At 46.0% G+C, this 123,557-nt stretch overlaps 1 protein-coding gene and 2 pseudogenes across 11 annotated transcripts; 1 reads left to right on the plus strand and 2 right to left on the minus strand.

The window, feature by feature from the left end:
* The first annotated feature begins 22,604 nt into the window (after positions 1–22,604).
* On the plus strand, positions 22,605–76,594 carry HNF1B (HNF1 homeobox B). Of its 11 annotated transcripts, XR_003964772.1 has the most exons (10): positions 22,614–23,988; positions 28,718–28,917; positions 33,807–34,071; positions 35,732–35,967; positions 54,798–54,958; positions 60,618–60,753; positions 64,754–64,948; positions 67,593–67,711; positions 75,648–76,050; positions 76,293–76,594. XR_003964772.1 is itself a non-coding variant. In XM_030296368.1 (9 exons), exons 1-9 carry the CDS (start codon positions 23,645–23,647, stop codon positions 75,666–75,668), a joined length of 1,677 nt encoding a protein of 558 aa, XP_030152228.1. In that variant the 5' UTR covers positions 22,614–23,644; the 3' UTR covers positions 75,669–76,594. The 11 variants fall into 11 exon arrangements, 10 of the variants coding, with proteins under 10 accessions (XP_030152226.1, XP_030152227.1, XP_030152230.1 ...); XM_030296368.1 differs by having other exon boundaries at positions 75,648–76,594; XM_030296369.1 differs by having other exon boundaries at positions 60,621–60,753; positions 75,648–76,594.
* A 10,280-nt stretch (positions 76,595–86,874) lies between these two features.
* On the minus strand, positions 86,875–87,867 carry LOC115500285 (annotated as a pseudogene).
* A 22,741-nt stretch (positions 87,868–110,608) lies between these two features.
* Positions 110,609–111,833, minus strand: LOC115501544 (annotated as a pseudogene).
* Positions 111,834–123,557: the final 11,724 nt, after the last annotated feature.

Raw genomic sequence — 123,557 nt, forward strand, 5'->3', positions numbered from 1 at the left:
CTAATCCCCCTCCTAGGACTCTTCTCCCTAAAACAGAAGTCAAGAGGAGAAGGCAATTTGCACCAGATGTCCCTCATCATGTTAGAACTTTCCAACAATAAGGTGAATGACAGCACATCTCTATTGACAGCTGCCATTTGTTGAAGAAATTCTCTGACCGGACTTGACATGCTTCTAAACCTCACGGTAACTCTACCACAGATGTGCAGAGGCTCACAGCACAAGGCAGTAACTGAATCAAGGTCACATGGTTAGCAAATGGCAGAACCAAGGCTTGACCTGAAGGCTTTGTGACTGTTCCACTCAACCGTAAGATTCCTTAGGACCAAGACCCTAGAGCAGTGAGTCTCAGGAATGAGCCACGATGCGATAGCCTCCATATGAGCATGAAGACCATACAGCAATGTAGAAAAGGCCTTCCTGGAATAACACTAAGGGAAAAAGAGAAGCACTCCAAATTAAACCCCACAGGATGATTAAAAATTTTCATAAAAATATGTGTGTAAATACTGAAAGTATTTAGCCAAAATAGTTGGGCTAACATTCAGGGGGAAATATGGGTGGATGCTTTATTCTATTTATATTTCCTTAAATGTTATACCCCTGTCTTACCAGCAGGACTCAAAAACAACAACAACCCACAAAAAACCTGACTCAGCCACCAACTTGAGGTTGACAATCGCACACGGATGTTTTGCTCCCTCCTCCACCTTTGAGTAACTCCTCTACCCTGCTAGCTCTCTCGGTTTCATGATGCCTGCTCCTTGTTGAAACCCCAACTTCCCCCCCTGGGGATTGCTAAGTACCCAGGAGGGAATCACGAGTAGGTCTTTCTCAGTAGAGGTGAGAGGATTTGGGAATATGACATCAATATTCAAATGGTGAAGGAGGCAGGGAGAGCACCAAACAAACTCACATGCCAAGGAGAAAACCAGCGGGCTTTTATGGCTCTGTTTGTTGGAAGTGCTGTGCTGACCGAAAGGTCAGGAGCTGACGTGTCCAGTGGCACTGGAGCATTGCATGAAATCGCAAAAATAGAATCTTATAAAAATTCATAAGCTCATGAAACACCCACTTGCCTTACAGGTTAGGGGTACGGTGGCCAGGATTTGGGAAGGCCTTGGAAAAAAGGAAGCATCATAGCTGCATCTCGAGCACCAAGTGTGTCCTGGGCAAACAAAGAATGTTTGGTAACTAATATGCACAGAGCGTTTCCCATAGATATGCGGTGGATGAGGCTCCTCTGGTTTTAACTGATTTAATCCTATGGTGGATACTTTTGGTTTATCTTCTTCACAGAGGAGGGAACCGAGGCTTTAAGAACTTGGAAAAACTTGCCCAGCTGAGATTCAAGGCCAGGGCCACCCGACCCCAAGCCCTGGCCTCTGCAGCCTCTCCGTAAGCCACCCTGCCCCAAGGCGCTTGATCCATTCCTATCAGCGACCTTGTGTGGTACCAAGTACTGCATCCTTTTATATTGAGGACATCGCCTTTCCTCTAGATCGCGAGAAACACTGCATGAGACAGAGGCCCCCTCCCCTGGGTGGTCAGATTTGAGTAAAAGTTCACCGGGATTCCTGCCTTGTTAGTAAAAGAAAAAGACAATGTGCCCTGTGATGGAAAGTGTTGCCTTTGGAACAAAATGCCTCCAGGTTTGCATCCTGACTTCCATATTTAGTAACTCGAGTAAGTCACGGAACGTCTGTGAGCCTCAATTTTCTCACCTGTGAGATGGGGGCCCATTCACAGGTGAGGGAGATAGCAGTCCAGCACAGCGCCTGGCATATAGTGGAAATATTTTCCCTTTGGTTAAGAATCTGTCCCTTATTAATTCTAGAGGAACTTTGAATGCCCCCTTCTTCAGTAACACTGCTGGGAAAATTGGTCAGTGCCCTCAGTGACAAGGCACTCACTGATCACCTGCAATGCACCTCCGGGCTGCTACTTTTGGCCATTGCCTTTCCCTTCACATTGATGCTACCAAGCTTTGCCTGACCCAGCAGTCAGGCATTCTCTCCCTTTAGACTATCCATTCTCCTCTCTCTTAAGACATTAATCTTTGTTGTGCCTCGTTGTGGATGTTCTTGTTTTGCTTTTCTTTCCAAGCTCTCTCGATGCTACACGCCTCGCCTGTCCACACTGCTCTTTACATACCCAGCAGTCTGCACACAGAAAACCCCCCTAGGGCACACTTTGCAAGGGCTCTTCCTCACCTTCTTACCCCCAAGAGTCCGAGCACTGTGCCTGGCATACAGTAGGTGCTCAACGATTGTGTGGTAAGAGGGCGAACAAACAAATGATGAGTAGGAGACTGGGTCATCCTACAAATGTTTGCAGGGCATCTGTTGTTGGCTATGGGAGGAGAGTCACAAGATGGAAGGTCCGTGAGGCTCCCGGGGAGTCTGGTGAATTATGGCAGTCTCTCTGTTACATGTTTTATATATTCCTTTAACCCTAAAAGAACCCTACACATGCAAATGGAAACTTCATTTCACAGACTAACCTGCCTGAAACCATAAGAGACTCTTAAATACAGAGAACAAACTGAGGGTTGATGGGGAGGGGGGGTGCGGTGGGGGAGAGGGGGAAATGGGTGATGGGCATTGAGGAGGGCACTTGGGATGAGCACTGAGTGTTGTAAATGATGAATCATGGGCATCTACTCCCAAAGCGAGGAGCACACTGTATACACTGCACGTTAGCTAACTTGACAATAAATTTTTTTTTTTTTTTTTAAAAAAAAAAAAAAAAAAAAAAAGCCTAACTTGCCTGGCAACCCAGCTCTCCCTGACTCCAAAGCCAATGTCACATCCTTACACCGGAAAATCATTTAGCATAGCGGTTAAGTGCATAGGCCCCAGGGTCAGACAACCTGGATTCATATCCTGACTTGCCTCTTCCTAGCAGTGGGAATTGTGACAGTTCCTGGGATTCGCCAAGGCTTAGTCTGTAAATATGGATAACAATATTTCCTATGTAAAGGGCTGTTATGATAATTAAATGAGACGGTTTAAGCAATAAACCATGGACCAAGCACACAGCGAGTCTTCAGCAGCAGCAGCAGCAGCAGAAGGGTAATCTTAATTTCAATGCACCCAGAAGCCAACGTAGTAATTTGAGGAGGTCAAACGGGCTCGTCAGCTTGATCTACCTCCACATCAAACTGAAAGACTGTCTAGGTGAGTGTAGGAGCGGGAGAGGGGTGGAATTGAAACTCTGCATCTATACGAAGGGGAGTGGGGGTGGCTACTGGCTCATGCCCTGGGTAACAGAAAAGGACAGCTGCAGTTCCCAGGAATCACCACAAGGTGGCACAGCGATCGTGCTTCCGCAGCGTCAGTGTCTGAGCCCACCCCCTTAGGACAAAATAAGTGGGTTAGGAACTGAGAGTACCCTGAAGAACTCGGGAGACTTCAGGTAAATCAAGGAGAGTTGGCTCCCCAAACTTTAGAGGTGATTTTTGCCCCTGTTTAAGACAGACTTCGGGAAGCAAGGTTAAACACAGGAGGGCAGCAAGGGCCTGGGCAAAGTGGGAGCAGAGCAATAGTGGATGAAGAGTTGTTCTCAGCTTCTTCCACCTGACTGGTAATGTTGTGACAAGGTTTGCTTGTGCCCCTCACTCCCAGCTGGGGTGGAAGCAAATGGGCCACAGGTTATGAACAGTTCCCCTTTCTTTCTCGCTCATCTAGACCCTATTATGTGAGTTGGAGAACCACTGGTCTGGGCCAGACATGGTGGCCAGAGGATGAGGAGAGTTTAAAAGGTCTTGGAGGCATCGTGAAGGGAAAGGAAACCACTTACACACAGAGGCCTAGAGTGGGGCAGAAGGCTGAGTGTGGGCAAGATGGACCTGGGTTCAAATTCTGCCACCACACTATTGCACTGTGACTTTGGGAAGGGAACAATATTAGTACCAACGGGGGGTGGGGGGGGTGTTGTGCAGATACGTGAGACGATACCTAGAAAGTGCTTAGCACGTGTCTTGTTGTAACTATAGTAAGCGTTCAAAGAAAGGCAGCTATCTATCATTACTATTACTATTATATTGACATAATGACGAGGAAAGGCTGCTGTTACGTCCACTTCCATCATCCTATCAAGGTTATATGGTCTCACATGGGAACTGTCTTGTATTTTGCTCAACTTGTAACGCATGTCACAGAACTGACTTCCCAATGGGAGTAAACGACCCCTGAGGGTAAGACTCAAAACACATATGTCCCTTGACTATTACACAATTCTGAATGTGACTCTGGACATAGAGTGGTTGAGTGATCGATCAGTGAACTCACCCATTGGTCAACTGTGAAACCGGTAACCTGAAAGTTTTCTAGCAAGGCAACCCCAATGATCCTTTGCTAAGCACCTGCTGTATGCCTAGAAAACTGGGAGAGTGTTCTTTGAGGAGAATGTCCTGGATGTCCCTTTTTTCTCATGCCACACTATGGCTCTGAGGGAGTCCATGTACCTCTTCCCACTGCTCCCACCTAATTGATCCCACTTCTGGACAGGAACACTGGCATGGAACAGAAGGGACAGTACAAGAAGCTAACTTGGTTCAGTGCATTTAGGCATTTGTTTTTCAAGTTCACAAGGCCATTTCCTCAGGGACCAGACGAAATTGATGTAAAAGTTACTGTGACACTGAAGGAAAGGAAGAACTGAAAGTCCTACTTAAGTCAACCCAAGAGAATCTGAAGGGGCAAAAGTCCATTTTAAATATCTTCTCTGGCCTCCTAAGTCCTCCTCGGCCTCATTGCTCTTTCTGCCTTACTGGTCTCTGTTTCCTCAACTGGAAAATGAGACTATGTGACCAGCAGGTCACAAGGTCATTTGAGGACCCTGAACGTAGCCTTAGGTGGAGGCTCAAGGTGGGAGAGCTCTGGCTCCTTTCCAGTCACCAAGTCCCCATGTGACCCAGAGTCGCTCTCCTCTTGGCACCTCAGCTTCCCCGTGTGCAAATGACCTCTGAGGTCTCTCTAGATGAGCTCTGGGGATCACTCTATCTGGGCCGCTGATGCCATTTCTAAGGTTATTCCCAGATTTGCCTGCTCTGTTCTCACCCCTGACTCAACAGCGTTGGGGGCTTGAGTGGTAGATGAGTTTCACTTCTTCTTCCTCTCAATGGCGGGAAAGTTTCATGATGACATATGTCTCCAGAGACAGTCTGGGACATGTCAGGTAGATGGAGGCAAACATGACTTTCCCTTGATAGGAGGGGTAGGACTGATTGGGTGGCTTGTTGTTCTTGGAAAACCATGACCCTCCTTGTGTGGCTATTTCCTTATTCACAAAATGGGAGCATAAGCTGTGTTTTTAATCAGCCAACATTGCCCCTAAAGAAATTTTGAATGGCAATTATATCATTCAATATCTCAAGCATTGATAAATGACTTCTTTCTTTGCAAATTACAAAAGGGATAGTCTTGCTTCTCCCTCTTTGCTCCTGCCTTCTCTTCAACCCAGAAACACAAGGACTCTTTAGAGGGTACTTATCCTGCGGGGTGTGGGGGGCACTTTTATGGGCTTTCTCCCTTGTCCGGATTCATCCCCGCTTCATTACTGGCTGAAATTTCCCATGTGACCAGGCACATCTGAATAATTAATATTCAATAAGCTGAATGGTTGACCTTCAGCGCCTGGGTGACTCCCCCAAATGAGAATGCTGTACATGAAGGCACTGCCTTCTGGAAGAGTCCAGGATGGCACTGGAATAAATGTTCCTTGTTAAGTTCACAGAATGTGGGGTTAGGTCAGAAGCCACCATGACTGCAGCACAAGCACAAGCCTCTTGGAGAGCTTCTTAGGTAGGAGCTGGGCTCAGGTGAAGAGGCAGTGATAAATGGACCAGACCTCAGGTGACTGTGGTGGTGGGGGGGGGGGAATTATCTGTTCTGCAGATCACAAAAAGATGAGACCCACAGGGCTGAAATTCAAATACCTGTCAGGGGACAGAGATGTTTCATTCATTCATTCACAAAACACCTACTAAGTGCCAGGCATTGCTCTAGACGCTAGAGAAGATGACAAATCAGTAGAGACTTGAGGGAGGTGAAGAGTGAGCCGTGCAGGTATCTGGGGAAAGTGTCCCAGGGCAGGGAAACAGTGAATGCAGAGGCCCTGAGGCAGGAATATGTCTGGTGTGTTCCAGGAATAGCGAGGAGGCTCTGTGGCTGGAGTCCAGTACCTCGTGAGTGAGGTCCTTTTGCTCAGAGCGAGAAGGGTTGCCACTGGGGTCTTTTTCGGGAGAAAAGAACACGATGTGACTTTTGATTTGACAAAATCCCTCTGGCTGCTGTGTGGAGAAAAGAGTGTAGGGAGCAAGGACAGCAGCAGAGGGACTGGATTAGACAATGGCCTGGTGAAAGGTGACTCATGCCAAGGTGCCAAGAAGCGGTCAGATTCTGAGCTTATTCTGAAGGAAGATCCCGCAGGATTTGCCACAGGATTAGATACAGGCAGAAGAGAAAAGGATGAGTTCCTGTTTGAGGCACAAGCAGTGGAAAGATGGAATTGTCATTCAGAGAATTGGGAGCGACCGCAGGAAAAGCACGGTTGGGGAAGGAAACCAAAGTTGTGTATACACAATAAGATCAGAGACATGTGGCATGCTTGCCCCACCTGGGAGGGTGGGGCCCCAAATCTTACAAAACAAGTTAGCCACAGCAGGCTGCACAAGCAATGTTGTGAGGTGGGGAAAGCCCTGGTTTTTTGAGTCAGAACATCTGGTTTCGAGCCCCACATTTGGCACTCTCTAGCCAAGGGATCTGGGCCACACCACGTATGCACTCTGTGCTCTGATCTACTCATTTCATAATCTGGACATATAGATGTGCTTTGTAAAACGCAAAACATTACCCCCAGGGGTGGAGGTAAAAGGAGAGACTGGAACCGACAAGAGCTGGATTTGGAGGCTCTTACTAGAAGAAATCTGATGTTGGGCAAGTTTCGTAATCTTTTAAAGCTTTGGTTTCCTTGTATGTAAAATGTGGATAACGCTGCCTACCTTACAAGATTGTCACGAGGATTCCTGAGACAAAGTTTTTAAAATATCTAGCAGAGGGCTCAGTCCACTGCCAGCCCCGTCCAGTGACTACACCTAAGAGGTTCGTAATGGACAGATAGGACTGAAGAAAAGGACCTTAGAGATCATTTCACTCCTTTTAAAACTAATACACCAAGGTGCCTGGGTGGCTCAGTCATTTAAGCATCTGTCTGACGCTTGATTTCGGCTCAGGTCACGATCTCATGGTTCATGAGTCGGAGCCCCAAGTTGGGCTCTGGTCAGTGCAGAGCCTGCTTGGGATTCTGTCTCCCTCTCTCTCTGTCCCTCCCCCACTCATGATCTCTCTTTCTCTCTCTCTCAAAAATAAATAAATAAATGTTTAAAAATGAATGAATAAATAAATAAATAAATAAATAAATAAAACTAATAAGCCAGAGCCCAGAGAGGGCTAGTGACTTGCCAAAGTGATCCAGCAAGTGAGTAACAGAGCTAGGGCTGGTGGTCAGCGTTCCTGATGGGTAGGTCAATGGCTTTCCACCGTACCTCTTTCCACTGTGCCACCAGTGATGATGAAATCAAGGATCTCTTCCTTGACTTGGGCCCTTTTAACTCTTCAGTGGGCTCATCCAGTCTGACAAAGATTCTGAGGGCTTCTTGGCAGTATAACAGTACAGAGAGGGGGTTCTTGAATGGTCCTTTGAGCCTCTTGGATTTCTCTGGGGCCCTGCAGTGTTTGCACTGGTCTAGACTTTTTCCACCAAACCTCCCGGCAAATATTTGAGGGCCTCGATACAATGCCACACAAATAACCATATCTAAAGCTCTCCCTCAGGTAAACAGCCTGAAGTCCTTAGTCAGTCGGCAGTGATCAGAGGAAAAACACCAAAACCAAAACCTGGCTCCTCTAAACAGTTTTTAGAAAGTAAATCTCAAAGACCACCCAAAAAGTGATACATTTTTGTTGTGGTTAAAGTCCCAATTGTTTTGTATATCATTCATTGGAAACCCAGAGAGGTGTGTGTGCACTGTGTGTGTGCCTGTGTGTGTGTGTGTGTGTGTGTGTGAGTGTGTGTGTGTGTGTGTGTGTGTGTGTGTGTGTTTTAACCGCTTTTCTCTGATACAGAAAAAATTCCCTATGGTAGGCAAATGCTGTTTTAAAAAGTAACTTTTAAACTTCAAAAACCGGTAGGAAAGATTTAGACTTCCTCCCAGAGGAAGGAAAGACTTTAGAATTAGATTCAATGGACAAACTTTTTTGCTTTGGAATTATGAGATGGTTCACATAATAGGTTTCCTGTCAGAAAAAAAAATTGGCAGAGGAGAAAAAAACGGTACTATTTCCTCACATATTAGCAAATCTGGCAGGAGGACTAAAGCAGCTTTGGACAAGGGGATGGGGAGAAAGTCACATGAAATCTCGGGACTAGTGGTTAAAGTTTAGACCAAAGAAGCTACAGTGGGCCACCACAGGTTAGAAATCACCATCCACCACTCCCAATCTTCAAAGAGTCTTTATACAACCATCCTTACTTCTGCTCTACCTTCAAACCTTGTAAATTGAGAATCATAATTCTTAAAATCATCGACATTATTTATCTTAGGTAATCATGGGTTAATCAGATCAACGACCCACTGGTAATCAATAAGCCAGTGGTCTGATAGACGCAGGGAACAAAAGAACTTTAATGTATCATTACTGACAATAATAACAACTGATATTTATTGAAGACTCACTCTATGACATCACTGTGCATTATCTATTTTTTGATGTTTATTTATTTATTTATTTTTTTAATTTTTTTTTTTTAACGTTTATTTATTTTTGAGACAGAGAGAGACAGAGCATGAACAGGGGAGGGGCAGAGAGAGAGGGAGACACAGAATCTGAAACAGGCTCCAGGCTCTGAGCTGTCAGCACAGAGCCCGACGCGGGGCTCGAACTCACGGACCGTGAGATCATGACCTGAGCCGAAGTCGGACCAGGCTTAACCGACCAAGCCACCCAGGCACCCCAATGTTTATTTATTTTTGAGAGAAAGACAGAGTGTGAGCAGGGGAGGAGCAGAGAGAGAAGGAGACACAGAATCCGAAGCAGGCTCCAGGCTGAGCTGTCAGCACAGAGTCCGACATGGGACTCGAACCCACAAACCACAAGATCATGACATGAGCAGAAGTTGGATGCTCAACCGACTGAGCCATCCAGGCATCCCTCACTGTGCATTATCTAATTTAATGTTCACTAAAACTATGAATTTACACTATATTAGATCCATTTTACCCATGTAGAACCTAGTTCCTAACAGGCACCCTATTCCAGTTTAAATACAGGAAGGTTTTTTTAGAAATAACTAATAGAATTTCAGAATTATAAAAGATCATATGATCTTAATGTAGTGTCTTATATGTTCATCCTCCTCACTGATACTTGATTGGTTGTACTTCATAAGCCATAAAGAGGATCACACTATAAAATGTTTGAAACCTTTTTTTCAGTTAACATATTGAGATATGTTTATATAAATAAATAAGGATTTAAAAGTATCAACAGCACTTGAGGTTAAGGAAACAGGCACTTTCTCATTTTGCTTTAATTTTTTACGAAGAACACAAAAAAAGCAAATTATTTCCATTCCTAAAAAACAAAATCAGATTCCAGTACTACATCTGCCTGTGTGGCAGGACATTGACACAAATCCATTGACACAAAAAATCAGTAATAATCATTTACACCTGCTTAGAACTATATGGTTTGCAAAGCACGTTTGCATACAGCTTTACCTTATCTTCGTAGTAATCTTATATGACATGCAATATGATGCCAACTTTCTAGGTGACAAAACTGAGGTTCAAAGAGTTTATAGGATGCATGACTCAAGGTGAGACAAAACCAAAAGGTGGAAGTTGGACTCAGGTCTCTTGATGCTAAGTGGTTCATATATTCCACTACTATCTTTCTGTGGTTACCTATCCATGTGCCCTGGGTCCTAAGTATTCTCTGGATTCTGCTTGGCCACCTCTTCCTAAAAGTTTACATTATGAGCTTTCACTCTGGGGATCTGCTGTTTTGAAAAGGACATCTGTATATAACAGCTGCTTTTGATCGCTTGAAAGATAAGGATAACACCTTCTTAATCACTTGTTCTCAGATAGCCCCTCTGTGGAAAGATGATCTACACATTGCAAGTATGAGTATAGCACCTTCCAGAAGGTCCTTCTTCCCCTCCCTTGCCGTGGACTTCCCTGAGCCCTGACTGCTCGCAGAGCCCAAGTCACGGGGGGACCTTCCAGAGAAGAACAACCACAGTCAGCCCTTAGTGTGTGTTTCCTATGTGCCAAGCATCTGCCACTCCTCTTTTTATTAAGTCCCAACAATGATGGTGTACCCATTTTCACATGAAGAAACTGAGATTCAGGAAGGTAAAGTCACTAGCCCGTGGTCGCAGTCAATAAGGGATGGAATGGAAATTCATACCTAGTCATGTGTCCCTGCATGCCATGCTCCTCTTGGCTGCCCTTGAGGAGTGAGTACACAATGGAAAAGGAGGAATCAGAAATCCTGTTTGGGTTTTTAAAAGTATATATCTTGATCATTTTTTTAAATGTTTTTTTATTTATTTTGAGAGAGAGCCAGGGAGGGGCAGAGAGAGAGGGAGAGAGAGAATCCCAAGCAAGCTCCGTGCTGTCAGCACAGAGCCTAACTCGGGGCTCGTTCAGGTCATGAGATCATGACCTGGGCTGAAATCAAAAGTCGAATGCTTAACCAACTGAGCCACCCAGGCGCCCCTTGATCATTTGTACATGTACAGTTCAGCCTTATTAAATACATTTCACACTCTTGTGCAACCATGATAGTGTCCATATCCAGAAATTTTTCACCTTGCAACACTGAAACTCTGCACCCGTTAAACACTAACCCCTCACCCTTCCTCCTCCTTCACCCCACGCAATCATCATTCTACTTTCTGTGCCTATGAATTTGACTGTATTCAGTATATCATATAAGTGGAGTAATATGTATTTGTCTTTTGTGACTGACTTATTTCACTCAGCCAAGGTTCATCCATGTTGTAGCATGTGTCTGTATTTCCTTCCTTTTTAATGGCAAATAACACTCCATTCAAGGTACACACCACGTTTTGCTTACCCATTCATCCACTGATGGACACTTGGGCTCTTTCCACCTTTTGGCTGTTGTGAATAACACTGCTATGAATATTGGTGGACAATTATCTCTTCGAGACCATGATTTCAATTCTTTCGGGTATGTACCCGGAAGTAGACTTGTTGGATCACATGGTAACATTTATTAGGTTTATAATTTAAAAAATAAAAGTTTTTTTAAGCGAATGCTCGCGTAGATTAAAAAATATTTAATACTGAGGCATGGAAGACAATACTGAAAGAAGACGATGGGCTTAAGGGGTCATTGAGGTCACCATGGGCTCCAGGAGCACCTGTTGGGCTGTGTGATGCCTGAGGGCAGGGGCCAACCTTGGAGCTTCATACTTCAGTCTACCCCATGCCCAACACCATGCCTGTTTTCTTGCAGGTGCACAGTATACATGGACTGAAGGAATGATTTCACCAGAACATCTAGGAAAGTGACAAATTTTCCCAAAGGTAACAAAAGGACTGCATGGAAGCAGTGCCCCAGTGACAATGGAGGACAGGACTTTATCGCTGGGTGACCTTGGGCACTTAACTTCTTGGGCCTTTGTCTCCTGTTACATGAAGACACTACCACTTGGTGTCATCATCGCAGGATTACTGTGAAAATTCACCATTCGTTTTTTCAACAAATATTGTATGCCTCCTGGCCCCGGGCTAGATCAAATTCTAAACAAGCATTCAATGAGCATTGCTTGAGTTTTCATTTTGTACCATTTTGTACCATTTTGCGCAGTATTTTTGTATTCTTTGGTTAGTTCTACACTGAAGTGACTGGTGTCGTTCCTTTGCCTTTAAAGCAAGGCTCTAAAAAGAAAGTGCTCAGGCCTTTCTGAGGGCTTCAAACATGACTTTCTTCTGTTAGCTCTATAAACCAGAAGATTGTCTCCCATGTCCTGCAGGAGAGAAGCCCTGGGTCAGGCGCTTCTGGGAAACTGCATTCCTCTGCTCTCTGAAGAACCCATCGGCTCGCCTAAGCCATAATGGGCATCTCCAGCTGCAAGGAGAAATTAATGAGGTGTGCGGGACAGTGATGGGAAAAGGTCAGCCTCTCCATCACTCCTGACACCGCTGCTAAGTGAAGGCCACGGAAGGGAGCTAGCTATAGGGTAAGAGAGAAGGACCAGAAAACAATATCCACTTCATTAGCTGGTGATTCCGAATGTGTGGAGAGAGGCCAAGGTCCAGCCTACAAACTGTGACGGGACATTCTTACAACACGGTGAGGTCTGGGCAAAGGCCAGCCCGAGAGCGTCCTCACTGCCTCTATCCAGTGGCATCCTGGGGACATTTTCCCTTTACCCTTTGCCTGCCTGCCTCCCCCACACCTTCCTACCTTTCTTTTCTTTTCTTTTCTTTTTTCTTTTTCTTTTTCCTTTTTCTCTTTCTTTCTTCCTCTTTCTCTCCCTTTCTTTCTGTCTCTCCCTTTCTCTTTCTTTTTCTTTCTTTCTTTCTTTCTTTCTTTCTTTCTTTCGTCTCTCCCTTTTACCTTTCTTCCTTTCCTTTTAAAATTGTATTAATCTGACCTCTTTTTCTCATTATCCTCCTTTTCTTCCTTTGATCCTTTCTCTCAACCTATGCCTCCAATCAATTTCCCCTTTTATCCAACTCTTAAAAAATTCCTGAGAGGCAGGTATCTGGTGGCATGTAGGAAGGTTTTCACTTCTAAAATAAAATAAAATGTAGCACTTTCGTGCATTAGAACAGAGGTCCCAAAGCAGAGCTCACAAGGTGATACATTGCAGGGACAGGATGAAAACATGAGGTTTTATTTTCATGTTTGTGTGAATTCTGTGGCCTTTTTTAATATTCCTGCTTGCTTTATAATGAGCACAAAGTATTAGCCCAGTTGCACACATAGTAAGTGTATTGATTACTTAATACAGATAATGGGATTGAGGTGCTTGAACATTTTTATTTTAACTGAGAGGAATAATTGGGAAAACCATTTACAGATTACTGCTTTAAAGAAAAACCCCTTAAAAACTAATAGTTCAGGGGCACCTAGGTGGCTCAGTCAGGTAAGCATCCAACTCGATTTCGGCTCCGGGCATGATCTCATGGTTTGTGGGTTCAAGCTCCACACTGTCGGTGTGGAACCTGCTTGGGATTCTCTCTCTCTCTCTCTCTCTCTCTCTCTCCCCCCCCCCCGCCCTTCCTGTGCTGTCTCTCGAAAAAAACAAAACAAAACAAAACATAAACTTTAAAAAAAAAACTAACACCTCATTCAACCATTCAACCCATTCCTATTAACAGTGAGTGCCTTTGACTACACTCAGAGGGGATTTCTGGGCTCCCAGGGCCCCAAGCTGAGGGGATACTACAGGCTGAGAAACTATACCGAGCTTGATTTTCAGTTCTGTCACTGGAAAGCCTTCCCTGGGAAGACCCCTCAGTACCTCGTGTCTCCCATATGCTCCTTCACTTGGCTGCCCTTTGACCTCTCTCCAGAGCGTGCCATCCTCCAACCTGCTGTGGCTCCGCTCGCTCACCGGTTCTGTGGTGGGTCCCCCCACTCTTGTGGAGTGAAAGCTCCATAAGGCCAGGCCTTCCTCGGCTTTCCTCCCTGCTGCCCCCCGGTTTGAGAACTGTGCCCCCCACACATAGGCACTCAGCGAGCACACAAAGTGCCGCCAATGGGACCAAACAGGGCTTGAGGGCATTCCCTTAGAAATGGGGTCATGGATCTTCTCTCTCCTCTGTTTTATCATTAGTCTTCTGAAGGCTAATTTCACAGCAACTGTGATGCTTAATTTCGCTGAGTTAGAACTGGCCAGACTGAACTCCTTGAGGGTAGGAGCTCTACCTCTAAGGTCTCCAAGCTCCCAGCATTTCACGTAGAGTAAATGCTTGATGGCTGTTTGTTGAATGAATAAGTGAATGTTGTCTGGGCCTTGGACATACAGAAAGGGCATCAGCACAGAGAGAAAGTGGTTTGCCAGCAAGCACCTTACAGACTGCCGGCAGGGCAGGGCTCGTTCTCAGGACCACAGACCAACACAGAAGATTTAGAAAGTTTCTTTCCTGTGGCTTTAGATATTTACAATCCACTTAGAGGAGATAAAACAGAATCATGTAGTGTCTCCGAAAAGCTCAGAGTGGTTTCACGTTTCCCACAACCACAAAATGACAGGTTTAAGGAAGAGAAGGTAAATTCGTAGGCCCCGCTGGTCAGTCCAGTCCGTGAGTGCTGAGAACCTACTACGTGCTGGTGCTGCCTTAGGATCTGGCAACGCAAAGATGAATAAAACTGCAACCCTGCCTTTGAGGAGCCCCCAGGCTAGACAGCTGGTGAGGTCATTTCAACCATGTGGGCAAAGAGCAGAGGGAGAGATAAGTGCAGAAGATACTGGAAGCAGAAAGGAGGAGCAGATAACCCCAGGGGTTCTCAACCTCGGCACTGTTGACATTTGGACCAGATAATTCTTTGTTTGGGGGGCTGTCCTGTGTGTTGCAGGGTGTTTAAGCAGCATCCCTGGCCTCTACCTGCCAGGTGCCATAGCAACCCCTAGCTAGGACAATAAAAAATGTCTCTATGGGGCGCCTGGGTGGCGCAGTCGGTTAAGCGTCCGACTTCAGCCAGGTCACGATCTCGCGGTCCGTGAGTTCGAGCCCCGCGTCGGGCTCTGGGCTGATGGCTCAGAGCCTGGAGCCTGTTTCCGATTCTGTGTCTCCCTCTCTCTCTGCCCCTCCCCCGTTCACGCTGTCTCTCTCTGTCCCAAAAATAAATAAACGTTGAAAAAAAAATTAAAAAAAAAATGTCTCTGGACTACAGAAGTCGTGGGGCCCAGTGCAACATGAAAACATGGGACCCTTTATTCAAAAAGCAGGGAAAACGAGTGTTATTGAAGATCCTGAAATATAAAGATTTTTCAACTCCTCAGTGATCTCTCTCTCTCCCTCTGCCCTCCCTCCCTCCGTCCCCTCCCCACACACTTTTTCTCTCCTCCCTCCCTCCCCCCTGTTTTTATTTGCTACTTCATGTCTCATTCCCTGGGGAATGGGGACATGCTACTGGGGTTAGTGCAAGCCCCCATAGGTGTCTGGGGACTGCTCTGTGACTCAGTGTGCAAACGTGCACTCCGTCACCAGCTGCCAGTTTCCCTCCTGACCAGTCAGCTGCCCAGGTCACGGTGCCCCATCTGTGGGCATGGAAATCAAGCCATGCATGTACCCTTTCCACCACTGCTCCTGTGACACAGACAGGCAACCCCCAGAGGTATTACAAGGATGTGGTTTGGTGAAGGCCTTACACAGCCGCCCACCTCATGCTCCGTGGCATTGCCAGCTTGTGTCAGGGATGCTCTACCCTGAGATACCACACGGCCAGAGCAGCCTATCCCAGTCTCCCCGTGCCCACAGTCAGGTCCCCTAAAGGCACAGAGGGAGGCAATGGCTGCCGGGTGAGCGTGGGGAGACAGGTCTGGCAGGGCTAGGGACACCAGGTTGTGCAGGAGCTGGACCTGAAATTCCATACCAGAAAGTCAGGGAGGCGACAGGAGATGATTCCGGTGAGCTGAGGCTCCAAGCCCCTGGGGTCAGCTCTGTCATCCCACCAGTCTTCACTTACAAAATAGAAACTCAAAAGTAAAATTATTAAGAATTTCGGGACAGGGACTACAGTGCGTTAAACCCCAAGCACATCCAGGAACACCCTGCCAGACAACGCCAGATCTGCCCTAGGGGCCCAAACCAGCCTCGGCTGAGAACCACTAAACTCATTCCAGGCTTTGCTGGGGTTTCCTAAGGGAGTGAGCCGTCAGCGGATCCCAGAAGGCCGTGGGGGGGGGGGGGGGCAGGAATCGCTAGAAGGAACAGAACTCATCAGGAAAGTTTGCTGTGGCGCATGAATTTTAAAGCAAGTTTTCAGAGGAGCTGCAGAATCTGGTTTGCGCTTGAAGCCTTTGCTCAGCCCTTCTTTCTGCCTGAAACACTCTCTGACTTCTTGTCAAAATCCTACTTACCCTTCCAGGGCTCTGAGCCCCTACAACACTTTGCTGGCTCCCCTATGATTATTAGCATTTGTTTCTATGATTAATTGTGCCAGGTGGTTTATGTATTTATCTTTCCTGCCAAATTCTACGCTGTTTTCTTTTTTTATAGGTGAAGAAACTGAGGTTCAGAGCGGCCCCTCGCCCAACGCCACACCTAGGAAGTGGAAGACGCAAATTTCAAACTCAGATCAGCCTGACTCCAAGCCCCATGCTGATTCCCCTGTTGTATCTGCCTCTTGGCTACAGATGTTAGAAGCCAGACAGCGCTATTTTGATTTCTAACTTGGCATGATCAGTAACCGGCTTTCTGAACCTCAAGCGCTCTGAGCATCAGCTGAGAAAACTAAAAGTAGGAGTAATAATACTGTCTCATGGGGCTGTTAGTAGGAGTAAGTGAGATGTCTTATGTAAAACAGCACAGGGCTTCTTATAAAGCCGCTCCATTCTAACTAGAAATAGAAGTGTTTACATGTCTCTACGTCCCACTATATAAATCGAATCTTGCCCATCTCAGTGGCCGGACACCTACCGCAGCACCTGGCACGTAATGGGTGCCCAGTAAATGTTTGCTACACTGAGTCAGCAACCCTGCAATGCTCTTTACCCCCAGGCCTGGGAGCAGGGACTGTGTCTAGTCACAAGAGCATTGAAGGACACCATCCCCTCAGCATGGGGTCCCGTGGTCACTGTCATGCCCAAGGTGCATGCGGTGGACAGCACTCCTGCCCAGACACAGCAGGCAGAGAGAGCACAGGGGCCACCAAGGGGAGGGGGGCGGAGAGGAGACAGGTGGGGGAGGCACAGGGTAAAGCAAGTGCCTGGCAGGTCCTGCCTCATAGACTGGACCCGGTGTCTTTCCCAGCACTCGTGCAGCTTTTCAGGAGTGGAGATGGGAGTTTCTGGGCGTGTCTTATTCTTAGGTCTTGTACGTGGGCCGCACTTTGTGCTACCTTGTCATTACACAAACACAGTGTTGTGGAGAAAACGCTGGCTTCTAGATTCAGAAGACTTGGGCCAAGAGATGGTGGGTCTGCCACCTTCAGGGGGTCGGTCGGTTTTCCTCTCTGAGCCTCGGCTTCCTCATCTGTGAAACGGGAATGGTAATGCCTGCCTTGCCTTCTTTACGGGACTGTTTTGAGGATCAAAGGAAAGGAGAAAGCTCTTTGCACACCACTAAACCCTGTTCAAGTATTACAGTTCTTTATGTGGCAGATATCTCCTTGGACAGGAAAGACTGATCTGTCTCTCACACACCTGATCACAAGATGTCTCTCTGTGCCGAGACCATTCGGGGTGCTCCTACGTGCTCCCCCCTCGGTTTGGGTGGGTAGAGGGTTGGAAGTTGCCAGGAAGGGCCAGAAAAGAGGCACTGAGAACGCAGGATTAGAAGGTCCATCATTCAGATCCCAGGTTCCGCTCCTTAACCATGTGTGGGTCTCTGGGCCAATCCTTCTCTCTCAGAGGTTCCATTTGCTCATCAATAAGGTGGGGTTGATACCACCTATTTCATAAGTTCATGAGGAGAAGGGGAGAATATAGCAAGGGCACCTCACTAGCACTTATTTGAATATTAATCTGGAAACAGATTCCAAGGGATTTTAGTAAAGACTAGCGCTCTTCTTTTTTTTTCTAAATACCATACCCGAGCCCACATCGTCCAGTAAACACTTATAGAGTACCTGCTGTGTGCTGGGCCCACTGCCAATCACTCTTCATGGCTGTGCTAGGAGGAGGAATAGATTATTGCTCTGGAATGAAGGCTCTCTGTGCGAGGTGTAGTATTTATTAGTTTAATATCGTACTAGGTTGCTAGTTTTTAATTTAATCTTTTACAAGCTACTGGGAACACCCTATTTCTAAAAATGACCCAGGAGAAGGATGTGGGTTGTTGAATCGAAATGAGAGAAATCTCTGCTACCCCTAGGAGTTTCCCCGGCGAAGATCATCTGATAGCAGCATGTTTGGGAAATAGAAGCACAGAGTGGGAAGGGGTTTCTAGAAAGAAAGCTGAGGCCTGGGGTTGGTGGGATTTGAGATTTTCCTGTATTCATTCGTTATTAGCTCACAGCTCTCCCGTCAAAGGACTTCACACATAGCAGACGCTTGGTAGTATTTGTCAGTGAACTCAATCCAGAAGCTCTCCATTTAGAGAGGCAGTGGGGGAGACGGGGAGGGAGGGAGGGAGTCCCTGAGCCACGTCCTGTGATTGAGGAAGCAACTTGGTTGTAGGTAAGCCCTACTCTGGCCAGCCCGCATAACAAGATGTTCTCCTGTGTTATCAAATTTAATTCTTCTATTAACCCTATAAGGGATAAATTCCATTATTATCACCATCTACATGTGGTGATGATATATACAAAGACTCAAAGAAATTAAGTAACTTGCACAAAGCCATAGCCATACCCACCCCCACCCCACCCCCCAGAAGCAGCTGGTTTGTTTGGCTCCAATGCTAGGATTTCTCTAGTGCAATGTTCTGTATCTCTTGGGAAAGGCATTTCTCCTTCCTATATCCGCTTCCCCAACCTGAAAATAGACTGTGATATGGGATGACTACAAGATCTCTTCAGATCTCTGGATTTCTACCTGTGTAAGTGCTTTACCCAAGGGTTGAGAAACTGTGGCCCATAGGCCAATTCCAGCCAGCCAGTTGCTTTTATAGTTTCATCAGAACACAGCCACACAGGGGCACCTGGGTGGCTCAGTCTGTTGAGCGTCTGACTTAGGCTCAGGTCATGATCTCATGGTTCATAGGTTCGAGCCCCGTGTCAGGCTCTGTGCCGACAGCTCAGAGCCTGGATCCTGCTTCGGATTCTGTGTCTCCCTTTCTCTCTGCCCCTCCCCGCTTGCGCTCTGTCTCTCAAAAATAAACATTAAACCACAACTTAATTGCTGACAATTTGGGAAATTGAGCAGTACACATAAAGCAACAAAAATCTTCCTTAGTGGCGGCATCCAGAGATGATCTCTTGTTCCTTTGTTCGACAGCTATTTTATTGAGCATGTGCTATGTATCAGCCATCTCTCCAGGCATTGAAGAGGAGGACTTGAGACAGTTCCTGCCCTCATGGAGTCTCCTGTCTATGGTGTACTTTTTCGAGAGCTGCTCAAAAGCCCCGTGGCCGGCATTACACAGAAGTCCAGTCTGAGCTCTTAAGCCATCTGCCCAAAGGCCTGGAAACAGACAGCCTGGTAATATGGAACCATTTAGAAATGTCAAATCATAGAAGATTTATTTTTCAAAGAGCAGAATCAGAGGCTCAGAGAAGGATGCTCACCAAAGCCCTTGGGAAGGTGAAAGAGTCCTCCAGAAAGGAGTATTGTATCCAGAGCTGGAACCTCAGACTCTAACCCTGCAGTGCAGAAAGTTCTCTAGGCTACGGACAGTGCTAATGGTAAGACCCTCCCCTGCTTTGGAGCAGGATAGAACAGTATTTATGTTTTACTCTAGAGAAGATTTCGTGTTGATGCCTTCTAGGGACTGCCAAATCAATGGGAGAGCCTTGGAGAGTGGAGTGGCAGGAGGTAGAGGACCAGGCTCTCTCTGCTCTAAGCAAAGGAGGGTAGCCATAGAAAGTAGGGGGAAGATGGTGTGCCCAAGAGCAGAAAAGGAAAATCACTTATGCTATGAAGTCACAGGATAGTTGAATCCACTGGAACTACGTTTGCCATCCTGTGAAATTTCCAACATGGTGCTCCAAAGGCCTTCATTCAGTAATGAGCCAATTGAATTTTAAATGACCTTACACCAGGGCCTGCACTTCCTATAGCAAATCTTGTGATTTAACCTGCAGGTGCATTTTTTGAGTAGAAGAACTTAGTATGATCTCTTTAAATACAGTGACTATCAAAAAAAAATAAGCTAGGAATGAACGATATCAAAGAGATCAGCTGCCTCACTTGTTTGCATGTTTTCATGACCTATATCTCTGCTTCTTTCTCAGTGTGTGGGAGCCGGTCATCCTCTGGGAACTCATGATTACTAACTCATTTAACCCTCACACAAAAACCCAGTAGGGCATATTATTATCATTTTTCACATAAGGAACCTGAGGGTCAGAGTGATGATACACTATGCCGAAGTCACACCGCTGGTTAAGCAGATCTGAGACCCAAACTGAGGTCTGTTTGATTTCAACATCTACCCTCTATTTCTCTGTCGTGGATCCTTCACTTCTGCTGTTTCAACTTCCCATCTCCCAAAGCACTAAAAACTGGAGACTTTCCTCTTTTAACCCTGCTCAAAAGTCCTGAGCCCCAATCCCAGCCCCTCATTTACTCCAAGAGCTGCAAGCCACCTCCTTTAAAGTGTCTTATGGGGGCGCCTGGGTGGCTCAGTCAGTTGAGCGTCCGACTTCGGCTCAGGTCACGATCTCACGGACCGTGAGTTCGAGCCCCGCGTCGGGCTCTGGGCTGATGGCTCAGAGCCTGGAGACTGCTTCCAATTCTGTGTCTCCCTCTCTCTCTGCCCCTCCCCCGTTCATGCTCTGTCTCTGTCTCAAAAGTAAAATAAACGTTAAAAAAATAAAAAAAAATAAAGTGACTTATGGTTTATTTTCCCACCTTTAAAAGGAGGCTACTATATCAGTTCATCACCATTGTATCCCATGTGAAGCATAAGTACAAAGTATTTCAACTGTACTCTTGTTTCCCCTATTTGGGGGAAGTTTCACCAAAGGGTTTTAAGAGATAACTCATTGAATTAGCATTTATGACCCACATCCTGAAGAACTGTCTGCTGAGATCATTACACTTTTCCTTTTAAATGTCCATATGAAGAGGTAGGTATTGGATCTGCTCACAGAGCTATAGTTGCTGTTACTTACTGAGCACCCATATTACACCAGGTATCGTATCCAAGGTAGGAATGAGCAGGAGGATTACAGGAAGTTGCTGGACATGAAGAGTCAGGTTGACTGAAAGGCATACCTGGACACTCATAGGAAGTTTCCCTCTGAAAGTGAAACTTCCCCTACGTTCACATCATTGGCCTGGGGTAGAGGGGAAAGAATGGGTTTGCTACCACCTGAATTTTGAGAGATAAGAAAACTTGAGTCAGACTGGGCACATGGTAGTTAGAACTACAAATCAAAGCTTTGTTGTTAAAAGGGAAGTGATTGCTGGTTTTTTAATGGGTTTTCCCAGCCGAACACAGAAACTGATCTTCAATTACACTTGACTGCTTCTATGATGATAGCAAGTGAGACACAGAGAAAAAGAGATTGTTCTCCAGGGACATTTACTCTGAACACTTCATTATCCTGGCTGAGGGGATCTCGGTAGGCAGAGAATGTTCTCCCATTGGGCCGAATTGTGAGGGGCAAGGACCTGCCATATGTCACAACAAACTAAAAGACAATAGGGTGAAATGAAGGACCCTCATTTCCATGAACTTATTAACCCTTTCTCAAGGGAAGAGCCTGAGACAGTGTAAACTTCCCGGAAGGCTCCATACACTCCATGCACACAATCACCCCCTTCCTTCTGGCTCCCGGCACGTGTCCCAGGCATCCCCAGCAGACCCCGTGTTTAAGAGGCAGCCTCACTCTTAGCAGTCAAACTTGGATCAGTCGCCCCTGGAGCTTCAGCTCTAGCACACCTAAGAGATTTGATCCAGAATGAAGCAGATGAGAGCCACTGATCCTTCCTCCCCCTTGCTGAAATTCCACATTTCCCAGAACTAGTCCCAACTTCCTCCTGCCTTTTAAAGGTGGGAATGGTAGGAGATTTTGGTTAGAAGCCCCTTTGCAAATTCCCTGCTGATTCTGAATTTTTGTCCCTAATCTCCCAGTCCCTCCAACCCCAGTGCTGGATCTGCCCGATTCTGAGAACACTAAGCCCCCAAAGGGGTTAGATTTTCCTACTGGGAACTGGCTTCCTTCCCTTTCCAGGCTGAAAAGTGTGAACACCAATTATTAGACCAAGGGGTTCACAGGCGGTCTCATTCAATGTATGCACCACCCCTCCCCCTGCACTGTCCGCTGCAGTATTTCTCGGATGAGGAACTGAGGCTTAGAGAGGGTCAGGGGGTGTCCTCTGCCTATGGGTCTGTGAACGGTGGATCCTAAAAAGCCCCTTGCCCTGTTCTTCTGCAGGTCAGAACCAGCCTGCACGTCCAGGTGCGCCGCAGGCCTCCTTCCTTTCCCCCCCTCGGCGCCCTGGGGAGATGCAGGTGAAACTCCCATAAAGCTGAACGGTTCCGGTTTCATTCCTGACCGGACCCAGGTGGAAAAAAACTTCATTCCCTCAGCGGCTTGGTGGGCGTCTGCTCCCACCAGTGCTGCGGTGACCTCGCGGCCGCAGAGCGCCATCCTGGGAACTGCTGTGTCCTGGAGCTGCGAATAAACCAGCAGGCAGTGGCCCCGGGGACACCCGGCTCCAACCGTCCGCGCAGCTAGCTGCTGGCCACGCGTTGCTTTCGCGGCTAGGAAGAAGGCCCGGCGATTCTAGTTTTGCCCGGAAAGCGGAGGCGCTTTGATATTCCGGGTTTAAACAGGAGAGCATGGCCCAGGCGGCCAGCTCCCGCGAGGCTTGGGCAGCCTAGGTGCAGCCTGGCTGCTTGCGGGACTCACCTTTGGCTACTCCCCTGACCATAAATTAGTGGGCGCCTCCTCCCAAGGGTTCTCTGGGCCTCCTTCCCGCTCGCCTACGCTCTCCAGGCCAGCAGTTCTGCAGATCCAAACCTCCAGACCCGTGTGGTAAGGGCCTGGGGTCTGCAGAACGGTAGGAGGGGTAGAGCTAAATGGGGTCGCGGCAATCCGCACTCACCCCGCCTGACACCCCCACTTCCCCCGGGTCTCCGCGTCCATTCCCAAGGAGTCAGTTTCTCCTCTCCAGGCTGGCTCTCCCTGCCGGCCACCTGCGTCTGTTGGGATGCCTCCGAAGGTCTCTACTCTTTGCATCCTCTTCCATCTCCTTCCAAGAGCACCCTAACTACTTCCAGCTCTCATCTGAACCCCCAAAGGGCAGTTTCTTCTCTCCAGACTAAAACTGGACCCGCAGCGGGTGGAAAAGCCCCAAAGCCTCCCACACTATGCTGCAAGCTACTTGCTTACCAAGTCCAAAGGTCAGCTAAAGTTTGGCTGATAAACAGAACCAGTACAAGAAGGTCTTCAGCCCCCCAGCGTGAGTACAATGGACCCTGGCAAGCCCTGCTCCCGGCCCGGGTCTCCAGCTCTCCACGTCTGCTCCTCATGCGCTCCCTCTCTCGCTTTTCCCCCCTCCCCACGACCATTTGCATCTTGCCGAAAGCCGGGCCCTCCCCACTAATTTGCATATCTTATATGGCCTAATGGTGGCGATCATGGCAAGTTAGAAGTTTTCTGACTCCTCTCGGAGGAGACTCCGGGACCCCGGGGAGTAACAGGTGTCTGAAGGGTGGGGGGGCTCCTGGACTTGGGGTTCGCTTGTGAAACTCCCCTCCACCCTCCTCTCTCGCGCCCACCCCCTCACCCCCTTCTTTTTCTGTCCTTGGAAAATGGTGTCCAAGCTCACGTCGCTCCAGCAAGAACTCCTGAGCGCCCTGCTGAGCTCCGGGGTCACCAAGGAGGTGCTGGTCCAGGCCTTAGAGGAGTTGCTGCCATCCCCGAGTTTCGGGGTGAAACTGGAGACGCTGCCCCTGTCCCCCGGGAGTGGGGCCGACCCGGACACCAAGCCTGTCTTCCATACTCTCACGAACGGCCACGCCAAGGGCCGCCTGTCTGGGGACGAGGGTTCCGAGGACGGGGACGACTATGACACCCCTCCCATCCTCAAGGAGCTGCAGGCGCTCAACACCGAGGAGGCGGCCGAGCAACGGGCGGAGGTGGACCGGATGCTCAGGTAGGCGCGGACCGAGGTGGAGCCCCTAGAGCCCGGGCCTTGTGCCTGAGCTCCGCTGCTTCAGACCCCTCTCGCCAAGTCCGTTTCCCACCAAGGAAGTCCCCCGGGGGGCGCTCCGCTTCTCTCCCGACACCTGGACCCCTCCCAGTACCTCAGTCGGAGGGCCCTGAATCCCGAGCTCCCTCTCTCCCTGCCCAGGGCAGCGCCCCGGACCGCGGGGTCCTCCCGGCCTGGGAGAACCGCAGCGGCGGAGCCCTTTGCGGGAGGATTGCGCGCGCTACTGAAGGTGCGGGTGGGTGCAGTGAGACGGTGACCACTTCCCAGGAGCAGAGACTCGGGCCGCACAAATCCCGGGCCGAGCATTTCTCCCGGGCCAGCCTCCTACCCGGTCCCGGGAAACGCAGGCCGGCCTCGGGCGCAGCGTCCTGCTGTTCTTTGCAGAGGGCCTGGGGGCACCCGGGGCCGGGACTCGGGGGTCAGTTCTCTGGAGGGCACTCCCATCTGCAGCGCCCATGCAAGACCCCAGGATTATCCGGAATCCTCAAAGCCGGTTCAGATTTGCAAAAGGAAATGTTTGCGTGTCGCAGGGCCCAGCCTGACCCGCACGGGGCAAAAGAAGCACATATCTAAGCAAGCGCGGGGGGCGGGGGGGGGGGGGGCAAATGCGGCTAAGACCACATTCGCCGAGGATTTGGTCGCCTACTGAGAAAGAAGGGCGTTTCCAGATCTCGCCCCCGACATCCCGGAGTCCTGGGGAATTCAGGCAGGCTGGCGGGTCCGGGATCCTTTGCAGGGCCTCTCCGACCCGTCGAGGGCTTTGACAGCTGGTTACTAATTATCCAAGGAGCCCAGCGGTACCCTTAGACCGCACGTCTCTCTCGGCCGCTTGGCTTGAGGACCGAGCCCCTCGCGTGGCCTCGGACACTTGAGCGCCGCGGTTTCAAGGCAGGGGCCAGGACCAAAGTTGCGCTCTGATTCAGGCAGCCTCGGTCGCACAGCCGCAGCAGCAGTTTGGAGTGGGATGTGACCTTGCATTTGAATTTGCGATCTGAGGGCCCAGGGGCTTAGTCTCTAGCAAAGACAATGGGGGGATTTCTAGTCCCCCCCCCCAAAGTATTTGGCCATTCGTAGGTTTGGGGTTCCTGCCTCGCAGTTTCCGCGAGCGGCGGCGGTTTCTCCCGCGCCGGGGTTCGGGCGCAGGAAGGCGAGGGGTCGGAAGAGAAGCAGCCAGGGCTCCGGGGCGACCGGGAGGTCTAACCGAGCTCCCGCCGCCTGCCACGGGGAGCCAGCGGGGCCCCGGCCCATCCACCTGGCTGCAAGCGGCCGCTTGTAGCGGGGCTCTGGGAAGATTTGGGCAGCGCGAGGCGACCCAGGGCCCCCTCCGCACCCAGCCCCGCGCTGGGCTGGACGCAGCAGAGATGTAACATAAACGGCAGCACGTGGAGTTAGGGTGTTATTAATTTATTTCTATAAATCATCAACAGAAAGATACACAAAGAGTCGTGATTAGGTTGAAAAGAGAGGCGGGTTATTCATTGGTGAAGTTGTAAAGGCGGCTTAGAGGGGGAAGGAAATCCAAACGCCGACGCGGGTCGGCTAGCCGCTGCCCTCGCGCACGCCGGGCGCTGCGTGGCGCTCCCAGCCAAGCCCCCGGCGCCGGACCTCGACTGCCCCGGCCGCCCCGGGTCGCGCGCACCTGCAGGCCCTGCCCGGGCCTCGGCCCTGTGCCCTCCGCCCGGCTCCTGGCTCCAGCGAGGCGGGGAGGAAGGCAAGGGGCCGAGCCCCTCACCCTGGTATAGACGCTGGACAGACCCAAGGTCCCCCCCCCTTTCCCTGGCGGGCGCCGCCTTCCCTCCCCCCACCTTCGGGAGTGCTCAGACTTTATTAAAGTAATTTTTCAAGAAATTGCTAGCGGTTCCCAGGTCATTGCACGGTCGGCTCCTGAGCACTCCCTTTTTTGCCCACCCTGTTCTAAAGCCGAGAGAACAGAGCTAAATTCACTCTTTGGACGGCCTGGACGCTCTTTATACCTCCTAGAAGGGAAAGGCGACAAGGGAAGGTCCGGGGCTGAGCGTCGTCCAGCCCCGGGACCCGGGCTCCAGGCTCCGGGCTCGGAGCCTCCAGCGCCGGCCTCTGCCCTGGGGCGCCTGCAGCGTTTGCAAAGTGGGCTGCTCCCTGAGGAAGCCAGAGCTGAGGCTTCTTAAGGAACGCGGGGCGAGCCGTGCTGGGGTCCAGGGCTTTCCTGCTCGTGGGCAGCAAAGTCACGGTTGGAAAAGGAGCGTGCTGGGCCCACTCGGGGCGCTGGGGTCGGGCGTTTGACACCTGCGCCCCGAGCACGGTGGCGGCTCGTGCTTCTCCGGGTCCGTGTATTTTGGGGGGTCGGAACCCCTCCCCCCCCCCATATAAGCTGTATTTCCAATGAACAAACGTAAGCGGCTCTCAGGGCGCTTCCCGGTGAACCCAGGTGAATTCTGTGGTCAGAGCTGGAAAGGTAGAAATAACTGCGCCATCTTACCCCTGACTCCTGTCCTCAGATGCGGGCTTAAAGGTTTGCTGCATTGCAGCGTTTCCCTGGGCTTTTTTTTTTTTTTTTTTAACCTTCCAATTGTTAGGCTAATATTTCTTTCCACAGAACCCTTCGCTCTAAAGAACATTACACTATTTTGCTAGGTTTCTGAGACACACGAAATGAACACAGGTGAAGAAATTTGAACAAAACGGAAATAGTCAAAGAATCTGTTAAAGCGATATTAACTTTGAAAATCCAAACACTCTAACTTTTGAAGCAATTGTATTTGTTGGAAATGTTTTTCCGCCCTAAAAACCTCTGTGGAAATACTCGTCAGAAGTAAGCTTTAAAATGATCGCGGGTGTTTATACGGGTATGTGCATTCCACGGACCTGTTAACACTACTTTTAGTCAAGGTGAATTTTACATGTGTGAAATTGGAACGTGTTTTCACATTTTTTGTTTTTGTTGTTAGTTTATTATGTTTTGTTACTTGGATGTAGCTTTATAGATACTCGGGAAATGTACTAACTTATATATAATTAACCTTAAAAGTTTGTCTTTCCCAAAAACATCTCCACCAAAGCCTGTGATTTCACGAATTTAATACCAGACTTGTTAAAATAGCCACAATTATTCAAGTGCTTACAAAATATGTTTAAATTACTAGGTTTTTAAGTTCATCAAGCAAAAACTAATTTTATTTGACCTACGATAGGCACCATTTAGAAATGAATTGGCTATTTAATTTACAACACTATCCGTTTTGTCCTCTGCTTTACACGTTCTTTATTGTTTGGTATGAAACTAATTTTTTCCCTTTGTTTTTTTTTCATGTTCTATGAGGCTACTATGCACATCAGCATACAGTAAAGGGGTGCTGGGTCTGTTTTAAAAGTTAAATATACAGCTGTATTAAACAAACAGTACATGTGACGTATTGCATTAATACTTTTGTTCTATACTTTGCCTCATTTTCTTAATTTCCTGTTTTAAATTATATCTCTCACTTTTAAGTTAATAAGCAATAAAAGATACTAGCGAAGTTGAAAACACTTTAAATAAGTGCAGTTCAAAGGCCCTAATACATTGCTGTAAAGAAACTTATGCGTGCCTGTGTTTATGAGAAATGAAAAGCATACACAAGTTCTATCCCAAGCTTGAAATTTATGAAAGCCATTGCCTTCCAGAAACCCTTACCCTATATCAGGGAGGAACTGCAAGAATACAGGAAACCATGGCATTTGGAATGCTTAATATCTGATTCAGAAATTGAAAATATCCCCACTCTGTTTCATCTGAGAGGTGGGGCTCTGGTGACTTTTTTTTTGTTTTTTGTTTTTTTGTTTATTTATTCTTGTAAGAGAGAGAGACAGAACAAGAGCAGGGGAGGGGCAGAGAGAGAGGCAGACACAGAATTGGAAGCAGGCTCCAGGCTCCGAGCTGTCAGGACAGAGCCCGACGTGGGGCTGGAACTCAGGAGCCGTGAGATCATGACCTGAACTGAAGTCAGGCGCTTAACTGACTGAGCCACCTGGATGCCCCTGTTTTTTTTTGTTTTTTTTTCTAAGTTGCCTCACCTCACTGGAACAATTCTTCACTCCAGGAGGAATGTCATTGTAGTTCTTAGAACTTTTCTGAAACTCTGAAAACTGTTTAGCATTTGGCCAAGAAGTTCTCCTTGCTTCTCAGGAGATGGGCACACGTTTCACTCCAATCGCATAAGCTAAGACACCGAGACACCCATTCGGAATGGAAATAAGGTAGAAGAGGTCTAGCATCAGAACTGATGCTGGCCCCCATCATTGCAGGATCAGCCAGCCCCACCCTGAGCTAATGGCACCTCCACTTTCCAGAAGTGGAAAATTCTTGCCTTCAGGTCCCTCACTTTCCAGGAAAATGGAGGAAAGCAAAACAAAATGGGAACTTTTCTTTCTGCTTAATGAGAGAGAGCGTTGATGGTGCTGTCCCATCCCTGAAGACAGGAAGTCCTCCTCACCTTTGCCCTCCTGATCTCATGTGAAAGGGACGGAGTGTACTGTATGGAAGATTTCATCTCCCTTTTTTCTAGGTTCTGTTTTGGCCTCCCCTCTCTCCCAAGGATGGAGAAATGGGTGAAGATCAAAGTTTTGCAGAGAGTTTAGGTAAAACTCCTAAAAAGAGAATCTTTCTCCCCAGACATCTTCCACCAGAATCCTAACCATCTGCTTATCTGTCTAGTGAGGACCCCTGGAGGGCTGCCAAAATGATCAAGGGCTACATGCAGCAACACAACATCCCCCAGAGGGAAGTGGTCGACGTCACAGGTCTGAACCAGTCACACCTCTCTCAGCATCTCAACAAGGGCACCCCCATGAAGACCCAGAAGCGAGCAGCCCTCTACACCTGGTACGTCCGAAAGCAACGGGAGATCCTCCGACGTAAGTGCTTTAATCCCCCCTCGACCTCACCCTGTGGTGACCTTTGCCCTGATTCTGACCCCCGTGGGATGCCTCAGTTTCCCCTTCATTGAGAAGGCCTACATAGCACTTGGCAAATATAAGGAAGCTGGCAGGTGGATTTGGTTTCCATAGTTATTGTACAATGGATTGGCTTCAATCATTTTCTTTTCCCATGGTCCTTACTACCCAGCCAGCTACTTTGACAAGTGCTTAGTGTATGTAGTGTACCTTGAATTTTCTGGTCCCTGCTTCCAACACCCTTCCCTTTGAAGCCAAGTAAGTCACAGTGGAATATTGTCCCCCAAGTCAGCCAAGCAGCTCCCCCTTGATATATAACCACAGATCCGAGTTTCCAAGGAAGACATTTTGTAGCAATCAATAATATTGATCACTGTTCCTGTTCTCTTCCCTCCCCTCTGAAGAGAGCATACAAAATTGAAGATATTTTTATATATAGATGTATTCAGAACTCGACCCTGATATTTGGGAGGGCGGGGGGAGGGTGCGTGTGCATCCTGAAGCAACTCAAGGTGATTACTCATATTTACCAAAATCCATAAAGCTTTGAGACTTGAGCCAGTGACACTGCCTGATGAAGAAGCTTCTCTGGCTAAATCAGGACACAGCACAAGTGTCTGCATTTGGAACTCTGACCAATCAATACTTGTCATTTCCATCCCCATCCTCAAATCTCCTTTCTGTCCCAACATCCCATCCTCCTAGTAATACCAAGAGATTTTTGTTTTGAAGTGTCGGGAAGTTGCAACAGCATTTGAATGATATTCTATGTTTCTTTTAGGACACCATACTTCCATTATCTTTTAATTATTTCCATCAGCCCCTTTCCTAGTAAAGTTTTGTATGAGCTTCTGCCCTTCCCGTTATACTATCCTCTGGGCCGTGGGCTTCTCTGTCTTTAAGATATCAGTTTCCACTGCCTTCCGGGTTCGAATTTCTCCCTTCTCACTGGATGGCCACTTTTTAAAATCATTCTTGTTTTCTGTCCTACACTGCTCTGAAGTGATTGTTTCAGTATTTATGGTCTCAATGTCTGTGGGCTGGAAAGGCCTTCATGGCAGAAGGAAAGGTTTTAGACCTCCATCTCCTATTGTGGCTGCTTGTCTGAAGCATTAAATGGATAGATTAGAAGAAGCAAAGCGGCATAGGAGAAGAGGCCCACTCTGGGTTGACTCACCATCCATGGTGACTAGGTCTTTAAGAATTTGTGTGTGTGACATGAAGCAACTCTCTGTAATTCCTGAAAAGGCCTAGAACATTCTCAGGAGACACAGTCTCCGAAGGCCAGGGAACCGTTGGGCCTGCCCTCGCTCCAATCCAAGCCCCATGTGGTGTCTCCAGTTTGAGCTGCCTCTCTGTGTTCAATGGGAGTCCCCCCAGAAAGGAGAGGGAGACAGGAAAGGCCAGCTAGAAGCTTTGAAAAACACACAAGTCCTAGAAAGTTTCACCACATGCTTGAGAAGAAACATTTTACAAAAACATACGACAGGCTCTGCCAGGGATTTTTTTGAGTTATCGTTATTACTGTTTTAAAGCCACATGAGACCTAAACCTTAAGAAACATTCCTTCATTCTGTAAATACTGTATGAACATCTATTAAGTGCCAAACACTGTGTGGGGCTGTGAGATACAAAGGCCCTCTTCTCCAGGGACTTACAGCCCAGTGGGGGAGATGATATGTTTGAGTGGATCATGACAGCAGCTTTCTAAGAGCTGTTATAAAGGTGTACCCAAGGGGCAGCAGAGGAACTGCTAAATTGCCTAGAGACCTCACAGAGGGCTTCCTAGAGGAGGTGACATTGGAACTAATTCTTGAAGGATGAATATAAGACATGTAAACATGGGATAAAAATTAGGAGATGAGATGAATAAAAGAGAGACACAAGTGAATGGGGTGTCTGGAAGGAGAAAGAAGTGGGAGAATTTAAAAAGATGATACATGGGTGCCTGGGTGGCTCAGTCAGTTAAGCGTCCAGCTCTTGATTTTTGGCTTAGGTCATGATCTCACGGTCATGAGATCAAGCCTTGAGTCAGGCTCTGTGCTGACCGTGCGGAGCCTGTTTGGAATTCTCTCTCTCCCTCTCTCTCTGTCCCTCCCCCATTCTCAAATAAATAACCTGAAAAAGATTACATAAATTTTCTTGAGAAACTAAAACTAATAAGTGATAATATTCATGGGCCCATCTGCACATAGAGAACCTGTTTGTCCAAGCTGGCTCTGAGTCTGTAAAGAGGCTGTTGAAACCAGCTTCTCCAAGGTAATTTTTATGGGCAGTGAACATTTTCTGTCTCTCCGCTCCCCTCCCCCCACCCCGCATTAATCTAGAAGGAAGTGGAGGAGAGGTGGTAGAGACCAGAGTTTGCTTCTTCAAAAATTGAGAAGCTAGGGCCCTAAGGTGGGTAGAGCCTGGATGGTTCTGGGCCCCCACAGGCAATGTATCAAGGCTGATCCCGGCACACACATAGTTTTGAACACAGTGCCAGTGGCTGCCCCCTCAGAGGACAGCCCCGCGCTTCTGGGCGGCTGAGTGAGCCTCACACCTGCCACAGACAACAGTGGAGTCCATTGTATTACCTCCACCCAAGTCAGATTGGAAGGTTTGGGGCATGTATTGGTTGGGTTTTGTTTCTAGCAAGAGATGATGCATAGGCTGCTGATAACGAACTTCGTGTCTTTAGGCTGGGTTATGTCCTGGCTGATGCCCCACATTCATGCGACTTCGGGCAGGTCCTGTAACCAGTCTGAACCTCTGTTTCTTCAGTTACAAGGTGGAGATAATGATACTTCTTGCATGTAGAGGTTGTGAGAACTAGACAAAGGGATATGCTTAGAGGACCTTGTACGATACCCCTCCAGGGGAGTGGTTCAATAAATATTCATGGTTATCACATCTCTTCATAGCACGTGAAGAGCCTCATGTTGATCCTGGGTCCTTGGGATTATCCATACTGGCTTTTGGCTCTTACTTATGGTGACTCCACAGGGTCACAGTGAGGAGAGAAGACCCTGAGCGGGGAACTTCTTTCTCTCCCTCTTATTGTCCCTGCGGTAAATGCACTAGTTGGCTGCCATGAAGCCAAATGACATAAGAGGTATGAAAGCACTTTGAGAGATATGGCGTCCATAGGAATTTGGGTCCCCATCACCATCCTGACTAGAGGTAGATGTTCTGAGAGACTGTTGAGTGCCCCTTAGGTGTTCACCCAGTCCCATTCCACAGGCAGGGAAGCTGAGGGCAGGGGGGAATGAGGTGACTTGGCTGGGACCCGCCAGTATCCAACTGAGGCAGTGGCTTCCTGCCAGTAGATTTGGCAGAACTTTCCCTCAGGTATCTAAAGCAAGTGTTGGGAACCAGTGAAAACACCGCTTTAAGTAGCCTGAGAATCATCCAAAGTGGGTGGGGCCCAAATCAAAGGCCCCAGTGACATGTTCGGTCCATCCACCGAGGAGTCTGCTTGTACCTTGGCCAATCGGCAACCGGTTCAAACAAAGCCCAACACCACCTATCGCTGAGTCCTGAGTCCAGGCTGGTTAGAGGCCCACTGCTTCTGAAGATGGAACCAAATGGAAATGGATCCTTAGATTGGTAGTAAGTTCCCTATTGCCGGAGGGAATAGACTGTAAAACCACATGGTAGGATGTTGTCAAGGGGATTCAAGCATTAAATAGTAGCCCCGACTTTGAACCTCGGAGAATTTTGGATCGAGTTGCCTCTGAGACCTGCAGGAGGGACTCTAGGAACGAAGAAAGAAAAACATCAAGGTCCAGAACATGGGGACCAGGAGTTAGGAAATGAATCTGTTATGTGTCCTTGCTCAGCAGGGCGGTTGGCCTCTATGCTTATTCATCTGTAAAATGGAACTAATGACCCTGAACCCTGCTTCATGCAGATATGAGGAGGACAACAACAAAGTTCGCCCACAAGTAAATATCAAACCTCATTTAAACCATATAGGCTAGGGTGTCATCACTGGGTGAGCTGCCACCTTTCATTCATTCATTCAACCAAAAATGTATCGAGGGTCACTATGTACCTGGACCCTGGGAATTGGGTGGACAGGGAGCATCATTTCATCTATATTTATCTTTCTCCAACTCATTAAATGCCATTGCTAGAAAGATCCTGTGTCTGTAGACTTGTGCATTTCCCATCTTTTAAATGTGCAGGCAAGTCTGTGAGACATTTCCCTCTGGGGCTATTTCCCTCATAAATGGACCCCTGGACACACACATACACACCATCACCTTTGAAATGATCTGAAATCAGAGAGCTTCTTCTCTTTCTAATATAAAACTCCAGTTCTATTTATTTCAAAGTATCAGTCGACAGGTTTGGGTCCTGGGTTTTTCTAAGAACATAGCATCATAATGTGGACCCCTAGGATCTATGAGGAGAGAGGAGAGGTGGGGAAAGCTGTTTTTAGTCTCTGAATATTTTGTCTAAGTGCAAATTGTACCTTTGAGCCCTTTCCCTCTAGACCTGAGACTTGGTTGAGCTCATCCTCTTGGACACCAAAACACGAGATGTCAGGATTCAGAGGGTTGCTTCATTGTCTGAGAGCCAGTGATCCAATGAAAACACATTACCACTAAAAACAATGGTTGGTCATATTTGAGCTCCTTTAAAGAAAGGAAAGGGGTGGCTTTGTGGGGCAGACTGAGGTGGGCAGAGAGGAGCCTATCATGGGCTTCCCCTCCGTACCCCACACCCCACATGTAATAACGGCAGATGGCAAAGCTTCGGGGAGAAGAATAAAGGTGTTTTTGTCTGTCCGTCCGTCTGTCTGTCTGTCTGTCTGCCAAGTGAAGGCTACAGACCCTATCAAATCTACTCCTCTCTCTTTGCAGAATTCAACCAGACAGTCCAGAGTTCTGGAAATATGACAGACAAAAGCAGTCAGGATCAGCTGCTGTTTCTCTTTCCAGAGTTCAGTCAACAGAGCCAGGGGCCTGGGCAGTCCGATGACGCCTGCTCTGAGCCCCCCAACAAGAAGATGCGTCGCAACCGGTTCAAATGGGGGCCCGCATCCCAGCAAATCTTGTACCAGGCCTACGACCGGCAAAAGAACCCCAGCAAGGAAGAGAGGGAAGCATTAGTGGAGGAGTGCAACAGGTAACACGACCAGAAACTCGCTCGAGCAGGCAGGCAAGCACACGGACCTGAGATCCATCCCCTCAGTCCCAGGATATTGAAATACTGATTATCCAGCTAAGTGTGGCTAAATTGGGGTTTCCCAATGTGTGTTCCACAGAACCCCGATTTCAAGTCAAATAAGACTTGAATAAGTCAAATAAGTCTCAAATAATTTGAGAAACATCAGATGCATACTTCCTCTTGGGGAGTCATGGCATAAAGTAACATATTAAAGATTCCGAGAAGGCCTAGAGTCAAGAGACTTACTTGGCTTTGTTGAATTGATTGTTAGCTGTGGAATCTTTTTTTTTTTTCCTGGGGGATATTTACACCATGAGCTATTATTGCAGGGAAGATACTCTGGAGAGTCTAAAATATGCCAGTGAAATGAGAATCATGTGTCTGACCTCCATGCAGACTAGGGAAAAACCATTGGTCTAAAAGGAAACTTGGCAGAAAAGACCTGGTCAGATCTGTCCAATCCACTCTGCCCATACTGAATAGAGTTCTTTTGGTATCTTAACAACTGCATGTAATTTTAAAGAAAACTATTAGAAATCCTTGGGATATCTTATTTATTCATTCATTCATTCATTCCTGCCATCCTCCCTGACTCCAACATTGATTTTTTTTAAGTTTATTTATTTATTTTGAGAGAGAGAGAGAGAGAGAGAGAGCGCACTCGCATAAGTGGGGGAGGGGCAGAGAGAGAGAGAATCCCAAGCAGGCTCCATGCTGTCAGCATGGAACTCAATATAGGGCTGGAACTCATGAACCATGAGATTCAGACCTGAGCTGAAACCCAGAGTTGGACACTTAACTGATTGAGCTACCCAGGTGTCCCTCCAACATTGACTTTCTTAAAAGTCTGGTCTTTGCTCTGGCCAACACCTGTGGTCTCTCTGTTTCTGGGCTGGGCTGGCTCTAGCAATAACATATGGCTGGGGAGGTCAGGCCAGGAAGGGGGAGGCAAAGCAATCAGCTTGGACATGTCACAGCCTATACTCTGTCCCCTGCTAATGAGAAGCTCCCTAGCATCCAATGGTGTCTAAAAGTCTCTCTGACACGTGGAATTGGGGTTTCACGGGCAATGATAAAGCTGGAGACCAGCCACCTCGGCATGTTCTTGTACCTCACCCAGCCTGCCTTTTGGGGAGGATTCCTGTGGCACAAATGAGGAATTTGGTTTCCCTGGCACCCTTTGGGGGTATCCAAACCCCAAACGACCAGAAGTCCCTTTGAAGGGAATCAGAGCTAGTGAAGGACGTCACCTTTTGTAGGTCGGGAAGGGTAGCAACATAAGATGTCAAGAGGCCTGGTCTGGACCTTCTCCCTGAATTACCTGCCTCTCGACTACTCTCTTCTTGTAAGGAGCCACACCAGAGGCCTATGCCCCTCACTGACAGGGCCACAGAGCTTGTGCTGCACCTGTGTTTGGCCATATTCCCACCATGTCATCAGAGAACTACTACACAGGCTGGACTTTTTTCATTACAGGCTTTTCCCCAGGATCTAGCTCTATCCTTGGCCTCTTCGTACTCCTAACTGAGACCACTGGGATTGTGTGTCTGGGGCCAAACACCGGCAAGCCTCCCCCTGGCTGTCCTTGCTCACCATCTCCCCCACTGTCCATCCTCAGGGCAGAATGTTTGCAGCGAGGCGTCTCCCCCTCCAAAGCCCACGGCCTGGGCTCCAACCTGGTCACTGAGGTCCGTGTCTACAACTGGTTTGCAAACCGCAGGAAGGAGGAGGCGTTCCGGCAGAAGCTGGCCATGGATGCCTACAGCTCCAACCAGACGCACAACCTGAACCCCCTGCTCTCCCACGGCTCTCCCCACCACCAGCCCAGCACCTCTCCTCCAAATAAGCTGTCAGGTAAGCCCAGCCCAGGCCTCACTGCCTTGGCAGCCCAACCGTCCTGCTTCCCGCCATGGGTCTCATCTGGGTCAAGACTTTTCAGAGGAGGAAATGCTCTGGGATGGTGCTCAGGCTGGCCTCCCATTGCCAGAATGTTCTTGTGAAAACAGTGTTTGGCTGTGGTCAGGTTTCCTCTGAGTCCTTGCTCAGCCTCCAAGAGCCCCTCTCCCCAGTCTTCTCTGGTCCCCTTTCTTCTCCCTGTGTGGCTGCTGACTCAGCAAGTCAGTGCGGCTGTCAGATTAGACGGAGAGGCTGCCTTATTGGCATGCCAGGTCCACACTGCGGGCAGAGGGGTCACCTCCTCCACCCCTGTCCATATCCTACCCCAGGGCTCTGTCCAGCTCCAGCAGGAGGAGCCCAGGGGCCTCTGGGGAAGGGCCACTCTGTTGACAGTCTCTGCTTGTTCTCTGCCAGAGTTTGGGTGGAAACAGCCACATAAAGTCTTTGCACTGATGAATCGGCCAAAACTCATTGAGTACCTACTGTGTGCCAGGTCCCGGCCTGGATTAGCATGCCTCTGCTGTGGGGTGTGGGTTTATCAGGGTGGAAGCCCTATATGCTGAATGTTCCATCACACATAGTCTGAAGGCACTTCTCCGCCTGGGGCTTAGTTCTTCCAGGAAAGCTGGCTTCCCAGAATTAGGATGCTTATTGAGGCCGTCATGGTGCCCGTGTAGAAAGAGTATGGCATGGTCTCCCGCCTGCTCTGGGGAAGGGCTTGCAAAAGGAGAACCAAGCACCATTTCCAACTCAGGGTTGGTTCTGAAGTCTGTTGCTTCCTTGCCTGCTGGTTGCTCCACTGCTTGGAGAGCCCTGAGGTCTGGGGCTGGCCTAAGTATTGGGGGGCCCAAGCTTTTGTTCTACTCTGTGCTCCCACCAGGATCTCTGGGAGCCTGAAACTGTCCGGCATAAACCAGGGCCAGGGCTAGGGGCTTCTCTGGATCCAACTCCCATAGAAGGGGAGGCTCAGCCACACGGGGAGTAAGTTTTGGTTACTCTTGAGAGGCGGAGGAGCCCCTGATGGACACTGGTCCGATTGCAGAGTAACCCAGTGCCTTAATGGAAATTCAAAGCAGGGTTCAGAGGGCAGTGGCAAACGGCATGTGGCCGGCACTGAGCAAGACTGGAGCACTTGCCGCCCGCAGTGATCCACGGAGCTGGCTCTGGAGCTGTGGGGGGCGTGGTTGGGGCAAGGGGCATTATTGAGGAGACAATGGCTATTGTGTTGGGACCTGTGATCTCCACACCAAAGTCAGGGAGCCTGCAAACCAAACAAAGGCCCAGCAGCTTTCTGACAAGCTGGGGTTGTGGTGAGGTCACCACAGGGTCGTTAGCTTAGGCCTTCTGTATATGGACAGGAGACAGAGAGGGGCTGGAGGGACAGGGGCAGGTCCTGGAAGCTGAGCAGGGTGGGTGGAAAATACAGTCCCAGAGCCCTCTGAGTGGAGTCCCAGAAGGCATGGCCCACTTGGAGTGGGTTCTCTGGGGTCTCCCTAGATGTTGGCCTTTGAAAAAAATCACGGAATGCTAGAACTGGGCAGAACGTCAAAGAAGGAAACTGAGGCTCAAAAGAAGCAGTGACTTGCCAAAGTTATACAGAGCGATGGTGGCAGATGGGACTGGAACTCAGGCCTGCTGATTCCCACTTGGTACAGCATAGATGCACGTGTGTCCCTGCCCACAGGAGCATATTGTCGTCTTGGGAAGACGTTGTGCTGGCATGGAGGGCCCAGAACCATCTAGGGACCAAGGCTGTCTTTCAGGGTTTTGTGTGTCTTTCTAGGGAGAGACTCCTATTTATGGAGCATTAATTATGGGACATTGTATATTTTCAGTGGCTGCCCTTCCCCTCTGCCTTAATTTTCACTCGGGGCTCATCAGGATAGTCCTTTCCATGCCCAGAGAGTGGATGCTCTGGACTTAGTTTTGAAGCCCACATCTAGCCAGCCAGATTGATTCCCATAACTGCAGCGTGACCCAGCCATGTAACTTCTCTGAGTCTGACTTTCCTGTCTGTAAAATCAAGAAGTCAGACCTACCTCATCGGGTCCACGTGAGGATTAAATGAGAGAATGTATAAACACCATCTTTCCCAATAAACTGTAATTGCTATCATTATCACTCTTGTTATTACAGCAGTGGGAAGAAGGACCGGCAGCAGAAATCCATTTCCTTCTAAATTTCACACACTGGGGCATTATTCCTAAGAGGCAGTGACATGTGACCTGGCCCTGGGAGTGGAAGCAGAAGCGGCCACTGGGCTGGGGCCTGGGGTGCAGGATGCTGGCATGCGTGTCTGTTTCCCCCTCTCAGGTTGCCGGGGGGGGCACGTGAGGTGTAATGGGGCTGCTGGGGAACGCACCCAGGGCTAGGCCGACAGCAGGCCGGAGCCCAGCACTCAGGGAGGGCTACAGTCCAAAGAGCCTCATGGTGCACTTCCTATCATGGGCCCCACGGCCAAGGTACGCTCTCTAACGAAGCCCAGAATGTACGTGGGTGTAGAATACAAAACGAGCTCTGTGGAGGCCGAGGAGAGACCAACACCCAGAGTCAGCAGCAGCACCAAACACCCTCCAAGGCTAAGCTGGGGAGACAAGGCCCCGGTCTCCCTCCCCCGCACTCCCTCCCCTCTGAACGCCAGCCTCTGAGCCAGGAGGACTGGAGGCACTTTAGAGACAAATCTTTCCCTTGAACCTTCTTCCTGGAGAGGAGAGCATCCCTTCCCTAACGAGCCGCCTTCTCTCCCAGCCACTCTGGGTGTGCTGTGGCCCACTTGCCCACGGTGACCACAGTGTGACCCTGGTCCTGGAATGTCCGGCACAATAGGAGTGGCAGGAGGAGCACTTTGCCTCTGTCAGCGGCTGATTGGTTACAAGGTGCCCTACAAACACGCTGTCAGCAGAATCAGCTGTTTTCTGCGTTGCCCCTCCCGGCTTTACAATCACACACCAGCATGCAGCCCAGGGTTGTCATGGCTTTGTCTCCCTTATGCATGCTTAATTGCCAATTAAGTTGGGGCTTTGAACCAGCCTGGCTGCCGCTGATGGGCCTTCATCTTTCCAGTGAGTGTCACAGGGGCACCCTTTGTTTGCTCTTCTTGGGGGCCTGAAGTTACTGTAGCAGGCTGCAGGCAGCCATTTATCTTCAGCCTGGAAGGCCTTTATCTGCACACACACCCCCCTCCCAGCCCTGCTCTCGCCAGCAGGAGCTGTCCCTGGTTATAGGCCCCATGACAGCCCATTCTGAGGCCATTGAGCAGGCCCGGAGTGATGGCCCCTACCTCCATTCTGGAGTGGAATCAAGAGAAAGGCCCCCAAAAGGTCAGAGAGCAGGGCTGTGGCGAGGAAGGGGACTGGTTGGAGACAGGTGCTTGTATTGATTGGCTCGAGGAGGAGGAGGAGGAAGTTGGCGTGGAATGGAAGCTGGGCTAGCCTTGGCCCAAGCCTTGGGGCCAGGCTGCATGATCTGTGGTGGCCTGGCTCACTGTACCCTTTGCTCCAGCCTGCAGCTGTCTGCGACAGCAAGGGGGGAGCGGAAGGTCTTCATCAGCTTTCATTCAGCCAACACATCACGTCCTCACTCTTCTATCATCTTTTGGGAAGGAGATTGAGGCTCATTCTCCCAGAGGTGAGAGGAAGCCCTTCCAGAAGAATCTTTGGGTACCCTGATGGACAGCCTCTTTAAGTGGAGACCTTTATTTCTGTGGCTGCTTACTCCTGCTTCTCTTGCCCTTTCTCCAAGCCTAGTGGACTTGATGGTCAGATCAGAGCTTGAAACTCAGAGAATCCTGCCTCCCACCTCCCCCTTGTGGCCTCTCACATGCCCTACCAAGTCACCCACAAGAGTCCAAAGACTGAGTCTTAGACAAATCGAACTCTGGGCCAGGATATCTGTGTGGTTGCTGCTGCTTTCCCTGATGCTGAAATCTGTAGGACCCAAAGAAATCTCAAAAGTGCCCAATGGAAGGGTTATGGCTAATGTGAATAATCATAACAGCTAGTGTTGATTAAATATTTCCTGGGTTCCAGGCCCTGTGCTGAGCGCCTCCATGCATCATCTTATCTAATTCTCATGACAACCTTGTAGGGTAGAAACTTTCTGTACCCATATCCCCATTTTACAATGAACGAAGGTGAGATGTTTGGAATGTAGATAATTTGCCCAAGTTCATATAGTCAGCAAGCAGTAGAGACAGGTTTTGAACTATTACACACTGACCATCTCTTCTGCTTTATGCAGATGCTAAGAACTTTTCAGGCATGGAAACCAACACACACACAATACCCCCACAGTTCCTTCTTTTCCCACATTCTTATTGCTCCCCTCTGAAAGACAAAAGGCTTTAGGAGAGCATGGCCAAGGATGGGGGTCTCCCAGTCTGGCTAGTTTACTGCTTCCCCTGCACCAACTGTTGCCCCTGACCAAGGTAGATTCTGCACTCTGCAGAAAGAGATGTGAGCCCCCTCTTCCACCACCCCATCCCCGTCTGGGCAGGGATTTGAACTGCCCTTGCAGTCGGCACTGTCTGGGGCACTAAATGCCTTAACAACTTAATGGGGCTTCTGAGACAGCCTGGTCACCTCAGCTCACCTCTGAAGCTCCGCCCCCTCCCCGGGCAGCAGACAAGGGGCGGGGCGTTTATGAGGGTGGTCGTAAAAATATTCATCTCGGCAGCAAAGGTCCCCATAGTAAATAAGCCCTATTGTCCCAAAGTAGCAGCTTATTTCAGTTCAGAAAAGAAACAAATGCCACCTTGAAACATCTGGTGTTTTAGGAAACCCTTTTGTACTGACTGGGAGTCCAGGGGTGGACCTGGCTCCACGGTTCTCCTTCAGAAGGACTTTATCTGACGGCCATTTTATCTCCTGAATTTGAAGGTCATTTTATCTTGCGGTACCACCCCATCGGCTGCCGCTAGATTGAGGAAGACAATCAGGATATTAATGAGATTAAGAGGCCCAGCCTTCAGAGATTCTGCTGGCAACCTCCTCCTGATAGTGGACCGAGCCTGGTCTGCATACAAAGAAACCTGGCTGCTGGGCTGGTGGGGCTCAGAGCTTGTGCACAAAGGAGCCGGGAGATACTGGAGTGCTATCACTATAGGCAGCCCCGTGGGCCATGCCTAATCCCCCTGAAGGACCCTTAGAAGATTCAAGGACTCCTTGTTGCCTCCAGTCAGCACTGAGGAGGAAGGAAGCTGCCAGTAAACACACAGCCCCTGCCTGCAGGTTATAGAAGTGCCCTTGGAATCTGTTTGTTGAAGGTTTGATGGGAACGGACAGGAACTTGGGGGGAATTAAGCACCAGAGGTACCGAGGGCGGCCAAAATCTGTGCAAGGGCCTTTGAAGCTAGCTGCTCGATGGGAAGGCACAAGATCTGGCATTTTGCCTCTACCCACTTTTCGATGAGAAGTACAAGCACAAATGGGGAAGCTATATATATATATATATACACACACACACACATACATACACACCCACATATATGAAAATTCATATATATATGAATGAAACATAGCCCCAAAATAAGGTCAAATGAAGCATTCAGTTGTGGTTATCGTCCTAGGAACTCTGGTATAGGGGTTGGCAAACTTTTTCTGTAAATAATTTAGGCTTTTTGGGCTGTATAGTCTGTCTTCACAATTACTTGACTCTGCCTTTGTGGGATAAATGTGGCCACGAACCATATGTAAACAAGCGAATGTGGCTGTCTTCCAACAAACGTTATGTACGGGACTGAGATTCGAATTTCTTTGGCCTGTTTGGACCACAGTTTGTGGACCCCCACTCTAGGATAATGGTTCCCAATACCTTGCCACACTTTAGAATCAACTAGGGAGCTTCTAAAATCCCAATGCCCAGGGGTGCCTGGGTGGCTCAGTTGGTCAAGCATCCAACTCTTGATTTCAGCTCAGGTCATGATTTCACGGTTTATGAGTTCGAGCCCCTCATTGGGCTCTGTGCTTACAGCACAGAGCCTGCTTGGTATTCTGTCTCCCTCCTTCCGTGCCTCTCTCCTGCATGCTCTCTATCGCTCTCTCAAAATAAAAATAAATGTTAAAAAAAATGTAAAAATCCCAGTGCCCAGGCTGTGCCATACATGCCTGACCATCACCCGGACGTGTGATACAGATTGAAGATAATCTGGGGAAATGCTTTTCTAAATCCAGTGGACGTAGCAACGAGTCATAGACTATGCAGCCAGACCTGAATTCCAACCTCAACTTGGCCTGTGTGACAATGGGCAAATCTCTGGGATCACTAAGCCCCAGTGTTTCAATTTGTAAAACAGGACACCAACTCATGCAGAGGCTATGAGGATTAAATGAGCTGGTGTATGTAAAGCACCCTGGATGTAGCAAGTGCTCATGAATGGTAGCTATTGCCATTCCTTGCAGGGCCTTGTTTTGGGTTTTTATTCCGCCTCTTTCTCTCTGTTCCTCTTGGAGGTTTCTTTCAACCCTGACTTTTGGAGAATTTGAAGGGTTTCCAACTAGACACTCATCTTGGTGTTTGTGGCAGATTAAGTCTGGCTTCTTGTATAATGCAGTTTCTCATTCTTCCAAGAAGGACTGCTCTGTGACATCCATAACACATGTCCAGTGCCATATCCAGTACTATAGGCATTTAGAGCAAAAAAACAGAGCTGGGAAGCGCCAAGGATTGTGGGGAGGGGTGGAGGCTCATGACCATGTAGCAGGAGGTCAGGTTCATAAGATGACCCTGAATTTCCTGTAGGGCATTTTTCTCCTTTAATTTAAGGAGGCTCGAGCACCCTGCTTGTTAGTAATTAGCCCTGGGATCCTGCCAATTACAGGGGGTGTGGTACTTTCTTGGTGGAAGCCTGATCAGAGAAGCTTAATGGCCTTTGTTCTTAGGAGGGAAGCTCCCCCAAATTTCAGGCACAAGAGCAGTAAGAAGGGGAGGGTGGACACAGCTCCTGCAGTGAACGAACGCAGGAAACCTCAGAGGCTCCAGAGGGCTGATTCTCTGGAAGCTGCTTCCCTCAGCCTGTGAGCCTGCATCTGCCTAAGATACGCCTTCCTGTTGCCCTGTGCTCTGGCTTCAGCAGCCCGCCCAACAAAAGCACCACTGTGTAAGTTTAGCCACTGAGGAGTCAACCGATGAAGCCCAATCTCTAATGCTTTCAGGAAGTCAAGAACCATCTTTCTCAGAACACACACTCACCTCCCTCCCAAGCTGGAAGAACACCATGCAGATATCTTTAGTGTTTAATGACTCTCCCAGGGAAGTCTCCATCCCCTGAGGAAAGCTGGCTACCAGCAGGCCCTTGCCTGGACTGCACTCAAGAAGGGTGTATCTGGGTAGCAAGGGGTAGCATCCCCAAAGAGGCTTGGGCTTGATCTATGGTTCTTTCACTCTCTGATGGTTACTTGGGCTCGTTGAACCTCAGTGTGTTCATCTATAAAATAGGGATCAGGGATTGTGATGTCTGTCTCCTCAGGGCTGATGTGAGGCTTAAGTATGATAAAGGGCCCAGCAACAAGGTGCCTGACAAGGTATTGTTGGGTTGGCTCAGGAGCCCTTAGGGCCTTGAGAGAGAGGAAGAGCTTTGGGTTTCCTTGGGTTCTTGACTAGGGTGTGGCTTGCAGTTTCACCCTGGAAGTTTCCTTTTCCATGAACCCTGCTTCTCATTTGAGACATCAGAAACCATGAAACCCAAGTATTGGCAAGATCTGTGCTTCTTACACCTCCATCCCAGCCCATATAAAAGGCATCTTGGGAACTCATGAAAAACACCCACATCTCCCCAACCTACACCTTTTAGAATCAGAACTTGATGTTGGGAGGGGGGCGGCGGGTCAGGCGTGGAAAGTTTCAATAAACTCTCTAAGAAATTTGGATATACAGTCAGGGCTGGACGTCACAAGGCCAGATGGAGCAGGAGGGTCCTGAAGGGGTTGATGATGATCCTGAAGGCCCTTTGCTAAACTAGGAGAGGTGAGGCAGCTGGGGGAAGGGCCCTGGACTAGGATTCAGGAGACCTGAGCTGCGAATGAGAAGGGGTGACCTTGGGCCAATCACCTAACTTCTCAGGGATTCTGGCAAATGAGGGTGTCGGACCTTTCAGCTCTGACAGGTGAGTATTTGGAGATTGCATGTAGCATCAAGTGTTGGGGCCCAGGCCCCTGCTGCCTGAAGTAGCAGAGGGACGTTGGTCATTGTGATATCTTATTGTTAAGCTATCATCTGTCTGTCTCTCGCTCCGTCCCCATTTCAGGAACTGTGTGCTGTTACAATCCTTCCACCTTTATTAGGGACCATTAGAGCTTTACAGCAGCGGCAGATTGGGTGGGGCCAGTCACAATAAACAGATTTATAATGGGTGTAAACGAGACACCTATCACTGCTGAAGGTTAACACTTTCAGGGCCTTTGAGTGGCAGCCTGCATGCCCATTGCCTTCTGGCCCTACCCAAGGTAGGGTGCCTCTTCCTGGTCAGCACCTCTTGGACTGGGTTGGTGATGAAGTCCAGGGAGTTCTTGTTCAGCGAGCGGGGAAAACCTCTGAATAACATCTCCCATTTGTGTCACATCAATTTGCATGGTGGGTACAAAATAGCTGCTTGATTTATCTCAAGATGTTTTACCAATGGAAACAGAAACAAGCCTTCTCCTCCTTCTTGAGAATCTTCCTGCTGGGTGAAGTATAGGGTTTGCATCCCTATATGTCAAAGAAAAAGAAAGAAATCCAGTAAGTCTCATTCTTCCTGTGAGGAAAAGTAGTTCCCGGAGTCTCTAAAACTGTGTATGTATGCTGAGTGGTGGAATTCCAGGCTGTACCCACATCGAAGCCCGAGTTGGCTTTCTTCACCACTATGTCTCCAGTCCATAACCTGTGCCTGGCACATGGTGGACATTCCATTATTTGTGCGCTGACCATATCTATTATAAAGGGCTTCTTGTCCAAAACCTGAATGCATAAATCCCCTATTTTGTAATCTGTTTTTCAGGTTTAGAGTTAAACTGACAAACTCCATAGTTTGTCTCGTTTTACGTAACATAGTACATAATTATGATTTAAAGCATATTTTCCCTTTTCTAGAAACAATGACATCCAGCTCTACTTTCATTGATACTGCTTAACCAAAGTATACAGTGTATACACACACACACACACACACACACACACACACACACAACCTCCAATATTTAATGTTACCAGGAAGTTTTCAAAGAACATATTATTGGGGTGCCTGGGTGGCTCAGTCAGTTGAGCATCAGACTCTGGATTTCAGCTCAGGTCATGATCCCCGGGTCGTGGGATGGAGCCCCATGTTGGGCTCTGTGCTAAGCGTGGAGCCTGCTTAAGATTCTTTCTCTTTCCCTCTGCCCCTCTCCCCTGCTCACATGTGCTTGCTTGTTCTCTCTCTCTCTCTCAACATAAAAGAGAGCATATTATTATTCTTTTTCTCTTAATGTTCTACTGGTTTAGTTTACTAGCTTAGTCTACTAGTTTAATTTAGTTCTACTAGTCAGCTTAATGTTCTACTACATCAGTTCCTATTATAATTTCTTACCAGCATGTCTTGGACAAGAAAAGAGCTAGAATAGCTCTTCCTGAGTTTATGTTGAGTGAGCCAAGGTCTAGAAAAGGGCCTGGGTTTTTCTTGCAGATCAGAGTCATTTGGAGAGATGGCTCTAAGCAGCTGCCATCCTTGGGGGACTGCTTCCTGAGTGCTTCGCTGGTGCTCCTGTTCAGTGGAAGCCAGTAATCATCCAACCTCCAAAGCCTCAGCCCGATGCCTGGTGACCAGCATCCATGAGCTGGTACCCAATGGCTATTTGTCATGATGCTGCTGCTGCTGCTGCTGCTGCTGCTGCTGCTGCTGCTGGGGGAGCTGCCTCCAACGGTGGTGATGAAGAGGCTGGGGTCTGGCCAGGCAAACTCCCATAATGGGGCAGCTCTGACACTTGCCAGGCCTCAAAGGATCTTCTCCCCGGGTGTCACTTCCCAGCGGGGCCCTGCTTATGAATGGGTCGCAGTGGAAAACCTCTCCTTTCTAAGGCAATTTTATGAGCCTTTCAGTCACAATACAGATGTCTGTTTTTAGGACCTTACTTTTGTGTGGACACCCAGTGGCTCAGTCTGCTGATGGCTTTATAGCCTTCTTCGTTCCCCAGATCCACTAGAAGCGTCATCGTCCTCCTCGCCAGCCAAGCCCAGGGGCCTTTGTTACAGCTACATTACCCCTCCCTGCAAAGGCTGCCTCTGAGAAAAGAGACCCCAGGAGCCAGACTGCGGCAGGGCTGTGTCTGTCCTCACAGCCTTTAGGCCTAACGATGTCCGCTTTTAACCCTTCTAAGTTTTCACTCCAGCTTCCTTTGGAGAAAAAGGCATCTAAGTGACATTTAGTGTTGCCACAGTAAATTCCCATTAATTGATCCTTCCTCAAAATCAACCCGATGAGCCTCAAACTGGGTTCTAACAGAGTGAGTCCAAATTCGGGCTTCCCACCCACAGCCCCAAACCTTTAGAAATGCTCAGCCTGTGCCCATGGAAGCACCCATTTCAACACCCCCCTCCCCCTGCTTAAAGCATCGTAGGTAGTCAGAGTTATGCTTAGGCCCCAAGAAGTCAGGAATGGGTAGGCCCCCTACAGGCACCCCCATTGGCCTTTTTCACACTAGGTAAAGCACTAACGAGATCCAGGCTGCTTCGTAAGCAATACTCCTCGGTGCACTCACCCTGCGCCTTCAAACACAAAATCACCCCAATGTGTCAGTGCTATTTCTATTTTGATTATATTTTACTCTCGCTTTCTCCTCCTCTCTCACTCCCCCTTCCTCCTTCTTTAAGGGGCATGCCTCCCGCTAACCTCAGCAAAATCAGGAGACCTAGAGGAGAAATGTATACCACTGTTGCTTTTGCACCCCTCAGCTCCACAGACCATGTGGAACCTGGTCATCAGTTGCTCATTCCACCAATATTTACCGAGCGCCTCTCACAGGCTAGGCTCTGTGCGAGGTGCTGAGGACACAGGCAAGGTCTTGCCCTCGTTGGGCTTACATTCCAGTGACAGAGACAGTCAAGAAACGAGTAAACAAAATAATTTCAAACTCCTTGGGGGGTCACGATGGAGGCTCAACCTACCTGGAATCAATTTGGGGCTTACGGAGAAGAAGAAGAAGGGTCGACTTCAGGATGCCGCTGACTTGCTAGGGGCCCCTTCACAAGAGGTAGTGAAAATAACCTCTTCCTCTTCGAACCTCAGCTTTCCATTCTGTCGAATGGGCATCCGTGACACATTGAGAGCAGGCTGCGTAAAACACTCACAGATGTGAGGACTTCTCAAGTTCTCGAGTGCCGGCCTGGTTTCTTTCACTTGTAACAGCGGCCTCCGGGCTGAAGGGCTTGTTGCAAAGCATCTGATGTTTGCCTGCAGAAACGGGCTCTCCAGTAAGGACCAGGCATGCTGGCCCGTTTCTGTGGCCCTCCTACCTCCCCACATGTGTGATTTTCTCAGGTGCACTGTGCAGGTCAACTTCTGTTCTCAGCCAAGATGCTTTTGATGGAAGACGATTTTTTTTCCCCCATTGGTTACATTTGCTTTGATTTTTATAAGAAAACCAGTTTGTGGGCTTTCCTTAAGTATCACTCAACTTTTACTCCTTGAGTTCAAGAATGTTTACCGTCCCCGCAGGCCTGTCTGTGTTTCTCCTCTTAGGAACTGGGCTCCTAACCCAGCCACCTCTGGTAGAAAGAGATGTGGGATTAAAACCCAGCCCAGTGTTTCAACTGCTTCCGCCTTGCATCAGCTTTTTTCCTCTCAGGCTTTCGGATTTTTAATCTGAACTCTTCGCAAATGTTAATCTTTATCCCCAGAGGGGAGGAAATGAGAATAAGAGCTGGTGGTAGTCCCGTGTTACCAGTGAGGAAACTGAGGCAGCCGTGCTATCTCCTTTATTTAAAGCTTTTATTTCTGGACCTCTCAGTTCACATTCTTTTATCCCAGATGAGCCTCTCAGACGGTCACTAGACTGAATCATTTGCGTGTCTGCCTCTTTTCTCAAGAAAGTGACTCCTCTGTGGGGAGAGGGGGAATGGATTTCTGAGGATAGGTTCCCGGGCCTAATTCTGCCTGGCCCCCTCCCCGGCCGTATGTGTTGGCGTCATAGGAAAGACAGCTCTGTCTACCCATAATTGATGGGCAGAGTTGTTTCCTTTGGGAGGAGCTTTCTCTGTCGCACGCTCCCGCTTGCCTGGGTTTAAATTCCCAGGTTCTAGACCCAACAGGGTTGGGCTGTGCTCTGCATGAGGTTAGAAACACAGGGGAAGAATGCGTGTGACAGAGCTCTGGCCAGTTGAGTAATGTTTACTCTGTTGGTGGCTGGGACGCTCATTCGTGCTGGCAGAGGTCCATCAGCCGGAGGAACATTCCTGCATTATCAGGGATGGGAGATTGGTTTTGAAATGTCAAGGGTGAAAGGCATCCCACCAGATCCTGGGTGAGGCTCACAGACCCCAGTAAAAAGGACCCCCTTGCTTCAGCACCAAAGGCCACGTGGGGGTAAGCTGAACCTCACGTGGCCCAGGAGGCCACACCTCCCACTTTTCTTCTTGCTAAAAGGAGCGATTCTGGTCATGTTTTCCTGGCTGACGTTGCTCTTCTGTTTGCCTGGCATTTTCTCTCTGAGCAAAACCCGGTGTTTCTCTTACCTTATTTAGTTCATTCATTGTTATGGCTTCTGAGGAAGGAAGATCCATATGCCCATCTTGTAGATAAAAATACCAAGACCCAAAAGTTGATTGGTCCAGAATCATCAAGGCAGAGAGACAGAAAGAGAGAGGGTATTAGTTTCAAGTGTCTAGTTGCTGGTGTCCTGTTGATTTCTGGAATTGTGGAATTGGGATCTCAGCTGCTTTTAGAAGCTCTAAGAGAGGGGTGCCTGAGTGGCCCTGTCAGTTAAGCATCTGACTTTGGCTCAGGTTATGATCTCATGATTCGTGGGTTTGAGACTGTGTTGGGCTCTATGACAGACAGCTCAGAGCCTGGAACCTGCTTCAGATTCTGGATCTCCCTCTCTCTCTCTCTGCCCCTTCCCTGCTCACGCTCTGTCTGTCTCTCTCCCCAAAATAAATAAAACATTTAAAAAAATTTTAGAAGCTCTAAGAGGGCTATAGTTCTAAGTCCCTGAAGCACAGGTTTCTGAAAAGTCCCCGTGGTTGATTACTCCCTAAGCAGGTCCTCTCTGGGGTCCCTCCCACAAGGCAGTTGTGTCTGTCTTTGAAAACAGATACATGGTCAGTTCTATAGAACCCAACATTCACATCATAAAAACCACTGTGCTCTGTAAAGTAACCCAATAAAAACTATGGGGTTTATGGGAACGAAATGGGGTTAAGGACACAATACTCAAAACTTCTTCAATGACACCCCTTAGAAAGATAAGAATCTAACAAAAACATTAGCCGAGTTTTACACCTGTTACGTGGTTAGGAAATACATAAATGCTGTAGAATGATAAATATGGCCCTTTACCTTGAAAACAGTCCTGCAGTTTGCCTTCAGAAGCAGGCATCAGAAGGGCTGTGGCTTGAGAGTTAATGTGAAGTAGGAGAAGGAGGGTTGTCGGAAATCGGAAGGAAAATTGTAACTCTAGCTGCGGATCAATGTGGCTTATAGCACATGCGGTGAACTGTTGGTAGATGCTCAGAGTGTGTGTGCATGTGCGCACGCGTGCGCATGCATGTATGTACGTGCACACACACTAGTATGGTTAGTGTTGTCCTTTGTGGCTCCATTCAGCTGGGTGCCGATTTCTGAATTCCTCAAGTGTGAAATTCATGTTACACTCAGATTATCCCATATTTGTCAGTAGAACTGGAACAGATCCACACTTTCAATACCAACATTCCCGCAGGACTGACAGCATTCTCTCCTTCTGCCAGAGGGATGCTCCCTTGTTCTAGAGCATGAATGCTCAAAGCAGCTGAGGGCTCATTCCTTCATTCGGGAAATATTCACAGTCCCAAGGCCCTCTGTGAGGCTCCGAGGAAGCAACAGTGAGTAAAAAGTCATCCCTTCCTTTAAGAGGGAACAAGAAGGATCCTCTTATCAGAACATTATGGTGCAGGGTGTCCGACTCCTGCTGTAAGAGTCTTGACTGCGTGTAAAATACCAAGGGCGAAGCAGTTAACTATCAGAATGAATCAAAGCGAGTTCCACAGAGGAGATGGCATTTAACCCTCTTAAAAGATGTGGCATGGAGAAGAAGGGAAGAGCTTTCCTGGCAGAGGGAACAGCAGAAGCAAAAGCACAGAGGCAGGAGATGGCAGGGCCAATGTGACGAACGGCAGGTGCTCTGACATGGCTGTATGGGATGTCGTGAGAGATGATACAAATAAGGCGAGCTGGAGTCACAAAGGCCCCATTCTGCTAGTCTTGGGTTGGGGTTTTTCCAGAAGGCAGCGAAGGGCCATCATACGTTTCCAAACAGGGCAGTGACGTGGTACAAGTTTGTTTGAGAAAGAAATCCTAAGCTCCAGCAGTGAGAAGAGTGCCCTGGAGGTGGTGCTGGTGCAGAAAGTGGAATGTGGAGACGCTGGCTTCTGGAACCCACGAGCTTCTTTCATGTTTTGATGTGTTTGTCACTAGATTCTAGCTGGGATGACGTTTACTGCTTATGCTGTGGTTCATAGGACCAGCGATGGGGGCATGGCCAATTAGTGACTTGAGCCAGGAAGAGAGTGGAAGGTACAGGGCCACGTCTAGTGTTGTCATATCTCCTGTGGGGCCTCTGGGGCTGTTAACCTGGCATCTTTGGCATCATAACCCAGAGCCCTTGTGGTATATTCATTTTCAGAGCTTGCAATGGTGAAGGAGGAAGGGAATGTGCTCCATTCCCCGAGCACAGTACTTGCCACATGATAGGTACTCAATAAAGTTTTGTAACCTCAGCCTCCTGAAAATGTCTTTTAAACAAAGACAGTCCCAAAGTAGAAGGAATGAGGTATCTTGTGCCAAACACATTCTGGGGACTTTCACATCCACTGAGTCGTTCATCTTCCTCCCCTTGACCCTAAGGGGCAGATACTGTTAACAGCAGAGAAACTGAAGCTTGGGGTGGTTAAGTAACTTCCCCAAGGCCACACAGCTAATCTGTGGTAGAGCCAGGATTCAAACCCAGGTTGCCTGGCTCCAGAGCCTCCTCCACTTTGGTTCTCCTTTGAAGTACCCTTCTGAGTTTGTGAAATACACAAGGACCTGGCCTCTTTCCTTCCTCTGACAAGAACACCTATTTCTGGGGGATCGCCAGTGGATACTTTGTGATACACCTTCCATCCCCTTTAAGGTGGCTACCTGATTACAGCCACCTTCTCTGGGTCCAGACTGACTGCCAAACTCCTTGGTGGGAGAAGCACCAGTGGGGAAGGTTACAGGTGAATCTGGAGCTGGCAAGCAGCCCCACCAGCTCCCACCACACTCTGCAGTGAGAACAGCACCCCCCCACACACCCCCAACAGTGGGCAGACCTCTGGCTCAGAGATGAGGAAGCTGAGCTCACCCAGGACACTGATGGCTGAGCTGAGATCAAACAGGGATGATCCCCTGCCTGCCAACCGATGCTGTCCCTTAGCCAGAGGCCTAGGCCCCTTGTCTTTCTTTTTTTTTTTAAGTTTATTTATTTATTTATTTTGAGAGAGAGAGAAAGCACAAGGGGGGGGGGGGAGAGAAAGAGAGAGAGAGAGAGAGAGAGAGAGAGAGAGAGAGAGAGAAAGAGAGAATCCCAAGCAAGCTCTACCCTGTTAGTGCAGAGCCAGATGCAGGGCTCAATCTCATGAACCTGAGCTGAAGTCCTAAGCTTAACCACCTGAGCTACCCAGGCGCCCCAAGGCCCCTCTGTCTTTAAACAGAACAGCTCCACCCTTACATGAAGCTGTGCTGGGGGAGAAAACAAGGTTTGAAAACCACAGCAGCCTTGGGCTACCCTGGCTGGATTCTAACAAATGGCCCTTGACGCTCTTCTGCCAGGCTCCCTCCTAAAGAAGGCTTTGTTTCCTATGGGTATCCTTGGTTAATTATTTTTAAATACATAATTATGTAGCCTGCAGTAGGGGAGAAGCCTCCCTGTGACCCATATTTGATCACTAAAGGACGGGCCCTCTTCCTTTGGCCAAATTAAATAGGCTAAAACCAGAGTCTGTTTGACTTGAGGCTGAATCGATGATGGGGACAGGCTGGGAGGTGAACACACACCTGACTCCCAGCGTTATCACCACTCTCTCAGGAGCAGAGCATCTTGGGGAGGTAAATAGCTGGCCGGGGAGTCAGAGAAAGCAAGAGAAAAACAAGGTGAAGTGCAGTCCCTCCAAAAGGAAAGAACGAGAAAACAGGAGCCAAGCTTGCCTCCCAAGTAGCTTCCAGGGCAAAACACATAAGTGGTTCTTCGGAGTAGGATTCTTGGGGAACTATGCTCCATGGACAGGTCATTCCATTCAGTACTTAGAATCTGCCCTAAGTTGCCTAGAATTCTAGAGTCTTAGGGCAAATATCCTGGGGTCCATCCCCATACTAGCTGCCTCCCGACCCATAGTTACCATTTCTTTAGCATCATGCTAGGAAACTTTTAGATATATTCTCTTACCCAGAAATTGCCCTGTGAAGGAAGTGTTCCCTCCATTTTATGAGAGGAGGTGAAGGCACAGAGAGAGAAGTAATTTTTCCAAGATCGAACATCTCCTAAGGGCAAAGTGGGATTTGAGCCTGAGTTTGTCTAGCTCCTGAGCCCACAGTCTTCCCATTGTCCCTCCTCAGAAAATTCTTCCTATTATTGCTTTGAAACCTGCCTCCCTCTTTTCTGTTGGATCTTCTCTGCCTCCTGAGCTCACAAGGCACAGATCTTTCTTCTTCTATGTCACAACACTGTGAGCTGTTGGATGTATCCTGCCAGGAGCCCAGTGGTAAATGTGAGTGGAGAAAAAAGACCCAGTGTGATCCAATGGGATGAATAGAGGGTAGGGGATAGGAGACGCAGGGACTGCAAGATAGGTGTGGGGGACCGCGGGCAGGACTGGGGAGGGGTGTTGGTTCAGAGGCAGGGGAGCCTTCCTCCTTTTAACCTCATGGCTCCTGTTCCCCCAAAAGTGTGGTGCCCCAGACCAATAACCACCAAATTCCAATTTGCCACCGTCACCCCCACTGACAGCCCCTTGAATCAAAGGATGAGGACAGCAACCAATAGAGGAAGCCCATAGAGCATTCATCAAGCCACTCAGAGTCAAACACGTTGCTCTTGAAGGTTAGAACCCTGCCTTAGCATTTGTTTGTTTTCTTCCCAGCCCTCTTAAGCTCTAGGTCATATCAGCCTTGGGTAATGTCCTTTGGATGATGCTAGAAGACTGGCTTGGGTCTCCTCTTGGCAAGCTTCATCTTAGTGATTTGGAGGCTGCTGGTTATGGCAGCTTGCCTGGCCCCTGGGAAGGGGGGCTTTGTAGCCTCCTTGGGCAGGTGGGGCTCCAGGGGGAAGCAGGAAGCAGGACAGGGGGAAACAGACCAATAGAATCAGTATACTTTATACAGTAATGGTTCGTCTTGGGAAAGCTGGCAAAAGGAGAAGTGCAGCCAGATAGTTGGCCCACCCCTCCAAATGATTGCATGCCCAGAGCACTGGTCTCCCTCTCCTGCAGGTAGAAATAGGGTCCCCCAAGCCTTTTTGTCAAGTCCAAAGTGCAACACAAGAACACAGTCTTTGTAGGCTTTGAGCTTAGGGTGAGATGCCCCAGCTGCCCCCAGCTTTGTCTTTGTCTGTTTCACGGGCACATCTAGCAGGACTTGGACTCTGCAAACTGGGTCCAGGTTACTTGCGCCCCTTCGGTAGCCTTCTCTGCCCAGTGCTTTTCCTTTCCTGAGCACAGACCTCTGTTTTGGTTCCTGAACCAGAGGGAGGGCCAGAGTAGTGAGGCTATAAACATGCTTGGTTCTCCCCTCCCTTGCAGACCTAACTGCAGTGGTTTACTAAAGCATCCACATCCCGCCTGTGTGTGCTGCCTGCCCCACCTCCCGGCAGACTCGCCTTCCCCTGGGCCCTGGAAGTCAGCCAAATGGGACCCCATCAAAGGAATGTGAGTTCCAGAGCCACAGACCCCCAGCTACAGCCCCATCCCTGACCTGTTCTGCCTGTGTGCAACACCCTCCGCCTGCCCACCCCAGCCTCTTGTGCTCAGCCATAATAGTGGTATGCAAAGACCGATACCTTCCACTCTGGCTCTTACAGGGCTCCCCGGACAAGTGCCTCTTTGTAGGACGGGTCTACTCATGCTTTGCAGCCCCACATTGCCAAGAGATGCCAGGGAAACATTTCTAGAAGACATTTTGAAGAATACAAGAAATACTCTAGTTAGGAAGAGAAGGCCAATCTCAGCCCCTAAATCCCGCAAGAAGTATGCTGAAGCAAGAATAAGCAGAATCCTTTTGTCCACTCACTCATTCGTTCATTCGTTCGTTCATTCATTCATTCATTCATTCCTCTGACAGATATTTATTGAGTGGTTACCAAGTGCCAAGGCACTGGGGATACAGCAATGAGCAAAAGAAAACAGATAAAAATGTCCTGCCCTCAAGGAGCTTACATTCCAGAATTAAGTAGAGTCCACGCCAGCCTTTATCCTGGAGAAAGCCAGCCAGTGTCTCTCATAGGAAACAGGGGAGGAAAAGGCAACTTTGGGTTCTTGTCATCCACCGTGTGAAAACAAGGGGAGTCAAATGTGTGTTCCAGGGCCCTGGGGGCACTCATGTCTGCTGTTGGGTCTGTCTTGTTTTGCAGGAGTCCGCTACAGCCAGCAGGGAAACAGTGAGGTCACTTCCTCCTCAACAATCAGTCACCATGGCAACAATGCCATGGTGACCAGCCAGTCTGTTTTACAGCAAGTCTCTCCAGCCAGTCTGGACCCTGGCCACAATCTCCTCTCACCTGATGGTAAAATGGTGAGTACACCTGGGCCATTGTAGCTCTGGAGCTGATAAGATAAGAGGCAAAACAAACACAACTTCTCACAAGGCCTGCCTCAAACAATGAGCCATTGTAGCCCCGGAGGGGAAAACGGGGGCTGTCCAGAGTTAGGACGGAAAGGTAGAGCTGGTGACCCAGCCTTTGGCGGGTGGAAGAGGTGTTCGGTTTGAACCTAGCCAATAAATCTGACAGAGTCCTGCTCTCATTTTATTGATTGAATGCCTCATAAAGGAGCAAGCCGGGTGGGACGCTGTTTGTTTTGGGGCAGGCAATGACATTTGTGTTGATAAAATGTTCATTCGTAAACCCCCCCCCCCAAGGCCTCCAAAGCCAGTCTTTTAACCTTAGAGAGTATTTCACTTTGAAACAAGCCCCCTCTTTCTCTTCGCCACACCCTGGTGCCGGCAAGGAGAGAAATTAAGTCAGGATGTAGTGGGTGGCAGGAGATGGAGAGAGGCTTCTTGAACTGGGACATCAGGTGGTATGTCAGTGCGGAGCAGGGCACAAAATGGCGGTGGGGCGGGGCAGGACGAGGTGAGGCTTACAAGGAAAGTGAGAAGCACCGACTTTGAAGTTCCAGTGACCCGGTTCAAATCCCAGCTCTAGCATTTAATAGCTGTGTAGCCTTGGGCAGGTTACTGAACCACTCTCCGTCTCTCTCAACTATAAAACGGGCATAATAACAGTGCGGTTGTTGGGGGGAACAACTCTGATAACAAGGGAAATACTCAGCACCGTGTTAAATATTCAAGAAGTGACTGGTGTTATTGTTAATGTCAGTGTTCCTCTCTTTAACTGAAGTTTTCTACAATCATAACCACAGCCCACACCCAGATGTAAGTTTAGCACACTTGGTGAGGAATAGACTCTTTTTGAATTTGAATTTTCAAGGCTCTCATTCTCTAACAGCACGAGTGCAGGGGAGCGCAGCCCCGGAGAGAAACAAGCATTACGACACGAGTAAGGGCAGGAAATGGAAAACTTTATTCTTTGGGTCATGCTCCGTGTTTCAGTGGGGGGGTTGGGGGAGGGAGGAGCTGCAGGTTCCTGGCTTCCACTCTCAAGGTGGAGCCGCACACATTCCCTCAAGGTGTCTGACCCAGGGGCAGGTGGGGGCCAGCGTGGGGGAAGGGGACAGGGAGCAGATGCCATTTTAGACCGACGTGTGTGCTGTGTAGGCAACACAGGAATGGTGAGTCACAGGTGATTGAGTCCCCAGCTCCCTGGAGGAAAAACAAAGTGTAGTTTCCAAGAGGAGTGCTGGCTCGGCCAACTCTCGTCTCGGGGACACGAGCTGCTTTCCCTGGTAGTGGTCTGTGCAAACAAAAATGAAAAGGCGCTCCTGGGGGAGGCATTTTGTAGCCCCCTTTCCCTCCCCTCATCCCTTATGCCTTTTCTTCATGAAGAACCGTTTGTGTGGCTACTTTGTAAGAGGCACAGACAAGTCTTCATGAGTCACTTTGAGACCCAAACAGGTTAAGAGTAAGGATTGCCCAAGCTGCCCTGGGGAAGAGGGTCTTGTGGAAGAAGTCTTGACTTCTCAGTGCATGAAATCCTTCAAGTCTCTGCTTCTATTGCTTGAAGGTCCTTGGGGTTTCCCTTGCACCCTCCTGCTCTTTCTCCTAAGAGGCAAGTGGCCTCACCCCAAGCCAGGGCTGCTCCAAAGGCAGCCTGCAGACACACTTTCTGCTTCCTGTTCTGCTCAGCAGTGCCCTAATGGCCACTATATTATTGGATTGATGATTGACCAAGAGAGCACACCTCAACGTTAGCAAACACCTGGAAGCTTGTTTGCAGGGACCAGCTTTTTACTAGTCTCCAACACCCTGGTTCATATGTTATGTCACTATTACTGGATGCCCAAATTCAAGAATCTGTTTTCTGTTAATATCTAACAGGTGCATCACAGATTGTGGTCCACCAAGGCAAGAGTGGAGTATGGTTAAAAATAACATGGGCAAGAGAACCAGTGTGTGTAAGCCTTGGGCTCAGCAATCAGATGGATGTTGCTTAACTTTAGTTTCCTCATCTATAAAATGGGGGGTAATAATGCCTGCGTCATGGGGTTGGTGTGAGGGCTGCTTATAGCTCCGCTGTTGTTTGGGTAAGCCCCATGTGAGGAGTGACAATCTCTTGTGTACTAACTGTCAGTGGGATGTGAATTGGAAATCTTACCCCAGGAATTAGTTTGGGAAATGCTGCTGATCATTTGAGCTTTCTTTTGCACTATCTGTCCCCTCTCCCATACCCAAATGCATTGACAAAAAGCTGGCCAGATTCAGGGTTGCAGTTTGTGTATGTTGAACCTTGTTGTTGTTTTTTTCATAGATAATTTTTTCAATGTTTGTTTATTTTTGAGAGAGAGACAGAGCATGAGAGGGGAGGGGCAGAGGGAGAGGGAGACACAGAATCTGAAGCAGGCTCCAGGCTCCGAGCTGTCAGCATAGACGCGGGGCTCGAACTCATGAATGTTGAGATCCTGAGCTAAATTCAGGTACTTAACCTACTGAGCCACCCAGGTGCCCCCCTCCTTTTTTTTCTTTCAAAAGCACATACTGGGGTGCCTGGCTGGCTCCATCAGTGGAGCATGTGGCTTTTGATCTCAGGGTCGTGAGTTTGAGCCCCACACTGGGTGTAGAGTTTACTTAAAAAATAATAATAATAATAATTAAAAAGCACATTCTGGATTCTTTCACATTGAAGCAGTATAGCCCAACTGAAAAACCTTGGCGGCAAATGGCCTGCTTTCAATACCAACACCACTTCTTGTGCAGATTTCTTTACTTCTTCAGCTTCAGTTTCCTTGTCCACAGTGTAGGGGCAATAACACTAACCTCTTAGGCTGTAGGCAGTAAAGCACTTAGCATAGGTGAAAGTTCTGCAAATGGCAGCATTCATGTAATTCAAACCCAGCTGCGTCCTTGGCAGCCCCGGGCTTCCTTCAGTCTTGGTGACAAATAGAAAAGAATGGTTGCATTTTAGTGGGAAGGCACTTGACCAGGGTTACCCCCAAACATAAGTATTTGAACTCTAGTAAAACTGAGTTTGAATTCTGGCTTCCTCACTCACTAGTCAAGGGACCTAGTGTTAGTCTTGCAACTCTTCGGGGGATCAGTCTCTTAATCTGTAACACAGGGGCAGTGATAATAATGCCCTCCCTAGCTGTGTCGATACCTATTGAGGACAGTCAGTGGAAGCACATTACAGACTCTGAAGCCATGCACATTTAAGTTGTTTTTATCGTCGGCATCTGCGTTTGTCTTTCACCATTAAAATCAAACATTGAAACAGGAGAGATTACCGTCACTTCATTGACTTTCTCCAAAGGACTACATTACCCAAAGGAAGTCCAAAGGCAGGTTACTTAATTTTTTTTTTTTTTTAATGACTCTGACATTTTGAAAAACAAGTCCAGCAAACAGGCTGGTTCTCTCTTGTTTGATGTGGTCCGAATTCCTTCTTGGTCACGTGACCCCCCCCAACTCCTTTCTCGATGCCCATTTTAAAAACACAAACAAACCTGTTTGGTTTTTTTCTTTCTTTCTTTTTCAAATTAACCTTGGAAGCTCTGTGGCTGACCAGGTCAAGGTGGGAGATAGTGTCTTACCTGGGTGCTGGTGTGCGACCTATAATTTGACAAGCTCTGGGAGGAAGGGCAACTGAGTTACTCAGACACTGAATGTTTGTATCCTAACCCTAAAACGTTTCCCAGTGGTCCTGATACCATCAAGAATGTCTGGAGCAGTTCACAGTGATGGGAGACCTCTATTTTTCTTCCTTCCTTCTTTCTTTTCTTCCTTCCTTTCTCCCTCCCTCCTTTCTTCCCTCCCTCCCTTCCTTCCTTCCTTCCTCCTTCCCTCCTTTTCTTCCTTCCTTCCTGATTTTATTTTTAAGTAATCTCTACACCCAACATGGGGCTTGAACTTACAACCCCGAGATCAAGAGTCATGTGCTCCACCAACAGAGCCAGCTAGGTGGCCTGAGACACCCTTTCTTAATAATTTTAGAAATTATTTTAAAACTGTAAGTATTAAAATGCTTCATCACCAAAAGTGTGTGTGGGTGTGGGTGAAAGTGATAGCTCCTTATAATTAATGGGGAAACACTGGAAGCATTTCTGAAAACATCAGAATCAAAGCAAGCACATCTATTACAGCTGTTACTGTTTCATACTATTTAGAAAGTTCTAACCAATGCAATAGACATGTACACATATGAGTACTAGCAAGGAAGAGACCCAGCACATGTGCTTGTGATGTCATTATACATTTGGAGAAATGAAGAAAATCAATAAGGAAAAGACACTGTTAGGAATAAATAAAAGGATTCGATTCCCCCCCCCCCCCCCCCGCCAAAGGATGTATGAAGTAAACATGTGAAAATCAGTAGCTTTCTCTTACTAACCTATCACTAAAATATAATGGTGAAACAGAATGGGGGCACCTGGGGCCGAGGGCTTATTATTTAGTAGCTTTCTCATTACAACATCAGTTCATTGACCAAAAAAAAAAAATCTTTTAATGGATAGTGGAGATTTGGAAAAGGTAGAGAAGCCCAATGATGTCTGATCCCCCTGCAACCCTTGATAATAATTGCAGGGGTGGGGAAAGTTTCTCTCTAAAAGAAGTTCTCTAAAAGAACTCAAATTCTAGAGGCAGACAGACCTGTGTTTGAATACCAGCTATACCATTTACTAGGTTATTGGATCTTAGGCATTATACATATCTACTCTGAGCCTTGGTTTTTTTCATCAGGGAAACAGGGATGGCAGAAGCGTCTGCCTCATGGAACTATCATGAAGTTTGTAAGTTAATGTACAAGTGGTACTTAATGGAGCCTGTAGTCCGTGAAAGCTTTCTTGCACTTCTGCCTGGTCCCCAGTCTGCTCTCCCAGAGCATTTCTTCAGTTATTATTTTTAGCAGCCACGTGTCTTTAGCTCCAATAATATACAAGGTACAGAGCAGAACAGAGGATACTTCCAAATTAAGCAAGTGACAGTCCTCTAATACCCCATGGGCAGAAGAATGTCTGAGGCAGGCTAGGAACTCAGAGATAGTCAACCAATGAGGGGCACCTGGGTGGCTCAATCAGTTGAGCCTCCAACTTTGGCTCAGGTCATGATCTCATGGGTTGTGGGTTCGAGCCCCATATCGGGCTGACAGCTCAGAGCCTGGAGCCTGCTTCGGATTCTGTGTCTCCTCTCTCTGTCCTTCCCCTGCTTGCACTCTGTCTCTCAAAAATAAATAAATGTTAACAACATTTTTTACTTAAAAGAAAAAAAATAGTCAACCACTGGAAGCATCATAGGGAAGGGATTATTGGGTATTTTACTTCTCTATCTCCAGCATCTAGAAATGTGCCTCAGTGTATGCTTAATAATTTTTACTGAATGAATGAATGAATGAATGAGCTGTGCCAAGGAATTGCTCAGTCATGTCATTAAAAAAAAATTTTTTTTTCTGTCAGCACAGAACCCAATGCGGGGCTCAAACCCACAGACCGCGAGATCATGACCTGAGCCAAAGTCAGTCGCTTAACCGACTGAGCCCCTAGGTGCCCCGAGTTATGTCAATTTGGACACTGCTTTTTGCAATCCCAGCTCCACTCATGGTGTTTTTGTTTTTTCTCTCCAGCAGATCTCAGTCTCAGGAGGTGGTCTGCCCCCCGTCAGCACCTTGACGAATATCCACAGCCTGTCCCACCATAATCCCCAGCAATCTCAAAACCTCATCATGACCCCCCTCTCTGGAGTCATGGCCATTGCACAAAGTAAGTTCTGTTCTTGGTCAGAAAACTTCGGGGGTAGGTAAGGAGAAGTGTGGGAAGTAAGTCAACCTGAGTTTCAAAACAGTTCCTAGCAGACCCCCTTCAAACTCACCCACCACTTGTAGGATTTGATTCCACTTGTTTAGTTCCTTTTCTCTCTCCTCAACCGTATTTGGATTGTTTAGCCTAAAGAAAGAGAAAATAACAGAATCAAGGTGAATCTTGGGCACAACTCACCAGCTGTGCATCCTGGGGCAAATCATTAACCTTAATGAGGTTCCGTTTCCTCATCTGTAAAATGGGTTGCTGAGGTGATCAAATAATAGTGTGTAGAAACATGCTTGCCAATCTATAAGGCGTGAGTATGTATAATATCATAGCTTATACTTTTGTCTAGTGTTCATTTCAACCCCTAAGTTTGCGGTGGATTTTCCACGAAGTTATGCTGATGTTTCTTTGTGTTGGCAAAGATGGAACAACGATGGGCTTCCTTCTAAACAGGGAATTTCATGTGGTCATGGGACGCCTGTTTGCCCAGTGGTGCAAGTCCAGTGAGAGGGAGCTCTGAGGGAAACTGGCGGAGCATCCCCGAGTCTTTAAGGAGAAACATGGCTGGAGACTGGTGAATGGATCAGGTCCTCCCAGGTCTAGGAGACCCTCATTCCACATCATCACAGATGGGCCAGTTCAGGGCATGGGAAGGCTGACTGGGGCCATGTCTATGGATGGCTCTCTCAGAATCCTAATGTGGATGAGTGTTCGGTGTGTTCTCAGCTCAGTCGTGAGTTCAGGCCAAGTTACCACTGTCACCCTGGGAAGCGCTCCCAAGAAGTCTCAGGAGGGATCGAAGGAAGGCGCATTGCTCATCTTTCTTTTAACTGACATTGTTCCTCTGCCCTTGTGGCCGCACCGACCCCTCTGTATTTTATCACCTTTTCCTCTTTCTCTCTTCTCTCTCTCTAAATCAGCCCCAGCAAAGGTAGCAACTCATCCCTTCTGAGGAGATGGCTTATGTGTTCTTTGAGGGCAAAACAGGGCTGGGCCTACGGGAGGCACAGCTTTCCTGAGTATGTGTGGCTCTCGCTGTATCCTCAACTGCTCAGAAATGGATGCACCCAGGGGCGCCTGGGTGGCTCAGTAGGTGAGCGTCCTACTTCAGCTCAGGTCATGATGTCACGGTCTGTGCGTTCGAGCCCCACATCAGACTCTGTGCTGACAGCTCAGAGCCTGGAGCCTGCTTCGGATTCTGTGTCTCTCTCTGCCCCCCCCCCCCCCCCCCCCCCCGCCCACTCTGTCTCTCTCTGCCTCTCTCTGACTCTGAAAATTAAACCTTAAAAAAAAATTTTTTTTAAAGAAATGGTTGCACCCTGCATTTCTTTGCAGAGAGAAATGGGAGTAGAGAAGCATTTAGAGGTCTTACCAAATAAAAATTTATTTTGAACTTACTGCCTTTTCACAGGAATATGGTAACCAGACTAACCCCAGGGTTTGATAATGAGATAGGATATCTAAACCCAGCTTGCTCACCTTCTAGAAGATTTGAGTAAAAGATCCATGAGTAAGATATGCCACCTCTTTATTTCCACAACCAAAATGATACACGAACCATCCCACTTGCCTCTTTTCTTCCCACATCAAGCTTTGGCCGACAGCTACACAATTACATATTTTCTTTTTTTTTTAAATTTTTTTTAATGTTTTTATTTATCTTTGAGACAGAAAGAGACAGAGCATGAGCAGGGGTGGGGCAGAGAGAGGGGGAGACACAGAATCCGAAGCAGGCTCCAGGCTCTGAGCTGTCAGCACAGAGCCCGATGAGGGGCTTGAACTCACGGAGTGTGAGATCATGACGAGCTAAGTCGGACGCTCAACCGACTGAGCCACCCAGGTGCCCCCACAATTACATATTTCCTGGAGCTATTCCATACTTTTCAATCTCGTTCCTCCTAATCTCCTCCACCCACACTTGTCTACCTTCTCGCTATAGTCCTAATCTACTGCAGGTGGGCAGCACCAGAGTGTAGGTGGCCCTTGGAAGGGTGTGTGTGTGTGTGTGTGCGTGTGCTTGGAGTGGAGGGAGCATGAACAATGGTGAGCGTCAACAGAAAACCCAGCTGAGACACATGGTCCTACCCTACGGAGTGTCAGGATGAAGAATTGCTTGCAGGCACCCTCATGTGGCCAACTGTTGGGTTGAGTGTGTGGGTCCTGCCTGAGGACCACAGAGGCCCATGGAGAAGTGATAACAAAGGCCCCGGCACTGCCAACTCCTCACTCTCTTTTCATCCCCTGGGCTGCACAACATGCTTCTTGGGCAGGAACCAGTGCACAGAAAGCAGGGGAAAAGGCCACGAGTCACACTTCGCGGGAGCTAGGATGACATCAGTGGCTCTGGATCCTGGAATTGAGGCACAGCAACATCACAGACGGTGTTGAAAATAAGATTCCTGGGCCTCACCTCGGAAGTTTCTGACTCATTAAGTCTTGGGTGGGGCGGAGGAATGTGTATTTCTTAAAGAGCTCCCCCAGATGACTCTAAAGCACAGGCAGGTTTCAGAACCGTGCCCTCAAATGTCATCCACTCTAGGCAGGGTAATTTGCTTTTCTGGGCAGGGATTTCCCAAAAGAGCAGCTGTAATGGGCTCCCTGGGGGAACAGCAAGCATCTGGGGCCTCCCAGGAGACTGAGACCACAGTGGAAGGCAGGAGAGGGAAACAGGATATCAGGGTATCAGGTGAGCCCCTGGGGAATGGGAGATAGTGCTGGTCTGAGGGCGATCAGAGGACCCGGCCCCATCCCCACCCAAGGAAGCCAGGAGGGGGCTTCTTCCTTCACTTCCGCTCAGGAGACTTGCCTTTTAGGGTTCTAATAACAGTATCAGCTAAAGCCCTGAGTAAGCAGCAGCTGAGGTCTTTGTGCTATCTCCCTGGAGGACTTCCCACAAACCCACTTCTGGAACCCTCTCTGTTTCAGGAAAGGCTCTCTAGGTGTCCCTTCCGCACTTGCCTAGACATCTTTTTCTGGATTTTCTTCTTCCCTCCCATCCTGCCCCCCATTTCACAGAAAGCACGGTCAAAGGAACATTGACAGCCCCAGGAAAGAGGTCAGGGTGTCTTGCCCCTGATCCTCTCATCCCTACTCATACTCTGCCTCAGCTGTCTCCCCCACACTCCTGCCCAGAGATGCAGGACCAGGGACCCAGTCTCTGTAGTGCCAGCCCTGGTTCTGAAGAGGCTTCAGGACACAGGCATGGAGCAGTACCACAGAAGCCTCCCACCCCCAGAACAGAAAGATGGCAAGAACCACTGTAAACTGTCAACCTTTCACTTACGACTTCCTCCTCCCAGTACCTGGACCTCTGGATGCCACAAGCCCCGTGCCACGGGATGAGTTACGTCCACTTCATAGAACTGGCTGAGGTCTGCTGTTTTTCCTGCTCTTTGCTATCAGCAAGAGAATGAGCACCTGACCTCTGTCGGGGTCTTTGCACAAGTCCACTAAATGAGGGTGTTCTGGCTTCGTACTCCTAGGACTGTGGAGGTGGTTTTGTTGTTTTGTCGAAATGTGAGTTCCTGATCACTCCTGCCCTCTGCTGGACAGACAGGCCTGGGCACTAATCTGCCTCCTTTAACTGCCCTGAGGGCACCGGGCAGCCCTCTCAGGGAGTCGGGCCTGGAGGAAGTGGGCAAGCAGAGGCAGCTTTCCCAGGGTCCTGGCAACCTCAAGTTTGGGAGGTGCCGGGATGACTTTGGGAAACTGTCATGCCTCGGATCTGTGTAGGCCCATTTCCATCTACAACTCACTGTGGAATGTCAGCAGGTCGATCTCTCCAAGCCTCAGTTTCTTTGTATAACGGATCTAGAAAGTCGTTTCCTGTGCAATCTCTCAAGCAAAGCTCAGTCTTGCCTGGCTCACAGCAGGGGCTCGGTGGGTGACCTCATCCATGCATTCAACCCTCCCCTTCCTGGAAGCCACCTCTGATCTTTCCTTCTTGCTCCCACAGGCCTCAACACCTCCCAAGCACAGAGCGTCCCTGTCATCAACAGTGTGGCTGGCAGCCTGGCCGCCCTGCAGCCTGTCCAGTTCTCCCAGCAGCTACACAGCCCTCACCAGCAGCCCCTCATGCAGCAAAGCCCCGGCAGCCACATGACTCAGCAGCCCTTCATGGCGGCTGTGACTCAGCTACAGAACTCCCACAGTAAGGATGCAGGCGGGTTGGGGGGGTGGGGCGGAGGTACCAGCAAGGGCCCTACGCAACCCACCTCTGCCCTCTCTGGATCTGTACTTGCTTGGAAGTATACTGATTTGGTCACTTTTCTCTACCTGTTATCAACCCAGACAGTGTCTCAGCATGACCTTCCTGTGGTCTGTGCCTTTCCTAGATCCCCCCCCCCCCCATTCCTGGAGGGCGGGCAGGTTTGAAGAGGACAGTTGAGGGCCCACTTTACATAAGTGGAGTTGGAGAAAGAAAGCAGGGTGTAGCACATGTGTGGGACACATGCCACCATTGCCCACTTTGGTACCCATGGAAGATATCACCGATCAGCCACAGTACCTTTTCCTGATGAGCCTCAACTTAGCCTTTTCAATCTGAAAGTCTGAGCAGCCATTACCAGATGGCAAGAGTGGGTATGCAATTTGCATCCCATGTGCCCTCCCTGAAATTGAAGAATCTTCTAGAATCCCGTGCTCTCCAATTTACACACCCCCAACATCTCGAATTGAGAATCATGAGCACAGGTGGAAAATGCCATCTGCATGCCATCCTGGATAAGGAATATTAGCACTTCTCCCCTCCCCCAACCTCCCCCACCCCAGTTCTCATATCCTATTTCTATACCTACTCTCAGTCCTGTCTTTCAACCACTTATTTCCCACCCACAGCCAGCCACTAGATCTCTGCCCTCCACCCTGAGCCCCAGGCCCCCAGCCCTCTGGCCATGTCAGGATACAGCCCCTGGCCTACAAGTCTGGGGAGAAATCATGGCAGGCACCATCCCACAGGAACACCAGAGAAGTCTCTGTAATAGAGTGATCATCTCTTGGAGTCAGACACACCTAGATTTAAATCCTGGCCCTGAGACTTACCAGCTGTGTAGCCATTGGTAAGTTACTTAGCCACTCTCTGGGCCTCAATTTTCCTCATCCGTAAAATGGAAATAATAATGTAGAGTGATAATGGAGATGAAGTAAGACTTGGTATGAACCGTGTTTGATGAGCATAAGAGTGAAAGAAATGCAAGTCATTGTTTATTAAGGGAGTTTTTAATAAGAGGAGGCAGGAATGGGGAAGGGGAATTTTGTTTCTCCCCGGCTGCCTTAATTGGAGCCATGGGTCTAAGGAAGAGCAACCAAGTTCGGCCTTCTATCCTCAGGCTCTGTCCCCGCCTCAGGCCTGTGGAGCTTGTTTCTATGCACCATCTCACATTCCAATCACATTTTTTGTGTGTGTGTGTGGCTTTAAAAAAAAAAATCTGCCATAGCCTGTAGCAGAGTCTGGGACCGTATGTCATATCCCACTTTCTGTCTTTTCAGGGCCTGGCAATACGCCCCCAATTGTCCCTGCCCCCTCACCTGGGCAGGATTCCTCTGTGGCCAGGCCCAGGTGGGACAGCCAGAGACTGGTCACCAGTGACCTGTGGACCACCAAGGCCCAGCTAGGGGCCCCCGGACCAGGAAATAACTGGCCTCCCTCCACAGGAAGGACAAGCTGGGCTGGCAAGTGGTGACATTTACCCCATTCCCTACTAGAGGATGCTTTGGTAGAGAATAAACTGCTCCCTCCCTCATGGCCCAACAGCCACATGCTTCTGTTAGGTCATGTGACCTGGAGTTTATATGAATCTAATGGTCAGTTACAGAACTCAAAAGGTTCTAGACTTGGTGAACAAGTACTGTTAAAGCTAAAAACCGAGTCACATGCTCCTGGAGGTTTTATTTGAGTCTTGTCTCCCTTCGTCATCCTTCCTATTTCTGCGATGGCATGATGTGACATACGATGTCATTTTAGTGCAGTCTGGAACAACCCAGATTTATATAATTATTTATAATTGTATAATTGTTGATTATACAATTAACGATATCCATGTCTAATTATCATTGTTAATTCATTTATAATTGCTTGCATGAGGCCAGGTGCTTGAGTCACGGTAGATACAACAAGCATGCGCTGGCCAGTTCGTTTATGTTTGCTAACTGCTTAGAACTTTTTTTTTTTTTTTGTCTTAAAATCTCTGATGCGTCACATATGCCTGAGGGGGCCACTTGTTGATGTCTGGGCACCTAACATTTTATTGAAAGTCAGGAGAACACGGGGCGCCTGGGTGGCTCCGTCGGTTGGGCGTCCAACTTCGGCTCGGGTCATGATCTCACGGTTCGTGAGTTCGAGCCCCGCGTCGGGCTCTGTGCTGACAGCTCAGAGCCTGGAGCCTGCTTCAGATTCTGTGTCTCCCTCTCTCTCTGCCCCTCCCCTGTTCATGCTCTGTCTCGCTCTGTCTCAAAAATAAATAAACACTTGAAAGTCAGGAGAACAGAAGTGCTGTCCACTACTACATGAAAGACACTGTGCAAAGCTCTTTGGTACAACGTACTTTCCACATGATGTTTTCTAACCCTACATTCCTATTTTACAGATGAGGAAATTGAGGCTAAGTAATTGAGCGAGGATTTAAACACATGGCTAGTGTTTTTACCCCAACACACTGCCTTCCAAAACATCGCCGCCACCACTGCCCTTCCGTCTGCCTGGGGACACAGGAGCGATGGGATGGGATGGGGTATCTGTAGCTGTGCATGTGTTTGTGTGATCTCAGCTTGACTCTGTCTTCACTCTGTCTCTCCAGTGTACACACACAAGCAGGAACCCCCCCAGTATTCGCACACATCCCGGTTTCCGTCTGCGATGGTGGTCACGGATACAAGCAGCATCAGTACGCTTACCAACATGTCTTCCAGTAAACAGGTAATGCCGGCAGGAAGTTAGGAGAGGGCAATGGCTGGGGCTACTGACGGGCAGAGAGCGTGGTGCGTGTGGACTGAGCCGTAAGCCTGGTCCTTCCCAGGCTCCTGGTTACTTGCTAGAGGAATCCCTGAGGTCACAGGGCAAAGAAGATGGGCCACAGGCTAAAGGGACTGACTGCTCCCCCAGCTTTGCCAGCAAGAGCAAAAAATGACTACAGCTTGATAAATCACTGGAGACTGGGTGACACAGAGCCTTTAGGTAGTGAGACTGAGTATTCCCCAGGGGATTAATCAGTGAGCCATAGAAAAGGTGTTTCCAAGGGAGACTCAGGAAAGTCACACCCTCTAAAGAGTTTCATGCTTTGCAAGAGGGACCCCTTTGAGGATTTTCCACAAGTTAATCAATGGAAAAAGGGAGTAAGCATTCAGGGTCCTGAGGCCAATTCCCCCAGTCCAAGACCCATGCTGGACCCAGAACGCTGTAAGCTCCAGAGAATGACCCAATTCAACTGACCCATGGAGATGCCTCAGTAGACAACCTGGCCTTAGAGAGGACCTGCATTTACTTGGTCTGCTGTCAAGAAGCTTGGAATTGACTTCCTGGTGCATGAAAAGTGGGAAATCCAGAGGCTTAGTCACTCTTTCAGTGGATGGCTGGTTCCCACCTCCACGCAGGGTTGATGGAGTAGCAAAGACAACCAAAGGTGTGGCTCATCATTGCCGCTTGGACAGCTGGACTGTCACGGGACACCGAGAGTTAGGAAATAGGACAAGATGTCTGAGCATGCATGACAATTCCAGAATAATACAATAGGACCTTTTAGGAGCTGGGGTCTGTGCAGTGTGGGAACTGTTTGGCCTTTATTGATTACTAGATAAGTAGGCAACAACCTTGAACTTCATGTCAGTGGCTCTCAGCAGGGTTTGGTCTTGTTGATGGTCTTTTATCCACCTGAGCCCTGCGAATCACACCTCCTCCACTGCCACATGCTGCTGAGCAAGTTCTTTCATGGGCTCAGGTTCTCTGTTCTTCCCTTTGCCCACATCTCCTGGTCCTGCAGTGTTGTGGAGCAGTAGCTTCTGTTCCTGGTTTGCCACTTGTTTGGTGACCTTGACCTGTCTGAGCCCTTGTTTCTTCAGCTTTAAAATGAGAGTTGTAACATCTCCTTATTCTGGAGATTCAATGAGGTCATGTAGATTAAGGGCCTGGCATGTCCTGGGTGTGTGCATGTGCGTTCATGAAATGCGTGCACGCGCGCGCGCACACACACACACACACACACACACACACACAGCCTAGGTAGCTGGGCTCTGGAGGTGGGGAGAGAGGGAGCGTTGTGTGGGACCGGCTCTGCCACTCTTCTCTCACCCAATGGAAGATGAAAGGACACCCCCTGTTGCCCTGCCCTTCGACTCCCGTGCGATTTCCCACTCTTTGTAGTGAGCAGGGAAAACATTTATCTGTGCTCACAAATCTCAATCAGGGGGGCAGCCAGGCGCAGCAGCCCTGCTTGGGAATACCTTCCCCTTTGAAAGGTTTATCAATCCATCTGCCGCTTGGTCAGCCCTAGACAGGGCTGTGATTAATTATTCCTGTCTTCCCCAAGTTGACTTTGATGCTTGCTTGTTGAAACAGGCCCTCTGAATTCAGGAAATTGTCTCTTAATCAAAATACTTGGAGATGCTCTCTGAGCATCTGGCCCCCAAATGGCGTCTCCCCTCCACTGGACAGAGTGGCCAGCCGACCTTGAAGCTGCATGAACAGCCCTCTAGAACCACCGTGAAGTTGTCCCTAAGTCCCTGGATATTCCAGGAGTCTGGTAGTAGACTCATTTCTGGGATGATAAGAAGGATGATCACACTTAGGATAAAACTATTCACATAGCATTTTATGTTTACACTTCTCATGAACAGGATCTCATCATTTCTTTTTATTGAAACTTCCTTAGTACAAAGGAATGAACTGAGGCTCAGAGGTGGAGAGTGACTTTCCCAAGGTCCAACCGGTGATCACTTCTAGAGCTGGACCTTTAGACTCTGGGCTTTGGCTCTAAATCCTAGACTCCTTCCACCTAAACAATATTTGTCTTCCAATATCCATCTCTAAAATACCCATGGTATTTGCTGCTGTTGTGGAGTTAACGGTCAGGAACAAGGGTAAAATCTAGCCCACGTAGGTGTTCCAATCAGGAAACTTCCTTCCTACAAACTGAAGAAGAGGAAGCGGGGGGAAGGGCAGAACGAAGTCAAGTGAGGGTACAGGTGCTGCCTCCTGACGGCAGAAAGAACCAAGGTGAAGAAAATTTGCACTAACTCTGTTCCCAAGGCAAAGGGTCAGAAATGAGTTCCGGTGGCAATTCTGCTTTCTCTTTGTTTTAAAGTATTATTTTCCAAAAGGAGTTTTAAGACCATTGCTGGGAGTTGGGGGCACATGGTGTGAGGAGGGGAAGACCCCTTGATTATAAGTATTGGGTGAACGGCTGGGTTAAAGTTAGACACCACAAGGAGGGGCTTCTCCGAATCTTTCACATGCTGCTGTGTGCCTCGAATGGGGCCATTAGTGTGCACAGAAGCTCCGGGCAGAGGGACACATCCTGGGCAGTGCTACTGTAGAAGCACCCCAGAGTTCTAGGAAAGCCCAGCAGCCTTGCATTAATCCTGGTTCCTTCCCCACTCGCCATGTGACCTTGGGCAGTTGATTCACCCTGCGAGACCACTTCTGTGTCTCTTGTGGAGAAAATCCTACCCACCCGCCACCACAGGATCTTCAAAGTGTAGGAGACAGTGTCTGGTACATGGTCAAGTACTCAGAGTGCTAACCCCCTGTTTCTCCTTGCCACCTGTGATCCTTTAGGAGATACTTTCTATCGACTTCTTCAAAATGTAACTCACTGAACTACATGGGGTCAAAGGAGGTTCACTCCCAGGATAAAAGCAAATAGAGCAGGGAATGCCTTTGTGCTTAGCCAAATGCCTGGGCTATAGTAGACATTCAGTAAATATGAGTGAGTGAGTGAGTGAGTGAGTGAGTGAGTGAGTGAATGAATTCAGAACTAACATTTTTTGAGTGCCTCCCATTTCCATAGCAGCACTCCGGGTGCTTTTCCATTCTTACCTTTCGTGGCCAACCTTCCCCACCCATTCTGCGAGGCCGACTTACAGAGCAAAACACTGAGCTTCGGAGGTGGGATGGGATCTGGCCAAATTCACACAGATGATGAACCTGGAACTCGACTTCCAGACTACTGGTCTTCTCACTCCAAATCCATTAGGCAATGCTCTCCTTCTAATATCCATTTTTAAGCACTCATAAAAATGACCCGAGGTTATGTAGGTAGAAGGCTAAAACCAGGATTTAACTTGTATCTGATCCCAGTGTTTTCCATTGTCAGGACAGACGTGCCCCAGGGCCTTGTGGATCACATTTCAGGAATCTCAGGGTGGGACTGTCTCACCTACAGCTCCTGCCCTCCGTCCTTTCCAGAGCTTATGCCTCCCCCTCCTCCTCAACCTTGGGTGCTGGCGAGTTACCATGCAAGTGGGTCTGTGCCTGAGCTCCTGCAAAACAATGCCCCGCCAGTCTGGAAACCAGACCGCAGCAAGCACCGACCTTGGTTAGAACAAGTGTGGGCAGGCTGAGAGCCGAATCCTGTTTCCACAACCTCTGTGCCTACAGCTCCACTTCCTAGTTTATAGAGAGGTCAGGAGAGGGCCCCCAGAGCAGCCACCAGTCAGGGGTGCTGACAGGGAGGTGGACAGCCTTGCCATAAATCCCTGGCAACTATTCCGCAGCTTCCAACCATCTCTGCTGGTGGTCAGCCAGTATGGTGTGATGATTAAGAGCACCGACTTGGGAGTTAGGCAGACCCAGGCCCAAGATTCTATCACCTTCTACCTGGGTGACCTCAGGCAAAAGTCCTAGCCTCTCTGAGCTTCGGTTTCCTCATTTGTAACATGAAAATAATGATTCCTCTTCTGGACGGTCATTAAAAAGACTGAATGCTATAAATCTTGTAAAATACCTAGCTTGGTGCTTGGCCCAGAACACCCAGCCCATGGCGGCTGGGGTGAACTTGGCCTCCCCTGCTGGCAACCCTGAGGAAGGAAGACTGTAAGTAGCATTTATTTCTCCGTGGCCTCCCTGTGACCACACTCAGAAGGTAGAAGGAAATAACCTTCCTCGTGTTTAAGAGCATAGACTTTTCTGTTGTGAGACCCTGGGCAAGTTATTTATAATCTTTCTAGGCCTCAATTTCCTTGAAGTATAATCATTACTTCTAATTAATGGAGCCATAATTAATCTAACTTAATAACAGCAGGAAGTTATCTGTACTCACGGTCCCTACTTCCTCACCCCCAATTCTGTCTTACGGCTATTCCTGATGGGCATTTGTCCTGACACCACATTAGAACCTCTCCGGTCCAGCTCACAAGTACCGCCATATTGTCAAACCCAATGGGGACTTTCCGACCTCTGCCTCTGACACAGCTGATCCTCCCTCCTTTTTTCACTTGGTTTCTGGAACAATACCCATTCCTGGTTCTCCCCCACTGTGGCACTCCTCATTTCCATAGCTGGCAGCTTGTTTTCCCAACATTTTGTTGTTGGAGGGCCCTATCACTCATTCTCTTCTGTGTTCACTCCTGGGTGATCCCCAATCCCATGGCTTTGGATCAAGCATACACACTGATGGATCGTGTACTTCTGTCTCCAGTACAGACCTCTCCCTTGAGTGGCCCATTCACAAAGCCGGTGCAGCTCGGGCATGTACATGCAAATGCCCGGTGTATCTGACAAGCCTCACCAAAATAGGAACTCTTCATTTTGCCCGTTTCTCCCTACTCGCACTGCTTCGTCCTGGGGCTTCTCCGTTTCCAGAAATGGTAACCAGTTATTCAGGTGAGGTACCTGGGAGTCTCCTTGATTCTTCTCTGCGTGCCCTACAACCAGTCCATGGATAAGCTCTGCATCCCACATCTGAGCACTTCTCACTCCCCACCAGTCCAGCCCCTGCTCTCACTGATACCCTGCACTGGCCCCAGCTTCCCAATCCTACGTCCACTCCTGCCCCACGACGGTGGTTACTGTCTATTCACTACGCAGCAGCCAGAATGATCTCTTAAGAGGGGAAACCAATCATGTCACCCCCACCCGTGTCAAAACTCTCCAATAGTGTCCCATTGCAACCAAGCTGAAATGGAGGCTTCCAAGGCCTCCTGCCGTGTAATCAGCACCCTGCTGGCCCTACCCTTCTCACGTCCTTCCTCTCCTCCCTCTTTCACCTGGCTTCAGCTGAACCAGAACTGAAGTGATCTCGCTTCAGGACTTCTGCATTTGTGGTCTCTTCTGCCCCCCAAATTCCATAATGCACATCTTTTCATGCTTGCTCCCTCATTTCATTCAGCTCAAATGTCACCACCTCCAGGAGGCCCCTCCTGATTCCCCTCTATAAATTATTCCCTTTGCCTTCAAATCACCCTAACCTGTCATCATGCTTATATTTCTACAGAGTGTTCATCTCCATCTGAAATTTTATTTTGTGCACATATGTACAATATGTATACACATGTGTGTACACATACATATATATTCATTCACTTTATTGTTCAGATCTCTCTCTAGAATATAAACTCTGTGAGGGTATGGACAGGGTCTTATTTGTGGCTGCATCCCCTGTGCCTAAAAAAGTGCTAAGTATGTAGAAGACATTCAAAAATGTATTAAATGAATGAATATAATTACCTGCTTCAAAGGGTTGATGTGTGAATCCAATACAATGATGTGAGTAAAGTCCTTCCTTAGCACAGTGCCTGGTACACAGTGGGACCTCGATAAATGTTAGCTCTTACCATACGTAATCACCACAGCTACCACCCCTTTCAGAGGGAGGTTCCCTCAGATCCTCTGGGCAAGGCCCCCGAGGGGCTGGGTGTGCCAGGCCTTGGTTCTGAGGGACCACAGCGCACCCCTTATCAGCTGTTTGTGTTTAGACTCTGAAGGGGACAAATAACTCTAGTTCCTTTGACAACATTTAGGGCTCTGCCACCATTTTATTATGTGAGCAAACATTTGATAGCTGGGAAGCCCATCCCTAATGACAGGTCATAGAATCTCGCTGGCGTCTCCTTATCTGCCCTTCTTGTTTGCTCTTCTATTGAAACCTGCAAGGTCACAAGCCATTTTCTCTCTCCTTCCCTGAAATCTGAAAATTGGAAAAGGGCTGATAGTGGGAAGTAAAGAGACTCAAAAGTGGGGGCAGGCGACGGGAGGAAGAGGAGGCAAAGGGTATCAGAGGACCCTGACAAGGGCCTCAAGAATTTAAAAGGGTCAGAACCGGTCCCTTCAAATGAATGCACAGCTCAGTCGCATTCTGAAGAGGGCTCAAGGGCAGCACGGACTAGGGCACCCTGTGTAGCCCAGTGTTAATTCTGAACACTTCCCATGTATCGGCTCACCCGATCCCTCTACAACTTCCATTTTACAGATGAAAAAACTGAGGCACAAAGAGAATACCTTGACCAAGAGCACAAAGCCAGTAGAAGACTCTTAACCTCAGAGCATAATAGAAAGAACATGTGCCAGGAGGGTACCCGGAACCAGTTTGAATTTCTGTCTCTATGCTGTCCTAGTTCTAAAACCCTGGACAATTCATTTTCTTTGAACTCGTCTTCCTAATCTGTAAAATGGGCATAATGGCAACCTCATACAGGATTATGGCTGGGAGCACTGATTTGTGAGATAATAATGGGATAATAGGCCTTTCGTAGTAACGGTAGGGGGGGCTGTGCGTGTGTGTGTGTGTGTGTGTGTGCGCGCGCACACACACTTATGTGTGCTCCTGAGTGTTTAGGGAAGAGTCTTTAGAGAAAGAGCCATTAAGTCAAAAGGCAGAACTTTCCCCTTAGATGCCCAAACAAGTGAAAGGGAAAGAAGAGACAGAGGGAAGCAAAAAGGGCCTCCCTGGAGGGAAAAGGACGGGAATGGTGTGCTATGACGGTTGAAATGAATGAGGCCGAGGGCCCTGGAAGGGGTGACTCCTCTCAGGGGGTTTCTCCATCTGTTCTGGGGTCTCCTGCCCTCATCTGGGCATCAGAGGCCTTCAGCCCAGGTCTCTTGTCCTATTAGGAGCAAGCCTACAGAGAGCACTTTCTCACACTCCTTCCCTGATGGGTCGTTTGAGCAAGTGGCCATTTTTTCATGTGCTCAAGTAGATCGGCAGCATTGGCACAATCTGGGAACTGATTAGAAATGCAGGTTCTTAGGTCCACCACAGGCCCACTCCATCAGAATACGCATTTTCACGGGATGTCTGGTATTCTTAGGTCCATTGAAGTTTGGGGATCAATGGTCTAGGGGACCCCAGCCCTTAGAGGTCTTAGGAACAGGACCCTGACTTCCATGAGAGGCAAAAAGCTCCTGTCCAGCTGCCATTGCACCCACACTGAGCACATCGTAAAACCCAGTCTCAGGGCACCTGGGTAGAAGCTTCCAACTTCGGCTCAGGTCATGATCTTGCAGTTTGTGACTTCGAGCCCCACGTCGGGGTTTGTACTGACAGCTCACAGCCTGGAGCCTGTTCAGATTCTGTGTCTCCCTCTCTCTCTGCCCCTCCCCCCTCTCAAAAATAAACAAACATTAAAATAAAAACCCACTCTCAAAGAAAGAGGAGCTTGACTCCAGAATAAAGGTCAGTGAGTTATGATTAATTCAAGGTCCCCAGCAATTCACTTCTCTCTTCTGAAGTGGCCAGAAGATCTGGCTCCCGAGTGTTCCTAAAGGGAGTGTGCTTCAGGACCAACACTGTGGCATCGAGCAGGCACTAGGTCCTTGGCCCTTTGCCGGCTGACTTGGGTCTCGGCTCCCCTGGAGAAGACAAACCAAGGGCCATTGTCCCCGCTAACTGCACACGGCTGAGCTCTCTCTGCTCTCTCTGCAGTGCCCTCTCCAAGCCTGGTGATGACCACACATCACTTGCTTTGTGCACAGCAACAAGGACCCTATTTTCCACACCATCACCCTCCGGGCAGCTGTCACAGAAAAGCCCAGTGACCTGACAAGCACCTTCGAGAGGTCTCTGCTTACCTGACATCTTGCTGACGCTTCAGACAGCCGCTCCGAGGCGCAGCCCTTCCCTTCTATGCAGTATTGTCGCCATGCCTCTCCCAAGACGTCAAGTACTCCCATCCCGCCCACAGGCGGGAGACAAGAAACCGCAGAAGAGGAAGAGAGAACGCTGTCGTGCCTGCATTATGCTCCTTCATCGAACAAACTGATGTGAAAACTTGAATCTGTTACTGACAGGAGGAGGACACGTGCTGTTGAACTGAGCCAAACACACTGTAAATATCTGCAGACTCCCCCCCTCCCCACCCCCTCCCAGCTGATCTCGAGATTTCTTTTGAAGAAGTAAATTTGTCCAATGGGTGTAAACTATAACCTACTGTAATTAAGTGCAATTTCCCCTCCACTCCCTTTCACCCCTACCCTGTATATAATACTAAAGTGTCTATTAGTTTTCTTTGTAAAGGTCAGAGTTGAATTTTCAAAGTGATTTGCCCCCTTTTTTTCTCCCCCCATGGAGACGTATCCTGAGTCGGAAGTGAAGCCTCTGCCCCTTTCCCTCAGGCCTGGACACACACAGGCACTGTACGTTTGGGACTGACTGCCAGCTGACTCCAATCTCCTGATGTTAAGACACACCTCTGGATCCTGGAGGGGCTGAACATAGTGTCAGACTAACATCCTAGCTCCCGGTGGGGCTAGGGGTTCAGTCAGGACACCACCCAAGAAACCCCCAAGGCAAGGAAACTGGCTGCTTCATAGCACAAGAAAAAGTTACCCTTTCGGAAAGCCTCCCATTAAAACGATTTATTTTATCACCGCCCAGAGTCTCATATTTCTGTCTCTGACATTTCCCCTGCCCCGGTTCCACCAAGAGCCCCTGGTTCCTGTTCTCCTTGGAGTTTTCCACTTAGTCCATTGGATTCATGGCTACATGTCCTAGTGTCTTCACACCAGCTGTACTGCTAAGGTAAGCAGAGTTAATTCCCCTCGCCAGACTCCACAACCCCCCACCCCCACCACCAGGGGATCTGGCCACAGTGGGAGCCCACACCTTTGTCTTCCCTGCAACTCACAGGAACAAAGGAATAGAGCCAGCTCTTGGTGACTCTTGGTCATAGGGACAGATTAAAAGCGGAAAGAATGGAAACCCTGTGGGTAACTTTTTTGGCCTCGTTTCAAGCGTTAATCCCAGTCTTCCTTCTATGGAGCTGTTAGTCACTAGGAGAATGGGAAAACTCTTGTGGTTGCCGCCTCCTGTCCAGCTTTGCCCCTCGGGCCAGGATGCTGACGAATAAAAGCCAAAGGCCTGGACACTCCACCAGCAAGGACATTGCCACAAACAATCCAGTGCTGACTTCAGGAAAGAGGATGGACCTGTCTTCCTTGCCATCTCCTCTTATACAGCAGAGACCTACCAGCATGTGGTTTCTTGCTTCAAGTCAGAGCATTTGCCAGGCGCAGTGTGAACGAGGGAATTGTGCTGAGCAGGTCGCAGGCAATAGGTGCAGTGGAAGACGCACTTCGCGGTGATCTGGGCAGATTTACTGAGTACGTATCCTACTATGTGCCCAGGACAGGGATGGGTAGATAAGGAAATGCCGACCTCCTTTGGTTCCCGGCTCCCCTGGACGATGTCACGTGAGCTGAAGTGGTCAAGAGAACATTCCTAGTTCAGTTGAGAGGAGCTGGGGTGGGCCACTGCCAAGCACCACGTGTCAAGAGAGGCCAAGATCCCCTGTCACTAGTTGAGATGTCCTATTGGGTAGCTCCTGTGAGTTCCAGGATGAGGAAGGGAATACAGGCCTCAAGCCCGAGCCTCAGTTGGAACCCCATATCTGGACTCACGTTTCTGGAACAAGTATCTTAATTGGGTACATTTTAGATCTTGCATTATTGCAATAGCCCCGAGAATGCAGAAGGTCTTTTCATCCAAGCAGTCATGTGGGCAGAACTGGAGGCTGAGGGGAGGGAGGATAGGTAGGCTGGGGAAGGTTCTAGGGACTTTTCCTAACCAAACCCTATATAAACCAAGACATGTAGAAGACAACCCTGGCAAAGTTAGCACCTCCCTTCTGCATCAAGCAGGGACCTTCTATACTGGCTCTACAAGGGACAAGGAGGCCACCATGTAGGGTTCATGTGGAATTACCCCCTCTGAAGATTTACTTGTAACTAAAAACTCTCATTCTTCCCCCAGAACTATATGGACTGACATTTCCAGGGCCTCTCTTTACACCTGGAGCCCAGACTGACAGACAGATGGCTCTGTTTTCCCATGACCTACTGTCATTTTCTGGGAAAAGCTCTGGGGAAGCAGATTTCATTTTAACACTCATGGAAATGAAATCAGTAATGAAGACCTGCCTTCAAATGCATTAACCTTTTCCATGCCAAACAGTGGACTCTTCCCCCAACTAAGGCAGAGATAACTGGGGGGTTAGCCGCTAGATTCAGGGGGATAAGAACACAATGTAGACACCCAGGGAATCTGAGCTCTTGGCCCACGGCTGGAGGCAGGTCTTTGGTATTCATTTGGGAGCCAGAATGCCCTGATTAGAATCTCCAACTCCAGCACTTAACCCCATCCTCTGTGTCCTCCATTAAATTGAGTAATGATAATAGTACCTCCTGTATAAGGTTGTTTGAGGAGTGAATGAGTTGAGACACTTGGAAGTGTAGCTGGTATGTTGTGTTATCAGTACTCTCTCATCCCACAGTGACATCTCGCATGGTCTTCCAGGCTTTGTTGCTATTTCCAGATAACCTCACCACAAATCTGATGCTTGATAAAACAGCTGGAGGGGCGCCTGGGTGGCGCAGTCGGTTAAGCGTCCGACTTCAGCCAGGTCACGATCTCGCGGTGCGTGAGTTCGAGCCCCGCGTCAGGCTCTGGGCTGATGGCTCAGAGCCTGGAGCCTGTTTCCGATTCTGTGTCTCCCTCTCTCTCTGCCCCTCCCCCGTTCATGCTCTGTCTCTCTCTGTCCCAAAAATAAATAAACGTTGAAAAAAAAATTTTTAAAAATAGTTAAAATGGTAAAAATTAAAAAAAAAAAAAACAGCTGGTAAAGTGATTTTCTTCATTTCTATGGTGTATGGCAAATCCAGCCAGGGACCAAGGATGAGTCAGGGAGGAGGCATCTGAGGAAAGGAGAAAGGCCTGACCGAAGAGAGTCTTTGTCTCCTAAAGGGAAAGAAGGAGGTGAAATGTGGTGACCATTGCAGGAAGTATGAGAGCCAGGAGGCTGAGACTACAGCTGGTGGTGGTCCTAAGGGTCAGTGGGGGGCATGCCAGAGGAGTGCCCAGAGCAAGCAATGGTGTGGGTCAGGAAGAAGCAGGAGCAAACTTCTTCCCAAGGAAAATCAGGGCTGATGTGTTCCCTTCGAATTAGGAATTAACTCAAACAAACACCGTCAAAATCTGCTCTGGAATGTGAGATTGCTGATAGGGGCCCATGCAGTGCTATATGACATATCCATGTTATAATACTTCAAACATATCCCAATTGCATCCTATAGGCTGAATACTCATGAGAAGCTGCAGTCCACTAAACCAAATGGCTATAAAGCCTGCCCCTCCCTTCCTCTCCCCCTCTCCTCCTCCCCTCTCTCCCTCCCCACTCCCTCTCCCTCTCCTTCTCCTCCCTCTCTTCCTCCCTCTCTCTGCCCCCAGTTCTGGTGCAGAGGTCATTCTGGCTAGGCAAATACTAGATTGTCAGCCAAGATTTATAACATGCCTGTATTTTTTAAATGAATCTTTGGGGTGTGCAGGACTTGACACACGCCTGAATGACCATTTTTTCCTGGGTGCCTGTACGGAGATGTGTGCATGTATAGGGAGGAAATGTGTTCTAAGGGACAGCAGAGCAGAGCAAACAAAGTGAGGGGGGTGGGGGTAACATCAAAAGCGGGACTCATCAAAGCAATTTTCACACAGTCCGTGTATGTATGTTTACGCCAACAAATCGTACAACACAAACGACATATTTCTTTATAGTTTCCACATAATTAATTTTCTTACATACTATCATATTCCCAAAAGGCAGGTTTCTTTTCTCTGCCCTATTGTCCAGAGATCCTTACTAAGCCAATCACATCAAACTATTCTCAATTACGAAAGGGATAAAAAGAGAAAGCTAATTTTTTTAAAAAACAAAAACAAAAAAATCCCAGTATAAGGAAAATGTGCCTGGTTTCCTGAGCTTTATAAGTCCTTCCATGTATCCCTTTGCTTTTGGAAACATTACCTAGTCCAAAATTATGTTTCTCATTTATTTATTCAAGAAATATTTACTGACACCTATTATGTGCCAGGCACCATTGTTCTAGACACTGAGGGTACATCAATGAACCAAATAAATAAAAATCCTTCCCCTCTTGGGGCACCTGGTTGGCTCAGTCAGTGGAGCGCACGACTCTTGATCTCAAGGTCATGAGTTCGAGCCCCATTTTGGCTGTAGAGATTACTTAAAATCAAAATCTTGAAATCCTTCCCCTCTTGAAGTTCATTCTAGTGGGGGAAACAAGCAGTAACTGAATGCATGTGTGTGATGACAAAAACTTCTACGGAAGCAGGGAGGTTAGAGGAGCTCGAGCTGAGTGACAGAATGGCGTGTCAGGGATGTGGGATATGACAACAAATGACAGAGGGCAGTTGTCACTGCCATCTGTAGGCACTGCTGTGAGGACTTGGCTTTTCCTCTGAGGGATCTAGGAGCCATCAGAGAGTCATGAACGAAGCAGAGACAAGATGTAACTATGTTTTCAGAGGATCCCTCTGGCTGCTGAGTTGTACGGAGGGGCCAAGAGTGACAGCAAAAAACCATCAGAAGCCATTGCTGTCATCGGCCTGAGACCAGGAGTGGCAGAGGGGCAATGGAAGGGAAGAGAGGCAGTGGAATTGTGAGTGTCCCCTTGAAGGAAGAGAATTTGAAGGCACCAAGATTTCCCGGTGGTTTGGACATAGAGTGTGGGAAGGAGAGGCTCTGAAGGCCATTGCAAGGTTTGGGGCCTGAATGAAGTAGGAAACAGAAATTGATGCAGAAATGAAAAACAGGGTTGTCTGAGACTAGACTCTATCTCAGATTTTTTTTTTTTTTTTTTTTTGAGAAAGAAAGAGTCAGAGAGGGGTGGGGGGGGGGGAGAGAGAGAATCTTAAGCAGGCTCCATGCTCAGTGCAGAGCCCAACACAGGGCTCGATCTCACAAACTGTGAGATCATGACTCTTGAGCTGAAATCAAGAGTCAGATGCTTAACCGACTGAGCCATGCAGGCGCCCCTCAGATATCTTTTAAAGTGGCACTTTAAAAGTGGTAGGTCATGCTGTGATGTCTGCTACTGTATCCCTGATGTGATCTCCGAGCTCTCCAGGTGGCAATAACATGACATTCAATCATGTATCCAACCAATGTTTATTGAGTACTTACTATGTGCCTACTCTTCTAGGCATGGGGAGAAAAGCGGTTAAAAAAATGTCACTTTTCCCGTGGTGCTTATGTTCAAGTGGGAGGAGCCTACAATAATACACAAACATACACCATGCCAGGAATTGATAGGTACTAGAAAGAAACACAAATAGCCAAGAAAGGGGCTGGAGGCAGGGAAGGAGGTGAATTCATTTGTAGGGGGATCTCTGTGGGAGACTGTATTCATTTCCTGTGGCTGCTCTAACAAATTACCAGAAATATGTTCTCTCACAGTTCTAGAGGCCAGAAGTCCAAAATCAGTATCATGGGGCCAAAACCAAGGTGACAGCAGGTCATACTCCCACTGGAGGCTGTAGAGGAGTCTCTGTTGCTTGCTTCTTCCAACTTCTGGTGGCCCCATCACCAGTCCCCACCTCCATGGTCATTTTACCTTCTCTTCAGTGCCAGATCTCCCCCTTCCCCTTCTCATGAGGATACATGTGGTTGCATTGCATTTAGGGGCCACTGGATTATCTAAAGTATTCTTCCTTGGAGCACCTGGCTGGCTCATTTGGTAGAACGTGTGAATTTAGATCTTGGAGTTGTGAGTTCAAGCCCCATGTTACTTAAAAATAAAATCTTAAAAAAAAAAGTTTATTTACTTATTTTGAGAGAGAGCAAGAGAGCATACATGTGCATGCATGTGAGTAAGGGAGGGACAGAGAGAAAGAGAGAGAGAGAGAGAGAGAGAGAGAGAGAGAGAATCCCAAGTAGGCTCCATACTGTCAGTGCAGAGCCCAGCAGGGGGCTCAAACTCACAAACCATGAGATCATGACCTGAGCTGAAATCAAGAGTAGGATGTTTAACTGACTGAGCCAACCAGGGCCCCCCCAAAAGCAATAAAATAAAATAGTCTTCTTTAATCATATCTGCCCAGACTTTTTCCTTTTAAGGTAACATTTACAGCTTCCAGGGATTAGGACCTAATATATTTGGGGTCATTATATAGTCTAATACAGAGACTTTATGACAAATCCAGAATAGAACTTACAGTGATAGTTTCTTTTGCACAATTTTTCAATTAAAATATGATTACTTCACAATAGATATAAATCAAACTATCATGCTGCATGCCTTAAACTTATACAGTGATATATGTCAATTATTTTTCAATAAAACTGGGGTAGAAGGGGGGGGATCATCATTATATTTGTAAAACAGATTGCCTTGCCCATGAAACATGAATAACAATGAGGCTTCTTAATCTTTAGGAAATCTACTTTCAACAGAATCCATACTTTGGAGAAGCTTAAATTAATAAGTAAATGAAAAACCTAAACATGTTGCTCATGTTTGTATCATGGAAGCCAAACACCAAGCTACCACTGTAGTTAGGGTTAACCATTCATCCACTTCTTTGTTCATCTAGTAAATATTTGTTGCTGCTGTAGAGAGTTGTGGTTAAGAGCTCAGGCTGGAGAGCAATAAAAAAATCTGGATTCAAATCCTGGCTCTGCCACTCACTAGGTGTGTGATCTTGGGAAGTCTACTTGGTCTGTTTCCTTATCTGAAAATAAGGTTGGCATAGGGTTAAATGAGAGACAAGGTGCATCAAGCCCTATGCCTGGTACAAAGAAAGTGTTCAGTAAGTGTTAATTATTGGCATCCAGTCCCTCCAGGATTACAACATGAGAAAACATGATGGGCCCCAACTTCACTGTCACTGGATGTTTTTCCCCAACTAGGATGTAAGTTCTATGAGAACAGGGGGTTGGTGTTTTGTTCACTGTTTTGGGCCCCATCTTTTGGTACCTGGAACATATTAGGTACTCAGTAAATACATTTTTTTAATGTTTATTTATTTGAGAGGGAGAAAGAGAAAGAGAGAGAGAGAGAGGGAGACACAGAATCTGAAGCAGGCTCCAGGTTCCAAGCTGTCAGCGGGGAGCCCGATGCAAGGCTCGAACCCATGAACCGTGAGATCATGACCTGAGCTGAAGTCAGATGCGTAACCAACTGAGCCACCCGGGCACCCCCTCATTAAATATTTTTTGAATGAATGAATGTGCATATGTATGTCATGGAGTTTACTAGTTAAATGTCTGGAAAATGACCCAATGTATACCTACCACCACCATGTCAAACTCGTCAAACTTCAAAGGAAGGAGCAAGTCATTATTATTGCTTTTATAAATGGAGATAAGAAGAAAGGAAATAGATAATAGATAAAAATGGAGCTCCTACATGCAGAAAAATGAACCTGGACCACTTTCTTACACCATATACAAAAGTAAACTCAAAATGGATGGAAGACCTAAACATAAGACAGCAAGCCATCAAAATTCTAAAGAAGAAAGGGAGTAAAAACCTCTTTGACCTTGGCTGCAGCAACTTCTTACTCAACAGGTCTCCAGAGGCAAGGGAAACAAAAGCAAAAATGAACTACTGGGACCTCATCAAAACAAAAAGCTTCTGCACAGCAAAAGAAACAATCAGCAAAACTAAAAGGCAACCGACGGAATGGGAGAAGATATTTGCAAATGACATAACAGATAAAGGGTTAGGATCCAAAATCTATAGAGAACTTATCAAACTCAACACCCAAAAAACAAATAATCCAGTGAAGAAATGGGCAAAAGACATGAATAGACACTTCTCCAAAGAAGATATCCAGATGCCAACCAACACATGAAAAAATGCTCAACGTCACTCATTATCAGGGAAATACAAATCAAAACCACAATGAGATACCACCTGACACCTGTCAGAATGGCTAACATTAACAACTCAGGCAACAACAGATGTTGGTGAGGATGCAGAGAAAGAAGATCTCTTTTGCACTGCTGGTGGGAATACAAACTGGTGCAGCCACTCTGGAAAACAGTATGGAGGTTCCTCAAAAAAATTAAAAATAGAACTACCCTATGACCCAGCAATTGCACTAGTATTTATCCAAGGGATACAGGTGTGCTGTTTCGAAGGGGCACATGCACCCCAATGTTTATAGCAACACTGTCAACAATAGCCAAAGTATGGAAAGAGCCCAAATGTCCATCCACTGATGGAGAAAGAAGATGTGGTATATGTATACAATGGAGTATTACTTGGCAATCAAAAAGAATGAAATCTTGCCATTTGCAATAACGTGGATGGAACTACAGGGTATTATGCTAAATGAAATTAGTCAGAGAAAGACAAATATCATATGACTTCACTCATATGAAGAATTTAAGATGCAATACAGGTGAACATAAGGGAAGGGAAACAAAAATAATATAAAAAGAGGGAGGGGGACAAAACATAAGAGACTCTTAAATATAGAGAACAGAGGGTTGCTGGGAGGGTTGTGGGAGGGGGGGATGGGCTAAATGGGTAAGGGGTATTAAGGAATCTACTCCTGAAATCATTGTTGTACCACATGCTAACTAACTTAGGTGTAAATTAAAAGAGAAATTATTTCTAAAAATGGAGGTCCTAGGTAATGACTTATGGGCTAGTGTAATACTAAGGTTAGTTAGATTGGCTTGGAACCCATTCTGGCTCCTGAGCTGGCACTCAAAAAGGAAAACCAACAACAAACCACTTCTATCTATCTACCCATGGGCCCAACCTCTATACCTCATCTGCAGATATTCCTATAATCTGCAGGAATATGCCAGATTGCACCCTTCTCAAGTACAGAACCCCTTGACTATGCCTTCTTTACTAGCCTAACCCAGGTCTTCATTCCTTTAACCATGTCCTTTGTATATTTTCATTACACAGAACATCTAAGTATGGTGGAGAGGCATGTTAACAGGTTCCCATTCACTCATTCATTCAACAAACCTCTTTTTCACACTGTCTTTGAGCTGGTGTAGTGTGGTGGGTACTGAGGGCTCCAAGATGCCCTGAGGGAGTTCCGAACCTGGCTGGGGAGACAGACAAATTAACAAGTGATTGTAATGCAGTGTGTAGGTGTTAGAAGGTAGAGTGGTAGGACAGTGGAAGCAATTCTGTTTAGATAGAAATCAGAGAAGGTCCTTTGAAAGACGCTTGACATCATAAAGAATGAGTGACAGTTCACCAGGCAGATGGGGGGTGGGAAAGACATTTCACGTTGAGGGACCACAACATGCAAAATGAATGTCCAAATCAATGAGTTCCCAGTGTTGTTTCAGCCCAAACCTTCTGTCTTCTGCATGCCTGGGACCCCTGCCTGAACTTCTCTTGCCCTGGTTCTGTAAATCATGATCTGACAGGCTGCAGGGTCCTCAGGTCAAGGTAATGGGTCACTAGCCAGCTGGTGCCTCTGAGGAGTGGACCAGAGTCTAAGAATCAAATATGTGGGCCCCACATCTCAGATGAGCAGAGGTAAGGCGTGGGGTAAGGCATGTGATGTTTACGTTCAGAAACTGCAAAGCCACTAGCCTTGCAAAGTGTCATTATGTCCGCAGGTGGAGGGTAATTTTCTTGTTACTCAAGGACTCTTGATCGGGTGCAAATTGGTGTCTGGGGAATTGCTTTATGACCCAGAGCCAGGCAGCGATAGATAGGAGATGTGGTTTGCTGGGCAGAAGTTTACAAGGCAGGAAATTGCTTCACTGGGTACAACCATTCATAAGAAACACCTCTGGGAAAAGGGAGACTGGGCTCCTGGCAGGTCTGCCCCTGGCCATTTGTTTACATCAGCAACAACCCATGTTCCTGGTTACACAATGTGGCAGCGTCACTTTGAGTGGGGGATCTTTGCCCCATGGAAGAATAAACACATTCCTTACTCGCAATGGAATTAGCAGACCTCACAGGCTTTTCAGTGACTCTCCTGGAGGCCTTAATGTCATAGGAAGGTGACTCTAAACATGATTAGCTATACAACCAAACTTAGTCCAAATTTGGTTGAATTCCACATTAAATGGCAGTGCATGTTTAGATGAAGATACCCCAAAGGTGAAGGGTGGAAAAGTGTGACAATCTTTTGTCAGTCAGTAGCCAAAGCCACACAAGGTTTCTTAGAAACAATTCAGTCACTGGTGTAGGGGTCATTGGTCAATCTTTGGGGAGGAGAGGACAGGGCTGTGGGTTGTTTGGGTATATTTCAAAGCCCATGTTTTCATTGTCCCACCAACTCTTAGCTGAGTTCTAGAGTCCAGAGTTTTTCTGCATTAGAGCCATCAGATCTGCACATGTCATGGGGAGGAAAGATAAGGGGCAGTGGCCAGTGTCTCCAGAACCATGGGGGGGGGGGGGTCTGTCTGGCAAGTTACTAGAGGCCTCCAACCCAGCACTGCTCATTAGAGGCAAGAATCATGGCGCACCTGGGTGGCTCAGTCAGTTGAGTGTCTGACTCTTTTTTTTTTTTTTTCCAACGTTTTTTTATTTATTTTTGGGACAGAGAGAGACGGAGCATGAACGGGGGAGGGGCAGAGAGAGAGGGAGACACAGAATCGGAAACAGGCTCCAGGCTCGGAGCCATCCGCCCAGAGCCTGACGCGGGGCTCGAACTCCCGGACCGCGAGATCATGACCTGGCTGAAGTCGGACGCTTAACCGACTGCGCCACCCAGGCGCCCCAGAGTGTCTGACTCTTGATTTCGGCTCAGGTCATGATCTTGTGAGTCATGAGTTCAAGCCTCACACTAGGCTCTGTGCTGATAGCACGGAGCCTGCTTGGGATTGTCTGTCTCCTCTCTCTCTCACTCTCAAAATACATAAACTTTAAGAAAATGAAGCAAGAGTCACGCCCTGGGCCCTACTCTTCCCCACCGCCTTAGTCACCCCATCTTGGTCCCATCCTGGCCAGGTGAGTTTCAACGGGCTGCTTCGCTTCTCTGAGGCCTCGGGTTCTATATCTGTGAAATGGAGGACTTAATGTCAATGTGCCACTTAGGGTCACAGCTCTGAAGTGAGAATCCGGTGAGACTCTGAATGTCCTCCTCTCAAGCGTGTTCACACACCATGGTTTGGTGCATTGTCCTAGAGCACTTGGGCATGTGAGGGGACGTGGATGGAGATTTTGTTTTATGTTTCTTACCTTTCTAAGAGGAGCTTCAGATGGTAAACCCGCCATTACCTCTGACTTAGTCCAGAACCTGTTATTTGTGTACCTATGCTTTTGGACAGAACATTCCAGAGCAGGAGCAAAGGCAGAAGGACCTGGGCCTGCCCCATCTGTGTTTCTTTCATTTACTTCCTTGGAGATTATTCATGTAAATCTGTTTCCCATTTGCAAGTTCTTTTTTTTTTTTTTGGTAGTTTTATGGTTTTATTAACACAAATATTACATGCACATAAGCTGTCTGTCTCTTCAATTTCTTTGCTGCGCAGGCTGGCGTTGGGATTGGTGGCTCTGATGGCCAGCTAGGCTGCTCTTTCTACAGTAGCTTTGTGGTTCTTGGAGGAGATACTGTGAGCAATCTCTGTACAGTAAGATTTGTCACACATCAGCAGCACTTCAACCTCCTTGACATTGTGAACTAGGAACTTCTGGAAGCCACTGGACAGCCTGTGCTTTGTTTTCTTATTGGTCCTGTAACCAGTGTTGGGCATTAAGATCTGACCCTTGAATCTTCTGCATACCATGTTGTCAATGCCTCTGGGTTTCCACCGGTTGCACTGAATTTTGACATATCAGTCTGAAAGGCACCAGATGAACTTCTTGGCCCTCTGTTGCACAATCTTGGACTTCACCAGAGGTCTGAGAGTGGCCATGATGCCAAGTAGGAGCTGGCTGCCACCTCCGCAGGTAGCCGAGGAAGAGAGGAGAAAGTGGCATGTGAGGGCTTCGCATTTGCAAGTTCTACAGGGGCCAGACCATGTCCTTCTTGGTCACCATTATACCTCCAGTACCTCATAGGGTGCCTGGTGCATAGTAGGTTCTCTATAAAGACATGTTGAGTGGATAAAAGTTCATCAATGCATGGATGAATAGATAAACGGGTTGCATTTTTTTTTTAAATTTAAAAACCATTGGCATACTGAATCCACAACACACCTACGATGGACTTCGGATCGCCCAGTTTCTACCTCATCAGATAAGCAGGCAGCCTGGGTTCCTAGTTTCCTTGTATAGATGGAGCAGCTGTGTCAGGGAAAGCAAGGTGGGGCATAGTGCTAAAGCCCACCAAGGGAGTCGCAAGGATAGTCATTAGCCCTTTGGGTAATTAGTTCCTTAAGTATCCACATTACTGGTTGTTTTCCAGCCACCTCAGGATCTCATGCTTCTGTTGCCCTGCCCTGCCCATTCCCTGTGAAGGAGACTGCAAAAAGTTTAGAGCCACCGTCCCTAGACATTTGGGGAATAGTGTTACAGGCACTCTATCTCCAAATCCTGCTAGAGGAACCAGGATGAACCCAGAGGAGAAAGGATGATCCTATGGGTCAGCCTGGAGGAGTGTGTGGCCAGCACAGCATAGGACAAACCCAGAGGAGTGTTTTGGTATCAAGGGTGTGGCAATGCAAGCATGTTAGAGACTCGCTTCAGGATGGCACCCCTGAATGTGGTGCCTGTGTATGGGTCTGATGTCCTAAAAAGCATGCTTCTCATCCCCAGGTACAGGGCAGTGGGTCAGGGAGTACAAGGAGCTGCAGTAAAAATAGTTCATTTTCCCAGAGCATTGATTTTATTCAGAGATAAGTAAATTGTTTGAGTTTATTTGTTTAAATTCAAGTTAGTTAACATACAGTGTAGTGTTGGTTTCAGGAGTAGAACTCAGTGATTCATCACTTACATACAATACCCAGCATTCCTCCCAACAGGTGCCCCCCCTTAGTGCTCATCACCCATTTAGCCCATCCCCCCCACCTCCCCTCCAGCAACCCTCAGAACCCTTTGTTCTCTGTATTTAAGAGTCTCTTATGGTTGTCTGCCTCTCTATTTTTATCTTATTTTTCCTTTCCTTCCCCTATGTTCATCTGCTTTGTTTCTTAAATTCCACGGATGAGTGAAATCATATGATGGTTGTCTTTCTCTGACTTATTTCCTTTAGCATAATACACTCTATTTCCAACCACATTGTTGAAAATGGCAAGATTTCATTCTTTTTGATGGCTGAGTGAATATTCCATTGTGTGTGTGTGTGTGTGTGTGTGTGTGTGTGTGTGTATGTGTGTGTGTATCACATCATCTTTGTCCATTCATCAGTTGATGGACATTTGGGCTGTTTCCATACTATGGCTATCATTGATAATACTGCTTATAAACATTGGGGTGCCTGGGCCCATTCAAATCGGTATTTTCATATCCTTCAAGTAAATACTTAGTAGTGCAATTGCTGGGTCATAAGGTAGTTCTATTTTTAATTTTTTGAGGAACCTCCACACTGTTTTCCAGAGCGGCTGCACCAGTTTGCATTTACACCAATAATGCAAAAGTGTTCCCTTTTCTCTGCATCCTTGCCAACGCTTGTTGTTTCCTGGGTTGTTCATTTTAGCCATTCTGACAGGTGTGAGGTGGTACAGAGATAAGTAATTTTAACTGCATTTTTATATAAAAGCAAATGCATGAACATGATAGAAAATACAAAATTTACACACATTTTTAAGATAAGATACGGGGCTTCAGAGAAATCTCCCATTTGCAGTGATCTAAAACCACAGGCCCCTTGAGAAACACAAATTCAATCTTCTCTGGCATTAATGGTACTTCAGTAGAAAAGTTTCAGAAGCACTGGCCTGAAAGAGCCATGCAGAAAATACCACCCATTGACAGTGTCCCCACCTTCCATGCATGATGCTAGACCCTTACTCCATGCAGGGAAGGTCCCCTTGATGAGACAAAGGCATCGGTACAGCAACAGCCTCTCACTTCATCTGGGCTGACCCTTGGATCCCAAGAGATCAACTTGCTGTCCTTCTTCTCCCAGGTTGTCTGAGACATAAGTTTGACAGGAGAGGAGTTACATTCCTTTTGTCATTTGCTGTATTTCCCGTGGCTAGTACAGCGCTCAGCACAACGAAGCACTCAGTTAAGGTGGGTTAGGATGAACTCAACTCCAGACACCTGCACCTGCTCCTTCCTTCCTCCTGAGGGCAGTGGCAGCTCTGGTCTCGGATCCCTAGGGAGCCCAAAGCAAACAGCACAGGCCCAGCTAACAGCAAGTGCAGCTCTAGCTGGGACGTGGTGAGGAGGGGTGGGGGAGGGGGGGCAACTTACACTTCCTTTGTTCCCAGGCTAACAGCTTAAGAAATTCTTTCCAGAGACACTAGTTTTTTACTTTTATTCACATTTTTGAGCCGAGGACGCTGAGATGACAAAGGAAAAAGGCTAGACAGGCAGATAGTGAGTTAGCAGCTCTGCTCTGAGTATGCAGAGATCCATAGTGAATGGGATCTGAGTCTGGGGTTACCTGCAGTAAGTTTACTCTTTGGCAAACTATGGTTGCCCAAGCAGATTCCCTGGGGGCCCCCAGCTCTAGCTCCTTCCTGAGACCTCCTGCCTAGTGAAGCTCCTCTGGGTCTCCCTGGCATAAGTCCCCCCAGAAAGCGGGAATGGTGTCTAAACAATCTTTGTGCCCCTTACTGCTTAGTGGAGCCTCTGCACATAAGACACCCCCAATAAATATTTACTAGTGATGAGAATGATGGCAACTTACCAAATAGTTATGAGTCATTTAGCTAAGTTGTATTCTGTGCAGTCTGCTGGGCCTAGAGTTTCAATGACAAATAAGAAACAATCTCTTCCCTCAGGGGGCTCTTGGCTCAGCAGGGAAAGCTGCCTTCTCAGACAGTATGAGTGCTGCCTGCTCTCTAGCCAGTGGACCCAGTAGCTAACATGAAAACTTCTAAAGCCTCTGAGGTGGGCTTGGCCTCCCACAGCTGAAATCATGGGGGGCCAAAGGGAGGATGGCGTTAAAGGGGACCTTTCACAATCACAGGAATGCCCAGAGTGGGTGGGCTGGAGGGTGACCTTCCCATCACCCCGTAGGAAAGTGAGGCCAGGCTAACACCTGTTGAGACAGGTAACTCCCATTTGCCCATTGTCCTGTGTTTGCAGAGGAGAAGCAGAGAACTCTGGGGAGGAAGGGGATGGGTCACAAGCAGGTGAGCCTGCTTTGGCTGGCACCAAGGCATCAGCACTGAGGTAAGGGGGCCATCCCAGGAGGATGTATAACTCCAGCTTTCCAGGTCTTACCGCAAACAAGCTGTTTCTCAAGCACAACATTGGGGGGAGGGGGAGGGGAGCAGGTAGGTGGGACAGACTGGAGAGGGGCACTGGGCGGAGGTAGGAATCTAGCACAAGTGTGCACATTAGGTTGTAGAGATATAAGAGTTCAGGAGGGAGGGAGAATGGGAGGAGGGGAGAAAGAGGGAGAGGGAAGCTAATATTGTATGGGATATTGAGTTGATTAATAATAATGCTTGATCTCTTGTATCATTCCCTGTGGCCCAGGGCCTGAAAGGTCTTAGCCGTGCTTTGGAATGCAGTGAAATCCTGAGGCAAGCCCAGAGAGCCAGCCCAGTGGAAACACTGTCTTACCCAGGTGTCTAGAAGTTTCTCCCCCATACCCAGAGTTCCTCACCCAGTGCATTTCATTGCTTAGGGGAAGGGGCCGGTGGGCAGTGTCTCTGGTCACAACTATAGCTTCTGAGTCAGGAGCACAGCAGAGGAAGAGCAAACTGTCCACTGGCGCTGCTTTGGTGGTGGAGGGGAGATGGGGAAGAGGAGACTCTAAGCAGGAGGGGCAGGCCCATGGCCGTGAAGCATCAGTGCTGCCTTTAGATGCCTCTTTCTCCCTTCAGGTCTTTCCCTGCCATTCATTCTTACCTGATGCCACTTGAATAAAAACCTCGTCCAGGGGAAGCAGCACACTGCAATTCGCCCTGGACCACACCCCAGTAGACCACCTGGAGGAGAGGAGACTAGGTATTTCCTTCTAGGTGGGAGGCCTCCTCTGGACTCTGGCCCCAGTCTGCATTCTGCTCCTGGGTGAGACTGCAGGCTCAGCAGGACTTGAAAATATCCCCCCCTGAGGATCCCTAGAGCATGCCTCCTTCCTCCCGCTTCCCCCAACACATCAAATACAGCAGACCTGGGTGGGAGGGTGGAGTTAACAAACACAGCCAGGCTTGGGGGAGGCTTGCAGGCCTCTCCTTCACACTCCCAACTCCAGCCGGAGGAAATCTCGCCCCCGCCCCTCCCAGGACTTCAAAGCCAGCTGTTTGTTTGCCTGGCTACAGAGCAGCAACAATGCTTTCCCTTTTGACCTAAGAAAGCATCCCTCCATGTTGCAAGAAGACTACTGGCCAGGGGGGGCAGCCTAGAGCACAGGACCCTGCTAACAGGGCTGTGAGGTGGGCATTCCTGTCAGCCTGCCCTGCCAGTATCAGACCAGAGAATGTGTTGAGAAGGCCTGATAGGAACTGTGTCCCCAGACCCCTGGATACACCTCTGGAAAGACTGCCCCAGCCAGGACTCAGTTCAGAGAGGGCAGGTTCCAACCCATCACAGGATGGTGTAACTGGCCACCAGAATGTACTGGGGAATGGAGACCACAACCCCATGTACTACCTGCTCCCTTGAAGGCTACCCTTGGTTCCAGGAACTGCTCACCACAAAAATGGTTGTATGGTGTGTGTGCTTGTCCATGTCAGGTGTATGTGTGTCCATGGGCATATGTGTGTACAGGAATGTGCATATCCCAGTGATCCCAGACACCAGCATACAGTTCTCGAGGAACCATGCCCTTGACTTACATTCTGAAAACAAACTTTCATGCTTGATCTGAATGCAAGAGCAGAGAATGGTATATGAGAAGCAGTACATTAATCCAGCCAATCAGCTCAAGAAATGGAGAAACCAATCTTAGGACTTACTTAGGCCTTATTTAGCCTTCAACTTACTTCTGCCAGGTCAATGATACACTCATATTTTCAGGGATCCTCAAAGAGGCATGAAAAGTCATCCCAGGTTGTAGCACCCAGCATGCAGTTAGACCTTTAACAAGATTTTTTGGTAATGATGATGATGATTTTTCCCTGAAGAATGCCCCCCCCCCGCCATATTCTCTATCCCACGCAGAAGAGGATACTGAGAGCATCTAGGATCTTTCTGAAGAGATGGCCCCACAAGAGACACACTGTAGTGTAGGGGAAAGTGTGTGGACGCTAAAGTCATTAACCACTGGGTTCACATCCTAATTGTGTCACTTATTCCCTGCATGACCCTGAGAATACAACTTAACACTCTGATCTTACATTTCTTCATCTATAAAGAGACTGAAGCCTATCAGAAGACTCTACCTTCAAAAAGGAATATTGCTGGTGATTATCATAAGAGGAGATTATTTGGCGAAGGACAGCCTTGGGGCAGGAACCCAGGTCTGGGCTGCAGGTTCCACGCATGTGATATCCTTGGTAGCTCCCTTCACAGTGTAGAGACACAGCACCCATGGTAGTTTAGAGCGCAGACATCACTGCTGGACTGCTGGAGTCCAACCCCACCTACCACTTTTAGCTGCTTGACCTTGCACAAGCACTTAATTTCTGTGCCTCAGTTGCCTCATCTGTAAAACAATGCTAATAACAGTCTCTACCACAAAGGACTGTTGCCAAGACAAAATGAGTTAATGCATATGAAGTACTTAGAAAATGGATGGCACATCGTAAGTGCCATGTAATGTTTGCAATTTTTATTATTGGAATGCCAATACTGGATTCACATAATACTGTCCTTGTAAATACTGTTCAGGGGAAATTACAAATATTTGGTGAAGATGAGAAGCATGTGTCAGAGTAGGAGAAGGCTTATTGATTTACAAGTATGGATTGTGAGCAAGACAGGGGCAAGGCAGATTTGGGCAACTAGGATTTCAGTCTCAAAAGCAAACCCTGAATTCATTTGTGTTAGTCAGAAGGATGGATGGTAACCCCACTAAGCCAGGTAGTATAAAGCTGAGCAGAGAACTCTGTCTCCTGCTGTCCCCTCCCTTCCTGGGGTTCTTCTATCATCTCTTAAGAACATTTTAAAAACCATGAGCTTCCTGGTTTCACATAAGAAATTTAAGTTTAACTCTATGGCAAAAATCTCAAAGTACCAATGCTCTGAAATTTGAGTTTTATCCTGTCCCAGAACAGCAGCCCCAAATGACTTCACCTACCCCTGACTGATCAGGTGTTTGCCGGTAACCTGTCGGCAGCCTCCATATTTCCCCTTTTGTCTCTGTAACAGAATAGATTTCTGTCCTAGTTTCTCCCTACAGACCTCGCCCTGACCTAGAGAGCTCCGAAGTGCTTCAGGAAAGGATATGGGGGATGGAATGGGGAAAAAGCCAAATAAGCCACCATGGCTCCTAGCCTGAATTAGTAGGCAATGCAGAACAACCTCTCTTTGCATTCCCCAAGTCCAGATCTCACTCTACACAAGGCATGCTTTATCACATTTATAGATGGCTGGTTATGAAGTAGGAACACAAATGACTAAATTTAATGAGAATATGCATATATATATATATATATATATATATATATATATATTTCTTCTTTTGGGGCTTTTTTCTTCTCTTTTTAACAAATAACAGATTTCCAGAAATGTAACTCAAATGAAAAACATATGGGTTTAGTTAACCCTAAACTTAAGTCAACAATGTGCCATAGTTGTTGAGAAGACAAAAATCTAGAGTGCATCAATAGAAGCAACTGCGTCCAGATCATGTGACATAAGAGCCCAGCCATGTTTGCAATCAGACCCCACCTTAAAATCTGGCCATCACTTTTCTTTTCTTTTTGCTTTTCTTTTCTTTATTTCCTTTCCTTTCCTTTCCTTTCCTTTCCTTTTCTTTTCCTTTTTTAAGTTTATTTACTTTGAGAGAGAGAAAGATAGCAAGCTGGGGAGGGGCAGAGAGGGAGAGAGAGAGAATCTCAAGCAGACTCCACTGCCAGTGCAGAGCCCAATGTGGGGCTCGAACTCATGAACTATGAGATCATGTCCCAAGCCGAAATCTAGAGTTGTTCACTTAACTGACTGAGCCACCCAAGTGCCCCACTGGCCATCACTTTTCAAGAGAGATATTGACCAACTGAAAAGCATTGAGAAGAGAATAATCAGAATAGTGAAAGGTCTGGAAACTTTCATTCAGACAACAGCAAACATCCTAGAGATGAGTAGTCTCACAGGGAAGATCTAATGAGAACATATACTTGAAGAGGTGTTATGTAGAGGAGAAAACACATTGCTCTCTGGACCAGTGGGCAGATTGTGGATCCACATGAGAATTATTTAACTGTTTTCAATGAGGAAACCCTACCCTAGCAGTTGGTGAAGGCTGGAGGATGATCTTGCTGGGATGTGGTATAGAGATAACTACATTCAATAGGAGGTTGGATAAGATAAGCCATTCAACTGTAAGAGTCTGTGAGTTTATATTTTTAAAAAAGTTATAAGTAGGCCAAGTCTTCTGTTTAGGCAAAACAGAATATCTGCCTAACACTCCCACTATTAGAGTCATTTAACTGGGTAAAGCCATTGTTTGTTCTGAAATATCTTTTTTCTTTTCTTTCCTTTTCTTTTCCTTTCCTGTTATTTTGAGAGAGATAGAGAGCAATTGAGGGAGGGGAAGAGACAGAGGGAGACAGAATTCCAAGCAGGCTCTGAGCTGTCAGCACAGAGTCCAATGTGGGGACTCAAACTCATGAACTGTGAGATCATGACCTGAGCTGAAATCAAGAGTCGGCACTTAACTGACTGAGCCACCCAGGCGCCCCTGAAATATCTCTCTTAAAGTGAAATATGTTATCTAAGAAGCATGACACATTAGCACAGATAGCTAGTTAGAGGGAAGTTTGGAATCATGGAAATAGCATTCAACTATGAATGATATTGAATAGCATTCAACTATGAATCAGATGATTGTGGTTTGAACCTTCCACTTATTATCTATGTGGTCTTAAGCAAGTTATTTACCTCTTTGAGTCTCTGTTTCTTCATCTATTAAATGATAATAAAAATGCATATTATCAAATACCAAAGGCATATACATTTTGCTGGTACAGATCTAGCAGGCACAGCATAGCTCCAGAGCCAATAATTCTGGTGACATATCATAATTAAGATAACATGTTCCTTTAATAACAGCTATCAACTTTCACCACTTTCATTCATATTTTAGCGGCTATCCCAGGCAATGCAATAAGGCAAGAAAAGAAATAAAGGGTATAATGATTGGAAAGTAAAAAATAAAATTACTGCTATTTGTTGACAATGTGATTGTCTTCATAGAAAATCCAAGAGAATTTATACACAAATTATTGTAACTATTACAAGAATTGTGCAAGGTTGCTGAATTCATACTCATCATATCAAAAAAATCAAAAGCATTCTTATACACCTGCAAAAACGAATTAGGAAGTGTAATCTTTAAGAGTTCCTGTCACTATATGCACAAAAACTAAAAAGTATATTGGTATTAGCAATGGATCTAATAAAATTATGTTGACCCAAATGGAGAAATTATAAAACCTTGACAGTCAGAAGGCCTAAAAACAAATAGAGCAGTATACCATGTTCATCGATGGAATACACAATATTATTTTTTAAATCCCAAATTACTCTATAAATTCAACATAGATCCAATAACAATCCCAATTTGGCCATATCTGTGCATAGAGAACTTTCAAGCTAATCTGAAAATATGATAGAAAAGAGCCAAGAATAGTAAAGACAATTTTGAAGAAGAAGGAGGCATTTTGCTTTACCACAAGTGAAAATTTTTAATAAGGCCATAGTAATTAAAATGATGTGATTCTGACACAGAGAGAGATAAGTAACTCCAATGGAATGGAATAGAAAGCTCAGAAATAGACCCACACATTTAAGAATTTGGCATTTACAGCAATGGTATCACAAATCACTGAGAAAATGATGGACAATTCAACAAATGGTGCTAAAATAATTGATTATCAATATGGAAAATTAAAATAATATTATCTTCTTACCTTACACTGTATATAAAGCACAGCTGAAAGCTTTGATGTGAAAAAAGCAAAAATTTAAAGCTCTTAGAAGAAAATATTGGAGAATAGTTTTGTGCCCTTGGAGTAGGGCAAGATTTCTTAGGTAAGATCCTAAAAACACAATAGTATAAAGAATAAATTTGAGTATGTTAAAATATAAATTTAATATATTAACTGTGTTTAATATATTAATTACATTGAACTGGGAAAAAAATCCACAACAAACAAAGTTAAAAGTCAAGCCCAGAGTGGGAGAACATCTTTACAATGAATATTACTAACAAAGGGTAAGATCCAGATTATTTAAGAAATTCTAACAAACCCACTTTTTAAAAAAGGATCAACAGGGGCGCCTGGGTGGCGCAGTCGGTTAAGCGTCCGACTTCAGCCAGGTCACGATCTCGCAGTGCGTGAGTTCGAGCCCCGTGTCAGGCTCTGGGCTGATGGCTCAGAGCCTAGAGCCTGTTTCCAATTCTGTGTCTCCCTCTCTCTCTGCCCCTCCCCCGTTCATGCTCTGTCCCAAAAATAAATAAACGTTGAAAAAAAAAAATTTTTAAAAAGGATCAACAACCTAAGAGAAAAATATGCAAAACATATGAACAAGAAAGTCACAGGAAAGGAAACGCAATGGGCAAAAAACATATGTAAAGGTACTTGACCTCACTGGTATTTTGAGAAATGCAACTTAAAATCATAATAAGAGCGACTTCCAGGTAAGGATACCAGGTTGATATCCGTGAAGAATATCACGATTAGATGGAAATTTTAAAAAGCCAGTAGGTTCCCAGATGTCCTTCCTTGCTTTATGCAGCCAGAACTTTGAAGAAAATAAAACAAAGAGTCCTTGGAAAACAAAACAGCAGACAAACGTGAGGGGCAGTAATTATACAGAGAACAAGAGGATTAAGTGAATGTTCATATACCAAATGCTGATGAAGTGAAGGAACCCTATACCCTCCAGGAAAAGATTGGGAAATGCTTCTCTAAGGATTCTGACTGGTCCAAGGGGAAAAGTTTAACACTTCTGACATCAGGGGCTCCCCCAAGGACATGACCCAGCCATATAACCCTACAGTGAGCCCCATAATCTCAAACTCAGAGCTCTCAGTTTTTTAGTGCCCCATGTTTATATATTAGTGAGCATCTGGGGATCACCAGACTACTAAGGAAGACCTCTACCATAAACAATAGAGATGAAAACAAACACAGAAAAAAGCAACCTGGAGAAAACAGGTTCTAAGTAGGAAAAGGAAACTAAAGACAAATAAACAAAATCTGAACAAATAAAAAAAGATTATTATTCTTAGGTAAGAGTAGATATTACTATATCCATAAAACAAGAGCAGGAAGCTTTGAAATGAACAGTCATGGAATTTAAAAAATGTTAGAAATTTAAAATAAAGAAATTTAAAATACATATGATAACACCAATGGAAAACTTAAGTGGATTGGAAGATAAAGTTGAGAAAATTCCCTGAAAGGTGAATAAAAGACAAAGAGGAAAAAAAAAAGAGAGAGAGAGAGAAAATAAAATAAGACCAATCCAGGAATTCCAACATTTGAACTATAGGAGTTCCAGAGAGAACAGAAAAAATGGAAGAGAGGAAATTCTCAGATAAATAATCCAAGAAAATTTTTCCAGAGGACATGGCTTTCCAGATGGAAAAGGCTCACCAAATGTCCAGCATATCAGATGGAAACAGATCAATCCATCCATACATATTCTTAAACACATAAAATACAGAATAGATTCAAACCAACTTCAGAAAAGTAGTTACTGTGAAAGTATGAGAGGGGAAAAGAGTGGGAAGGAATACAGAGTGAGTTTCAACTAAATCTGTAATGTTTCTTCAAGAAGGAACTGGATATGGCAAAATGTTAATTTTTGTTAAATATGGGTAGTAGTACATGAGTATCTGTAATCTTCTCTGAACTATTCTTATATGTTTCATAATTAAAATATGAATGCAATGAGGCTCAGGAAAATACATAAGAATAATCACAGCAGCAAAAAACTGGAAATAAATTAAATGTCCACCCCAGGAATATAGATAAGTTGTGGTATATTCATATGAGGGATTGTTCAATAAAAAGGAATGAACAACTAATACATGAATAATGTGAATGAATATCAAAGATATCTTAAGAAAGGGAGCCAGGTATGAAAATGTGTATGATTTAACAATAGGCAAAATGAATAGAGGGTGATAGAAGTCAGAATAGCCTAGAGAGAACAGAAGGATTAGGAGATTGAATGGAAAAGACAATAAGGGAACTTTCTGGTTTGATAGAAGTGTTCTATACCTTGCTTTGAATGGAAGTTACATGAGTGTATGTAATTATCAAAGCTCACTGAACTGAATACTTACAATCTGTCATTTTATTTTCTGTAAATTACACTTCAATGATGAATGAATGAATGAATGAATGAATGAAGTGGGAAAAACAGGTGACAAAAGGGAACTTCAAAATTAAATTTTGGGTAGAAACTGGTGGTCTCCACTCTGTGTCCCTTCATGTCCACTATGTAAAAGTCCCAGGTGGGTTTGGAGAGCAAAGGTTTATAGAGAGGGTCTATGTCTCTTTTGTATTTTCATCTTTTTATTTGCTCCAGAATCCACATGTAATGGTACCAGTGTGATGGTCTGCTTCAGAAATCTGGGAAGAGGTAGACAAAAATGCTACAAAGAAAAATCACAGAACTCACATCTCATCTTGGCCAGCCTCCTTCTGATCCTATCTGTGAAGCTCCCTGACAACATTCCTGACCAGGGGTGAGTCAGTCTCATGCCTGAACCTCTGCAGTGACAAAGAGCTCCCTCTTTGGTGCAAACACCAATAACACTAAGTGGGAAACCTTAGTGAGTGCTGTGCCTGTCACCATTCTCAGCCCTTTTTGTGTATTGACTCATCCCAAGTCAGCTCGTTCTAAATTTGGACAGCTCTACCTGCAGAAAGTTCAGACAGGACTCCCAAATTTCCCTGCTATCTTCATAGGTCTCTTAACTGAGGGGGAATGAGGATTTTCACTTTGGAACGAGTTACCCATGGAGATGACAGAGGAACAGGGAGTTGGTATTCATTGTGCTACGTGTTTATCTTCGTAAGAACATTGTTTCCTGGGCTCTGAAGTAATAGCAGTAGTAATAGGAATAGTTAACATTTATTGAGGCACACGCTCACTTTACTTGCATGTGCCTCATTTAATCCACAAAACAACCCTGTTTTTCTATAGACGAGCAACTTGATGCTTTGAAAGTTTAAGTCACTATCTTAAGGCCCCGGAGCTGGTTGCCAGAATTCCAGCCCAGGCTCTCTGACCAGAGGCTGAGCTGTTAAGCATTCCAGTCCTCTTCTGGTACCTCTCTGTGGTCTGAGCAAATTGCCTTCCCCGTTTCCTTAAGTATGAAACAGGAGAGCGGCATTCAAAGACCCTAAAGCCCAGGCCTCACTCCGAGAATCTGTGTTCTAAGCTATAGGTGTCTATAATCCTTTCCCATCTGGAATGTGCCCAGCATAACCTTTCCTAGGGCATCCAGCTAACATATGGAGATTAGGAAGAAGGGGAAGATGAAGAGATACATGACCCTATGACCCAGCAATTGCACTACTAGGAATTTATCCAAAGGATACAGGAATGCTGATTTGAAGGGGCACATGCACCCCAATGTTTATAGCAGTGCTATCAACAAGAGCCCAATTATGGAAAGAGCCCGAATGTCCATCAACTGATGAATGGATTAAAAAGATGTATGTATATATGTACACATATATATATACACATATTCATACATCTTTTTAATCCATTCATCATTTTATATGTGTGTGTGTGTGTGTGTGTGTGTGTGATGAAATACTACTCGGCAATGAAAAAGAATGAAATCTTGCCATTTGCAACAATGTGGATGGAACTGGAGGCTATTATGCTAAGTGAAATAAGTCAGTAAGAGAAAGACAGATATCACATGATTTCACACATATGTGGAATTTGAGAAACTTAGCAGATGATCATAGGGGAAGGAAAAGAAAAATAAGATAAAAACAGAGAGGGAGGCAAACCATAAGAGACTCTTAAATACAGAGAACAAACTGAGGGTTGGGGGGGTGGGGAAAATGGGTGATTAACATTAAATAGGGCACTTGTTGGGATGGACACTGGGTGTTATATGTAAGCAATGAATCACTGGATTCTACTCCTGAAGGCAAGACTACACTGTATGTTAACTAACTTGAGAATTAAAAAAAAAAAAAAAAAAAAAAAAAGGGTTAAATTCCAAGCTTTTGAAGCCAAAGAGAGAGAGGGAAAGAAAGAAATACATGAATGAATGAGTGAACGAATGAAGAGGAATCTAGCATTTTCCTTCCAGAAGGCTGTCCCCAGTCAACTTTTCCTGGAGTGAAAAAAAAAAAGAAAAAGAAAAAGAAAAAAGGGTCCTCGTCTTACTTTTTAGTTTCAGTTGCTTTTCACCAGTTGGCTTCAAATCCCAGGGCATGAATAAAGCCAGCTTCAACCCCAGGGCTTTCTCTCAAGGCCCAGCTGTAGGCTAGAAGCAGAAAGTGAATATGCGCAGAGTGGCCAATTAGTTCACTGACTGCCCTCATGACCTCTGACCCCTGCTGGGCCACCCCATCCATTAGCTGTCCTCTGCCCCCTCCACACTCCTCTCTCCCAGTTAGAGTCGATGTCGGGCCATTCTCTTTCAGCAAAGAAACATGCTCCCGCATTCAGCCAGCCGCTTCCACTTGCTGTTCTTTTGTCTCCTCCCTCTGTTGCCCTTGTTGCTAACCTGGTCACCACTCCTTGACCCTAGGCTGGGCTCTCTCCCCGCCTGGGAGTGGGGAGGGGCAGTATGCCAAGGCAGGGCTTGCTGGGAGGAAGAAGGCACACTCTTGCTTTTCCTTTCTGCTTGGATTTCAGCCCACAGGCTTTGAGTTTTAATCCCATTCCTCATCGTGAGAGAATCCCTGTAATGCTTTCTCTGGGATCATGATTTCTTTCAAAGGCAAGTGTTTTTGAAGATTTCTGTAAGTTGGGAAGTCAGCAGTATGTTCCTTTGAGATGTTGGCTATTCCTCTATGAGGTTGGGGGGAAAAACTATATGTATAGAAGTTCTGTGTGTATATATATATTATATATTATATTATATATATATGTATTATATGTATAATATATATGGTTAAGAGAGAAAAGGCTAGTTCAAGATTATGGGTGTGTGAGTACCTATTTGTGAAATAAGGTAAAGCATCTATCAAAAGAGGAAAGTGAACTAATTTCATTGCACTTGAGAAAAGCCTTCTAAGTGTTCATTGCATCTGCTAATTCTTTAGCCTTCCAGCTCAGAGAGCAAGGGAGCTAGTGGTGAGTTTACTAGAAAAGGCTACGTTTGGGGGAGTCAGACCCATTGCATTGAAATCCACGTCCTTCCACTTGTCAACTGGGTGACTTTTGGTAGAAACAGTGGCTTCCAATTTTCTGAGTGCATTCCATGTGCCGATCACTTTACATACGTCATGTCATTTAACCTCATAATATAAGCAGCAAGGCAGACGTTACTAGCCATCAACCTCTCTGTTGTCCAATAAAGAAATGAAGGCTAAGAGAAATGAAATTATTTGTTCAGGGTTGTATAAATAGTAATTGGCAGGAAAGGAATGGGAGTGAGGTATACATGACCTCAGCATCCTTAAAAGCAGTGCCATGCCACCTCCCAGTTACAGCGCACCTGAGTTATTTAAGTTTTATGAGCTTTAGTTTCCACACCTGTGAAGCACCTGATAGTAATGACTAACCAGTCCCGAATGCTTATTATATCTCAGGCATTTTTCTTTTTTTTTTTTTTTTTAATTTTTTTTTATTTACGTTTATTTATTTTTGGGACAGAGAGAGACAGAGCATGAACGGGGGAGGGGCAGAGAGAGAGGGAGACACAGAATCGGAAGCAGGCTCCAGGCTCTGAGCCATCAGCCCAGAGCCCGACGCGGGGCTCGAACTCACAGACCGCGAGATCGTGACCTGAGCTGAAGTCGGCCACTTAACCGACTGAGCCACCCAGGCGCCCCTCAGGCATTTTTCTAAATACTGACATGCCATATCTCACTTAATCATCTCAAAGTTCTTTTTTTTTTAATGTTTTATTTTTGAGAGAGAGACAGAGCGCAAGCAGGGGAGGGACAGAGAGAGAAGGAGACACAGAATCCGAAGCAGGCTCCAGGCTCCGAGCTGTCAGCACAGAGCCAGATGCGGGGCTCGAAGCCACAGGGCCGTGAGATCATGACCTGAGCCGAAGTTGGTCACCCAACCGACTGAGGTGCCCCAATCGTCTCAAAGTTCTAAACACAAGAACTGTCTTATTCCCATTTTACAGAGGAGGAAACTGAGGCTTTGAGAGGTTGAGAATCCAGATCGTACACGGCTAATAAGTAGCAGAGCTGGGATTCTATTTTGAGCCTGTTTGGCACCAGGCCCAGGCTCTTTCTTTTTTCCGCTCTAGGATAGTTGCCTCAAGAAGGCCTGCTGACCAAGAAGATAGAGTCTGTACACGAAGAGAGGGCTACAGGAATGTAAGGAAGGAGGAAACGAATCCCAATGGAGAGCAACGCGGCCGGTTTTGTGGGTGGAAATTCACTTTAATGCCGGTAAGGCTCAGAAATACCGCTGTTTTATCAAGTGAGGCACACCCTAATTATGTACTAGTGTTTATGCTGAAGAGGGGGGCAGAGTCCTTGCCATAATGTCTAATAAATAGTAAGGCAGGTGCTGTATCTTATTTATCTTGGTCTTACTCTCCCTTTCCCTTCCCCTGCCCACCCCCATAGCAGCTTGCATAGTGCCTTGCACCATAGTAGATACAGGTCCCTCTGCCCCTATCTTTCATTCCCTAAATGATAAGTTCCTACCTCAGGAAGGATTTGGTTGGGGCTAAGTGGCTTTCTTGGTTTGGAGGACGCTGCAGTCCCACAGCTGGAAGACCCCATTCCCTCTCCTCTCTCTCCCTGCAGCACCTCTGTCAAGAAGCCCACAGGCTGAATGATGGGGGGCCCGCTGCACCAGCAATGATTTATGGTTCTTTGTTATACAAGCCCTTTCACATTCCTCCCTGTCCTCTTTTTTGCAACCAATTCATCATGACATTTAAATGAAACTTCGGATAGGGAACTCTGGTTCACAGTCCCGAAGACAATCGTTCAGGACACCTGAGCAACAATAGATCTAGTATTCAGATCTATAAAAAGACCACTTCTCCATCAGGATTATCTCAGATTTCCCTGCTTTTCCCAAGGACCCAGGGAAATGCTTTTATTTCTACCTTAAAGAATCCCAGGACTCAGCCTGAACAGTGAAAAGAAAGGGGCCACATGCAGCAAACTGCCTGGGGAGGACAGTGCTCTGTAATTTCCCCATAATTAAAATAACAGAGGCCCCACGGAAGATATGAAAACAGTATATCAGTCTGGGCTGCAGAATAACTTTGCAAAGGTGCCTCAGAGTTGTTTTACTCAGTGCTCTGGGAACCCCAGCTTTGTTGGGTCAATCAACCATCAAAAGGATGATGGCAAAGTGAAGTGAAATTTTCTTGGTTCTTCATTCTATTAATATGCGCTGATGTCACACTAATCAAAGTAAACCCTTTAGCATGGCTGTAGGAGTAAACCAGCAGTGAGCATCTCCTTCTGCTTGTTATCAAGCCTCTATCACTCAGACCACTCATGGCATACCGTATGCTGGCATTATCTTGACTATGTCAGTACAGTCAGCAGAATCGAGACTTCAATTCTTGAGGAAAAATCACATTAACTTTAGTACAAAATCATTGTAAAAAAAAAAAGAGCATTTTTAAATGTCTATTTATTTATTTTGAGAGAGAGCACAAGCAGGGGAGGAGCAGAGAAGGAGGGAGAGAGAGAATCCCACGCAGGCTCTGTGCTGTCAGCACAGAGCCCAACGTAAGACTCAGACTCACAAACCGTGAGATCATACCCTGAGCCAAGATCAAGAGCCAGACCCTTAATGAACTGGGCCATCCAGGAGCCCCTGGGCATTTTTAATTTTATTGATTGACTGTTGTGTATCATCACCTTATTGTAAAAAGAACTATGGGGGCGCCTGGGTGGCGCAGTCGGTTAAGCGTCCGACTTCAGCCAGGTCACAATCTCGCGGTCCGTGAGTTCGAGCCCCACGTCGGGCTCTGGGCTGATGGCTCGGAGCCTGGAGCCTGTTTCCGATTCTGTGTCTCCCTCTCTCTCTGCCCCTCCCCCATTCATGCTCTGTCTCTCTCTGTCCCAAAAATAAATAAACGTTGAAAAAAAAAATTAAAAAAAAAAAATAAAAAAAAATAAAAAGAACTATGATAGTTAGAGACTAGCATCCATACATGATTTTTTTTCACATGATTTTTCATAACCAAGATGAGTAGGTGATGCCTTCTAATTTCTTATTGCACGATGCTAAACTCACTATTCTCTGTGCCTCATTTTCCCTTTGTACACAATTACGAGATGAATGTTTCACTTCCTACCCTTCTCAAAGACAAAACACAAAATGCAATGTAAACAATGAGATATTTTCTATAATAATGTGTCCAAAAAGTTAGGCATACATCTTAATTTCAGGGAACCACATCCTACTTTAAATGCACCAAGGACTCTCAAATAATATCATTTGTAAGACAAATAAGCCCCTTGTATACTGGTTTAAACCATCCACATTTTCAAGTAATAAGGTTGCTTAAAAGAGAAGTTCATTCAGTTAAACTTGCAAAGTTCCTAGGGTTCACTCTATGCACTTGGTAGTATAAAGTATTTTTAAGTATATATACCAGCTTCAAATGTTTATCATTTCAGGAATGTCTTTGCTTCCCATTCCTTAAATGCAGTGATTTACCTTTGACCTTAAGATGTAACATTTCATTGTTCATTCCAGATGATTCTGTTTCTGCTTTGTCATTTGCAAAATAGGAGTTTATCCCAAAGCAATTAGACAAAACAAAGTAAGAGACATGCATTTAAAAGATACATGGAAGGGCACCTGGGTGGCTCAGTCATGTGAGTGTCCAACTCTTGGTTTCTGCTCAGGTCATGATTTCACAGTTTGTGGGATTGAGCCCTGCATTGGGCTCTGCACTGACAGCATAGAACCTGCTTGGTATTCTCTCTTTCCCTCTCTCTCTGCCCCCTCCCTCTCAAAAATAAATAAATAAACATTAAAAGAATTTTTAAGGAGCGTCTGGGTGGCTCAGTCAGTTAAGTGTCAGACTTTGGCTCAGGTCATGATCTCACAGTTCACGAGTTCGAGTTCCACGTCAGGCTCTGTGCTGACAGCTCAGAGCCTGGAGCCTGCTTTGGATTCTGTGTCTCCCTCTCTCTCGGCCCCTTCCCCACTTGTGCTCTGTCTCTCTCTCTCAAAAATAAATAAACATAAAACATTTTTTAAATTTTTTTTAAAAAGTAAAACAAAAAAGATACATGGAAAATAAATAAATAAATAAATAAATAAATAAATGATACATGGAGAGCAAGATTTTTAAAATACTAATGTTTTATAAAATTTGTTAACATTCACACAAATTAAGTAATATCAAATATGACAATCTGAGTTGTATTTTTGCCCAAGAGTTCTGTCCCTCAAACTGAAAATAATTCTGTGTTAGATCCACAGTTCTTAAACTATAGCCCAAGATACCACAGGGTGCATAGCAATAAGCCTATGGGGAAGCACAGAATATTTAATTTGTTTGTTTATTCCAATATGCCTAACATATAGTGTTACATTTGTTTCAGGTGTACAAAAAGCTATTCAATAATTCATACATCACCCAGTGCTCATCACAAGAGTACTCCTTAATCCCATCACCTTTTTCACCCGTCCCCCTACTCACCTCCCCTCTGAAACTATCAGTTTGTTCTCTATAGTTAAATTTCTTGGTTTGTCTCTCTCTCTCTCTCTTTTTTTTCCTCTTTGCTCATTTGTTTTGTTTCTTAAATTCCAAAATGGGTGAAATCATATGTTATTTGTCTTTCTCTGACTTATTTCACTATAATCATATATATGCCACATCTTCTTTATCCATTCATCTATCAATGGATGCTTGGATTGCTTCCATACTTTGCCTACTGTAAATAATGCTGCTATAAACATAGAGATGTATGTATCCCTTTGAATTAATGTTTTTGTGTTTTGGGAGTAAATATCCAGTAGTGTGATTACTGGATCGTAGGGAAATTTTCATTTTAACTTTTTGAGGAACCTCCATACTGTTTTCCACAGTGTCCGCACCAGTTTATATTCCCATCAGCAGTGCACGAGGGTTCCTTTTTCTCCACATCCTCTCCAAAACTTGTTTCTTGTGTTTTTGATTTTAGCCATTCCAACAAGTGTGAGGTGATATCTTGCTGTTGTTTCAATCTGCATTTCCCTGACGATGAGTGATGTTAAGCATCTTTTCATGTGTCTATTGGGCATCTGGAAATCTTTGAAGAAATGTCTGTTCGTATCTTCTGCTCATTTTGTAATTGGATTATTTGTTTTTTGGGTGTTGAGCTGTATAAGTTCTTTATATATTTTAGATACTAATCTTTTATCAGATATGTCATTTGCAATATCTTCTCCCATTCCATAGGTTGCCTTTAGTTTTATTGTTTCCTTTGAGTGGAGAAGCTTTTTATTTTGATATAGTCCCAATAGTTTATTTTTGCTTTTATTTCCCTTGCCTCAGGAGACATGTCTAGAAAAATGTTGCTATGGCTGATATCAGAGACATAACTGCCCATGCTCTCTTTTAGGATTTTTATGGTTTCAGGTCTTACATTTAGGTCCTTAATCCATTTTGAGTTTACTTTTGTGGATGGTGTAAGAAAGTGGTCTAGTTTCATTCTTCCACATGTAGCTGACCAGTTTTCTCAATACCTTTTGTTGAAGAGGCTTTTTCCCATTGGATATTCTTTCCTGCTTGGTCATATAATTGTAGGTTTATTTCTGGGTTTTCTATTCTGTTCCATTGATCAATGTGTCTATTTTTGTGCCGGCACCATACTGTTTTGATTATTACAGCTTTGTAATATAACTTGAAATCTGGAATTGTGATACCTCCAGTTTAGCTTTTCTTTTTCAAAATTGCTTTAGCTATTTAGGGCCTTTTGTGGTTCCATACAAATTTTAGGATTGTTTGCTCTAGTTCTGTGAAAAATTCTGTTTGTATTTTGATAGGGATTACATTAAATCTGTAGTTTGCTTTAGGTAGTATAGACATTTTAACAGTATTTATTCTTCCAGTCCATGAGCATGAAATATCTTTCCATTTCTTTGTGTCAACTTCAATTTTTTTCATCAATGTTTATAGTTTTCAGGTCTTTTACCTCTTTGGTTAGGTTTATTCTTAGGAATCTTATTAGTTTGAATGCAATTGTAAATGGGATTGTTTTATTAATTTCTCTTTCTACTGCTTCATTATTAGTGTGTAGAAATGCAACAGATTTCTGGACATTGATTTTATATCCTGTGACTTTACTGAATTCATTTGTCAGTTCTAGTAGCTTCTTGGTGGAGTCTTTCGGGTTTTCTATATATTGTATCATGTCATCTGCAAATAGTGAAAGTTTTACTTCTTCCTTACCAGTTCAGATGAATTTAATTTCTTTTTGTTGTCTGCCTGTTGTGGCTAGGACTTCCAGTACTATGTTGAATAAAAGTGATGAGCGTGGACATCCTTGTTTTGTTTCTGACCTTAGGGGGAAAGCTCTCAGTTTCTCCCCATTGAGTGTGATATTCACTGTGGGGCTTTCATATATGGTCTTTATTAGAAACATATAATATTTAAATTTTTTAAGGGCAACATAGTGATACTCAACATCTGTTAGAAATTATGTGAACTTCTAGTATGAGGTAGATTATGGTTTCAACATTAAACTTACTCTTTTAATGATGTCATATCTTTGCAAAGATGAGTTTTCTGCACTTGCTGTGATGAAAAGCAAGTACTGCATGAATACCATCAGTATGGAGCAGGAAATGAGTGTGGTGGTGTCTAATATGAGCTCAAGGTTGGAGAAGTTGTGCAGCACCCAGCAGCCTCACATCTCCCATTAGCAAGTAATTTGACTATTTAAAAATGAAATAGGGGCACCTGGGTGGCTCAGTCAGTTAAGCATCTGACTTGGGCTCAGGTTATGATCTCACAGCTTATGAGTTCCAGTCCCGCGTCGGGCTCTGTGCTGACAGCTCAGACCCTGGAACCTGCTTCCGATTCTGTCTCCATATCTCTCTGCCCCTCCCCTGCTCACGTTCTGTCTCTCTCTCTCAAAATAAATAAACATTAAAAAATTTTTAATGAAATAAGAATACTATTCGCTCTTTCAATTTGTATGTATTTTAATGGCTACTCAATTGTGAAATCATAAATATGTGTTAAGATATTTGGATCTAGGGGCGCCTGGGTGGCTCAGTCGGTTGAGCGCCGACTTCGGCTCAGGTCACGATCTCACGCTCCGTGAGTTCGAGCCCTGCATCGGGCCCCTGTGCTGACAGCTCAGAGCCCGGAGCCTGTTTCAGATTCTGTGTCTCCCTCTCTCTGACCCTCCCCCGTTCGTGCTCTGTCTCTCTCTGTCTCAAAAATAAATAAATGTTAAAAAAAAATTAAAAGAAAAAAAGATATTTGGATCTAACAACTTAACAAGTGGAATTACTAGGTATTTCCTTTGGTGTGAGTTGTCATGAAAAAATTACTGAGACTTGAAGACCACAGTTAATCAAGAAAGGTTGAGAACCTTGGTTTTGTCGATTGTAAACTGAGTCTAATAATAGGGTCTACTATGCAGGGTTGCTGTGAGATTAAATAAATTAATATATGAACAATATTTAGAATAGTATCTGGCAAGCTGTGATAGTAGAAGTATTATCACCTCATTACCAGCACTTTTTGGGGTTTTTTTTTGTTTTTTTGTGGGGTTTTTTTTGTTTTGTTTTTTTGCTTTTTAGTTCACATCTTTTCATTTACTCTCAGCACTTAAAAACAAGGAGGCTTGTGGGTGCCTGGGTGGCTTAGTTGGTTAAGTGTCTGCCTTCAGCTCAGGTCACAATCTGATGGCTCGTGAGTTTGAACCTCACGTTGGGCTCTGTGCTGACAGCTCAGAGCCTGGAACCTGCTTCAGATTCTGTGTCTCCCTCTCTTTCTGCCCCTCCCCCACTTGCCCGCGCGCTCTCTCTCTCTCTCTCTCAAAAGTAAAAATAAACATTTAAAAAAAACACGAAGGCTTAATAAAAACAGAGAAACTTTTTTCTGTACTCTCTCTCAAACACACAAGACATAATGAATAAGGCCCAATGGGTCCCTCATCTCCAAAAGTCTAGGATCACTCAGGCAGGTAGCCCTACACAAAGCACAATGATGAAGGGTATAACCAGGAGCCACAAGTATGTTTTTCTGTCACCTTTTCTTAGGTTATCAATGCATTCAAGAATCTCATGATTTCTTTGCAATGATTCAAAATCCCTAGAATAACAAGAATGTGATCAATGTCCCAAGGTTCCACACCATGTCATGTTTTTGTTTTTTCAAACTCAGAGCTTGCCAATGCAAGAACTTTGTCTCCAAAGCCAAGGTCTGTAGAGACTTTCTCAAACTGGCTGAGTGTAGCACCTGCATGTGCTGACAAGAAGCCTCATCATCTGCAGACAGCTTCTCCCTAAGTTTCCTGAGAGCTGCTAGTATCTCCACTTTGTCTTGAGTGTACAGGCCTCTTTCCAACTTTCCTGCCATGAGATCTCCATCCATCCCTGCTCACCTTGTCTGAAGGTGCCCTGGTTCGTTCGTTTTCTTTCTTTCTTTCTTTCTTTCTTTCTTTCTTTCTTTCTTTCTTTCTTTCTTTCTTTCTTTCTTTCTCTTTTAATGTTTATTTAATTTTTGAGAGAGAGGGAGACAGAGCAGGAGTTGGGGAGGGGCAGAGAGAGAGAGAGAGAGAGAGGGAGACACAGAATCTGAAGCGGGCTCCAGGCTCTGAGGCATCAGCACAGAGCCCGATGCAAGGCTCAAACCCATGAACTGCAAGATCATGACCTGAGCTGAAGTCAGATGCTTAACTGACCGAGTCACCCAGGTGCCCCTGTCCTGGTTGTTTCTTTGCAAATAATCTGATGACCTCCAAGGTTTTGTTTTGTTTTTTTTTAATGTTTATTTATTTTTGAAAGAGAGAGTGTGAGCAAGCAGGGGAAGGGCAGAGAGAGAGGGGGACAGAGGATCTGAAGTGGGCTTTGCACTGACAGCAGAGAGCCTGATGCAGGGCTTGAACTTGAGAACTTTGAGATCGTGACCTGAGCCAAAGTCCTAGGCTTAACCAACTGAGCCACCCAGACACCCCTGAAAACCTCCAGAGTTTTAAAGGCCTGGCTGATAGCTGCCTTCCAGTTGCTCTCCACTTAGCAGTTGCTTTCCACTTAGCTCATCTATCACAAAGTCGTATTTTCAGACTTTTTAATTTTCTCCATTGAATCATTAAATTCACTTAGTTGCTCCAGAGTTTCCTCTTTGGTTTCTTCATATTCATCTCTATCACATTCCTCTTTGCATTCCTCCAGAGCTTGTAATTGCTGCATTAGTCTGTTCAACTTTTTTCTTCCAATTTAGTTCTCTAAACGCTGCTTTAATTTACTTGTCTCTGTCTTTCCTCTGGAAGCCATTTTGATCTCTTGTCTCTTAGCACTTTGAACTCTGCACCATGTTGACTGGTCCCAAAGTGCATAGACCCACAGCTGTTGAAGTTCCAACTGTTACAAACTTGAGGAAAGTGAAATTGTTCATCAGGACTACAAGAGGCTCAGAGTTCAAACCAATTGGATGTGCAGTTGGGTCCTCAGGTCCTCGGGTTCCCCTCTCCCCAGGACAGTTCTTTTCAATGATCTTTTTACTTATTTCTGTGTATAAAGGAAAGAAAAAAAATCCAATTGCTTTTTTTAATAACTAGAAACAGAATTTGTCTCTGGTAATAACAGGGAGTTTTTAAAAATGCTATCAAAAACTCTTTTCCAACAGGTTTACAGCTTTTCAAAACAAAATATTTTTAGGGCACCTGGCTGGCTCAGTCATTAGAGCATGCAACTCTTGATCTTAGGATTGTAAGTTTGAGCCCCACCTTGGATGTCGGTAGAGGCTACTTACAAAAAATAAAATCTAAAATAAAAAATGACCAAAATATTTTCTTAAAATTTTGTCCAAGGAAACATCTAATAAGATTTTTGACCTCCCACCACTCCCCTCTCCAAATTGATGGCTAAGGAGGCAGGCAGAATCAACTTGCTATGCCTTGATTACAGCTTTTGTCTTGCCGTAGCTTAGCAAACTCCTTGGAGCTGCTTTAATTACCATTTATTTTTAATTTTTATATAATCTCAACCTTACAGAAGAGTTGTAAAAATAGTAAAAAAAATCCCTGTAATCTTCACCAAGATTTCCCAAAATTCATATTTTACCACTATAAATTTACTACTTTTCCCTTTGTAGTTAGTTAATATTTTGTGACAACATACTTTGTAACTATGTAAATATCCTGTTTCTCATCCAAATGTCACCCACTAGCTTAACCATCTTCTACCAATTCAACTATTACTATGATGGTTGCCAAATAGTGATTTTCTAATCCCATCATTCCTTCTACATTTATTAGCTACCATTCTACTGTAAGGACTCACTTTCCCTTCTCCCACATTTGTTATTTACTCTCTTATTTACTTACATGTTTTTATATTCTTATTTTAGTCCATAGGTGGTACTATATTACTATTATTTTTTATTTTTATGCTTAATTGTCCCAGATTTGGCTGGTTGGAGACTTTTCAGTATGGCTGTTTATCATTTGGACATGTCCCACCATTGTTTGAGTGCTTCCTAACTTAGTAGCTTAAAATGATGCATAATATGAGGTTCATCATATTCCTTCCCAGCTCAAGCTCTAGAACCAGCCAATTCTTCAAGGAGCTCTGGCTCCTTTCAGTAGCAAACAGGAGTTAGAAACCACATTCTGGGTGCCCAGTGTGCTTATTACTCCTGGGGCGTTATTGCTTCTGAGATTTCTCAGTGGACAGAGCTAGGAAATTATATCCATATCTATCCACACATATCCATATCTATCTATGTTAAACACCATGAGTTTGTACTGTCTTGTCCAATTCTAATCCATTATTATAAGATATATTCTACTCTTCTCTCTTTCCCTATTTGTAACTCTCTTTTCTCTCAGTGAGAAAATTGAATTCCATTGTTCATAATATTTTTACTCATTTACCCAATCCCAGAATACACGGCAAGAAGTTCTAGAATTGCTACCAAAAACAAACAAAAACAAAGACAAAAAAACTAACCATTGTAAAAACAAACCTACAAAGTTTATTTATTTTTATTTTTTTTTAACATTTATTTATTTTTGAGACAGAGAGAGACAGAGCATGAATGGGGGAGGGTCAGAGAGAGGCAGACACAGAATCTGAAACAGGCTCCAGGCTCTGAGCTGTCAGCACAGAGCCCGACGCGGGGCTCGAACTCCCAGACTGCGAGATCATGACCTGAGCCCAAGTCGGCCGCTTAACCGACTGAGCCACCCAGGCGCCCCCAAACCCACAAAGTTTTTTTTTTTTAATTTTTTTTTCAACGTTTTTTTATTTATTTTTGGGACAGAGAGAGACAGAGCATGAACAGGGGAGGGGCAGAGAGAGAGGGAGACCCAGAATCGGAAACAGGCTCCAGGCTCCGAGCCATCAGCCCAGAGCCTGACGCGGGGCTCGAACTCACGGACCGCGAGATCGTGACCTGGCTGAAGTCGGACGCTTAACCGACTGCGCCACCCAGGCGCCCCCCAAACCCACAAAGTTTAATATTCATTTATAGTTCATTTTTTCTTTAGTCTGAGAATATACAGTTTTTTAAAAATTGTATTCTTAGGTTATTTGGCTTGAATTAGTTCCCCTCCCAACCCTCACACCTACATTTCAGTGTGATTTTATTATTCATTTGAAATGTAGTTTGATTTGTTTGTATTCCGTTGTTAGGGTTTCCCTTATTTGCGTGTGTGTGTGCGTGTGTGTGTTTCTTTTTTTTTTTTTCCTCAATATACGAATCATGAACATGGCTGTAAAAGAACCATACAAAAAGGAATCTTCAAAAGAAATGTCATTTTCCATCTTCTGCTTAGTGTCCACCCTCCTCACCCTTTCAATCACATTCCCACCCACCTCTGGTAAATAACCAATCTCATTAGTCTCTGGTGTATCTTTCCTGTTTTCCTTTTTGACCAAAAAGCAGGCACAGGCCTATTTTCTCACTTTCCTTTTTTTCTTAACACAAAGGTAGCATTCTCTTTTGTTTTTTGCTTTTTTCATTAAACAATATATACTAGAAATCATTTCACATCTGTATGCAGACATCTACCACATTCTTTCTAACAGATGTAGAGTGCTCTATTTTGTGCTTATATCATAGGTTATCCAACCATTCTTTTCTAAATGGGCATTTAGATGGTCTTCAATATTTTGTAAATACAAACAATGCAGCAATAATTGACCTAGAGCATATGTATTTCCATATTGTTGGAGGTATATATTTAGGGTGAATTCTTAGAAGTAGGATAACTAGACCAAAAGTAAACATACTTGAAGTTTTTAAGATACCTGGTAAGGTTCTAATATAGAGCTTTAAAGTAATTTTTGTGATAATGTTCACTATGTATTTATCCATATAGGTATTTTTGTTTTAGATTCTGGGCTACTAGACTTTGCATGTCTTTTAAGCAGCACAATTATATCTTAGCAAATGTGTTCTGGTGATTATAAGCAATTGAATAACAAAATCCTTCTTAAGTAGATTAGATTTTGTACATGTGTATTTAATTAGATTTTAGCACCAACAGTAGTAATGTCAAAAATAATGAAGGAAAAATCCCTTAGATCTGAAAAACAATAGGTATATAAGGCTAGATCACATTCTATCTATGGGGATGATCAGGGACATCATATTTTTACATCTCTAAGGAGGAGGTATTTCCTCCCAGTAGAGTTGATGATCTGAAGTCACTGGAAAATGATGAATAGTTAAGGGAGCCAGTTTTCTGGTGCTACAAGGCTGGTTAATTATACTGTAAATCATGCAAACACCGACATTTTGAACAAAAAGCTCTCCAGACATCATTTCCTTCTCACTGAAAGAACAATTCTTTTAAAAATAGGCAGACTGGTAATTATCTTAGGCTGAGAATATACAAAATACAGACATTAATCCCTAGAGATGCAGAGAAGCTTTATGGCTTTGAAGTCTGTGAGGCATTTTAAAAATGCTTTATAAATATGATTTGACACTCTTGATTAAGCATTGTAGAAGCAAGAACAACCAACTCCCACCTCTGTAGTCTGTGGTCAGTATAATAACATTATTCTTGAGTTTTATTATTTATGTCTTTCTTTTGGGAGTCTTCCTTTATATAAATTCTGGGATTCCCCAGTAATTCTCTACCCTTTAGAAAGGTGAATGTTTCATTTGGAAACCTTTGTGGGATTTGAGCTTTCACAGATGAAGATCAAAGATAGAAATTAGTCCTCCACTCCGTTGCTAACTGACGTCAACAGATCCTCCCTTGTCCCTTTTGTTTTTTCCACTATAAAAGGAAAAGAATTTCTCTATGGCCCAAATATTGCTATTTTATCACATTTGCTTTATCATTTGTACTTTGATGATTTTGTTAATATAGTGTCTGCAAGGGTTCTCCACTGTAAATTTACTATTTTTCTCTTTGTAATTAATAAGTACCTTGTGGGGGGCGCCTGGGTGGCGCAGTCGGTTAAGCGTACGACTTCAGCCAGGTCACGATCTCACGGTCCGTGAGTTCGAGCCCCGCGTCAGGCTCTGGGCTGATGGCTCGGAGCCTGGAGCCTGTTTCCGATTCTGTGTCTCCCTCTCTCTCTGCCCCTCCCCTGTTCATGCTCTGTCTCTCTCTGTCCCAAAAATAAATAAACGTTGAAAAAAAAATTAAAAAAAAAATAAGTACCTTGTGGGACATACATGTGATTCTAAATATCCTCATGTGTTTCTCACAGGCAGGGAAGAATTTCATGAAGAGGCCTCAAATTCACAATAGGCGTCCTCACTAGATCTCTTTAAATATGGTATTATTGAAACTACCTCGTGCCAAACATCTATACCCAAAGAAAACCACGTTTCATCTGTTACTGCTTTCATCTTGGCATCAGTAAGATGAGGCAATGCAGCCTTGCTTAAGGCTGGAGTCACAAGTTTGGGAATCACACAACCTGGGTTCAAAATATAGTGTGGCTATATACTGCCAGCTACTTAATGTCTTTGAGCCTCAGTGACTTCTTCAGAAAAACAAGAATAATTACCAATCCCATAGGGTTGTTGTGAGGGTTCAATGAGCCCTTCTAATATGAAAAGTACCCAGAACTGTGTGCAGCATTCAATAGGCACCAATAAATGGTAGCTATGGATAACTAATAATGAGAATATTATTTTGGTTAGTTTTCAGCCCTGATGGAATTTCTGTTTCGGATGGAGACATTCTGCTATATTAAATACCTATACTGTTGATCCAGCCTCAGGCCAGAGCTGATTTAAAACCAGAAAAGCATACCCTCCCCTGCAATTTCTCCCCAGGATGTTCCACTGTGGGGTCTATGGATCTAGAGTTTATGCCAACTCTTTACTTCAATGCGGACTGTCCTCTTAGAGGTTAGTAACATGATTCCAGAGCCCTTTATTCCGACAAGACTGGAGTGCCACCATGAGGTCAGCTTTGGTCCTGATGATATTTACTTGAATTCTGTCCTGATGACAGGAATATTTGAGTAGTTACATTTATATTGCATTATACTTACATTAAAGCCTAAAAAGTACACTCTATTGACTCTTGATGGGAAGAAAACAATGTACAAAAGGTATAAAAATTTGGACTTCTGAAGGTACTTGATTTGGATTTCTAAACTACCATAGTACTGGTGACTCTTGAGAATTTGAAATTGAATACTTAGCTCCAAGGAAACTGAGATTTTTATCCAAGTGTGAATGGCTGCTGATTTTTTACCTTTGGCGAATCACCCTCTCCTCAACTTCTATTTTAATTAAGCCCCTCAAGCTGTGATCTAGAAGTCTCTAGCTCCCTTTGCAAAGAAATCATTCCTATTTCCAAATGTCCCATTAGAAACTCCACTCAGGTATCCCACAGAAATCTCAAACTCAGCCCACACAACATTAAAGTGATTATATTATCCTCACACAAACCTAGCCCTCCAATATTCTGCATCTCCACAAACAGAGCCACCCTCACCCAGTCACCTAAGTTTGAGACGTGGGAGTTGTCTTAGGTTTCTCCCTTTCCCCATCTTCCTACATCACTAAGGGAGTCCTCTCAATGAAGGCTCAGTGCCTTCAAGATCAAGTCAAAACTCCTTGGTATCCCATAAGGGATAAGGAGCCTAGTCCTTACCCACCATCCAGATCCAACTCACGCTGCATGATCTGCTTCTACCTTGTTTTTAAATTAACACAAATGCATGCAAATTATTTCTTTACATTATCTCCTTCATTATTAGAATTTGTAACCTCATGTCAATAAGTAACTTATGTCATACATCTTTCCATCCAGAAATAGGGCATTTAATATTTTTTATATCAATGGCAAACAGATTTGCTGTTTGTTCCATTTGGGTCCCAGCTGTGACATTTCTGTGCACATGCAGAATGAAAACACTGTAGGATAGCCCTATACTGAGGTTCATGGAGTGAGGAATATTAGAAAGTTGGAGGCTGATCTCTTTCTTCTGTTTGGCAAACCACTAGATCTCGGCACTAAGCTTCTATTTTTTTTTTAATTCAAGTATAATTAACAGATAGTGTTATATTAGTTTCAGGTATACGGTATAATGACTCAACAACTTTATATGTTACTCAGGACTTATCATGGTAAGTGTACATCCCCTTCACCTGTTTTATCCAGCCCCACCACCTCCCCTCTGGCAGCCACCAGTTTGTTCTCTGTATTTAAGAGTCTGGTTTGGGGCTTCTGGGTGACTCTGTTGGTTAAATGTCCAACTCTTTATCTCAGCTCAGGTCATGATCTCACCGTTCATGAGTTTGAGCCTCCATCAGGCTCTGTGCTGACAGTGCAGAGCCTGCTTGAAATTCTCTCTTTCTTCCTCTCCCAGTCCTTCCCTTGCTCTCGCTGTCTCTCTCTTTCTCAAAAATAAATGAACCTTTTTAAAAAAGAGAGTCTGGTTTTATCCATTTCCAGCTTTGTTGAACCACTAGTAGATCCCCAAACACAACAGGCTTTTTTCATACCTCTTTATGTCTGTTGCTACTGTTTCCCTTACTTAAAATAGCTTTACCTGTCTTGTCTAATTTCTCAACATCTTTTTAAGGGTATGCAAACTTTATCTCCCCTATACACCTTTCCTAACCTTCCACAAAGCCCATACTGCCACCACAGAGCAACTACGTCCTTACCTTCTATAACTTACACAACTGTACCTGTAGAATTTTCTTGCTTTCTCTGAAAGAAGCTCTCTATCCTTAGCAGACTTGATGCTACTTGAGAGCAAGGACTGTGTCTAATCTGTCTGTATATCCCTAGGCCTAGGGCATGCCGAGCACCCTGAAAACAACAATCACAAAATTGGGGGAATAATAGGCGGGGAGTAGAGAAGAAAAATATTTTCAAAGACATAATTTGAAGGCATGGAGTCATCACTATGTTTATAAAAACAAGATATCCCAACTAGCACCCACTGCAGTGTTATCCAGACTTTGTGTTCTCAGTTGTCCACTTGAGAAACCATGTGTGTCTACCAGTCAGACCATACTGGTTTTTGGAGAAATTCCAGTTCTACAAAACCATGATTCAATTTCCTTGCCACTTTTATTGACGATGGTTTTAAATTGCTTTGTTTCTTTTTTTTTTCCCCAAGAGGAAATGGTCTCTTAATGAGTCACTTGGACATTGTCAAGATCAGAATTGATAGAAGTCTGACAATTTCCATTTGACTTTTTCATTCCTTCAGCCCAAATTGATTACAAAGCACCAAACAAAAGACATAGGTCCTTTCCTAAATCCACAAAGTTGGCCGTTTCAGAGATCCTTGTCTATTTTTATTTCACCTCATTAATTCAACAAGATTTATTGACCACTTACTATGAAACAGGCTCCACGAGAGGCAAACATAATATAAGGATAAGTGAGATACAGGCCCAGCCCCCCAGAGGCTTAAAGTCTGGTGTGGGACAGATTTGGAAACAATTACAGTGCAATAGGAAAAGAGCTAAAATAGAGGTATTTACAAAGTGGCATGAGAACTCATAGAAAGAAGACAGATTATGTCAAGGAGGGGATATTCAGGGTAAGCTTCACAAAGGAGAGGAGATATAAAGCTGAGTTTTGAAAAATATAGGAGTTTTCCAGGGAGGAAAAGGAGAGGGGACATGCCAAAAAGAAAGAAAAATATGTAACCAAGGTTCAGAGTTAGAAGAAGCAAAGCCAAAACGAGATGATAAAATTAAAGCTTAGAGGAGTTAACTTGCTTAAGGTCACACAGTTGGTAAGTAAAGGGCTGAGGGGGGCGGGGTGTTGAACCCAAGCTGGAGTTATTTGTGGGAGGATGTCATATTTCTTAAGAGTGTCGAGAATCATTGCTCAGGGCCTGGCATACAAGTTACAGGAACTCAGACTACATTCAGTAGACAATGGCAAATTATGAGAGGTTTTTAAGCAGAGAAACAACATGGCCCCATTTGGGCTTCCAAAAGATAATTCTAGCAGTGATTTTTTTTTTCAAACATTAAAAATAAATTTATTCAGGGGCACCTGGGTGGCTCAGTCAGTTAAGTGTCCAACTCTTAGTTTCAGCTCAGGTCATGATCTTGAGGTTTCAAAGTTCAAGCCCCTCATCAGGCTCTGTGCTGACAATGCAGAGCCTGCTCGGGATTCTCTCTCCTCTCTCTGCCCTTCCCCTGCTGCTCTCTCTCTCTCGCTCTCTCTCTCTCTCTCTCTCTCTCTCAAAATAAATAAATAAACTTAAAAAAACTAAATTTATTCATTAATTTTTTTGAACAGTGCTATTATGAACATGCATGTACATGTATGTATTTGAGTTCTTGTTTGAGTGCCTGTTTTCAATTATTTCAGGCATATACCTAAGAGTAGAGTTTCTGGGTCATATGGTAATTCTATGTTTAATGCTTGGAGGAACCAACAAATTTTTTTCCACAGAGGCTGAATCAGTTTTGCCTTTTTAACATAAATATATTTAATGCACATACATATATTTTAACACAATGTATGAGAGTTCCTATTTCTCCATGTTCATTAACTTAGCAAATACACACTGATTACTTTAAATGTTCAAAATATAGTGTGAGGCTATAAAGAGGAAAGAAATGGAACTGATATTTTAAGACATAATGAGGCCAGACGTCATCTCGTTGATTAAATTATGAATGTGTCATCTAATTCCTCAAATTCTTCACAACTCATGATTTAAAAAAATTTTTTTGAATATATTGACACACAATGTTACATTAGTTTCAGGTGCACAACATGGCGACTGAACAAGTTTATATGTTATGCCATGTTTACCACAACTATCTACTGTCACCACACAACACTATTACAATATCATTGACTATATTCCCTATGCTGCACCTTTTATTCCCATGACTTATTCATTCCACAACTGGAAGCCTGTGTCTCCCACCCCCCTTCACCCATTTTGCCCATCCCCCCACACCCCAGCAGTGATTCTTAACCCTGACTGCAATTAAAATCACTTGAGAAGCTTTCAGAAATTACAGGCCAGCTACTCTGATCCAAGGCAACTTGCTGACTTTGGTGTTAGGCAACAAATGAAGGTGGTTCCTAACACAATCAAAACAGAATTTCTGGGAATGGGACCCAGTTTTCTTTTGTTTTGTTTTTTAAGTTGCTCAGAAGATTCTAATGTGCAGTGAGGGTCAAGAACTACTCAACTAGGAGAAGGGCTGAAAGATGGAAAAGAACTATTACGTATTAAGCACTTACTATACATGAGATTTTGTTCCAATAACTTTAAACAATAACTATAATCTCTATACGTTAGGAGATGTATATATATATATATAGTATCTTGAGCCACTTAAACCATTTTGAGCCCTGTGTGATGAACAATTCTATTGTTCCTAACCTTCAAGGTAAATATTATAATCCTATAATCCCTATTTTACCAATGAGGAAATTGAAGCAGACTGGTGAAATAACTTGTCTAAGGTTGTCACCATTAGTAGATACAACTGGATTCACCTGTAAGTCTTTCTGATAGCCCAAACCCATGCTCTTTTCACTATACACTATGGCCTATGAGCCAAGCTCAATTCTCAGAACAATCCTGAAGTGTCACGATCATCATTTCACAAATGAGGAAATTGGTCCTGATGAGGAAATTAGTCCAATCAGGTTCATCTGAATAGGTCACAGCCTACATGGACAGGCTGGGAGGGATTTAAACTCAGACTTCTTAAACTCCAACTACATGCTTATGAGAATTAAAGTATAGAGCATATATATTCAACACTCAATACAATTCGTTCCTCTGAAAGAATGGAGGCACAATGGATTAATATAATCTAGAGTATTCTTTTTTAAAAAATGTTTATTTATTTTTGAGATGGGGAGGGCAGAGAAAGAAAGAGAGAGTCTCAAGCAGGCTCCACACTATCAGCACAGAGCCTGATGCAGGGCTTGGACTCAAGAACCATGAGATCATGACCTGAGCTGAAATCAAGAGTCCAACACTCAACTGACTGAGCTACCTAGGTGCCCCAACCCAGAGTGTTATTCTTAACAAGGAGAACCATCCCTAGGTCTCAGGAGGCTAACCCTCTGTTGAACCACCAATTCCAGGGGGCTTTTGCGGGGGGGTGGGAGGGGGGCGGAGACTGGGTCACAAAGAATTCGTGACAACCCTCTATCATATTTACCTGAAAAATTTTAACCCTGGCTAAATTCAACACTACAACGTGTTCATACCCTTATCTAAGCAACTGAATCATGCTGATTGGTTTCTTTTTTAAGTCACTATCTCCAACTCCTATGGGCATTCACTGCTCAGCAATGTTACACATTTTCCTACTAAGTTCATTTTCTCACTCTTAGAGGACACTACTTTCATATCATTTCTTCCATCCTCAACCCTCCAATGCTCCCTGACAAAATCTCATCCCATTCCCTTCCCATTAGTTTGCCTCCATTCTCTGTTGCATCAACAATTTCTATCTTTTCACTGGATCATTCCTTACGATTTACAAGCATCCCTTAGCATCTATCTTTAAAAACATCAAAAACAAAAAGCGAAACCTCCTTTGAGCCCACATCTGCTTCTAGTTAACACCCTACTTCTCTGTTTTCCTTCCCAGCCTAACCTATTGCAAAGAGTTCGCTTCAACACAGTCCACCTTTATCAATTCAATCATTTGCATCCATCATGCCACTGAAACTGATATTATCAGGGTCACTAGTGACCTCCATGTTGCCAAATGTAGTAACCTTTCTCATTGGTCCTCAGTCTCTCAACAGCCTTTAAAACAGCCTACCTTGACTTCTTCCTGAAATTTTCTTCTGTCTTTGGTGACACCACATTCCTTGTCTTCCTACCTCCCTGGTTACTTCTTCCCAAACTTCTGTGTTATAGGTGTAGTCTTCTCTAATCTACCTGATCTCTAAATGTTGGGGTACTCTAAGGTCAGTCCTGGGTCCCCTTCTCACCCCTATTCACACAATCTAAGTAACCACCTTCATAATCATGCTTTTATTTTTTTATTTTATTTATTTTTTCATCATGACTAGTCTAATCTTTAATCCCCATCCCTTATTTGCCACCCCCCCACACACACACACCTTCCCTGTGGTAACCATCAGTTTGTTCTCCATAGTAAGAGTCTGTTGGGGGTGTCTGGCTGGCAAATCTTGATCTTGGGGTCTTGAGTTCACACCCCACACTCGGTGTAGAGATTACCTTAAAAAAATTTTTTTTAACTAAAATAAAATAAGGGGCGCCTGGGTGGCTCAGTCTGTTAAGTGTCCAACATGGTTCATGGGTTCAAGAGTCCTGCCTCCTGCTCTGTGATGACAGCTCAGAGACTGGAGCCTGCTTCAGATTCTGTGTCTCCCTCTCTTTCTGCCCCTCCCCTGCTCATGCTCTGTCTCTCAAAAACAAATAAATGTTAAAAATTTTTAATTAAAAAAAATTTTAAATATATATACCCAAAAATTTTTTAAAAATTTAAAGAAGAGTCTGTTTTTCGGCTTGTCTCTTTTTTCCCCCTTTGTTGTTTGCTTTTTAAGTTCCACATATGAGTGAGATCATATAGTATTTGTCTTTATCTGACTTATTTTGCTCAGCATTATATATCATCTCTCTCTAGTTCCATCCAAGTTGTTGTAAA

Source organism: Lynx canadensis, chromosome E1 (assembly GCF_007474595.2).
Source record: "Lynx canadensis isolate LIC74 chromosome E1, mLynCan4.pri.v2, whole genome shotgun sequence".
Taxonomy (NCBI): domain Eukaryota; kingdom Metazoa; phylum Chordata; class Mammalia; order Carnivora; family Felidae; genus Lynx; species Lynx canadensis.

What these genes read in the sequence shown, in the direction of transcription:
- HNF1B (XM_030296366.1), top strand. Translation starts at nt 23,645, where the DNA reads ATGGTGTCCAAGCTCACGTCGCTCCAGCAAGAACTCCTGAGCGCCCTG. An exon ending in GAGGTGGACCGGATGCTCAG is followed by an intron (nt 23,989 to 28,717) that starts GTAGGCGCGGAC and finishes TTATCTGTCTAG; the next exon opens with TGAGGACCCCTGGAGGGCTG. An exon ending in GCAACGGGAGATCCTCCGAC is followed by an intron (nt 28,918 to 33,806) that starts GTAAGTGCTTTA and finishes CTCTCTTTGCAG; the next exon opens with AATTCAACCAGACAGTCCAG.